At 38.2% G+C, this 126,581-nt stretch overlaps 2 protein-coding genes and 2 long non-coding RNA genes across 9 annotated transcripts; 2 read left to right on the forward strand and 2 right to left on the reverse strand.

Annotated features, from left to right (window-relative positions):
- Positions 1 to 23,754: 23,754 nt before the first annotated feature.
- On the reverse strand, positions 23,755 to 101,560 carry LOC121981416 (putative ABC transporter C family member 15). 6 transcript variants are annotated; one of them, XM_042533930.1, is made up of 13 exons: positions 101,485 to 101,560; positions 101,130 to 101,246; positions 97,386 to 97,497; positions 80,879 to 83,247; positions 80,689 to 80,775; positions 79,829 to 80,503; positions 79,573 to 79,737; positions 79,029 to 79,323; positions 78,706 to 78,920; positions 40,143 to 40,448; positions 24,650 to 24,713; positions 24,293 to 24,532; positions 23,755 to 24,186 (listed from the first exon to the last, which is right to left on the reverse strand). In XM_042533930.1, exons 2-13 carry the CDS (start codon positions 101,151 to 101,153, stop codon positions 24,041 to 24,043), a joined length of 4,698 nt encoding a protein of 1,565 aa, XP_042389864.1. In that variant the 5' UTR covers positions 101,154 to 101,246; positions 101,485 to 101,560; the 3' UTR covers positions 23,755 to 24,040. The 6 variants fall into 6 exon arrangements, with proteins under 6 accessions (XP_042389864.1, XP_042389865.1, XP_042389867.1 ...); XM_042533931.1 differs by lacking the exons at positions 101,130 to 101,246; positions 101,485 to 101,560 and adding an exon at positions 97,568 to 97,754 and having other exon boundaries at positions 80,879 to 82,950; positions 83,035 to 83,247; XM_042533933.1 differs by lacking the exons at positions 101,130 to 101,246; positions 101,485 to 101,560 and adding exons at positions 91,482 to 91,549; positions 97,568 to 97,609 and having other exon boundaries at positions 97,386 to 97,463.
- Positions 73,456 to 78,794, forward strand: LOC121981419. The gene is made up of 2 exons (XR_006111811.1): positions 73,456 to 73,616; positions 78,502 to 78,794. It is a non-coding gene; the product is annotated as an uncharacterized LOC121981419 (long non-coding RNA).
- On the forward strand, positions 80,016 to 80,690 carry LOC121981418. Its single transcript, XR_006111810.1, has 2 exons — positions 80,016 to 80,158; positions 80,353 to 80,690. It is a non-coding gene; the product is annotated as an uncharacterized LOC121981418 (long non-coding RNA).
- LOC121981417 (T-complex protein 1 subunit beta-like) lies at positions 101,268 to 103,330 on the reverse strand. The gene is made up of 6 exons (XM_042533934.1): positions 103,201 to 103,330; positions 102,927 to 102,983; positions 102,307 to 102,372; positions 102,122 to 102,233; positions 101,834 to 101,962; positions 101,268 to 101,560 (listed from the first exon to the last, which is right to left on the reverse strand). Exons 2-6 carry the CDS (start codon positions 102,927 to 102,929, stop codon positions 101,388 to 101,390), a joined length of 483 nt encoding a protein of 160 aa, XP_042389868.1. The 5' UTR covers positions 102,930 to 102,983; positions 103,201 to 103,330; the 3' UTR covers positions 101,268 to 101,387.
- Between the last annotated feature and the right edge of the window lie 23,251 nt (positions 103,331 to 126,581).

The raw sequence follows: 126,581 nt of genomic DNA on the forward strand, positions 1-126,581 counted from the left end.
CATTTATTTGCTGCATTTTGGTTGGATGGCCATGCTTGACATACATACAGGATTTCTATACCTCTTGGACTGTTTATCCTTGTACCAGGTCCTGGTTAGTATAGTTTTCTCCTGTTTACTACAGTTACATTTTATCCTTCTTATATCAGGAGACTGTACGCCTGATTAGTGCTAGATGTTATTTCTCTACTATGTATATCAGTTGTTACCCGCTGAGGAGTTGACTCACCCCGTGGATATTTACTATTTTCAGGTTGATGCTGTCAGGAGAGAGTTCCAGTTGTTAGTCCCCTGCAGCCACGAGGATGTTTATTTATCTTTTGGCTTTATGTACTAGACTATGTTTGGACTTGTTTTGTTTTGATACTTGGAGCTTGCATGGATTGTACTTGTCGATGGGTTTTTAATTGGATTTGTTTTACTATATGCCTGCCTAGACGGCAGAAGAGGTAAGTTGATTTGATCGTCGGATTTGTGTTTTATGAGTGTAGTGGAGTAGGATATCGGTTTTGAGCTTTATGGGTGTAGTTGAGTATGATGGATTTTGAGTCTTATTATCATTGCTTATTAAACTGCGTGGATGTCTATATATTGTGGTTTGTTTATTATTGTTATTAATTCCAGCCGCATGTGGCTGAGGTATATGGTGATGTAGTAAAGTTTCAAATTGTCCGCCGTACAGGGGAGATGCAGTCGAAATTTCTTCGGACAGGGACTCCTCCAGGGCGTGACAATTTAGTGGTATCAGAGCTTAAGTTTTACGATGTTTGCTTTCGTATTTTGGATATTTGGGATAACCTGATACCAATTTAGTGGTATCAGAGCGCCAAGTTGGCGATACTTGTTTGATTTCCGTGTGTTGGATTTTCGAGATTTATCTGATACCAATTTATTGGTATTAGAGCGGGTTATGATACCTGCTTTTGGTGTTCTGGATATTTGGATATCTATTTCGGTTTGTACGGATTTCCGTTATGGTTATATTTCGGACTTCCGTTTCGGATTTGTATAGATTCTCGACGATTTACTCGTTCGGAATTCTGAGGTCAGTATGGGGACTGGACAACGACGGAACATCTCCAGACAGCAATTAGGTATGATTTTATTTTGTAATTGTTTATACTTGTAGTAATATCTGTGATATAATTTAATAGATATGAGGAGATCTACACGTGTTGCTGCGAGACGTGGTACTGGACGACCACGTACGAGGACTTTGGGATCTCTGGATTCCCCAGAGATGCCTACTGGGGTTGAGCCTGTCAGTCAGGGACAGACTCAGCTTATCGCGGGCGCGTCGGGCTCTCAAACCCCGATGGCTCCTATAGAGGTACCTACCTCGGCTATGCCGAGTGTACCTATCCCTACCGTATTTCCGGTACCACCAAGGGTACCATTGGCATACCCGACACCTGCTCCAGAGCAACCTACAGCGTACTCGGCACCACCGCCATCTGGACCTACAGTGTACCCGACACCAGCGGCACCTGTGCCCCCAGTACCTACAGTATACCCAGCAGCACCTACACCAGCGATGCCGGCTGCTCCACCTCCGGTATCACTACCTACTGTACCTCTAGCCGCGGCCACCTATGTTCATCCTACACTGCCACCGACGGCTTATGCTCCAGTTTATACAGCAGCACCGGTAGTATCTCCTCCGGTTTATTTAGCGGTACCACCTGTAGCACCAGCTCTAGTAGTTCCGCCAGTTCCTGCAGCCGTCCCGACACACCTCACTGACATTGCCGCGGCACAAGCTAGGATTCCAGTATTAGCAGAGTCGATGAAAAGTCGATTCACACTCTTCCGAGGAGACCTTGACCCGAGTATGGCTCTATCATGGATAGAGACTATGGAGCAGTCCTTCTTCTATATGGCTTGCTCCGAGTGGGCGAAAGCAGAGCTGGCTGCTTTACGGGATGAGGCTAACGCCTGGTGGATAACTCAGCGTTCCATCATCGGCGAGCGGAGCATTACTTGGGTCAGGTTCAGAGAGGCTTTTGAGAGCCGTTTCTTTCCACTAGCATATCAGATGGCTCGCCGGTAGGATTTCATGAGCCTGCGGCAGAACAATCGCTCGGTGACAGAGTATAATACTGAATTCAACCGGTTGGCTAGGTTTTGTCAAGAGTTAGTTGCGGAGGACAAATCCTGCATGATGCAGTTTATACAGGGACTGGATGGTCATTTGCAAGTAAGGCTTGCCGGTTTAGGGATCGCATCATACTCAGATGCACTGGATCGAGCCTTGATGATAGAGTTAGCTCTGCAGAGAGCATTTCCGGACAGGAAGAGGAAGCATACGGGTCAGACATTTAGACAGATTCACCCTCTCTAGCGCCTAGCTTGATCTTACAGAATATACCTTACAAAGTCAACTTCCTAAGTTGATTTATGAACATTCTATTCATTTTAAAAAACATCAATCGACTATAGTAGTTGACTCAAAATCTTTCTATGATGGTTTTATCATCTCTACTCAACTGCAATAGTCAATTTAAAATCTTCATGTTCAATTTTCAAGTTAAAATATTGTTTATGCTGAAAATATTATTCACCAAGTCAATTGATACTTGTATGCAGTCGACTGATAATATTCAGTTGACTTTTAGTATTTATTTAGTCAACTCTTATTGTTCGTTCAGTCGACATGTTAATATTTATAATGCTGAAAATATATCGAATTCTCTTATGCTAAAAGATTTCATATCTTCTGGACTTTCTTTTATGCCTAGTATGGGTCAACCTTCACTTACTATGACCTCACCCTAGCCTAGTATTGAGTTGACATTAACCTATTATGACTTCTATTGCCTAAAGACTCCTAATATCTAGGACTTCACCCAATGGCCAGTCTTAGGGTCAGGTCACCCGTCAATAGTAATCCACTTGAATTTCTCTCCTACCAACTCTCTATTAGACTTCCAATTGCCAAATGCCTAGTCAATCATGATTCACTTGAATTTTTTCACTGTCAAGTATTCGGTCAACTTTAACCTACTTGACATTTCGCTCAATTATTAAACACATTGATCATTGATGTGTGTTTCTTATGTGATTTTAGTATTGTTTCACGTGTATTCTGTAGCATTTTATGAGCATATTTCGTATTCTCGCATCTTCCTTTTGTTTGTTTTACTCTTTTAATTTAGAGAACTACATTTTGCTTATTTTTATTGATAGAATGCGTGTTCAAAGCACAAATGGTATAAATAAGAATTGGAATGAGAAGCTACAACAAAGAACACACTCTTACCGTGTCTCAAGACATGAATGTATTCCTCCGGACAAAGTTAATCAAAGAATGTAGTGAATATGATGTTTCCAAAGCTTCACATGACTATGTCTCTTAAGCATGGCCATGCTTTTCTCTACAGAGTGACAACTATAGTCAGGACTCGCCATCCATAGGAGTGTCTCTCAGGCACGACCATGCTTTTCTCCACAGACTTGGATGTCTATACATTTATGGCCATGCCTCTTAGGCATGTCCATGCTTTTCTCCTCATAAATGGATATAGATAGGTAGTGCCCCGGCACGGCTATGCCTTTTGTTGCTATACTAGACCAGACACGATCATCCATCCCAAGCACGGTCGTGCATTTCACACCAAAACCAACAGACCCAATGAGCCACGGTCGTACCTCCCAAGCACGATTGTGTTTTTCTCCACAGAGCCAGGCACAGGCAGGCCATGCCTTCTAGGCATGACCATATTGCGACTATTTTGCCCCAATGGTTTAGTGGTTTTCAACCATTTTTTACAGTTAGAAGGGCTATAAAAAACCCAAGAAACCTCCTAACTCAAGGAGTAGGGTTTTTCCTATTTTAGGGAACCTTGGAGTCATCATTCCAAGAGTTATCGAAGCGATCCGTCCATTGATTGGAGCTTGAAGCTCCTTTCGAAGACCAATAGCCATCTCAATAAGCCTTCTCATCTCCCCTTTCTCTGTTTGGAGTTGTAGATTGCTTTCTTTAATGTCTTTTGGTTGTAACTCCATCTCCATGAAGTGGTTCTCAAGATTCTGGAATTAAGAAGTAGCCTTATGTAATTGTTGACAATCAATATAAGTATTTGTTATCTTTCTCTATTTCATGACATTTTTGTTCCATGATCTAACTTTATTATGCATATACGATTGTGACACTAACTTACACCTTCATATCTCACGGGATGTGGGAAAGGACCAAAAGATAATGAACTAACTCTTCGACTTTTAAATCAACGAGGCATGGGGAGTTGACCACGAAAGTAGGCTAGAACACCATGAGAGAATGATGCCCCAACAAGGGCACTATTGGCTATCATAGAACCTAATGGGTTTACCTCGATTCAACATGACGAAGTAGAGGAGGGAAACTAGGGGACCATGTGGACATCATGACATGGGTCTCCTTGAGAAAGCGGTCGTACTAGTAATGCCGCCTTGAAACTAGGCATCGTGTTTGAGTAGGTATAAAGGGCAGCCTGGTGCACGAAGCTCCCGCCATGCGGGGTCCTAAGGAAAGATCCATTATACGCAGTCTTACCCTGTTTTTTTGCAAGAGGCTGTTTTCAGGATTCGAACCCGTGACCTTTTAGTCACATGGCAACAACTTTACCATTGCGCCAAGGCTCCCCTTCAAGATGGCAACGGTAATCCTGCCACAAATATATACTCCTGCGGCAACGGTAACCCGTGTAACGACCACCCTTCTTACTACTCTCTAAGGGTGACCGTTACTTAACTACTAACTCTACTTAACAGGTATGATCGAAACCACGAGGAGTCTCTACCAAAAAATTTCGACAGAATCTCCCCTGTACCGGTGACAATAATCATCAATCCATGCAAAATAAACCATCAGCCATATGCGGCTGGTATATATATACTTCACAACCACGCAGTAATAAGACACAACAACTTAAAAAAAAACTATTCTAGCAATAGCAAATGAATAAAGCTCCAACAGTGGAAACAACCAAACTAACAATGCGGAATAGACTCAATTAGCAACATAAGAAAAAGGAAACAACTCTTTAACAATCTCAACTTCTCTAATAACATTAAAGAAGGACTCTAAACAACTTCTTAGCCAAGTCCCGAGGCTTCCATAGTTCAACATCACACACCATCCCCACCATCTTGTCGCCTTCTTTCTTATACTTTAGCTTTTCCTTTATCTGCAGTAGGAGGAATGCAAACTACAAGCCAATGCTTAGCAAGCGCTATCTAACTCACAAAACTCGAAAGAGCATATAATATGAAGAATGCTAAAACTGAAATGCTAAAGAGAAAAGCTACTCATGCTCAACTAATAGCAAAACTCTGAAAATAATCTGCATACTCATGATACACAAGAATAAAGCTACATGCTGAAAGGTAAAGTTAATCATGCTAAATAACTAATCAGGAAATAAATAAAACTAGTACGACATGCTTTGAATTAAAAGAAGCTAAACTTGCTGACTTTAATCATAAGTGAAACTTGTTTCATTTGTTCCAAAACTTAATCTTTATTACTTCAAAACAATAATAAAGTTTCTCTTGGTTAAAAACTTATACTTTAATACTTGAAAATAATAAACAACTTCTTTCTTGGGCCCAGACGTAGTACCAATGCGCGCTCCCTAATAGAGACTGTGGTAGCTAGTCACTAGTCCTACGAGGATAAAGACCATGGTCTTACCAGGGCCAAGATCTTGGAATTGGTCACCTGGATTTTTTTAACGACAACCTTGGAAGTCGGGTACTAGCCTCTTTAAAATAAAATAAAATACTTATTATCTTTTATTACTTCTAATATATAATGCCTCGGCATTTCTTCATCTTAAGACCTTGGTCTTTTCTCGCTTATACTTCTCACAAAACTATTTATGAAAACATACTATGAAGAAACTTATAGTACAATCCTCATAATAATTAACTCTTAAAACAGAAATTAAACACACTCTTATGCATATGATATTTACTAGCTTTGTAAGTTGAGTTAAGCATGGATAAGCTTCTAATCCTCTAAGGGAAAACAAACTAGAACTAGAGACATAAACCTCATACCACAACTGAAATACATATAACAGAACTTAAACTAAATGCTAAAAGAAAATTTGAAACTGTACAGCAAGCTCCAACTCAAGCTAAAACCTGCTGGGATCTTCTCTTCAAACCTATCTAAAGCTTGTTTTGTTTCATGGTATACTAGAACAAGAACTTAATGGATCTACTCATGTTGATTTGTTTCTAACCGAGCATAGCCTAAGGGAAAATTACTGCTGCTATCAAAGTTAACACATGTTACACTAAAGCATGCACTCAACAGGTCTGCAAATTCTGAATCGTTTCCAGCATAGCAAGGCATAAGAAGAATAAAATACTATTACTATAAAAGAAATTGATGCATGAAGATGATGGTATGCTTGAATCTACTGGAACTTAAAAAGAACTGAGGTGAAGCTTGAAACTTATATAAAACTTATGCAAAGCTTCGGAAATAGGAAAGGGAACAAGAAATAAACCTCGGAGCTATCCTACTGCAGGTGAGTAGCAACCTACCTTTGCTTTTGGGACTTACAACCGGAAGAGAAAGACTCTAGGGTTTCCGGTGAACTCGCTTTCTCGACGATCTCTCCCTATCTACTTGTTCTCCTCGGTGAGACGGTCTCGAAGATGTGAGAGGCTCTCGGAGAAACCCCTCACCGGCCGCCGGAGGAAGAGCCCCAGCTCCGATCCTGTTTCACCTGAAAGAAATTGCCGTGCATGAGGAGGAAAGGAGAAACGGAATTAGGGGTTCGGGAAAAGAAATTAAATCTTTATACTTAGGGTTATTTTCAGTTCCAACTATAGCTTATATATATTTTGTTCCCTACTTGATTAACAAAACTCCCGTGGAACACTTGGTTATCCGCGCGTTGCTTAAAGCTTGGCTCGTGGGTTCAAATCCTCAGCCGAGCCTTTTTATTCCAATTTATTCTCGATTTCCTTACTGCTTAAATACATTTCGTTCCATATTCATTCACAAAACGTTTGCAGAACAGTTGGCTAGCGAGATTTGAACATGTTGTGAAGGCGAGGGAGCAGGTTGTCGCTGGAACTCTGCATCACTTGACGGTGGAGGCAGTTGAGGGAGGGGAGAAGAAGCTGTACGAGGCCAAAGTGCGTGAAGCCATGGCTTAATTTCAAACAGGTTGAAGAATTCAAGTATGTTGGCGAACAAGGTAAACTAGCGTCACTTTACTAAACACATTCTTAGTTTTCTTGTACACTGTTGAAGTGAAAAACATAGTGAACATGAAGATGGTAAAGATTCAAACCAAAAAATGCAAGGTCAAAAATATACGAATTTTTCATGGTCTCTTGCAGAGATACCTATTAAGTTGCCATTACACTTACATCACACCACATCATAACTCCATTAGATTATCTTTCCTTTTATAAACAAGGAGCCTAAGGATACAAGTATATCGAGCGTCTAGATAAGTGAGATTAGATCGGTCAATATAACACTAGTAAGATTAACACAAATGCATGAACATGATGTTGCTGTTTTCAGTACTGATTGTAATACTGAGCCATCTGCTCACACAATAAATGTGCCCAAATCTGGGAAATTGAAGGACCTTATTCAGGTTCTAGGTGTTGCTTCTTCATTGAGAGACGATGAGAGTCTATTGATTGCTGAGGCATGTTTTTTTAAAATAAAAAATGTTATATTCAATCAATGAACTTTTGCTTTAGTAATGAATTAACCATTATTGAAGCATCCACAAGTTTATGCTAATTGCATTATCCATTTTCTGGATGAACCATCAGATTCAATATCCCTGATACCAAAAGATGCTGAAAAATCTCCAGTCGTGATTTTTGCACACCAAAGATTGGAAGAGTGAGCTTTATAATCTCTATTTGTTTTTGCTCTGCGTGTTTTTGAAGTTATTGTTTTCCTATCAAAATCAAATTTCATGTCTGGATATTCTTTCAAGATATTAAGTTTGCAGTAATGCATACAAGACTTTTAGAACTTAAGCTAGTTTCTTGAGGAGAGTAGTTCCACATTGTTTCTATTATTGCATTATTACTCTAACTGACGATGACTGATGGTAACTTACCATTACTTTTGCATACAGGGCCTTACAAACATCAAGCTTTATCAATATTTGCTTATTTGGTTATACAAGACTGACATAGTAAGTTTGATAAGTGGAAGGGATTTTCCCTTTCTTCCTCAGTGGTTTCCCAGATTCTTCCATGCATTTGTGTTCAACTCCTGTTGATGTTGAGTAATTTGCTTTATCAATGTTAGCTGTGACCTTTTCTGCTCGTAAGAATTCCCAGACAAATAGAATAAAATCATGTATTTTTCATATGCATTTGTAGATATTTTTGGAGGCAATTAGTTTGCAAAAATCTACTCCATCCAATTAAATGCTATTACTAGAAACAATAATAGAATGCAGATCATCATGAGAAAATACGATCAGAAATAATAAAGATCTGACTAACACGTCTAATCTTGACCTCAAATATTTGGATTCTTAACCTTTCTCTGTACCCATTTTGGACAGCCAACATCTGATATTCCTATTGATCATGTGTAAAAGTATTTAGAAATTACCTTGTCGAAGACTTAGATATTGGCCAAAGTGTTAATACTTCACCAACATCTATAATGTGATTTCTTTAGTTGAGATACATATTTGTGAATAGAGTTTGATGCTACTTTGTCCATATATGTTTGTTTGACTTTTGCAAATACTTTCTGGAGTTTTTTTGTTGTACCTCTATATTTGTACTTGCTCAGAAAAATGAAAAACAGTATTAGACATGATTTTTGTTTAAAAATTCATGCGAGCTATAAAGAATGCTCCTAAACAAGGAGACAACAACGTTGAACAAACATGTTAACACATTTAACATCAAAATAGTGTTGTAAATACAAAAATTGATTTTCCTCATTATTATTCTTCTCTGAACTTGGGATAAAAGCTACTGAGGTTCCTACCCAATTGAGAGACTTTGCAAAACCAAAGTAGCTAATTTATTAGGTTAAAATGATAGATAGATGAGTTATCTCAGTCTTGGCATGGCTAACATTTTTTTTTTATTTTTTTTATGTTCGAAACCTTTCATTTTGTTTTGTATGGTTCTCTCTAAGAGCATGGACCTAGTTATCTTTTGACAGCTGAATATGATTCTTTTACTTCATTTGTAAATGCAAATTCAACTTTCTGATACCTTGTGAACCATTGAAGATCCTTATTGCAAGCATTGAAGTAAGCATGCCTTGTTTACTTGTGCTACTTGAAAAACTATCAACATGATCACTAACCGAAGGTAACAAATTGTTTGATTCTTTTCAATTATCAGGTGATTGAAGAGTTTGCTAAGAGTCCATGTTCGGAGCACTACAAGAACCTTGGAGCAACTTAACGTTTTGAATAAGATGTAGCAGGAGCATATAGAGCCTGCATTGTGTTCTCTCTATAGAAAAACATTCTACTCTTAATTTCCCTTAATACTGGATATATGATGTAGTAAACTAAATTCTTGAGTAAATAAAAAAAATATTTAAGTACTAATGAAGTGTATCTAGTTTTTAAATAACAATAACTATAATGATTGATTTCTCTAGTATGCGTGCAAAGTATTTACACAGACTGGTCCCTTATTTAACCTTTGTTATGTCATCCTCTACATTTTCATTTATTGATTTAAGTTACTGGTTTGATCAAATTTGGATTTATTATATAGTTGTTTGGGTTTTGTAATCTAACTAATCAATCTACCTGTCATTGCATGAAGCTTTCTGACAATCAGTTATGCTTTTATCTTTTTTTTTAATTTCATCTATAAATTATTTGATTCATGTATCTATTATGATTATAAATGTTCTTAATAATCACTTTTCTACTTGTAAATGATGAAATGTTGTAGCAGTAATTTTCTCTTGTAAATATTCAATGTTTTCATGAGCTCACATTGATGGTTCTAATTGGAGTGGATCATAGTTCCTGTAATTTGATTCAACATATACTAGTTCCATGTCTTGTTTATGCATGAGTGACTGGTTTCACTCATTTGATTTATGTTAGCTACATCTATCTTGTTTGGTTCAGTCTTGATCAGTTCCTAATCGTTTCTTCCATAAGTAATCTCATGAATTTATGCATACCGGTGCATTTCAACTCTATGTTAGGGTTTTGATTTACTGGTGCATTTATGCATACCAGTGCATTTCAACTCTCAACTGTTGAAACTGATGGATGGGTTGAAGTCTCGTGCTCATGTAATTGTCATTGGGGCTACGAACATGCCAAACACTTACGATCCAGCTCTTAGACGATTCGATAGGTTTGACAGAGAAATTGACATTGGTGTTCCTGATGAGGTTGGCCGATTGGAGGTTCTTCGCATCCATACTAAGAACATGAAGCTATCTGATGATGTATGTGAACATTACCAATTGTTGTTACCTTGTTAATAGATATCTTGCAATGAATGTCCAAGTTATGAAATTTGATTTATTCAATGCAGGTTGATTTGGAAAGGATTGCTAAGGATACTCATGGCTATGTTAGGGCTGACCTTGCTGCTTTATGCACTGAAGCTGCTCTCCAGTGTATCCATGAAAAGATGGACATAATTGATCTAGAAGATGAATCAATTGATGCTGAGATTCTCAATTCTATGTATGTTACAAATGAACACTTTAAGACTGCTTTGGGATCTAGTAACCCATCTGCCCTCCGTGAAACTGTAAGTCTTTGCTTTGGTAATTGTAATCATTTTCAGTTAGTTTTTTTCCTTCTAAATATGATTATCTACATGAATTTTTAAAATAAATTGTTGCTGCAAGAATTGAAAATGAGAAATTTGACATTAGTGTTCAACTCAAGAAATTAAACTTGTGTCTGTTTGGTAACTTGTGTTTACTGTCATATGTTGATGAATGGCCTAAAAACTACTTCTATTTCTACCTTGAGATATGATGATAGTTTGTTGGGTTTTGATCAAGTTGTTGAAGTACCAAATGTCAGCTGGGATGATATTGGTGGGCTAGAAAATGTTAAGAGGAAACTGCAAGAGGTAGTTTGCTGGATATGTTTGAGGTTTTATGTCCACCAAGTGTGATTTTGCCTTTCTGATGGTGATATTCTAGGACTTCTACAGCATGTATATTTCTTCTATTTTTGTTCTTTGCTGTAGTTAAGTAGACCAAATGATACTTTTGTTTGACAGATTAGAACAGTGGATGTTTTAACTAAAAAAACTAGGCATTTGAAGGTGAAAAGTGGTGAGATTAGGGAAATGAAAGGCGCAAGAAGAATGGAGCAGTATAGCAAGTTGAACAGATTTTGATTCTCATAATTTAATGTAGCCTCAGCTTGATTTTTGACTCACGATGTTCTACCTTGATGTGTACAATATCTATTAGCTTTTGATGTAAAAAGAATATTTGTGTATTTTATGGATACTGTTGTAAGAAGAATATTTATGTAATTTGTGAATATTTGTGTATTTTATAGATACTGTTGGAAGAAGAATATTTGTATAATTTATGAATATTTTTGTATTTTCTTGGATACTGACGGTTTTTCACTGTTTCGGAAATCGAATTTGTGTCGTTAAACAATATTGATATTACATTGATTTTCCACCGCTTTAAAACCGATGTCATTAACTAATATTACATCGGTTGTATACCGTTGCCAAAATTGGTGTTATTAACATATAATATTACATCGATTTTACACCCGATGTCGTTAAGTGATACTACACCAGTTTTAACCCGATGTCTAAAATGGCAGACCTTTTACATCGCCTTCATAGACATCGGTCGAAAATGTAATAGACACCGGTGTACTCTTCTGCAGCTCTCTCGTCCTTCGGACGCACCGAGCTTGTTGGCTCCCTTCCCGTGCCATCCTTCTCACTAGCTCCGTCTTCCGCTCAACTTCTTGTGCTCCTAAGCTCCTACACACTCAGACACAGGGATCAAACACAAAGCATGACCTGACTGTAACAACCCAAATTTCCTCATTACGAGTCCTAATAGTACTTATAAATATTTAGAAATGCTTTAGAAATATTCTAGAGATTTTTAGAGTATTTTTATGTAATTTTCGGAGTTCGTTTGATATTTTTACCAAAAGAAACAAAGTTGAGGCAAAAAGAGGTCGGGCCAAGGATCGAACCGGAGACCCCTAGTTAGGCAAAGCCTTAAGTTGTTTCGGATGACCAAGAACCCAGCAAGGCCGTGCTGATCAAATAGATAACAAAATAAATTTAAGGGATAGCAGAGAACAGAATATCCAAAGTATAAAAAGGGATAAGTTAAGAGAGGAACTTAGGTTTTATATTCGTGACCTAAACCCTCTCTTCTCCCGACTGCGAGCGCGGCATCCCTGCTTGGGCGGAAACAAAGAAGGAAGCTAAGGCTTCGTCTCCGACGGCCGGTCAAGGACCAATCCAAGGGCTTTTCACATCCTCACGATTCCCTTGTCGAGGAGAACGCGTAGGCGCGAGGAGTCGCCGAAAATTTCGAGCTCTCCGAAACCCTAAAAGCTGATCTCGGTTGTGAGTCAAGGAAATCGGTAAGTGCTTCTCACCTGCAGTAGGAGTAGCTCTCGAATCGTTGTTTCCTTCTTTATTTTCGAAGCATGCTGTAAAGAATGTGTTTTTGAAGCTTACTGCCGTGAGTCTCAAAGAAAGAAAATAAATTGTATGGACTAGGCATGTAGTTTAGATCCTTCAACCTTAGTTGGGAGTATTCAGTAGATCTTTTGGTTACTAGTTTTTCCCATGCAGTTTTAGAACCATTGATTGTGAAGTTTAACATTCCAGTACAGACTATCTTGTTAATTCTGAGCATGAACAACTTTAATTCAAGTGTGCAGCCCAGATTTGCTTGTTTTGTATTTCCATGAGCAAGGAAAGCCACCGATCCCAGTGTAGATTTATCCTTTTTCTTGCTGGCTTTGTTGAGTGTGAACGACTTTAAAAAAATGGCATTGTAGATTTTCGTTTTCTTGACATTTCTGGACATGAACAGCCTTACTGCTTGGGTTCGGTTTGTGCTATGCAATGATTATGAACAACCCCTTTTTTTTTTTAGCTGACTGTTTAAATTCTGAGGTATTCTTTTTATTAGAAGTATTAACAAGTAACAAGTATTTTACTTGAAGAGGCTAGTACCCAACTTCCGAGATTGTCGTTAAACAAATCCAGGTGACCGGTTCCGAGGTCTCGGCCCTGGTAAGACCAAGGTCTTCACCCTGTAACGCCCGAAAATTCTCAAAATTATTTTTAGAAATATTCTATGATTTTTCTGGAATTTTAGAATATTTTTATGGATTTTTTAGAGTAGCGGAAGTAGCAAAAATAAATAGGACCGTAAAATAGCCTACGCGGGAATTGAACCTGAGACCTATTGGGTCCTACGACTTATGGTGAACCATGGTGACCAAGTGAACCCAGCAGGGCCGTGCTGAAAGGAAAGGGAGACAATTAAATTTATATTCAAGTTGGGTCGGAAATTTCCACTTAATATAAATAAGAAATAATTAAGTGAAGGGTTATTTAGGATCATGATTTTTCCTCTCCTCAAAACCTCACCGCCGCCCACCTCTCTTTTCTTCCTCTCTCGGCGCCAACCACAAGGAAGGCTAGGGTTCCGCCCAAGGGCACTTTCCAGCGACGAATTCGACACGATGACGCTCCCCTCCGCGAGAGGAACGCATAGACGCGAGAAGATCGTCGAAAGGATCGTCTCCTCCTGAAATCTAGCGATTAGAATCATAAGAAAATCCGAACAGGAGGTAAGAAACCCCTCACCTGGAGTATAAGTAGCTTTCGTGTGAATTCCATGTCTTAGTTTAGTAATATGTAGACTATCGACACAAAGGATGCGAATTAGCACATACCAAGTGTTCGATTAAATGTTTAGCACAGAAAAATGCAACTTAGACATTTTAGTAACTTAGATAAATGCAATAGAAGCATTTTATAGCTTATTTAGTCTTGCTCCAGCTTTTACAGGACTAGATGTCCAATGGGTGGGCTCCCACAGTCGCCTCTAGGTTTAGATAACCTAGTTCTAGGTTTAGACAACCTAGTAAAAGTAAGACAAGAATTTATTAGCTTATGTTCAGTATTTTACTTTTCAGTGGCACTGTACTGGATTAGATATCCATTGGGTTGGGCTCCCACAGTCGTCCCTAGGTTCAGATAACCTAGTAGCCCTACTAAATTCGGGACTTGCAAACCCGGGTCTAGTAGGGATGCGCGCATAGCATGTACAGTTGCCGGACCCATTAGCAGCATGATTATATATTTTCATCTATTATATGTATAGTTTTTAAACTCTCACAAATCAGTTGTGTATACGGTTTAAATTCAGTACTAGCTTAGTTTAGTTTAGCTCAGTTCATGCTTCAGCTCAGCTCACTCTTATGATTATGTATGATAGCTCTATGTTCAGTTCATGTTACACATGCTTTAGATGATAGTATGCCATGACTAGCTTTTGATTGCTATGTATTGTATGATAGCATGCCATGTTTTAGTTCAATCAGTACATGTTTTAAATAGCATGTTTTCAAAGCATGATTTGCATCGATTGCATGTTTTAGTGAGGTAGATGGTTTCTTACTAAGTGAAAGCTTACAGATACTTTTTCCTTATACTGCAGATAAAGGTAAAGGAAAGATGGACTAGCGGAGGCTAGAGGGCAATGCGATGAAGATGTGTGTGGATGGAACTTGGAATAGAGATCTTAGGGAATTTCAGCAAGTTTGTTTAAGCGCTAGAACCTTTTAGCATTTTGTTATTTTGCACCTTAGCATGTTAAATGTTATGAATTAGTTAATCAAGCATCCTATCATGTTTAGAATACTATTTTTGTGATGTTAGAATGTTTGGCATTTAGTTTAGAAATGTTATAAGTAGTCTTGGCACGAGCAAGTGCTGAAATCAGACCTTTGGCACGAAATCAGAAACTCGAATCGATCAGCTGATCAATTCGAGAGTTTCCAATCGATCGAAGGATCGACTGGGCAATTCGTCTCGCGAACAGTAGGCCTCTGGATCGATCAGCCGATCGATCCGAACGCTCTCTATCGCGAACAGAAGGCCCTAGGATCGATCACTGGATCGATTGACCAGTCTGGATCGATCAGCCGATCGATCCAGAATATCGGCCGAGCACAATAGCCTGCTGAATCGATCACTAGATCGATTCGACCATTCCAATCGATCCGTGGATCGATTGGGAGGCCTGATATTAGCTAGAAACCCTTAGTTAAGTTCCTTGACCATTGGGGGATGTAATATATGTCATGAATAGCTTAGATTACACCCCTTAGCACATGTAGAATAAAGAAATGATAATAGTTTAGCAAAATTTTGATTAGTACAGCTTCTGCAATTAGATTTAATGATGGTCATGGATTAGTTAGCACAACATAATGTGATGATCGACCTTACAGCTTAGTTAGTAGAAGGCAGGTCGTTACACCCTAGTAGGACTGATGGTTCACCACCCCAGTCTCTATTAGGGAGCGCACTTTGGTACTACGCTTGGGCCCAAGAAGAAATTATCATTATTTTGAAGTATAAAAGTATAAGTTTTGAACAAACGAAACAAGTTTTACATAGGTTTTAATTCCAACAAGTTTTAGTTTTGTTTTGTGCTATAAAAAGGGGCACGAACAACCCCTTTAGAGCTTATAGTTAAGTAACGGCAACACCCTCATAGACTAGTAAGAGGAGGGTGGGGTCTTTACTCTAACCAACTTGGTTGATCACATCAAAACATCCATAGGGATCAACAATCTTCCCCTTTTTGATGTGCATCAACCCAAGTTCAAGTTAGGGAAAAACAAACAAATAGTAATTTAAAAAAAATTACTTAACTAACATGTCAAGCATAAATTTGCAATTGAACTAAATTGCAACATTAAGTGATACTAATTATGGATTTAACATAATTATTTAAATAGAAATTGAACCCATAATTTTTTGAAAACAAACTCCCCCTGAATGTGTACTTTTTCTTTCTCCCCCTTATAATAAAATTTTTAACTTGGACCTATCTCTCCTCCTTAGATCACAGCAAAAACGGGGTATATATAAAAAAAAATTAAGTAAAATAAATGTTGTAAGTTAAAAAAAAGTATCTAATTTTAGAAGAAGTTTATGTAGAAAGTGTGAAATTTTTTCCAAAAAAAAATTTTATGCAAAAAATATTTTTCTAAATAAAAATTATTTTTGAAGAATTTTCAAGAAAACACTTTTCAAAGCATTATTTAATTCTAATTTGAATGATTTTACAAGAAAGTTAATTAAGCATTTATATTTCAATATTTCAGCTTCCAGGTCGTGGCGAGGCACTAGGCCTTTTTGGTTATTGGAGCAATAACCACTTTCTTAGACAAAGCTTCATAAAGAAATTTTAAACATTTAATCTCTTTTTTGACAGCCTTAATTCAATAATAATTTTAATTTAGCACAGATTTTGGAACCCAATAAAGATTCCTTCCTACATGATTAATAAAAAATCTGGGGGTACATAAGTTTTAGGAATTTTCCTAAGTTGGCCTTGATGCTTTCTAATATACCAGTTTAATTTACCAAAAATTCTTAATTGAGATTTTTGAAAAATATTTGAACATGCAGTAGATTTCAACTTTTCAATTTGTATTTTCAAATGATCATTTTCTGATTTTAAATTATCTAGAAATTTACTTAAATCATCGTTCTCATTTTCTAATTTAAGTAAATCTTTAGAAAGAGATTTAATAAACTTAAAGGACTGCTTGGGAATTAGATTACGTACCTCACTTACCTATATATCTGTAGCTCCCCCTTCATCGCAGCTTTCTTCTTCTGATGTTCCTCCCCCTTCATCTATGCTCATTTCTGAGCTTGTCTCTTCTTCCAGCTGATGGTTAGCCATTAGCGCTAACCCCGAGAATTCTTCGACGTTTGATTCGGAGGATGAGTTTGATCATGTGGCCTTCAGGTTCTTCTGTTTGGAGGAAGATTATCGCTTTTCCGTTACTTTTTCCTTTTTCTTCAATTTTGGGCAGTCATCTTTGATGTGCCCTTCTTCGTTGCAGTTGTAGCAACGAACCGTCCTTTTATTTCACTGAAGCCTCTTTGTCTGCGATCTAAATGTATTAGTATTAAAAAATTTATTGAAACGTCTTACCAATAGAGCCGCTTCGGATTCGTCGATCGAGGCTTCGGAGTCAGAACCGTTTATTCTTGCCTCTAAGGCAATGTTCTGACTAGTTTTCTCTACTCCATTGGGCTCTGTAACTTGAGATTTGTGAAGTTCAAAAGTAGAAAACAAATTTTCTAAAGTACTTACCTCGAAGTCCTTAGAGATGTAGTATGCATCTACTAAGGACGCTCATTTTGGAGTTCTGGGGAAGGCGTTGAGCGCGTACCGGATCAAGTCTCGGTTTGTTACTTCTTCTCCAAGGTTGCTTAGTTGAGTTATTAGCTCCTTAATCCTTGCTTGGAGTTGTGCTACCTTCTCGCCATTGTTTATCCGGAGGTTCGTAAGTTGAGTCCGGAGGAAGTCGCGTCTTGCAAGCTTCACTTCGGAGGTACCTTCGTGAAGCTCCAAGAATTTTTCCCAGAGGTCTTTCGCGGAGTCGTAGCTTCCGACCCGACTTACCTCCTGAGGCGGCAAAACGCTGAGCAGGTGGAACTCAACCTTTCCGTTGGTGACGAAGTCTGCTTGTTCCTTCTTCGTCCATTGGTACTCTTCTTTGTCTTTAGGAACTGCAAATCCATATTTCATAGTTAGAAGAATATCAAAATTTGTTTTGAAGAATACCTCCATCCGACGTTTCCACGTCGCGAAGTTTCCATCGAACTTCGAGGGATGAATGCTTGTTCCGACCATCGTCTTGATCTTCGTGCTTCAGTCGACGATTAGTCTTTCTGAGACGATCTGGCTCTGATACCACTTGTTGGTACAGTGGGGCCGACAAGAGGGGGGTGAATTGCCTGCAAAATTAAACTATACCCTCCTCTATACTTTCAACTCAAAAATACAGCAACAATAATAAAATTAAAAGCAGAAATAAAAGGGAGACCAAAAATTGACTTGGTTACAACCACGACGGTTGTTAATCCAAGATGGTTGAACAGCTCTACTAGCAGAGTCTCCTTCACTGTAGGCGGAGAAGCCATTTTACACTTAGAACACTCACTAGTTGCTAGGAATTAATTACAGAGTTGAATGCTTTAATGAATATGTAATTCCTAGGTCCATGAGCCCTTTTATAGCCCCCGGAAAGTCTATCTCGAAGGTCCAAGGCGCCTCCAACAAGGATTCAAGGCGCCTCCTACAGTTTGACCGGATAAAAATTTATCTGATTGCAAATGACAAGTTTTACTGGGTCTGAGGCGCCTCAAATGACCTTGGAGCATCTCAGACCTAGTCAGAGGCGCCTCCAAGCTGTTTGAGGTGCCTCAGACAGTGGAGGCAGCTGAGGCGCCTCCAGCATTTGTCTGAGGCGCCTCTGGCTAGCTTCTTCAACTCCTTTTGGCTTCCTTTCTCCTTCTGATGCTCCGATAACTTGGGTGATTGCGGCCAACCAGAATAGGGCTCACCCGAACCCAATTCTCGGCCTTCTCTTCGAGCCGTCTTCCATCCCGTCTTTACGTCCCTCGAACGTCACACACGTTCTTCTCGCCCACCAGCGTACTCTTCCGCAGCTCTCTCATCCTTCGGACGCACCGAGCCCGTCGGCTCCTTTCTCGTGCCGTCCTTCTTGCTAGCTGCCTCTTCCGCTCGACTTCCTGCACTCCTAAGCTCCTGCACACTCAGACACAGGGATCAAACACAAAGCAGGACCTAACCAACTTGGTTGATCACATCAAAACATCCACATGGATCAACACTCTAGGCATCGGTTCCTCCTTTGCCTCTAGTTGTGCAGATCGATTCATTGGGCATTTATTTTTATAGTGTCCTTTTTCACTGCAATTAAAATATGTTATATGAACCTTAAATTTAGAATTGATAATTTTACCTTCTGAATCCTCATTAGGATTCTCCCTCTTGACTATTTCCATATCAGATTCAAGCTCGTGCATTTGGTCGGACTCAGGTTTGGGTTTGGACACTTGTTCTGACTTGAGTTCGGATCCATCAGCCTCCCCCTCAGCCACAAGAGCGATGAAGTTGATTTGGTTTTGATCTTCTATATCTGACTCTGAGGATAGCTCTTCGGATTCGGACATACTTTCGTCTTGATCTTCTAGCCTCGACGGAGTCTCGTGAAGCTCGATCAATTTGGTCCACATCTCGAATGTGTTCTTGTAATCTTCTAATTGACACAAAACTTTATTAGGCAAAATACTAATTAAAATGTCTATTACCTTTGTGTTTGCTTCTGAGTTTTGAGAAGGTTGTCTCAATGCGATCCAGTTGTCGAAATTGTTGCTTCCAACGAAGCATTCCATCATTTGCCTCTAGGAATTGAAGTAGACTTGATCGTACGGTGGAGGATCGTAGATACTTCGCCCTTCTTGATATGATATTGACATTCTTGCAATCAAAGAATTAAAAGAAAAATATTTCCAAGACTTTTGTCTTGGGATTAGTAGTGCGGGAAAAAAAAGAATGAAAGAAAATTCAAATAATAAATAAATGAAAGAAAAGTTTTAAAAGTGCTTTGAAAAATGGTTAAGTAATTTCAGAGCTAACGAGGCTCTGATACCAATTGATAGATCGATTAAGTGCGATAGAAGGGGGGTGAATATCGCTCTCTTTTAAAAACTTTTTCTTTTCTTTTTGAAAGCAGAGTCATGCACAGCGGAAAGTAAAAAGACACGAATTCGTTTACTTCGTTCGGATCCTAGCTCGACTCCTACTCGAAGGCCCACGATCCTTGATCGCACCGATGGGCAATCACTATAACCCTTCTTTCCGAAATCTTCGGAAAGAAGCAGATCATACAGATACAGAAAGTATAAGATAGTAACAACCCTACTATCTTATTTAAAATTAAGTGCAATACAAAAATTATACCGACAGTAGTATGCTTAGAATGTAGCTTGGTCGGTACTTCCGGACAGAGTGGCTTGCTGAGCTGATGAAGACGTGTAGCATAATCCGTATGTAAAAAAAGAGCTTTTGAGATGATGAGAATTGTTACCCAGCCTCAAACTTTGAGCCTCCTTTTATAGGTATACTGGATGTTCGGTCGACCGATCCGCCTATTCGGTCGATTGAACACGCTCCTTTCCTTCCTGGCTGGAGTTTGACGCTGGCTCGATATTCTGCATTAACTGGTCTTTAATGGTTCGATCGACCGATCCATCTTTTCGGTCGACCGAACAAGCTCTTTCCGAGTTCGTCGAAATCTGTCGAGATCTTTATTTAATGTGCCTTTAATGCTGATTGGTTCGGTTGACCGATCAATGAGTTTGGTCGATCGATCAGTGTAGTTTCCTTCTGCTCTGATCGTTGCTGTCTGTGTTGAGTCATCAGGGTTCGGTCGGCCAATCCTTTGGTTCGGTCGACCAATCAAGCTTTGACCGAACTGTACTCTATTTTGGTCTGAACTGATACCTGCTTTGAGTTGACCTGGTTCGATCGATCGATCCTCCTGTTCGGTCAACCGATCGAGTCGAACCTGCAAAACAATGTTAGACAATAATCCTGCAAAATAGAGATTAGCACAGTAATATAAAATGCATGAGTAATAATATAAGACAGTAGAACTGTCTTGATCTCAACTTGAAAACCTACTCGGTTTCTTCAGTTGGATCAGCGACCTTAGGTTGTTCCTTTTAGGAACTCAACCTCACTGTCGCTCCTTCAGTTGCTTACCTCAACTTACCTGCCAAACATGGTCCTCCAGACCTATTTGGACTTTTTCCTGCTCAGTGTCTGATCGCCTAATCCACTAAGACTTTTCCTGCAATATTATATTAGCTAACATCAATAATAATAATACAGAAAACAATGGTAAACATAAACCTAGATTTACCGAGATCCGTTGGTCCAGTCGATCGCACCAACAAGGTTTTAATGTCTAACAAATATGTTTAAGTATAGAGCTTGATCAAGGGAAGTCCTAGTTGTAGGCTAGGCAAGGGAAGTCCTAGTTGCAAGCTAGGCAAGAGAAATCTCGGTATATCATAGAAGCCAGGTGGATAGGTCTGGAGGACCTGATCCCTGGGTAGTCGAATAGTGAGTCCTAGCTGTAGGCTAGGGAAGGGAAATCTCGGTAGATCGTGGAAGCCAGGTGGATAGGTCTGGAGGACTTGATCCTTGGGTAGCCGAATACTGAGTCCTGGTAAGTGAAGTCAGGTTGAGAAAACCCTAGGGGGAGATAACCTTAGGTAACGAGAAGTCTTGGAGGAGTGAACTCCAAGCAAGGTTGATCGGATGGTTTCCGGTCGACCGCGCTCGATCGATCGGACCAACGGATCTCGGTAAATCTAGGTTTAGGTTTACCATTGTTTTCTGTATTATTATTATTGTTGTTAGCTAATATAATATTGTAGGAAAAGTCTTAGTGGATTAGGCGATCAGACACTGAGCAAGCAAAAGTCCAAACAGGTCTAGAGGACCATGTTTGGTAGGTAAGTTGAGGTAAGCAACTGGAGGAGCGACAGTGAGGTCGAGTTCCTGAAGGGAACAACCTAAGGTCGCTGATCCAACTGAAGAAACTGGGTAGATTTCCAAGTTGAGATCAAGATAGTTCTACTGTCTTATATTATTACTCATGCATTTTATATTACTATGATAATCTCTGTTTTGCAGGTTCGACCCGATCGGTCGCCCGAACCAGGTCAACTCAAAGCAGGTATCAGTTCAGACCAAAATAGAGTGCAGTCCGGTCAAAGCTTGATCGGTCGACCGAACCCTGATGACTCAGCACAGACAGCAACGATCGTAGCAGAAGGAAACTACACTGATCGGTCGACCGAACTCATTAATCGGTCGATCGAACCAATCAGCATTAAAGACGCATTAAATAAAGATTTCGGCAGATTTCGACGAACTCGGAAACAGCTTGTTCTGTCGACCAAAAAGATGGATGGATCGATCGAACCATTAAAGACCAGTTAATGCAGAATATCGAGCCAGCGTCAGACTCCAGCCAAGAAGGAAGGGAGCATGTTCAGTCGACCGAACAGGCGGATCGGTCGACCGAACGTCCAGTATACCTATAAAAGGAGGCTCGAAGTCTGAGGCTGGGCAACACTTCTGATCATCTCAAAAGCTCTTTTTTGCGTACGGATTGTGCTACACATCTTCATCAGTTCAGCAAGCCACTCCGTCCGGAAGTACCGACCAAACTACATTCTACGCATACTACTGTCGGTATAATTTTTGTATTGCATTTAATTTTAAATAAGATAGTAGGATTGTTACTATCTTATACTTTCTATATCTGTATGATCTGCTTCTTTCCGAAGGTTTCGGAAAGAAGGGTTATAGTGATTGCCCATCGGTGCGATCAAGAATTGCGGGCCTTCAAATAAGAGTCGAGCTAGGCTCCGAACGAAGTAAACGAATTTGTGTCTTTTTACTTTCCGCTGTGCATGACTCTACTTTCAAAAAGAAAAAGAAAAAGTTTTTAAAAGAGAGTGATATTCAACCCCTTGATCGCACTTAATTGATCTATCAGATTTCTCTTTCAACCACTTGCTTGCACTCGACCTCTTGTTGCGCTCTAGACTCTCGACTCTCTCTCTCTCTCTCTCTCTCACTCTCTCTCTACTCACACAACTTTCAATTCTCTAGATAACCTGTTTCATTAATTCTATCAGTATTTGATCTATAGTGATCATGCGATCGATATTTTTTTTTATTAATTGACGATGATCGTGCATTTGCGGTTATAATCACATCAATCATACCTTGATCTCTCTTAAGATTTTCTCCCTTCCAAATCATATATGACAGTCTTGGAGGAGTCCAGTGAGGATTATCACCTTTTGATATAATATATTGAAACCTAATTTAAGCTTGGTCAACTTTGACCATAGGTCAATTACATCAACAGAAAGCACGTGGACCGAGTAGCTCATTTGCCAGATCATTGTAAGGAGAGTTTAAATCAACATGCACTACCATGGTAGAGACTTGCTTGAATTTTATATCTATAAGAATATTGTGGCTTGATTTGAGGTGTCACACTGAACGCAACATGAGTTGTAGATGTAAGAGTAGGATCTTTAACAACATTATATTTTTATATTAGCATTGTGCTTTTTTTATCTTTTTTTAAACTTCATATATGATATTTATCCAAGTATGAGTGACTTGATTAGGTCAAATTAAAAATTGACCAAAAATGTGAATTTGTTACCTCCAAATCGTGTTTAAATCATAAGGTTTTATCATCAACAAAGTCAATTTTGGAAGTTAGGTAAATGATATTATCCTAATTGAGGCTCAAGGCACGTTCGTTTGATTATCCTAAGCAAAGTCACTGAGAATTAGTTTTCTCTATTTTGATTATTCTCTTTTATATCTCTGAAATATGACATTCCCTTTTGATTTATCTTGAAAAAGTATATTAACTCGTATAGAAAGCATTTTCTTGGATGCTTATAACAAGTTAATGGAATATAACCTTATGCATTTGGAGATTGTTCTCTCAAAGTGAAGGTCCCTTTTTCTCTTTGTTTTCTACCATAAATACGAGCTAGTTTGCCAGTATATTTCCTGACATTATTACTGCGAAAAGATTCTAGTTTTATCAACAGAGAGACAAAACATCTGCTCATAGCTGTAGTGTGAAGAAATTTATGAAGGTTCAAAGGGACCTTCTCTTTTGATCATATATATTCAACAAGAGATTACATTAGTTTGATGATTCAATCATGGTACTTTGCCAATGTTACTTAGATTGCTAGTTGGCATAGCCTGGCAAAACATCCGTGATAGAGGAAAGAATTTTCTTTTCCCTCATTCAGTATTCGGCCTGCTTTTTTTATCAGATTGTAACAGACTTTGGCTGAACACGTAATTCTTTTATTCTGCTAGAAATCCACGGATCATCCACCTTAGCACCTGTCATTCTGCAAAAGGTGTATTAGCTGCTCCTTGTCTTGCGATCTTGGAGCTTTGTGATCTCAATGAGTACTCCTTTATCAGCTTTGAGAATGATGAATCTTCTCTTTCCAGCAGTTTTGATGGAGAATCATATTCGAGTATCTTTCCTGCTCAGGAACAAGGAATTTTACATTATAAAACATGAACATACTATCTGATACAAGACAGTTTACAATTTTTCAGCTTTTACTACTGATTTAGTGAGTCAGATACCTTCACCAAGAACAAGAATGAGGTGACTGTCGATAACGGTGTGAATCCTGTGAGCTATGGTGAGAATGGTGCAGTCGCTGAATTCAGTGCATATTGTATCTTGGATGATTCCATCTGTAGCAGAGTCAATTGAGGCAGTGGCTTCATCCAATACCAGAATCTTACTCCTTTTCAGCAGTGATCTTCCTAAACAGAATAGTTGTCGCTGTCCGACACTCCAATTTTCTCCATTTTCAATTACTGTAAAGAGCTTAGTGTCAATTGCTGCTAAACATCAACACTTAGGCTATCATGTAAATGCATCTATTTTAAGAATGTTTCATTTCACAAAATCATAGTCGGTTGGAAATGTTGTACCAGTTGAATCCAGTTTCTTGTCTTTTTGGCGTATCAGATTACCGAGCTGACACTTGTCTAACACCTGACAATCATAATTCCATCTTTGATTATTCTAAATGAAACATACTAAAATAGAATCTAGATCTTGCAGATACTTCAACATATAGCAACAATTATGACAACAAGAAATAAGTCTTTCATTTGTGTCAGAATTGATAGGTATAGCTTTCAACATAAATATTATGTTATCTCAAAGTCCTAGATAGGTGAAATGGTGTTATATAGTTCTCCAAACATGAAGAAAACTCTGTAAAGCTCGTGTGGAAAAGTTGTCCCACATATAGTTTTGAGGGACCTTAAGATGTTTAAATATATAATCTTGTACAAGCTATTTGAAGGTAAGTCACAATTGCATGCAGTAGTAACATGGTGGATATAGATCACAATGGAATACTTCGTTGACATATTTTGCATATCTTACGTTCAGGTATATACATGTAAGTTATGCCAAGTGTGTGTTTGTAGTCCACTAACTTAGAAACAATAACAATAGAATTTTCCACTTGGTACTCCATTCTAATTCTAAGGGCCAAAGATATTTGAAGGAGAAAGAATGTTGCCATGGGAGGGAGAGAGGAGACTTATTGTTGGATGTGAATTCTTCAAAATTTGGACGGATCAAACTAACCTAGGTCTTGGCCATTTTATAAACTAGTACACAAAACCTTGAATGAATTATATCTCTTAAATTGCACCTAACCAATTAATTTGACCAATTGCTCATTAGATCATAGAACCTAGGTCATTAGTGAACCACTTATGTGCATTACACATGATCTCACTATGTAAAAAAGCACATGGTTCCTCTATTAACTTCATCTCTATTTAAGAGAGATGTATTTAAATATTCCAATTTTCCTCCAAAAACTAAATGTGAGAATTAAATTATCACATAAAATTTCAATGAGATTCTACCACTATTTTTTCCTTTTTGTCCTTTTCCATGTTTTGAAAGTCTTGAACCTTTTACATTTTAACAACTTCAAGAATCTCCCACCATTTTCAAAATAAAAGTAGTTTTTGAAAAACTTAATTTCAAGCAATTGAAAAACATGTTCCCATGTCCCCCTGATGAAGAAAAGTCTTGGTCTTCATTCAATAGTCCCCCTTGATATTGTTTCCATCACCTTACTAATACATCATCCACATCACCCCATGTAGCCTTTTTTCCACTCCACTTGCAACCATAATATTGATTTCTTAATTGCTATTGCCATTAAATTCACATCAACTCCCTCATCAAGGAGGATGTTTGAACTTAGCTTTAATGAGGTTTGGGGTTCGAATCTCGACAAAGCCGAGGTAAATAGCTCCCTTATGTGCTAGTCACTATTCTAAAGGCTAGTAGCCGCCCGTGATTTACATCCTCCGTGTTGGCCCTGGGACGGGTTGGCGGGGGCGAGCGTATTCGCCTTTTGCCACAATATTTGAACTTAGCTTTGTCTTCCCTCTAACATCTTCTAGTATTTGTATATGAATGCCAGAATATAGTAGGATCCTAAATCTCATTTCTCTATGGCCTTTACCTATTTGTCACTTCATCTTCAAAAAAATTTGCAATGTAATGTATCTTACGTTTGAAGGAAAGTTAATTTAGGAAAATTCTATGCTCTTTTGAACATTTGTTCAAACTCCATTAGTGTTTTCTCTCTTAAAGATGGTAACCAAATTTAGTCTAGAGCACTCCATTGTAACTCTCTCAAGCTACACTAAAAGATATCATTTTATTTATCAGCTTTGTCAAATACCTTCTTTACCCTGTGTGTGACCTTTTCATATTTTACACAACCGAGATAATTATCAATATATATTGGAAATCAATTGTGTTGAAGTTATGCCTTGTTGATGTGTAGCAATTGATGATCTCAAATAGTGTGGTTGCTTGCCTAAATGTTTAATTCACCCTCAACAATAGTGTGCAATTAGGTTATGAAGAATTTCATCTATGCAACTAAATGGATTGTCCTTTTGCAATCAAACTATTAAGGATAAGCTTGAAATTGACTCAATTAAAAAAGATGTCATAAAAACTGCTCATTCAAGTATATAAGTCCAATTGCTAAAGGAATTAGAAGGAAGAAAGCTTTGCTTTGGAAGAGAAGAGACATGATTTTCATTATGAATCCTATTTTATTCAAGTACATTAGCTAAGTTCAACTCTTACAAGCTAGTCTACAATAGGTTGTTTCTCTTGAGTGTGCAGGGACTTAAGTATATACACAGATCCGAATTAGATAAAAGAAGGGTGGTATGGGACACCTGAGGAACTTTAGGACAAGGAACATTAAACGTGGATGTGATGGGAAGAAGAAAATGCAAGCAAGCATAAAGGATGGCATAAGATGAGGGTCGATAGGCTCAGTGAATTTGAGGAACAAATCTCTTTAGTAGAAGAGTATACAGGTGGAGCGAGAAAGATGACATGAGAAGGGATTCATACGGTTCAATGCATCCAAGGGATGAGAAGCCTAGTAGAAGACTAGAGATAGTAGAAACCGACTGCTTTGAGTTAAGGGTAGATCGAACTTGTATTTGGGCAAGGATAGACTTCAACCTAAGTGAAATCGATCATTAGATAGGTTAGAGTCAAATTATCAATTGATTGAGGCATTCAACTAAGGGTTAGTTGACTGAGACAGTCAACTAGTAAACTCAGTAAGTTTATATCAAATGATGTACTCGACTAATGCCTTATGTGTAGTCAACTATTAGTTTAGTGAACTAATGGCTTATTATAAGGAATCACCTGTTGATCTAGTTGATTAATGATTTGTGATCAGTTGACAGACGATTTGTGATTAGTTGATTGATGTATGAGTTATTTGAGGAATTGCACAAAAAGGTTTTAAATTGCGAGACTTGATCAAGGTATTTGATCGATGGATGATGTTCAATCAACCAATGACCTTGAAGAAACAGTTGCACCAATTGACTGATAGTAGTTGGATGAACTTGTAGTTGTAGGAATTGATCGTGAGTAGGAGAAATAGTTTATCAGTTGACTGATGGTATTTCTTGATCCTACTACCTCTTGTAAAACTCCTATACAACATGCAACATTGATATAGTAAGAGGTTTCTCTACCTCTGGCATTTAACTGAAGAGAAGAAAAGTAGAGGATTATAGAAGTGACTCTTTGAAAGATTCATAGGACACAGACATAGCGATTATAGGGAATCATGAACCACGCCAAATAACAAGTTTGTGATATGTTTATTTTTTTGTTTTATGTTTTTTTGTTGCTAACATTGTTTTGTGTCCTTGTTGAGATTGCAACACGGAAAAAAGGTTTAAAGTTGCAGGCACACTATTCACCCCCTCCCCCTTTAGCAATCCAACTCACTTACATGAGACCAATGGTTGAAATACTGTTCCGTGTCAAGCGACACAGATGATTTTTACCGTGCCGAGAGGGAGCAAAACTGGCATAGTACGAGCGACAATTTCGCATGCGTCATCACGTGCGTCACGCATGCATGTCACATGACAGAAGGTGGGTTGGCGGCATCCCAAAGGCATCGCGAGATACTTCTGGTAGCGCCGGAAGCATTGGCGACGCAAGATGCTCCTGTTCAAAATTAAAATTATAATTTAATTAATTCAAACAATTCTCAAGTGTATATTTCAAATAGGCTTTCATAAACCCTAATTAAATTATCCCAATAAAATATATAAAAAATATATTTAAATTTTTTATAAAAAAAATTTAAAAAATATTAATTGATATTCTGAAATTATTTTTTCTGTTTAAATTTTATTTAAAAATTCAAAAAATTTCTAATAAATCAAATTTATATTCTGATAATTTTTTAACTATTTTAAATATATATTATTTAAATTAATAATTAATTAAATGAATAAATAGTTAATTTATATAATTATTATATATAAAATAATATCTTTGTATTAATTTATATAATTATGATTATATAATTTTGATGTTGGAGAACTATGGAGTTGACTTAAGGAAAATATTATAAAAACCAATACTTCCATCTAATTCATGTCACTCCTTTTGATATTAGTAAAGTAACATATCATGATATATCAATTTTAATTTGAGTTATTGATAGATCATTTTTTGTTAAAGAAAATTATATTTAATTATTTTCTAACAATATTAAGTTGTTTAATAATAGAGAACTTATATAAAATCAATATATAACTTATTTTTAAATTATACACAATAAATATATTTATCTAATAATTACTATATATAAATAAAAAAATATTGAAATCTTATCGACACGACACGACACAATACCAAAATCATATCGTTCCGGTCCAAAAACCTCGACACAGATCAAAATTTTAAACCTTGCATGAGACCAAAAGATTTCTGCATTGAACAACTTAGACACAAATGAAATGCATAGATTGATACCATGATTTACATTGTTTCAGGTATCATGATGAATCACAAGGGAATCATGACATTAATAATTAATTAACCATGGGAAAAGCCATTAATTTAATTAATGAACACGTGGCCCATAGATCATAGTTGGAAATTTTATATTTTAAAAACTTTACAAATTTTACATGTAAGTTTCTAAACAAGGTTTGTGAAGTAAATACAAAGTTGAAGGTTTTAAAAGTTGTTCATATTTGTGTCAAAATCACGTTTTAAAATACATTTTCATGAAAATTGTCTCTTTCATGATAGATATGCATTATAGAAATCTATTTGCAAAAGTTTAGAATTTTGGAGGTTTATAGATTTTTTGATGAATTTCTAAAGCTGACAAAAAAGTACAATTTGGAAACTTATCAAACATTTAGAAAATAGTAGACTAGATCTACATCCAGTCAACTAGAGACTATGCTCAATCAATTGATACTTTGCTATCAAAATAATTTTAGAATTGCTTTTGGTATTTTTGCTTGGTATTCTATGTAGATTCGATATAAGGATTAGAAATACCTGTTACTATTAAATTATGAGTGTTTGGACTTTGTGCAATATTCTTCCTAATATGTTTTGTAGAAGCTGAAGAGGAAGCTTAAGTGTAGGGAGAGCTTGGTTTGGTCCCTAACATACTTATACTTTTTTCATTCATGATTATAACTTAATCATTTTGTCAATTATTAAAAAGAAAGATTGTTGGTGCAATCACCCTTTGAGATCAGGATTGATCAATTTTTGATGGATTGGGCTAAGAATTTAAGTTAGGATTGTGGTTGTATTTAATATGTGTATTTGAGTCATACCGGACTTGGAGGATATACACATGGAAATAACTTGGCTTGGCCAAGGTTTGTTGATGATTCAATGGCTCAAAATCCATGGAGATAAAAGAAGGATGATGTGGAGCATCTAAGAGATTAAAGGAGGAGGAGCCTAAGAGTGTGATTGACCCGAGGAAGCAAACTATTGATGTGAAGGCATAAAGGATGGCATGAGAAGATACTGGCTCAAGCACATCTAAGGGATAAGTAGCCTGATGGGTGATGACTTTAAGGTGAAAGTATAACTCTTGGTCAGTTGAATGTTGAGAGAAATTGCACCTGAGTAAGGATAAATCTCAACATAGGCAAATTCGACCTTAGAAGTGGTTGGAGGGTACTAGGCATTAGTCAATTAATGCCTAAGTCGTGGATTGAGTGACTGACAAATAGGAGTTTCTATGTGTGGTTATCTGGTGATTCTGGTCTAGTTGACTAATCGATCATATCAGTTGACTGGTGAAACCCCTTGATCTCTAGGGTAGGACTAGTTTGTGGTAATGTCTAGTCGATGAATAATGAATATCAATTGATTGGTGTAAACTAAGTCACTTGACCAATAGACTGGAGCCAATCAGTCTATAAATAGAATGTTTTTGTTCATGGTTGAGTTAACCATGAGTTACATGCTCATGGGATCTATAGGCTAGTGATATATTCTAGTCAACTGTTGCTACAAAAGCTAGTATGGAAGGGCCGGTTGATTATGTAATAATAGTTAGATTTGATGATGAAAATAGTGATCCGGTTGACTAATGAAGTTTACCAATCAACCGCTACGTGTCGAACAACAACAATAAAGAAGTTGGAAGAAAGCTATAAAAAGAGGACTTGATGGAGGATTGAAGGCTAACGCTCCTAGAATCATTTCAACCATCTTTAAGCCTTCTTGTACTCAATTGAGAGCATTTGTTGTGAGCTTTATTGTAAGAGGTTGTAAGAGGTTTATCCACCTCTAGAATTTGACTAGAAGGAGAAAAGTAGTGGTTGTTCAAGGGTTAGGGGTTATCCACATGAAGATTGATAGGAGACTTGGAGCCTAGGAGCCTAGGGGCTTCCAAACCATGTTACATCCTTGTGTACTGGGTTTGTTTGTCTTTATTTACACTTCCATTGCGTTTTATTGTGCCGACCTTATTAAATGATTACCAAGTAGTAAATTGGGTATGTTCAAAATCCACCGACTGCACCGGTCCTAACACTCATGTCCTAAAATAGGTGACAACTTTCCTAACCAGTAGGAAGCAAAGCCACTAGAGAAGAATAATAATGGATGCAATCTATGTGAATAAGAAATCCTATGCATTCACACGCACAGATCAATTGACCTTGAGTATTGTTCATTCCCTAGTATTTAGGGAATTGTACTGAAAAGAACTCTGAAGTGTTGGATTGTGAATGATGTAAGATGGAGATGAAGAGGCGGAGGGAGTGAATAGCAATCATATGGTTGCAAATAAAAATCAATCTACTCTTGCTATCAATCTAACAAGGTCACACAATGGAATACAAACATAAACAAACAAGTACTTCCACAATTACTAATATGTTGTTTCTGTTCGGTAGTTCCCTAAATAAATACCTACTCCATGAACTATGATCCATCAGTGGATCACTCTTGGAAAGAGCCACTAACTTTCTCCTTCTTGGTTAACTACTGAAGGTGGAAAAATCTCTTATAAGAAAATATTACAAGAGGAAAGACTAAGAAGACTACAAGAGGCTTCTAATATGTTTAACCAACACTATTATGTCAACCTTCAAGCTTCCACGGAGCTCCTCTTTTATAGCCTTCGGAACCTCTTTGTTGTGATCTGATATGTTACTAATTAGTCAATTGATTTGCACCCATTAGAGTAGTTGAGTATCTGATCATTGTGCTGCAGTGTTATCTATCATAAGCTCTTTTCTACTTTCCATTTATAGCATCAATCTACTGATCTACCATTAGTTGACTACCCAGTTGATGACTCTTCTGAATAGAAATATTATGTTCGCACTAGTCAAATCAATCATCAATCAATTGAACTCCACATTAGTTGACTAATCCAAACTACAAATCTCAAATTGGGTTTTAGATTTTCCAATCAACTAGATGTTCCTATCAGTCAGCTCATCCACTAGTTGACTAGTTTCTAGTTTGAATCAATTGGATTCCTGACTATAATCATCCTAATCATCCTCATGTGTACAAGTTACTCATCTCTCATAGTTCACACATGAAGCTTACCTTAGCAACTTAACTTCGCTCTTCACCCATCTCTCTTCCGGATGCACATGAACCCTCGACCCATCTCTCTTGGATCGGGTGAATCGGCTAGAGGGTGTGAATAGACGACTGTAAATTGATTAGACCTTTCTCTTGCTAACTTATTTTTAGCATGGACACACACATTAATTAACAAATAAATTACACATACAAGAAAGTAATAGACTCGAGAAATTTTATTTGATTACAACATAGGTGGTTGTTAATCCAAAATTGTAGAAAGCTCACTAGCAAAGCTACTTCTTCGAAAAGGTCAGAGGTGGAGAAGCTATTCACAGTAGTTGAAAGTGCTAAACAAAATACATAATTGAAAATTGGGTGTATTACTTTACAACTAGATCTAAGGCACTATTTATAATGCACTGTCGAAATGACCGTTTTGCTAACATGGCAATTTAGGGCGTCTCCATTGATCCAGGATGCCTCCAACAGGATGAAGTATGTCAATATTTGACTGATCTGGTTGAATATAAGCACCTTGGTGCATCGGAGGCGCCTTAGTTTCAATGAAGGAGCCCGATGGAGGCGCCCCTTGCGGCTGACGTGGACTCCATTGCTTATCTCTATGGCAACGGCTCCAATATCATTTGAGACGTCTTAGGTTGATCTGAGGCGCCTTGGCTACTGTTCATCCAAGGCGCCTCCAATCTCATATAGGATGTTTCGAGTACTGTTCATCTAAATGGTCAATTTTAGCATTGACCATTATTCGTTCCGCTCGCTTGGCTAATGCTCTAGTCGTCCGGAGTTGAGCTCACCCGAACCCAACTCCGACCTTCTCCTCGAACAGACTTCCTCTCATCTTTTTGTCCCTCGGATGAACCGCATGCGTCCTTCTCGCTCCACCGATATACTTTTCCGTAGCTTCTGATCCCTTGAATGCATCGAGTCCGTCGGCTCCCTTCCAATGCCACCCTTCTTGTTCGTTGCATCTTTCGTTCGACTTCTTGTGATCCTAAGTTCCTGCACACTTAAACACAAAGCATCAAAACACATAGGACTTAACTCGGTTGATCAACATCAAAACTAACCTGGAGACTTACAATTCCCCCTTTTTGATATGCATCAAAGTGAGTTAAAATTAGGAAAAATAAATAATAAATGATTTATGTTAAAACAATTAATCATAAATATTTGCAATCATAACAATAATGTTTTGCAATTAAGTCCCCCCCCCCCTTAATTTAATACTCTCTCCCTCTTATCGCACCAAAAATATGAAAAAAAAATGAGAAATGGCTGAGAAAATATTTGAATATTTTTCAAGGGGGATTTCATATATGATCCAAGGTTTTGTATTTTTATCGAAATTATTTTGCATAGAAAATAATTTTTAAAAATTAGACCCGAGGTTTACCAAAATAATTTAAAAATTATTTTTAATTTTCAAAAAATTCTAAATATTTTAATAAATGTCAAACAGAATCAATCTGATCATAAAAAAATAGCAATAAAACTATTTTTCTTATAGCCAATAAAAATTCTGGTATAGAAATAGTTATTTTTGAAATCAAATACTTAAAAACAAATTTCATTGTCAAAACATTTTGCTGATTTTTCTGACTATGCAAAATATAACGGATATCTATTGAAACATTAGGTTTGTAAAAAATCTATCTCTGAAAAAATTTTAATTTTAAAATAATCAAATTTTAAAAAAAAATCATAGAAAATTATTTAATAGTTGAAAATTTTGAAATTTTTTCTGCTAATAGATAACATGTTTTTCTATCAAGGACAAAATTTAAACAAAAACAACCAAATAGAAAGGCTATGGAAACTGATTTTGTCAATAATGTTTAATAATAAACAAATTAATTTCTAGCAATTTAAATTATTTTTATTTCTAGCAAAAAAAATCTAATAAGTCAAAATAAATTTTGGAATCCAAAATAAATTTTTACGTACTGAATTTATCAAGTATTTTCATAGAATATCACATTTTGACACTTATAATTTGGCCCCTATGATTTCTAATATACCAATTAAGCCCTCCATAATTTCTAAGATTTCTTTTTGGAACAGAATTTGAACACATAGAATATTTTCCTAATTTTAATGTTTATATTTATTCTTTTAGTTTTGAATTTTCATCCTTAAGTTTATTAAAATCTTCTAGTTGGCCTCAATAAGTTTTTTAATTGATATATTTTGTCCTACTTTTACATAATGACCTACTTAGCATTTTACTAACTTTGTATAATTTATCGGCGGATATAGGTGGATGCTCCCCCTTCATCGATGCTCTCTGTTAAGGTGTCTTTGTAGTTTGAATCTTGGTGCTTGGCTATTAGTGCTAGTCCGACATATTCTTGCATTTCGGACTCAGATGACGACGATTCACTCCATGTCGCTTTGAGGTTCTTGTGCTTGGACTTTCTAGACCCTTTGTCATTTTCTTTTTTTTTGTTTTTTAATGTTGGGCAGTTGTCCTTGATATGCTCTTCTTCATCGCAGTTGTAACACCTTACTTTTCTCTTTCTCCGAAGTAGCTTTATTATCTGTTTCTTATCAAAGTTGTTAAATTTAAAGAATTTTGAAAATTTTCTTACCATGAATGTTTCTTCATTTTCATCGAGGAATGAATCTAATTCCTCGTGCTAGATTTTGAGTCGACTTCTCCTCTTTACTTAGACTAGCACATCCTGATTCGTCTAATTCAAAGGTAAAAAATAATTCTTCTAAATTATTTACCTTATGATCCTTGAAGATGTAATAGGAGTCTACTATTGATGTCTAGTCAAGGGTTCTTGGAAATCCATTTAATGCATATCATAGGGAATCCCGATTTGACACAGTTTCTTCCAGGTTGGTAAGTCTAGTGATCAGTTCCTTGAGCTTTGCGTGCAAATGAGCTATATTTTCTCCCTTTTCCATCCAGAGGTTGGTTAGTTGATCTCGAAGCATATCTGTCTTACTAGTTTGACCTCCGATCTGCCGTCACAAAGTTCCAAGAACTTCTCCCAGAGTTCTTTGGCAAAGTTGTAAGCACCAATCCAGTTAACTTCTTGGAGTGGTAGTATACTCAATAAATGGAACTCTGTCTTACCATTGACCACAAAATTGGTTTGGTGCTTTTTGTTCCATTGGTGCTCTTCCTTTTCTTCTTCATTTTGATCCCTGGGTGTTTCAAAACCATATTAAATTGTTAGCAATATATCAAAAACTATTTTGAAAATTACCTCCATCTTTTGCTTCCAAAGATCGAACTCTCCCTCGAATTTTAGTGGATGAATGCTCGATCCGGCTAGAGGGGTGAATAGACGACCTGCAAATTGATTAGACCTTTCTCTTGCTAACTTACTTTTAGCAAGGACACGCATTAATTAACAAATAAATAACACATAAAAAAAAGTAAGACTCAGACAATTTTACTTGGTTACAACCTAGCTAGTTGTTAATCCAAGACCGTGAAAAGTTCACTAGCAAAGTTCCTTCTTCGACAAGGTCGGAGACAAAAAAGCCCCTTGCAACATTATTTGTACAGAACTGAAAACTGAGTGTATTACTTTACAACTTAGGTCTAGGGCACTATTTATAATGCATTGGTCGAAATGACCGTTTTGCTGACGTGACAATTCGGGACACCTCTATTGATCCATAGCACCTATAATAGGATGAAGTTTACCAACATTCGGCTGATCTAGCTGAATAGAGGTGCCACGATTCATCGGAGGCACCTCAGTTCCGATGAAGGCACCTCTATTGATCCATGGCACCTCCAATAGGATGAAGCCAACATTCGGCTGATCTAGCTGAATAGAGGTGCCACGATTCATCGGAGGCACCTCAGTTCCGATAAAGGTGCCTCAGTGTGGCTGACGTGGACTCCACTACTTATCTCCCCGGTAACGGCTACAATCTCTCATTCGAGGTGCCTTAGGTTGATCTGAGACGCCTTAACTACTGTTCATCTGAGGCGTCTCCAGTCCCATCTAAGGCCCTACGAGTACTGTTCATCCGAATAGTCAATCTCAGCATTGACTATTCTTCGTTCCGCTCACTTGGATGATGCTCCAGTCGTCCGGAGTTGAGCTTATCCGAATCCAACTCTGACCTACTCCTCGAGCATACTTCCTCCCAACTTCTCATCCCTCGGATGCACCACGTGCGTCCTTTTCGCTCCACCGATGTACTCTTCTGCAGCTCCTCATCTCTCGAATGCACCGAGTCTGTCAGCTCCCTTCCCGTGCCACCCTTCTCGTTCGCTGCGTCTTTTGTTTGACTTCTTGAGATACCTAAGTTCCTACACACTTAGACACAAAGTATCAAAACACACACGAACTAACTTAACTCGGTTGATTAACATCAAAACTATCCCGAGGACTTACAATCTCCACACCTAAAGACTTGTATACGTGGAGTTGTACACTCTTGTATATCCTCTCAACATCCAGCTGTCCTTACTAAAGAAACTACAATTTCGGTCTCTCCATACATAATTGATCATAGATGACGAGACAAGATGAAGTGCCTTATCAAAGTCCTCCCGCGATTATACCACCCGAAAACTTGCATTGTCCGCCGATAGGTGGACATCTCCTGAGACATGTGAAGTCAATCTCTGATTCTTTGCCATAGCTCCGTGATGGGGGAGCACCTAGGTGCTCCCGCGTCTCCATCACTCGACCTCAAAAAGCTAGGTGCTCTTGCGTCTCCATCACTCGGCCACAAAAAGTGCACAGTTTGTCCTCCAAATAATCTTGTTGATGTCTAGTGGGAAGTCAATTTTGCGCCAGCATCCAGAAAGTGATTGCATGACTAGACTAGGCTGCCTAAAGAAGTCGTAAGCCCGGGTCACCTCATCATCTTGTACAAACCAATATGTCACTCGCCGATGAGCAACCTTTGGTGACTCGTCAGCCGCTAATATAAGATCATGTATCCGTAACAATCTCTTGATCAAAGGGGAATCCATATTAGCTGCCTACCATGCCCAAATGTCGATGTGACTCAAGTAGGTATGATGTATCCACTTAATCTAGAGTGCATCCTCCTCTGAATATACCATAATATCTTTGCCAAGAGAGCTAGATTCCATGCTCGCAGGTCCGGAACCCCAATCCACCTTCATCATCCTTCGATCTGCACATATCTGCCCATGATATAAGAGGATGCTTGGACGTCCATATGAAAGACCGGCAAATACTATAGATGCAATCAATGATACCCGTGTTTTTCTTTACCCCATAGACACATCTAATCACTTTTGGATGAACCCTTCATGATCATACATCAAGATAAAAGACATTGCATTCGTCAACATTCATCACGATAAAACAAAAACCCTAGGATTTTCTTCCAAACTAGCTTTCTCACTATTTTCTCTTGATCACGTTTGGTTCTTTACCACCACACATCTTTTCTCTCTAGATAATCTGCTTTGCGAGTATTTTGGTACTCAACACCCAGTCTAGTGGACGATATTCTTTTATTACATGACACTATGCACTTGCGGTACAACCACATCACACAACAAGAGGTACCCCACTCGATGATGGTATATTATTATTATTATTATTATTATTATTATAAAATCTAATACTTAACATATCAAATCACAATAGGCAAATCTAATTTAAACTTTTGTCAAAACATCAAGACCTAAGGTTGCACAGGACCCACTCGGGCATGATTATGCCAACACAAAGGCCTCTCTTTACATTTTGGGCTGCCTCCCATCACTACTATAAATAGATCCCTTCCATGTTGTTCAAATCACTCTAACTCATGCTGCAATATCTTCTCTTGAACTCTTCTCATCCTCTACTCTTTAAAGAATTCTACAACTTTGAAAATTCTTCTAGACTCAAAATTTAACTTGCTACTATTTTGAGTTGAAGGTTTTTGTATTTTAGAAGATGATTGGCGATAAATTGTAAGCACCAATGCAAGATAATATCATCTTATAGAGATATAATCCAACCCTTACATCAAACTTGATAAATAAATTTTATCTAAATGATAAGCCTATCCAAAAGGGTGTAACGACCCCTAAGAGGTGACTCGAAAGCCGATAATATTAAGTCGGTGAAGTATGATACCCAAAGAGTTGCATCTATTATGATGACTCTCTATCTACATCATCATATTGATGCACGACTAGTTCTAGCTGATGAGTTGATTGAACAAACCAAAACTTGTTGGATCAACTTATCATCATATTTCTTGCACACTACATTGTGCCTTATGTGCAGTGTAAACCTTATTTACCACGTCTCCATTTTTACCACAGTTGCATTATGTGATTATGTGGTCATGGGAAGTAGCCTCTACAGACTCCCCCTTGATTAAGAGGTTACTGCTAATACAACACCGAATTCTTTCATATGCAGGCTCATCAGCTGCTGTTGGACAAAGATTGGCATGTTGGTTTGCACAAGATTGGTGAAACTAGTCTCTAACCCTCCTCCATAACTCGGCAATATAGGGGGCATTCAAAAAACAAATGCTCTTGCCTCTCGACAAAATGTGCACTGCCTATCCTCTAAGTACTCTTGCCTTGAGCTGATGAGTTGATTGAACAAACCAAAACTTGTTGGATCAACTTATCATCATATTTCTTGCACACTACATTGTGCCTTATGTGCAGTGTAAACCTTATTTACCACATCTCCATTTTTACCACAGTTGTATTATGTGATTATGTGGTCATGGGAAGTAGCCTCTACAGACTCCCCCTTGATTAAGAGGCTACTGCTAATACAACACCGAATTCTTTCATATGCAGGCTCATTGGCTGCTGTTGGACAACGATTGGCATGTTGGTTTGCACAAGACAGGTGGAATGGCTCAGACATATGACTTCTTTAGACATCCTAGTTCAAAGAAAGTATGGACACAAACGGTGTGGAAGACTTACTTGCAGCCTAGTCACTCTACCACTTGTTGGATGCTGTCCTTGGGGTGTCTTTGCACCAAAGACAGGCAAGAGTACTTAGAGGATAGGCAGTGCACATTTTGTCGAGAGGCAAGAGCATTTGTTTTTTGAATGCCCCCTATATTGCTGAGTTATGGAGGAGACTAGTTTCATATACAGCAAGAGATGTCCACTTTCAGACGGGCTCTTAAGGATGTTTGGGAGATGTTACCGTGGGACTAGGGTATTAACGAAGGCTCGACATTTGGCTTTGTCTTCGTTAATACACTATGTATGGAGAGCTAGAAATAAATATATCTCTGAGGATGAGTAAATGAATGTTGCGCGGATATTAAGGAGTATAAGTATACATATATACTAGTCTTTAGAGGTGTACTCTGATCTGATATTCTGTTAGACATAAGTATCCGCTATAGATCATTTTCTGTACTCTTGACCTATGATATAATATTTTTCTTATCCAAAAAGATTACGTGTCATGTGAGAATTCACAATGTGCCTTGCATACGATGACTCCACTAACTCTACCTATTTCCTAGGCATAACTTTGTAAGCATGTATAATATCCCTATCTCCCTCGAAAAGTTATACTTGAATTAATCCCTACATTAACTTCCTGAAATCTCCAAAAGGTTCTTCTTCTTACCTCATTTATGTAAAATATTTTTATTTTGTATGCTTCCAATGAGATGTCAGAGTTCATCATGGTTGTACATGTCTGTTACGGTTGATTGGTCTGGTCCCACATAATCTATATAGGTTTAATGGTTTACTTTTTATCTAATTAAGATGTAATTCATTTCTCTTCCTGATCTCAACTATTTACTACTATTTGAAGCCAACTAACTTCGATAACAGATTGATGTAAAAAAAATTGTGCATGGAACCCAAGCATCTATTCGAACCTCTTTTCCTAATATGCTCAATCTATAGTGAGATAGGTTTAAACAAACAAATAATATGCATGGTTAAGAATTATAATTAGCTGAGGTCAGTATCATGTTAGTACTAATGATTCCTATTCTATTAATTAACTAGAATGTTGTATTACTTAAGTTTTGGACAGAATAACTTGCCTCCCATATTATGTTATCTGAGTATTCCTCCAAGGGATCAAGGTTTCCCCTTACTGTTCCCTCAAACATTGTCGGGTCTTGTGGTATTATGCTTAGTCTGGAGCGCAAATCATGGAGACCTATCTTAAGTATGTCCACATCATCAATTAAAATGCTTCCTTGTCTTGGTTCAACTATGCGGAAAAGTGCCTGTATCAAAGTTGATTTGCCGCTTCCTGTTCGTCCTACTACACCAACTTTTTTTCTTCCAGGAATGACACATGTTATGTTTTTCAAAACGGACGGCAGATGTTCTGCATATCTGACCTGTATAAATGATAAAAAGAAGCCACAAGTTACTCGCAGAAACATAATTTTTAAAGGCATTAAAAGAAACAAAAGATGTTGAATCAGAGTACTTCATATGTTGGATGGTTTATTGAGGTTTGCAATGCCTAGATGATTAATCAATATGGAAGCGAGAACAAAAAAAAATCAATCAGTTGTATTTGAATTTGATAAAAAATACTAAACCTTTTGTTGTTTCATTTGTATATCCAGTAATTGCCAAAAATATAATGAGCATAAGCGAAGCACTAGAGCTGAGTACATACACATAACTAGGAAGAATGATTCTCTCTTTCCATTTCTCTCAATTCAGAAAGATATTGCATTTTTTTCTCTCTATCATCAATTTGGAAATAAATCTCCCAAAATTGAAGATAACTCATCTTTCTCCCATCTTTGAAGGTGCCAAGTTTGGGTTGTTGCCTTGTTTTGAAAGGACATGCTTAATGATGATGAAGAAGGAAGTTGTTCAATCTCTCAACTCTCTATAACTTCCTCCCTTCCATTTTTTGGTCAATCTCTTACTTTCATGTATGACGATGACCATTAGGGCTACATGTGGCTTGGGCTATTGCAACCATTTTGAATTACGTTCTTGGTGACAATTACCAAATAGGTTGTGAAAGTTATCATTTTCTCCTCCATTAGAATTTTCTTTAACTTCAGTGAGCTTGCTTTAGGGCAACAATAACAAGAGATGATAGTTTTAGATACAGTACTTATCATCTACAACCTTTTTAGGTAGAATTCCTCTCCTTTGCTTAAAGAGCATTTCCAATGAATTAGGGGTCTCAATTTTAAGTATTGGTCAATGACAAGAATCAATTTCGACGACGACCATTTTTATTGAATTGTATTGAGTTGTAACATCTATCATCAAGTTACTTTAGCAAGATTTTTGCCCTCGATAGAAAGATTAATTGAAAAAGCATTTTTTTTATGCAAACAAGTGTGACATATTGTGTGTCATGCTACTTTTAAGTCTCTTGGGGCATAGGTGTTACATGTTTGGTATGATGATGTAAAGTGTTTTTGTTGGTGTAATCATGGTTTAAAGTGTCGTGCCGAAACAGTCGAAACAGGCGAAACGTCTCGTTCCGCTTGGCGACCGACATCGGCAAGACCCTAGCACCAGACCCATGACAGGTGCGACGTGTCGCATGACCCCATGGTCATAGCAGAGTGGTCGCTCGACCCTACAATAGTAGCGGAGAGGTCGCATAACCCTTCCGCTGCCGCCGTAAAGACATTGTGCGACCCCACGGTCACTGCAAAGGGGTCGCACGACCAACGTGGTTGTGCCGAAGGAATCATGCAATCCTCGCGACCATGGCTGGTTGCGCAACCCTGCGATAGCACCGAAGTCGTGCAAGCTTGCAAGTGGTGTCGGATTTCAGATTTTTTTAATTAAACTTAGGTTACTTTTTTAATCAACTCCTAGTTATGGTGGAGATAATCTAAAGAGACTTTATTAAACCCTAATAAAATTATCTAATTAATTTTATATTTCATTTATTTTAATTTAAAAATTATAATAAAATTTTTATTAATTTATTTAGCTATTTTCATATCTTTTCCTTTTTTCAAAGATTATTTTTTATCTTGTTTATTTTTTAAATATTTATGTTAAATATTTTAGTTTTTAATTAATATATTTTATATTTAAAAAAATACCGAAACTATATCAGCACGACACGATACGATACCGAAACCGTATCGTTCCAGTCCAGGACCGAAACCTCGGCATGGATCAAAATTTTAAACCTTGGGTGTAATCATGTTCGAAGTGATTCAATGCGACTTTCAATTTTAATATTTTGGCAAAAAGTTTAAGTTAGGTTTTATCTTATGATTCAATAAGTGTGTTTGAGTGTATAAGGACTTATAGGAACACACATGGAGCTTGGAGAATTTGTGCTCGACAAGGTCGAGTGATGATATGGATAATGACTTGGCGTGGCGTGGCGTGGCTAAAGTAGGACACTCAGTTATTGGATGCAAGTAGAGATCATGGAAGAATAATATGAGACATTCGAGTATTGAAGAGCTCTAGAGCAATGACTTGACATGGTCAAATTGGTTGTTTTATAGCTTGAGGTCCATAGAGAAGAGAAGGATGACATGAAACATCCAAGGGATAGCAGGACAAGGAGCATTAATGTAGCGAAGATGACAGATGACGAAGACAAACTATATGGGTCAAGATGTGAAAAATGGCATGTGGATATTAGGCAAAGGATCATGTATATTTGAGGGAACAAGTAACCTGATGGGAGGTTTGATGAGGGGAGGTGGAGTTGAGCTGCAATGGTAAGACTAGTGATAAGCTATGAAAGTTGATGACTTGTATGCATGGAGCAAGGGTAGAATTCAACTTAAGCAAACTCGATCATTAAGGTGATCATAGTTAGGAACCTCTTTGTCTGGAATCCAATCAACTCATAGATGACTATGAGGCAAGTCATCAACTAGCAAACCCTTAACATTGTTTGTGGTTTGAACCAACTTATGATTTGGTTTAATATTTGTATGTTGAATCTAGTCAACTGATGACTGAGTTGCTTGGAAGGACCTTCAAGTACTTCAAGGAACAAGAGCACATTGTGTGCTTTAAATGCAATCAAAGGTGACACTAGAAGAACAAGTGTCTACTCATCAAGAAAGAGGTAAATTAAGTAGTGTTGAATAAGTTTCTACTAGCCCAATTCGTAGGAAAAGGAACCAAGAACAAGAACCATATTGTTTGTTTCACATGTGTAGAAAGAGGTCATTACCACTCAAAGTTTCCAAAGAAGGGGGTAGGGAAGAAGAAGAAGAAGAAAATAAAAGAGTGGAATAATGGATGCTCATGTTGAGGGGGAGTTCCAAAGGTATAGGAGAAGGTGTGTTCTTCTTATTTGAATCTTAATTCAAATGTAAATTCTTCCATGAATAGGGTCAATTCGTATGTTCATTTACCTATTCAAAATTATGAGTTCAAATATCATGATAGGTCTAGGAATACATGTCATGATAGAACTACTTTGCCTAGGGATAGATAAGTAGAAAATAAGAATCTAGGCAAGCATGTTCAAAGGAGACAGAACACTTCTAGTCTTATGAAGCTAAAATTGGAGATTCAAGCTTTAAGGGAAAAACTTGAGAATATGGAAAAAAATCTTAGAAAAATTTGTTAACGGGTCTAAGAACTTAGATGTGATGATTGAAAGGCAAAGGCCTAAGGATGATAGTGTAGGACCACCAATTTACAGCTAGAGGGGGTGAATAGTCCATTCATCTTTCAATTTATTTTCATCGATAGTACTTGTCTACAATATATGAATGCACAACAGAAACATGAAAAAATAACACAAATAGGAAACAATAACAAATCATTCTTTTACATGGTTGACAATCCTTGATTTCTACTCTACGATCTATAACCCTTCAATGGGTCAACCTTGATAACGTCGTTACTTTTCTCTTTGTCGAACATAAGGCGAAAAACCTCTTACAATATTCTATTCTTATAGAAATATAAAAAAACACAATAAATACAAGTATATATGAAATTATACAATAAAAGTTGTTGCTTTGTAAAATGGTCACGAGTTCAAATCCTGGAAATAGCCTCTTGCAAAAAGAAAAGTAAGGCTGCGTATAATGGATCCTTCCTCGGGACCCCACATAGCGGGAACTTCGTACACCGGGCTGCCCTTTTTTATGAAATTAGATATTCGAGATTTATGGTATCAGAGCTAGCTTAAACTAATGGCAGGATAAAAACCTCTTCGAGGGTAACAGTAAGGGATGCTATATTACCATTTCTCTTTTGAAATTATCTCTTAAATCAAGAAGTCTGTAGAAGCTAATATATTGGGAAAGAAGTCACAGGCTGGAAAGTGGAGACTCGATATACATCCTTGGTCCGGTGTTCCGCAAGGCTAGTAAGTGCGTAAGACGATAAGCTGAAAAGCCCAATGATAAGATATTCTCATATATTATAATTCTACTGATAAACTTGATTAGAAGACAAGGTTTTAGTTTCTAATATTTTGTGACAAGGCGACCGAGTTTGTTAACTGATTGCAAAAGATTGCAGAGCGCGAAAGGATTGTAGCCAGTCAGGTGAGCAACTGAGCATGAAAGTTTTATGAACTCCTAAGCTATACACAAGAGTTAGAAACTATTAAAACCTTTTATATGTCAGAAAAATTGAGCAGAATATAAGAGAATGGTATACTAGCTCCCGAACCATAAACCTCGAATATCTTGATCTTGCTGAAGTAGCTAAACCAACACTTTCTGAAGTAGCCAACAATATAGGAGTTATTTTTAACCATATATCACTCTTGTCAAAAGTCTCCTTGAAAAATTTCTATACTTTGAGAGAAGAAAACAAGGAGCTTAAACACAACATATTCTTGCTTCAAAAGACTATAAGTTCACTCCAGAAGGAGATACTAGATCAAAAACCCCTTACTCAAACTGAAGTAAGAAATTTGGTACGAGAAATTTCGCAGCAACCAAAATTAGTTGAAGAAGAAGCTCTCAAATTAACAGAGGAGCTAAAAAGAAGTGTAAGGAAGGTAGAGCATCTTGTTAACGAGGTTAAACAACTAATAGGTGGATGAACCTGGAAGAGCAAAAGGATAGTCCTGACTATAAGAAAGCCTTGAAGATTACTGAAGCATTAGACACCCCTACCTATGGTTTCCTAACCCCAGCGGAATTCAAGACTGCTTTTGATTTACAACGAGCTATAGTCAAGCAAAATAATACCCTTTTATCTCTTGTTCTTAACTTAACACTACAGGTTCAGGAATAACAAAACTTGGTGAAAAGAGGCCCAACTGCCACAATAACCCCTACAACCTCTTCAAAAGAACTTGAGGATTCTATTACAGATCTTACAAGAAGGATTGGAGGTTTAAATCTGGAAAGTGATCCAATAATTCCCAAGAAGAAGGGCACCATTCTCGTCTTAAAAAATCCATCAGATATTCTTAAAAACGAAACAAGAAAATGAGTAATAGGCCTCCAGCTGTTATATATTCAACAACAACTATTCCTAGTGCTGAAGATCAGATACGAGATCATCGCCAGCATCAGAGGCGATTATATAATTTGCAACGACGACTCATGCCAAGCCAGCAAAGATTCAGAAGAACAATTGAAACACAGCTGAGTCCTAAAGCCCAGTTAAACATTTCTAGAACACAAAGAGTTGGTATGGTTCCAGCAGAAGTTCTTTACTCAACAGGATATAGACCTACTCAGCACAGGGTTTACCAGCATTACTCAGAAGAAGACATATTGTGTATTGAAAATAACCAGGTTGATCTGCCCCTGGTCACTGAACAAAGTCATTAAACTTTGCGGGAAGCTGGCTTCCAACATATTCACATTGGTCTTATTATGGTACGAATTTATGCTCTCCATCGTCGTGATACAAGTGTCATAGCCCTAGCAGTTTTACGGGACACAAGATGGTGAGATGATAGAGCAATCATTGCCACTATGGAGATGGACTTAACACACGGGAAGCAAGTGGTCTACGTAATACCAGATATAATGATGAGCATAGAAGACTTTGCAAATCATATGGAGCTCTCTTTTCAAACACATGGTTATACCGAATGGCAAGGCGGCACAAGCATCCTCCTTATTACACAGATGATGATTGGCAGGTTAACAAATACTAGCTTTACTAACTTTGCCTATAATGTGCAAAATGTGGCAGATTATCTGGCTAGTCAAGGGATACACGCATTACAAGGTACCCGCTTCACAACGGCTCAACTCCAACAGCAGCGATGGATATTACGACCTTCAATTCGACGAACTCCAATAGCACCAACCCAAGTTCGCACAAGAACTTTATTGGATGGAAGCATTTCTTTGCAATTTGAAGAATATACACCAGTGCCTGAGCAACAAGCATATAGAATAAACCAACATGATGAGGAGCTAGATTCACCAGAAAGAGAAGTCTTAGCTTATTTATCAATTGAGGAGCCTCCAGTTTTAAGAGTAAAGAAGCTACATCCAGCTGCGGAAATTCCACAAAGATGTACTAAAGGAGCAGCGGGGTATGACATTAAACTTATACAATCTTATGAAATATCCCCAGGTGACAGAATGTTACTTTCTACTAGTATTGCTATACCCGATGGACACTATGGAAGAATTGCTACAAGATCGGGAGCAGCATATAAACAAGGCCTTCATATTGGCGCTGGAGTTATTGATTCTGATTACAGAGGTGAAATGAAGATTCTTGTTTTCAATTTAAACTATGAGACAATTCTCCTGCTAAAAGGAGACTCCATAGCACAACTTATCCTTAAAAAGATCAGTATCCCCCAAGTCTTAGAAGTCAGTAACCTTGATGAGACTTCTAGAGGATCATATGGATTTGGTTCCACAAACTTGACGGAATCCCCCCATCTGGAGCTTAATGATACTAAGTTCAATGAAATACAACAAGGCAAACAGGTACAAGAAAGCTCAATTTTTGATATCCTAATGCCTAAACAGTTAGTGCAGGAAGAAGAATATTGGCCAGTGACGTTACACAAAGATAATCCAAGCTCATCCATATCACAAACAAGAACATATTATGATTCGCCATTAAGAAGACTCGTCGATGGCCTTGAAAGCTTTGAGGAATATTATCAAACAAAGGAATACAACCAGTCATTGTCCTGGCAACCAGCAGAAAATCTTTATATGATTCATGATAATGAATGGATTAATCCATTTGCAAAAGGTGATGGGGTATTCTCTACTACCACTGATGAGGATTAGTATTCAGTGGCAACCGATTTAGACGAATATGTTGCTGCACTTGATAATAAAGAATCGGAGTTGGACTACCCAGTTCAGAAGGCCAACTCCCCAGTCCAGAAGAAATGCAATGAAAGCCTGCTAGCCTCTACATCAGCAATTTCTCATTATAATCCACCAACAGATTCGATTATGGGACCACCACAGTATGCACCAGCTACTATCAAGAAGGAAGCACCAAATGTGTATAATGATCCTGACTATTATGGAGCACGTATTGGAAAACTACAGAAGGCTTATAATAATGAGGCATGGATGCCGCCCTCGGCCCAACAACAAACAGGAGCTATGCTGGTACTTCCTGATAACATTGGCTTATATCATGATGTTCTAGATGGGAGTCTATTACAACTAATGTCGTAGATTCAAAAACTTGGGCTGATAATAGAATCAAGGTACAATACATAGAAAACCTTCTGGGAGAAACAGAAAAGAAAATATTTATTCAATGGAGAATGATGTTTCTTGATCAATATGATAGACTGGTTGAAGCGGCAGACGAAACCCAGAATGTGCTAACTCAGATAAGAAGGATAATAACTCTTGAAGATCCAGCTTCAGGATCAACTGCTGAGCAGAACCAAGCATATTTGGATCTAGAGAGACTAGTATGTCCTGATACCAAAAGTTTAATTTCCTATATGAATGAGTATAAAGTATTGACAGCTAAAACAGGGAGAATGTTTGTCAATGAGGAACTTTCCAGTAAATTTTATAGAAAAATGCCTCCTTTAATTGGAAGCTATCTTGAAAAGAAGTTCCAGGAAAGACATCAAGGGAACACCATTGGCGTACTCCTAAGAATACACCATGCATACCAGGAGTTGACTGAAATGTGTAAACAGTCATCCTTGCAAAGAAGCTTAAAAGATTTACAGTTTTGCTCTCAAATACCATTGTCGTCATATTACAATCAGTCGGCAAGGAGATATGGCCTAAGGAAGGCAAAAACCTATAAAGGCAAACCTCACAAGTCCCATGTGAAGGTAATTAAGAAGAAGTATCAAAATGATCGTGCAAAGGTACGTAAATGCAAATGTTTTATTTGAGGTGAAGGACATTTTGCATGAGAATGCACGAATAAAGTCGGCAACAAAGAAAGGATTGCAATGCTTAATGAACTAGAACTACCTGAGGAATATGATATTGTATCCATTGACCCTGAGGAGACTGACAGTGATGCAATATGCAGTATCTCTGAGGGCGAGCATGATACTGAACAATACTGCAGTATGGTAACAAATACCTTTCCTGAAACCTTATTTGTGCTAATAGGGGAAACTCAAGGATGGCAGGTTCAGGTGGATATTCCGGAGGATCAATTTAAATGTGAGCATGAATGGCAAGTTAATTCAAAAGTTAATACGCAATATATCCAATGCGTCTTCTGCAAAAGGATAACAGGAAAAAGATCCAGAGGGCATTGCACTAAATGTAAGTTAACAACATGTGTTTTATGTGCAGGAGATTATCTCAAGATTGGGTTCAAACCCACTCCTCCACCTTCAATACAATATGATGATCGGAACCTTATAACCGAATTAATCGGTTATACCCAATACCTAATGACTGAAAATCAGAGGCTGAAGGATGAATTAGCCAGGGTCATCAAAAGAAATCAAGATAAGGAAGACATATTATCTGAAGAATTACTGGAGGATTTGCAAGAATTATCACTTGAAGAAATCCAGAAAGGGAAGGAGCAGGTCAATATTTCTTATCTCGAGGAGCAGGTTGTTTCTAGGATTATAGATGGACAAGTCTCCCACAGAGGAACTCTTAATCGATTATATAATATCAGGGTAAAATTTGAAATCCCAGATTTACCACCTTTCAGTGTAAATGCAATATTGGACACCGGCGCGACCTCTTGCTTTATTGATATTCGAACAATACCAGGTCAGGCTATAGAAAATAATTCATATGTTATTATGATTAATGGTGTAAATTCTCAGTAGGAAGCCCGAAAGAAGTTAAAAACAGGATCTCATTCACATATGCTTTTGAGATGACACTGGGAAGAGGCATACAGATGGTGCTGGGCTGTAATTTTATTAGAAGCATGCAAGGCGGAGTAAGGATTGAAGGAAATGAAGTCACTTTTTACAAAAATATAACGACCATTGCAACAAATCAGAGTACAGCAGCAGCAATTGAAGAATTAAGCCTAGAAGAAATGGAGTATATTCAAATACAGGAGGAAGTATTCTTTACCGGTATAATTTCTAACCAAAACATTTTACTTAACATGGAACATTATTTACCAGGCTCAAAGATCAAGTCTATATAGGGGAAAATCCCTTACAACATTGGATGATGAATGAAATTCTATGCAAGATTGATATTATTAATCCTGATATCACTATACAAGATAAGTCACTTTCTAATGTTACACCAGCCTTGAAAGCATCCTTTGAACGCCATGTGGAAGCCCTTCTTAAATTAAAGGTTATCAGACCCAGTAAAAGCTGACATCGAACTATGGCTATGATTGTTCAATCAGGAACTTCTATTGATCCAGTTACTGGGAAAGAAATTAAGGGAAAAGAGCGTATGGTTTTCAACTACAACACTAAATGATAATACTTATAAAGACCAGTACAGTCTTCCAGGAATAAACACAATTTTGAAGAAGGTCAAAAATTCCAAGATTTACTCTGAATTCGATCTGAAATATGGCTTTCATCAGATCGCGATGGATCCTACCTCTATAGAATGGACGGCCTTCATTTGTCCATCTGGATTGTTTGAATGGCTTGTTATGCCATTTGGTTTGAAGAATGCACCAGCTGTCTTCCAATGAAAGATGGATCAGTGCTTTAAAGGTATGGAAGATTTCATTACAGTGTATATTGATGATATTCTTGTATTCTCCAATACAGTATAAAGCATTTAGAAATAATGCTAAGCATCTGTGAAAAACATGGTCTGGTGCTCTCTCCTACAAAATGTAAAATTGGGGTACCAAAGATTGAATTTCTGGGAGCCGAGATTGGGAAAGGTAAACTTAAATTACAGCTCCATATTATTAAGAAGATTACTGCGTTCAAAGATGATCAGTTGAAAGAAAAGAAAGGTCTTCGATCATGGCTTGGCATTCTAAACTATGCCCGCACATATATTCCTAATTTAAGCTCCAGGCTTGGACCTTTATATGAGAAAACGTCACCTCATGGTGACAAAAGAATGAAGAGTTCAGATTGGGCATTAATTCGAGAAATCAAGGCCCAGGTAAATCAACTTCCTGACATAGAAATACCTCCCGAAGGAGCATATATTGTGTTAGAAACTGATGGTTCCATGATGGGTTGGGGTGGTATATACAAATGGAAGCCCAAGAAGCATGACCCACGAAGTACGGAAAGAATCTGTGCTTACGCCCATGGAAAATTTCCGATGGTAAAATCAGTCATAGATGCAGAGATTTATGCAGCAATGGAAATTATGACAGCACTTAAAATTCATTTTCTTGACAAGGAGGAGATTACATTGAGGACTGATTGTCAAGCTATAATCAGTTTTCACAATAAAACTGCAAGAAATAAGCCATCCAGAGTAAGGTGGCTTACCTTCACCGACTACATCATTGGCACCGGTGTTAAGGTAAATTTTGAACACATTGATGGCAAACTAAACATTCTTGCAGATACTTTATCAAGACTGGTGGAAGGACAAGAGACAGTAGTTGTATTAATTGATGCAGAAGAGGAGGCCACAGCATCCAATAGGTTCCCCTTACTCACCAAGGATGAAGATCTTATCCATGATACGTTGCCTAAGAAAATATTCTTAAAAGAAGAGCACGACAAAAGGCGCCAGATGGCGAGGATTGAAGATGAGGCCATTGAAAAAGTGCTTGAAACTCTTTGTGAGCTGGAGCTTATTATCCAGATGAAGGAATATGATTTTAATAGACGAAGAAATGACGAAGGAGGACATGAAAGCTATTGGCACAAGAATCTAGACACCGTTCGGGAAAGCAGAAAAGAACTATTCATTGAAGGCCAGCGCATACAACAACTGGGAAGGGAGATAAAAGCAATTCCACCATAAAGACATCGTGAAAGCAAATGGTGGGCCCGTCTAAATTCAATGCACAAAGGATTTGAGCCCCGGGGAGCCAATCCTTTTAAAAAGCATAACGTGTAAAGCATAAATACTTAGCTGTAAAATAGGATATGTGTGCTGTAAGGGATAAAAAGGAATCCTTATCTGAGGGACGATGGGACTCAATAATGCACCCGCCTCAATAATTGATTCTCTTTACCTCCCTATTTATATCCTTGTATTCTGAAGGTTTGAGATCATCTTGAGCAACACCAAGAGACTCATTCCTCTAAGAGTTTGTTTCAGAGTTTGTTCTCTAAGTTTGAATTTCAGAGTTTGTACTCTAAGTTTGAATGTTTGCTTGCCAATTTTCCTTAAAAAGAGTTAATCTCTGAGAATTTAGCTCTGGATTCTCTTTAAATTTAAGGGCGATCCATTTATTACAAACGAATGAGATCTTACTTGCTTAGTTGCTTTGTATTCTCTTTAGAAGCTCTAAAATGCAATAACACTTCCCCTAGCACCTCATGGAATAGATCTCCTAAAGTCTCTTATCTAAAATGAGCGAATCTATAATCTTTTATCTAGATCACCATCAGTTAACTATTTGTGCACCATCGATTGCCTGTTTTGCTTGATATGACTAATATTGTAGGAAATGGCATGCCTACATCTTCATGATCCTCATTAATCATTTTTTGACATTACCTTTAGTTGATTGTTCACCATATATTTGTCGAGTTGATTTCTATAGTCAACTCAAGAATTTTATCTTCTAACCATTTTAGCCTTAGTCAATTGACCTAGTCGACTCCTAGTGCATCGTCGACTGCCCTAGCTGATTAAACAACCTTATGTTCATATTCAACCTATTTTTTTAAACTTGTGTTGAAAATACTATTCACTGAGTTAACTCTATGAGTCGACAGGAAATATTATTCATTGAATCGACTCTCTAAGTCGACTAAAAAATATTATTGATTGAGTCAACTCCTTGATTCGACTTAAAACACTATTCATTCAAATTTCTCTATGCTATGAGACCCCATGTCTCTCAAATTTCATTGTATGCTTAGTACAAGATAACCTTGAATTACTAGGACTTTATCCTTGCGTAAAGACTCCTTGCCTTTGAGACTATAACTGCTGCCCAATATCCTACTGCTTTAAGCCTAATAAGATTTCCATTTGCCTAGTCTTAGGTCATCCTTGAACTACCAAGACTTCCACTTCCTAAAATCTTCTCCTTTGGGACTTTCAACCTTGCTTAGAATTTAGTCACTCTTAACCTGTCAAGATTTCATCCCTTCTCAAACATCCAATCCTACATGATCTACCTATACTTCCCATCACATACCTAACATACCCATGATCTATTAAGATTTCCACCCACGCGCCTAACATCTAATCACCCTTACCTATTAGAACTTCCTCCATTTCTAATTCCCTATAGGACTTTCAACTACAAGTATTCAATCAACCATGACCTACTTTAACTTCTCCACTATTAAGTATCTACTCAACCTTGATCAACTTAACATATCACTCAACCATCAAATATATTGATCAGGTATCGAAATCCAATTCAGACCTAGTCAACCTTGACAAAGAGTTAATTGCACCAATAGCTAGCTTGGTTTAGGATGCCAATCTTCAATATCTAAGCTTTAGGTATCATCATATGCTAGGGTGACATTTGATTATGGTATGGGAGAACCATCTAGGTTAAACACTGCTAAAGTGATATTTGGACCTACAAAAATGTCTCAAGTATGGAAACTCTAGGGAGAGCTTCATGAGTCAATTTGGGACCCACGATCTTAAGGATCCAAAGGAAGGAATGCTTGAGATATTAATAGGGATAGGTTGTGCCAATGTGTTTAAGGATGAGTAGGGGGCTTATCCTACAAAATTGATACATTATAAGAATGTTTCATGAAAGGAATATATGGGAAATTTTTAAGAAATATGAAATTGAATTATATGAGATGCCAAATAAACTAATGCAATGAGTGTATTTTGGTATGGAATTGGATGATAAAAATGGGCCAGAATCAAAACTAGAACTTTAAGATCAAAGTTTTTAAAACTGTTTAGTTAGTTTTAGCATTTGTGTGCAACTTGGAATTTGGAAGAACTTTTGGTGTAAATCCACTTTCCCAAGTACACATTGGTAAAACAAATCTCTTTGCAAAATTTGAGAATTTTTGGAGGTTTTTAAATTTTTTTCATGAATTTTAGAATTTAGCATGAATTTCAGATGTGGAGTTGACTTGTATGTAGTCCACTAAACAATAGTTAGAGTCAATTGGCACATTGTAGAATGCTAAATCGACACATTTATCTTTGGGGAATGAACAACAAGGGTATTGATGCAAGGATTAATAAATAATCAAATCTAAAATTTTTATACGCAATAAATAATTTAAAGTTAGATATTATGTGATTTGATTTGTGTGTCAAATTTGCAAGTGCACATAGGTTAGGTGAATTGATTACTAGGTAAGGAAATGATGGAATTTTGTCATTAAAGTCCTTGATCTAGTCATAATTTTAGGAATATTCCAGGATCGTTTCTTATGTAACTAAAAATTGTAAAAGATATACAAATTAAAAAAAAAAAAAGTATAATTTGTCAAATATTAATTTTATTTAGTTTTCTTTTTATTAGTTTCCTTTTCTATTGTAAATTCTCTCTATATTAGCTTTTATAGAAAAAAGAACAATTCGACTCAGATCCCTTCAACAAAAAGTAGATTGATCAATTCTTGAAGCTGATAAAATCCAACTTCTCATTTAGTATTCCTAGTGTTTCCTTGGCACAAACAGGTAGCAATCCTAAAGCTCTCTCTCTTTTAAACTCCTCTCAATGGATCATAGATTCTTCTAGAGCCTCATCTCACATGTCTAGTTACTTTCACTTATCTAATATTTATTTTCCTTGTTCTGGAAATGAGAAAATTAAAATTACCAATAGTAGTTTTTCACCTGTTGCATGAAAAAGACATATTAAACTGACCGAGAAAATTAATCGCAATTATGTTCTTCATGTTCCTAAATTAGCTTGCAACCTTTTTAATAAACTATCTAAAGATTCTAATTGTCGTATTATATTTCTTGAATCACATTGTGAAATTCAGGCCCCGAAATCGAGGATGATGATTGGACGTGCTAGGATGATTGAAGGTCTTTACTACTTGGATGAAGTACTGTTAGTAATAAAAAAAGCTCAGAGCTTTAACAATATCAGTTAAAACTCGGTTCAAGAAAAAATAATGCTATAACACTATAGACTAGGACATCCTAGTTTTCTTTATCTAAAAAACTTATTTCCAGAATTATTTAAACGCATTAATTGTTCTTCTTTACATTGTGAAACTTATATTTTTGCAAAATCTCATCGTTTAACTTATTAGCCAAAGATTTACCAGGCCTCCAAACCTTTTTATTTGATTCAGTGATGTTTGGAGCCATCTAAAATTACTACTCTTTTTGAAAAAAATGGTTTGTAGTATTTTTTTATGACTATACACGTTTATGTTATATTTATCTGATGAATAAAAAAATCTGAAGTGCGAAATTTGTTTAAAAATTTTTACACTCTGAAAGCTAATTTCAAACCAAAATTTGTATTTCGACAATGGAAAAGAATATTTTAATGAGCACTAGGGTGATTTTTTAAAAGAAAAAAATATTTTTCATCAATCTACTTGCCGAGATACCCCTCAATAAAATGACATTGCAGAACGAAAAGATAATTATTTACTTAAAATAGCACGTGCCATAATATTTTATATGTATGTTCCTAAGAATTTATGGGGTGAAGCAACTTAACAGCCTCTTATTTGATAAACAGGATGACTAGTAAGGTGTTAGAATACTAAACACCTCATGATTGTCTTAAAAAAAATCCTGAAATAAGATTGTTTTCTTATCTGTCCAAGTTTTTGGATGTAATGTCTATGTTCATGTTCCATGTCAATTTGGTTCAAAACTTGGACCACGTGCTATAAAATGTGTATTCTTGGGTTATTTGTCAAACAAAAAGGGTTATTTCGATCCTCGAAAAAAAAAATTATGTGAGTATGGATGTGTTATTTTTGGAAACAAAACCCTATTTTACCAAAAATACTCTTCAAGGGGCAACAAGTGAAGTAAAAGATAATTTTTGGGACATTTCTATCCCGCTTCCCAATATCATTTTTCCCGACAATCTTTAAAATAGTCACTTACCTCTAGTGCCTAGTATTAGAGGCTCTCGATCAGAGGAGAAATACTACAAACTGATCACCGTGATCTAAGTTATGAACTTTAGGCTTATACTAGGAAGAGATTTCATCTAAGAAATAAAGACTCAAATGTCAAGCTTGTACAATACCAGTCTGAAAATTTAAGCTCTGGCATTGAAATTTTAGGTAACCCTATCCCAAGTCTAGCTTTGATTCTTGATCTTGATGTTCCTATAACAATTAGGAAAAGTGTCTGAAATTGCACAAATCATCCTATTGCAAATTATCTTTCCTATCAAAGACGGTAAAAAAAAACCATAAAGCTTTCACTTCTAGGATTTCACACTTGTTCGTTCCAAGAAATATACAGGAAGCTTTGGATGATTCGAGTTGGAAATTAGCAGACATGGAAGAGATGAATGCTTTAAGGAGAAGTGGCACTAGGGAGATAGTTGATCTACCCAAAGGCAAGAAATTAGTTTGGTGTAAATGGGTGTTTACAATAGAATGTTAAACTGATGGAAGCATTGAAAGGTATAAGGCTAGACTAGTGGCTAAAGACTTCACTCAGACTTATGGGATCAACTATCAAAAGACTTTTGCTTCAGTTGCTAAGATAAACTCTATCAGAGCCTTGTTATCTCTTGGAATAAATTCAGATTGGCCTTTACATCAACTTGACATTAAAAATGTATTTCTCAATGGCAATCTAGAAGAGGTGTTCATGAGCCTACCGCCAGGATTTGAAAAGAGACTTGACAGTGAAAAAGGGTGCAAATTAAACAATGCATTATATGGACTCAAACGGTCACCAAGAGCATGGTTTGAACGCTTTGGAATGGTTGTTATTAGTTATGGCTTCTTGCAGAGTCAAGCAGATCACACTATTTTATAAACATTCAAAAAAGGATAAAGTTGTTGTTTTGATTATTTATGATGATGATATTATCTTAACTAGCGATGATGAAACAAAATTAGCAGTCCTAAAGAAGAGACTTACAAAAGAGTTTCAAATTAAGGATCTAGGAGTCCTCAAGTATTTCTCGGAATGAAATTTGCAAGATCCAATAAAGGTATATTTGTTAATCAAAGAAAATATATTCTCCATCTCCTTGGAGAAATAGGTTTGCTTGGGTGTAAAATGGTTGAGTTCTGATTGAGCCTAACTTAAAGTTACAAGCTGAAAAGGCTGAAAAAAAATATTCTTGATCTCCTTCGAGAAACAGGTTTGCTTGGGTGTAAAATGGTTGAGATTCCGATTGAGCCTAACTTGAAGGGCAGGGAACTATATCAAAGACTCGTAGGAAAGTTGATTTACTTGTCTCATATGCGGTCTGATATCGCTTTCGCAGTTAACATGGTACGTTAGTTCATGAACTTACCCGGAGCATAACATTTCAAGGTCGTTTATAGAATATTGAGATATTTGAAAGAAACTCTAAGGAGAGGTTTATTAAACATGGGCATCTTCAAGTTGAAGTCCACATAGATGCAGATTAGCAGAGTGTTATGGACAGGAGATCAACATCAGGCTATTGTTCCTTTGTTAGTGGGAACCTAGTTACATGGTAAAGTAAAAAATAAAATGTGGTAACCAGAAGTAGTGCTAAAGCAGAATTCAGGGTTGTTGCCCATGGAATCTGTGAGGTGATGTGGATCAAAAGAATTCTTGAGGAATTGAAGATTTCTTACTCAACTCCTATGAAGATTTGTGACACTCAAGCTATTATTTTCATAGCTCATAATCTTATTCTTTATGATCGCACAAAGCATATAGAAGTGGATAAACATTTCATCAAGGAGAAAATCAAAACTGGAATAATATGCATGACATATCTTCCAATAGATGAACAATTAGCTAATGTATTAATAAAGGGACTACACAAGAAACAATTTGATAAGTTGACTAGCAAGCTGGCTATGGAAAATATCTTTAAACCAGCTTAAGGGGGAGTGTTGGAAGTTCTATCATTAAAGTCCTTGATTTAATCATAATTTTAGGAATATTCCAAGATCATTTCTTATATAAAAATAGATTGTACAAGATACACAAATCAGAAAAAATAATAAAGTATAATCTGTCAAATATTAGTTTTATTTAGTTTCCTTTTCATTAGTTTCCTTTTCTATTGTAAACTCTCTCTATAAAAGGAGAGTCTTGTACCTATTCTATTTAAAAGGGCAGCCCGGTGCACGAAGCTCCCACTATGCGGGGTCCCGGGGAAGGATCCATTGTACGCAACCTTAGCTTGCTTTTTGCAAGAGGCTATTTCCAAAATTCGAGCCCGTGACCTTTTGATCACAAAGCAACAACTTGCCCATTGTACCTATTCTAGTTAAGTGAAAATAATTATTTTCCTCATATTTTCAGTCTTGAAACCCTAGTAGGTCAAGCAGACTGAATACCAAGTAATGAAGTCTTAGTAGATCAGATAAATTAGATACTAAGCAAGGAAGCCTGGTAGATAAGGTGGACTAGAGACTAGGTAGCAAAGCTTGGGTAGGTTACGTGAGCTAGATATTAGGCAGTGAAGCCCTAGTAGATTAGGTGGATCGAATACCAAGCAATAAAGACCCAATTGGATAGGGAGACTAGATGATGGGCAAATAAGAAGTCTCGATAGGTCAGGTGATCGGATATATAGAGCAGGTAAGAAGTCCTAGTAGTTACTAGAAAAAGGTAAGTACAAGAGAGGAGACCACTCAGCTAGGTACTGAGTTGACATAGAAATCAACATGCATTTTGAAGTAAAAGTCAATCAAATAGTTGATAGGTAGTTAGTTGCTCTATTATTATATTTTATATGCTTTTGGATTAACTCTATGTTGTAGGAACACTAAAGTTTTCTAGGCATTCATATAAGAATTTCAGGCGATCAGAGTTTGGATGTCTAGAAAAGAAGTCAGAGGGACTAGATGATACGATGAACAAATACCCAGTCTAGATGCTGACATGACAAGGATAAAGTTCGATTAAATGTTGACGTGGTAGAGATAAGCTTGCATGCAAGCTATCAAAAGATTTAGCCAATAGTATACCCAGATAGAGAAGCAATGGTGGAAGTGTAGGATCATGTCTACGTTAGAGTGGGATGAATAGCATATACAATTTTATGAGTTGATAATATAACAATCAAATAAACAAACACTTAGAATATGCAGCGGAAATAAAATTAACTAATCAAGCAACAATAGACTAAATTTAATATGCACTTGATTATTAACTTAACTAAGACAACTTTCTTAACCAAAACAAGACATGCAATATCAAACTTAACCAATATTTATAACACTTGATCTAATTAATATTGCAAGACTCAAGTTAATAAAATATGCATATTCTTTATAAACAATCTCATTTCTAGAAAGCTTCTAGAGGAGAAACCCTTTAACAAGAATATAGATTAACCACAATAATATGAAAATGTAAGGAAACATAAACTTTATAAATGATATCATTTCTAAAAAGCTTCTAGTGGAGGAGAAACCCTTTAACAAGAATCAAAATTAAGCACAATAATATGTCAGGCAACAAACAAGGAATAGAAATTACAAGTTGGAGGTTGTTGATTGCTCTTGAAGAGCACGAACGCAACGTGTCAGCACACAAAAGAGAGAACAAGAGCACTTATAAGAAGTGTTTGAAGTAGTGAATGGTATGAAACCAGTGCCTCAAGCCTCCTTTTATAGAGCTCAGTTGAATGTTGATCTCACACTCTTTCGATCTGGAAGCCTTGCCGGTTGCTTGAGTATGCTGACTCGGTTGCAAAATTGATCCACTTTGACGTTGAATCACGATTGCTTCGCGAACTCAAGTCACTTGGACTCTGGGCGCCTAGAGCATGGTCAACTCCTATCTTGACCGTCTCCTTCAGATCACTAGATCACACCTTCTCTGGTCGTCGAAAAGATACTCTGGTCACTAGGACACTGAGGACGCTTGGACCTCGTTCTAGTCTACTAGAAGTTCTCACCCGGTCAGTTAGAACTTATCTCCAACTCCCAAACTCCTTTCGATCACTTGGAACACCAAGTAGCTTTGTGTGATACAAAGTTTGTGCACAAAAAGTGCTAACACAAGTTGAAGGTTTCAAACTACACTTGTTGCTCGAAACTTAACTTACCTTGTCAGGCACCTCCAGACTTTACCTTTGCCAAGTGTTCAACTCCCAACTAACCCACCGGGACTTCCATTACTAAGTGTTCAACTCCCAACTGACCCATCAAGACTTTCACCAGCTAGTACTCGGCTCCCACATCGGGACTTCCACTGCCTAGTACCTTACTAGGTCTTCCCACTATCATTGCCTATTACCCTACTAGGTCTTTCTACTAACTGTTTGGTTTTCTTCCAAGACTTGTCCTCTGTCAAGTTATCTACACCTGAACACTTGACACCCTTATTAGATCCTAAGGCAACCTAACTTCAAACTGACCATACATCAAAATATATGTTCGATGTGGTGCTCCCTGCATTAACAGGAAGGACTCTAGTCGATTAGAAAAGAGGATGTTGTAGACCGAAACAAGAAAAACATTAAGATCAAGCATAGATGAATTTCCATTTGGGCAACAAGAAAAGCACTATAAAAGGAGCTTAACAAGGGCATCAAAATGATCATCAATTCAATCAGCACAACATCAAGAAATCAATTCTCAAGCCTGTACTTCCAAGCTCTTCATTTAAGCTCCACAAGGTACCAAATAGCTCAGTATTTGTGTTTGATGTGGCCGATTGAAATAGGATAAGCAACAAAGATAGTGCATGGATGAATTTCCATTTGGGCAACCAGAAAAGTACAATAAAAGAGCTAGATAGGGGCATCAATATGATCATCAATTCAATCAACTCAACATTGAGAAATCAATTCTCAAGTTTCCTATGCTCCCAAGCTCTTCATTCAAGCTCCACAAAGCATCAAATAGCTCAGCATTTGTGTTTGTTTTTTTTAATCATTTTGAGTTGTTCTTTTGGCATTGTACTTTGTTTATATATCTATTCATTTGCTAATTTGTGAGGGTTTCTCCATCTCTGGAAGGTTTTCAAAAAGGAGAAAATTAGTGGTATATTTGGGGGGAGGGGTGATTCACCTAACGAATCAATAGGTCGAGTAGTAACCTAAGATTCCAAATCACATTAAATTACCTATATCATGTTATTTTCACTTCGTTGCTCAACTCATTTGTCTTATTGCTATATTAAATTGTTTCGACGGTTCATTATTTAGTTAACTATTTTAATCTTTCTTTGCATACTCTGTTTTATTTATGTAAAGGACTTAAACTTTAAAATTCATAAAGCAACTATTCACCTCTCCTCTAGCCGCATACATTATCTTACAAAGGGTAATTGATATTCATGACATGAGTCCATTGGGGGACTTTGAACACAAGTTAAGAATCAATTTAGATACATGAGACCAATGATTGGGACACTGTTGGTAGATATCTTTTTAATGTATGACAGAGGGAGAAAGAGAAAAAGTTCAAGTGGGAAATCTTATTCTCCTTTAGGCAGGCTCTCCTATGATTGGAACTTAGGAGAAGCTTGGTTTAGGAAATTGAGAAAAGACTACGAGAACCTTATTTGATGAATTGAAAGTTTTCTAGCTCTAGGGGGAGCTTAGGTGAAATGGGAGCGTAGACATAAGTCACGCTACATGATTTGCATTTTATTTGCATGTATTTGGTTTCCCTAATTTATATTGATTGACAAACATAAAAAATGAGGAGATTGTTAGTACAATTGTGCCTTAAGTGGTCTGATAAAACTTTGGATTTTGATGTTTAAGCAAAGGATTTAAGTTAGGCTTTACCATTGGATTTAATATATGTGTTTAAGTGTGCAGAGACTTACATGAATACACATCGAGCTTGAAGAGCATATGCTCAATGAGGTCAAGTGATGATATGAATTATGACTTAGCATGGCCAAGGTGACAGGCTTAGGCATGAAAATGAATCAACCCAAGCCAAGCCTAGATGTGTCTAAGTCGAGCCAAGCTAAGCTTAGCTATATTTAAACTTATTTATTTATTTATCAAGCGTGTTCAAACTTATTTATTAAAAATCTTATGAAGCACCAACTGAGCTTGAGCTTTTTATCTAGTTCAACTTACAACACTATTGTCCTTATAAATTAGGCTAAATTTTTATCTAATACATGTATTTTATTTTATTTTATTATTTTAACATATTATGAACAATTTATAAATTACTATATTTTATGTTTATGTATAAAAACTTAAAAATTAAATTTTACACAAGTTGATAAATAAGTTTATTAAATAATTATTCATGAACATTAACAAATCAAACTTACTAGTACTCAACCTTATTTATTTTATATATTCTTTTATTATTAGCCAAACATAAATGAGTCTTATTGAACTGAACACTAAGCTTATTCATGAACATCTAGTTCATTTCTAGTCCTAGGCATGCTTAGTGCTTGGAGGTCCATAGAGATAAGAAAAAGTATAAGGCATCCAAGGGATTGTAGAACATGAGAACATTGGTGGTGTTCAAGCAACTCTAGAGTGATGACTTGGTAGGAACATGTTGATAGCTCAATAGCTCGAGGCCTATAGAGATCAAAGAACGATGACATGGAGCATCTGAGGAAGCATTGAGGCAGCAAGGAGGATAGTCGATGGAGGTGCACTATGTTGGTGAAGATGTGAAGAGTGACGTGTGGAGATGAGCCAAGAACTTGTGTGCATTCGAGGGACTAAGTAACCTGATAGAAGATAGCTGAGGGGGAAAGTCAAACTATGATGGTAATACTTCGGTGGTGAGCTGTGAGAGTTGAATGCCCTATAGACATGAAGCTAGGGTAGAACTTTACTTAGGCATACTAAATCATTAGGACAATCATAGTTAGGAATTCAGTTGATTAGAATTGTAATCCACTCAACTAGTAGATGAGTCGATTAGTGAGCCAAATCAGTTGACTAGCAATCCCTAAACACTATTTAGGATTTATAGTTTTCACCAAATTGTGATTTGGCTCAATCAATTGATGAGGAATCTAGTTGATTGATGGATAGTCAACTCAAGTTAAGGAGCTAATGAACTGACTATTTCTATTCAGGTCAGATGTTGGAATTCAATCAATTGATGCTATAAGTGGAAAGCAGGAAAGAGCCTTCGTTGGAAAACTTTGCGATACAATAATAAGATATTCAATAGTTACAACACAACAATCAATTGATGGGTTTAGATCAGTCAGCTGATCAATCACATATCAGATTACATGAAGAGGTTTCGAAGGCTATAAAGGGGAGCTTGGTGGAGGCTTCCTGGATAGTAAAATAGTATTGGTTAAACCTATATATAAGCTCTCTTGTAATACTTATTATAATCCTTGTGCTAGTTAGAGGTTTCTCCACCTCTAGTAATTGTCTAAGGAGAAACTTAGCTACTTTTTGGGAATGTTCCACCCAAAAACATGGGCAAAAATCAAGAAGGCGCCCACTTTTTTCCAAATCATCAAAGGGGCGCCCCACTTTGATTTTTTATCAAAGGGTGCCCCACCCTAACACAAATATTCCCATTATTATCTCGCCTATATCTCCCGCCTAAATCGTAGCTACTAAAATTACAATAGTTGTAGCAGCTACGGTTTCATAGTTGCTACAACATGGAAAATAACCTTAATACAGACGACAAATTCTTCGAAGCCTCCAAAAAGGCTTTAAGCGATGTTTTTTTAGGCTAAGACTGGGCCATTATGGGTTACACCTAGTAACAAATGTAGATCTATGTCCCGCTTTGATTAAATATATTGTGAATCCCGTAGTTTAATCTAAGTCAAAGTTATGGCCCCTCAAAATTTACCTAACATTCACGTTATAACAACTATAATTTCTTAACTGCTACAACGCGCCCCCGATTCAAGATTTAGGCGGGAAATATAGAAGAGAGATAACAATTGGAATAGTATAATGAACGGTAGTTGGGTAATTGTACATGGGGGTGGGATGCTTTTTTAATAAAAAATCAAAGTAGGACATCATCTTGATTATTCCAAAAATAAGAAGTGCCCTTTTGATTTTTGCCCAAAAATCATAGGTCATGGAGTATTAGAATTGATGCTTTTGGGTGAGGCCAGGAGGCATGACCTTTGGGCATGTGAAGTATTAGAAGCAAGGCCTTTAGCTAAATTGGTGAAGACTTGAAGGCAAGGCCTTTGGTCATGTGAAGTCTTAACTTGAGACTTTTAGGCAAGAAGACCTAAAGACATGTAGTCATAGGCAACCTAGTCTTAGGCAACCTAGTGAAAAATTGGAGCATGAAGCTTGGGCGACATCATTGTGGATGATGTAGCATCTGAAGTCCTAGAAGACACTGAGTTGTGAGAGATTATGTGTGGATTGTAGTCTCAAGGTTCATGATTATGAGAAACATCATTTTAGGATGATGTGGGTTAACTATGTAAGGACTACCTAGTGGTCTATAGAGAGTCTTCTGTTAGTGCAATCATGTCCTATGTGTTCAAGTTTAACTAGGATATTTTGATGTGTTTTGTAAGATACAGCAAATAAATAATAAGAGTTATTTGAGAAATATCCCTATATAAATTATCGGAGATTTTGAGAGATTTTCGGAGTTAAAAACCGAACCCATATAACCTTAATCAGGAGAAAATTAAGAATTAATTTAGGTTAATTAATTAATTCAACCTAAGTATATAAGATTAAGATTGGATTAATGAACCCTAAGTCATTTCCCGATTCCTTTTCTTCCTCTACCGTCTTTGCCCCGATGCCTCGTCGTCGCCTCAGCCAAACGCAACTAGTCCGTTGCCAAACGTTGCTAGCCCACGACCATGGCCGCTCGCCCCATCCTCTCACGTTTCTTCCCTAGACCTCACGCCCCGATTTCGCGCGATCTGTAGTCGTTGACTTTTTCCCCTGACCACGAGCAAGAGTTTCGACGCACTTCGTCTGTGTTGAGCTAGCCGTCAACCGCAGCCACTCCTCCGTTCTCCCATCTCCACGCAAAGGAGAACCGCGACTGCAACGCTTCCAGCCATCGCCGTTCTCCCTTGTCTATGCTGTCAACCTTTCTTTGGTCAACCGGTAGCCTAGTTCGCCGAAGCCATTGCCCTGGCCAACACCATCTCCAACAAAGGCTATGACATTGCTAGGTTGTTGTGCCCTAATTCCTCTTGTCTTCTCTGTTTGCGCCGTTAGCGCCATCGCCGGCCACCTATTGCTGTGAGTCGCTGCTAGGGCAATGAACATCCACTGTAAGAAGCTGTGGGGTAAACTTACATCAATGATTTGGTTAATTGGGTGAATTCTAATTATGATACATTGATTACTTGTGCATTTGGGAAATTAATGGAATAAATATGGTAATAGATCAATTGAGGATGGTTTAATTATAGATTTATTTAGTATATAGATTAAGTAGTTGAGAGGTAAACTATACCCATCAGTTTGGGGAATTAATTAGTATAATACCATTGAACTTGGGTGAGTTTTGAGAGATGACTGATGAATAAACCTAATCTAACAAGGTTATGGAATGGTTAGGGTTAATAGGGTTAACCCTAATTTGATCAATAGATTAGATTAATTGAAGTTAACCAATGGTTAGGATTAATGATCATTTCAATAAGGATTTATACCAATTGGATTTGGGTTTTAAGTCAGCTAATTGATGCATAATGGAATTAGCTAAATTATACATTATGTGATGATAGGACTTTGATTCGAGACGAGCTTTCTGACGTGAGGATAGCTTCAGCGCAATCTACATTTAAGGCGGGGTACTTTCTTCCCTTGCTTTCATAGTTCATTGACCTTAGTGCATGATCATGTTATTTGTATTCATTGCGTAGTATTTTACCTTGATATTCACCCTATGTTACTTCCTGAGTTGGACCTTCCATTGCTTGATCTTATATTGTAGTCTATTTTAAGATTCATGTAGTCTTATTTTTTGTCCACGGTATTTATGACCATTTATGCTCAGACTATCATGCTAGCGATGCTATACCGCAGCAGAGATGTAGAATATTGAACTAAGATACTCGCTGATATTTATTCATGCCCGAGTATTAGTAGAATCACACTATAGTGTAAGATATCGAGTATTCTACGAGACCTTATTTGTTATTTAGGCTCATGCCTAAATGCTAGTGAGATTAGACCCTTCTATCAATACATTATTATATCCGGTGTCGATCATTGTCTCCCATTCGTGGTTAAGAGAGTCGTTAGCAACCGTTGTTATACTTGACATATGCTAGTGAGACCATACCACAGTGTAGCTAGCAGAATTCACTCTTGAATGTGATTATTACTGCTTATCATTTCTGATTTGTACACTTATATATCTTGTCTGTCACGGGACCATCCGTAGTAGAACGTTCTCCCGTAGACAGTGGTTGTTTATTTATCCTGTTTGCCCATGGGACTATCAGTGGTAGAGCGTTCTCCTGCAGACAGTGACTGTTTACATACCCTGACTGCCCACGGGTCCATCCGTGTTAGAGCGTTCTCTTGCAGTCAGTGGCTGGGGAGCTAGACAACTACCTCATCCTGTCCGCCCATAGGACCATTTATGGTAGAGCGTTCTCTTACGGACAGTGACTAGTTATATATCTTGACTGACCATGAGATCCATTCATGGTAGCAATTTAAGCTAGTCAGGACTTGTTACATGCTTGTTGTATGCAAGTTATGCATATGTTCGTGCAAGTTTAGAGGCACAATATGTACTGATTTACTGGTCACACCTGGTTAAGCAGGTTAGTGGATTATTATTATTGTTGGTTATGCTTCTAGTACAGTTGTGGACACTCTTACTTTTGGTAGTAAGTATTTTCTTGAGATTGCCCCCTTTAATCTCCTTGCGTTATTATCATGCACTATCTTCTTGTACCCGCGGAGTATGTTATACTCACTACCCCTTTCTTTCCCTTTTGTTTCCAGGTTAGCAGGTAGATGACATGTCGTATCGCTCAGAGGTCTTGATTGTCAGTCTCATATCGCATCAAGAGTTTTTTTATTTATGTTGTTACTCTTACTCATATTTTGGCTTTCTAAACCAATTCATGTATTGTATAACTTGTGTGTGGATTTCTGGGTTTGTACTTGTTGTGTAAGTCATACCGGTATGCAGTCATTTGTGTTTTATATGTTGTGAGAAGATTGTGTAAATCTCTCTTTATGAGTGATGGTTATATTTTTTTTATCTTCCGCTATATATTCATTCCTAATCTATGGACTTATATTATGTTATATCAAATATTGTCACAAGGGGGTATCGTCCGTCTGTCGGACAAGCACACCTCCGAGGCGTGACATGTTTAGCAGAGGGTTTAAGTCAGATGAGTTTTGTCAAGTGTGCAAGTCTAGAAATCTTGAAAGGAAATTGTAGATGAAGACATAAAGTAGTTAAAAAAGTTTTAAGTAGGTCGTTAACTAGATACTTGATGAATGGAAAAGTACAAGTAGGTCAAGTTTGGAAGGATAGGTAGAGAAGTTCAACAAATATTGGAAGAGGGAGAAGTCCAAGAAGACCTTATAGATGGAGAAGATAGTCAAGAGTTGGCAAAATGCTCAAGCAAGATAGGTGTTGATGAGAAAATTCTAGGGGTGAGGTCTCTTAATAGAGGAAGATCTAGAGTTAAGGCCTCTTGGCAAGCAGAGAAAGAACCGAATGCAAGGCCTATTGGTAAAGGAAGACCTAGAGGCGAGACCACTTAGCAAGCAGAAGTCCAAAGTTGAGACTCCTAACAAATAAAATAAGACACGAAGGTGTGGCTTCTTGCCATGTGATATGTAAGATATAATGAGACAACTTGTAATTTTGGATTTTTAGGTAGACTTTTTCTTAGGTGTGTACTTGACAAAGAAATAAGTTATTTATGGGTCATAACTAATCATTTAAGTCATAATTAGTATTTAGTTGACTATAATTTAAGTTTATTCGATTGAACATATTAGTTGACACAATATTCAATACAAGATGTTCTACTTGCAAATAAAAGCATTTTGTTCCAACTTGAGTCAATTGAATGATAATTCAGTCAATTGAAGCGACTTGACATGATTGGAGAATTGACTACAGAAAGCAACTCATTCTCCATTTGAATTGAGTCAACTCAAGAAAGTATTTGTTGGAGGATCAAAATCATTGCAATATAGTCATGTCAGTCAACTAACAAGTGTTGAGTTGCCTATAATGGATTTTGAGTTGGTTGGAGAAGTAATGAGTCGTTTAAAGACAACAACTAGCAAATAAAGCTTTTGTGAACAACATTACAGATTTGAGTCAACTGAAATTAAATAGAACAGATGTGAGAAGCTGATCCAAGCTCAATTTGAAGGTTATAAATAGAAAGAAAAGGAGAGCTCAACCGGAACCGGTATCCATCAAGCAACAAAAATGCTACAATTTTATAGCAACTCCACTGCTTCAGTCTAGCTTTTTATTTTCTTTATCTATTGTTTTATAAGTACTTAAAGTCTTTGTAATCAAGGTCCTACAAACATAGTTTACCATTTTATTGATTATATTTCTATAAGAAAATAAAAATTTTGTTCAAGGTTTCTCTGTCCCTTGAAGAAAAACAAATTAGTAGGATTTTCAAGTATGATTCACCTTACGAGTCAGTAGGCCGTGGAATAAAACTAGGGGTGCGAACCATATTAAATTATTTTATTAGCATTATTTTACTTGATATTGTTTTTTGTTTTTTTTTTTTTTTTTGCTGCATAACTAACTCTTTGTATTTAAGCATTACACTCAAATAATATTTGTCTATAGATACCCACGCCAATTCACTCCCCTATCTAGTCATGCCACTATTCCTAACAAGTGGTATTAGAACAGGTTCTCTAAGATAGTGTTCTAAACATCCAAAGGAAATGGATGATTGCTTCTTCATTCCACCTCCAAAATACAATCCAAAGCGTTTTAAAACATTTGGAAGATGAAAATGGAATACTACTTCCAAATTGAGTTCAAAATGCTCATAAGAGCCGTCGAAGAATTCCAAATTCCAAAGGATGAGGGAGGAATAAGACTCAAAAAGGAGAAATGGATAGATGCACAAATAATTTTTTTTTTAAGCAAGTGAAAAAGTAAATAAGTTATTGTTTAATATTTTACTTAACAAAATTTTGTGCAAAATCAAAAAATATATAGATGTGAGAGACATGTGGAATAAGATAGTCACACATAAAAAAACCTTCCCCAAGTACAAGATTATCTGAAAATGGTGGAAGACAATCAACCTAAAGAAAGTCATAAATAACACTATCAGGGTCCCGGTGCAATGGTTAAAGTATGGGGTGTTACCACATGAGATCTCAAGGTCAAAACTCGGCGCGTCCGAGGATACCTTCACCCATGCCTTGGCCACATGCACTAATGGCTAGTAGCCACCCGTGATTTATCTCCTCCGTGTTGGCCTAGGGACAGGTTGGCGGGGGCACTGGGGGCGAGCGAATTGTCTTTTTTGCCACATAAATAACACTATCTATCAATAATGAAACAAACAAAAAGAACCTCTACATCGAGAGTCAAAATCAATGAACCATCAACTTCCCTTAAACATAAAGAATCTAAAAACTAAAAACCACAAACCACTCACCCACTCCTCTAGAAAAATAAGCTTCAAAATTAAGGTCAAATGATCACGAAAGCATCCTCGACACTCCTTCAAGTCTCACAACCTCAATTATGGTAGGTAAAAAAAAAATCTTATTATATGTTTAAAATGTTGGAAAAGGGACACTGTAAGAATATGTATCTTGAAGCAAGAATGGAAGCCTAAATAAAAAAGATGTCAAAAGGATGGAATAAAAACCAAGAAAACCACCATCTTGACAAACAAAAACAAAAACAACTTGGTGCGCTTTAATTTTCATTAAAAGGGTCATTACAAAAGTAAGTGCACTCAAATAAAAAGAAAAGAAGATAACATGGATTTGTAGCTAAACAAGAAGTCAAGGAAGGGGAAAATCTAGAAGAAAAGAAAGAAGAAAATCAATCGATGTTACAAATGCAAGGAGCAAGGACATCACGTGAAGGTTTTCCAAAAATGAAGCTCAAACCAAAGGGGAGCTCCAAAGGTAAAGAAAAAGAAAGTCCTAAATTCCAATTTTAAATTACAAAATACCTCTTTGCAAGATTCTAAGAAATTGAATAGAACCATAAGAACTTAGGATTAGTGATTTAGAGTTATAAAATTGAATTTTAAGGTCAAATATTGGACCATAGAAAAACTCATAAATATTTAACTAGTGGATCTAGGAAAGTCGCTATGATGGATTTTCCCATTGAATACTTAGTGGACCTAATTGAGACCAATAGATCTTGAATCTCAAAGTTTTAACTTGATCATATTAGGCAGAGTTGTGTGTCAATAATGGAGGAGAATGGTGAATTCATTCCTTGGAAATCTGCACACTAACTAGGATTTACTTCAAGCTAAGCAGTAATCTTGACTTGTAAAATGCATGAATTAGAGCCTAGCATAAGTAATTAAGTGATTTGATATGTCATGTTTATTGTTGAAATTTGCATACTTGAAATGGGCAAGAATAACTGTTAAACTGATAATTATTTTAAGAACTAAAACTTTTGATTCATTTTTAATAACCATAAAAAATTATTTTTTTATGGTTAAAATATGTTTTTCCTATGAATTGACAATAGAAAAATATTTGTTACCAAAATTTCATAATTTTTCAAATTATGTAGAATTTGTTTTGATAAAATCCCACTTAGTGGGATAAAAACTTAGTTGTTATTGTATTTAGAATTTGTTATGATTTTTTTAAAATATTGATCTACTAGGAATTGTAGATTTTAGTTAACTATGAGATAATGAGAATATTTAGTCAATTAGCACCTTGATCAATCAACTTACAAGATAGTTGAGTTGGTTAAAACTACAACATAAGTTTTGAAAACCATTTTCATTTTCATGTAGTTTTTTCATTTGTTTCATTAAAATTTGATAGTACACAAAATTGTTGAAATGTTTCCTTAATATTTATAGCACCAAATTCTAAATTCAATATTTTATCATTTATGGAAAATTGTTGGTGCATAAAGACATTTTTAAGGTCAAATCATAAAATAATGGGAGGAAAAATTTGCCTGTATTGGTGCAATCAAACCTTAAGAGGTTTAAGTTGAGGGGAAATTGTTGGTACAATTATATTTTAAGTATAAGTAATTTTGATATAGTCGGCAAAAGATTTAAGTTAGGCTTAATTTATGTTATCCTAATGAGTGCCAAGTGTGCGCACGAACTTGGCAAAGAATTGCAGGTGTAGATGGAAGAAGTTAAAGTGAGTGAAGGTGACTAGATACTTGATAGATGGAAGAAGTCCAAGTAAGTCAAGATGACTCGATACTTGGTAGAGAAAAAAGTACTTGGCAGATTTGGAAGAAGTATAAGAAGTGATTAGCAGATGTGGAAGAAGTCTGATCGATGTTGCCAGAAGTTTAAGGGGTGCTTAGTAGATGAAGAAGACCTAGAGATGAGTATCCTTGAAAGTTGAAGATTCAAAGGAGAGAGTTCCTAGCATAATGGTTGTGGAGTAGGTAGTTCTTAATTCGATAGATTTCGAGGTTGATGCACATGTTAGGAGGATGTTGGTTTTATGGCTTAGAGGCACGAGTCAAGAAAGACTAGAAGGCATGTTAAGCATATAGAGCTTGGAGATCCAAAAGATTGAAGTCTTGTTGGAAATGACTCAAGGGAGGAGCATCATCAACATAAAGAGTTGAAGACAAGTGAGATGAATGATTACATGTGAATATTTTGGATTTTGGGTAGACTTTTTCTAGTTAGGCATATATTTGACCAAAGAACAAGTGGTTCTAAGTTGAAGTCAATAAACAAGTTCAAAGTTAAGAAAATTTAGTCAGCAGTCAAATCAATCAAGTAGTCAACTATATCTAGACGGCTCACAAATAGAAACATTCAACTATATCTAGACGGCTCACAAATAGAAACATTCTTGATTCAAACTATAATTTAGTCAACTAATTAGGTGATTGAAGATGTGTTTGATTGAATTGAGTCGACTAAAATAGTTTTATGGAAACAAGATTTGAGTTGATTGGACTTATTGTAAGGTCCATCTTTATTTTTTTAAAGAAAAATTCAAGGGGAACATGATAATAAACTTTTATTTTATTTAAGGGGGCTAAATTGCGCTATTAACCAACTAATGGACTCATGGGCTCGGCCCAATTAGTAAGGAATGGACCCAACCCTAGGGTTTAGTTTCTTATAAGAAGGGCAGTGGAAAAAAAAAGAGAAGAAAAAGAAGAGGAAGAGGTCTCGACGGAAGAAAAGAAAGGCAGAGGGAGAGATCTCAGTGGCAAGCAAGAAGAGGAGAGAAGGCTTCGACCTTGGAAGGAAGAATGAGGCCAAAGGGACGCCCTATCGTTGCTCCTCGTCGTCACCTGCACCAACACTAAACCTCCGAGCACAAAGGCACCTCTTAAACTCTTTTCTTTCTACTCCTTTGAATCTGTATATGCAGCAGGTTTTCGACCTTTCTTTCTACGCCTTTTTGAATCTGTATACGCAGGAGGTTTTCGACCTTTCTTTCTACTCCTTTGAATCTGTATACGCAGCAGTTTTTCGACTTTTCTTTCTACTCCTTTGAACCTGTATACGCAGCAGGTTTTTGAGAGATTTCTGGGTTATACATAGTAGGTTTTCAAGAGGGTTTTGAGGGCTAAGAGCAGTAGGTTTTTTTTAGGGGTATTTGGGGTATGTGCAGCAAGTTTTCGAGGGGATTTGAGGGCTAAGAGCAGCAGGTTTTTGAGGGGTATTTGGGTATGTGCAGCAAGTTTTTGAGGGGGAATTGGGAGCTACAAGCAGCGGGTTTTTGTAGGATTACTCGGGCTATTTGCGACAAGGTTTGAGAAGTTATCAAAGGGTGTGTGGGTGTGCAGCAAATTTTGACGAATGGTTGGTCACTTGATGTTCGAGGAGGTCTAGGAGGGTGGATGTTTATTTAGCTTTAAGCAGTTAATGATGTTCATATTTATTGAGCTTCACGTAGTTAGTGATATGCATGCTTATTTGAGCCTCGAGTAGATTAATGGTATAATCGTTTAATTAGCTTTATGTAGTAAATGATAATCATGCTTATTTATCTTTATTTAGTTAATGATATCCATGCTTATCGAGCTCACGTAGTTAATGATATACATGCTTATTTGAGCCTCATGTAGATTAATGGTATGATTGTTTAATTAGATTTATGTAGTAAATGATAATCATGCTTATTTAGCTTTATTTAGTTAATGATATCCATGCTTATCGAGCTCACGTAGTTAATGATATACATGTTTATTTGAGCCTTATTTAGATGAATGGTATGAATGCTTATTTAATGATGAAAAAAAAATGAAAAAATGACAATGATGATGAGGATTAATGGAAATTTTGTGAGGACCAAGGCCCCAAAGAGACCCCGTTTATGGGACAAGGCCCCAGAGGAACCCAATATCATATTCTCATATTTGGCCACGGCCCAGTGACGAGAGTTGCTAACGCTCTGCCGTCTGGTACCATGGTTAGACAGATTGATCAATTGGACAAAGGATAAAGGATAACTGATGCATCTCCACCCAAGAATGATATATGATAAATGCTAAAGGAAAATGCTATATAATGTAATGATTAAAGGATACACAGAAATGTTGTTTGATACTTATAGTTTAATGTTTTATGGAAAAATGTCTATATGCCTACTTATTTGTTTCTTTGACAATAAATTCCAAGTAAAGGTAGATTTAATGATGCATGCGATTGATTAAGGGATTTTTGCTACTATGGTTTGGAGGTGCTCAGTTAGACTCACTAGGTTTGGTTTGTGACAGGTGAAGAAACGAATGACGTTGGAGGCTCGGACCCTTGACCAGACTGGGCTGGACAATACACTCCCAAGGACCTTCCGATTCCGCATAAAGAATAAATAAACGTCATTTATGATTTAGAGAGAATAAAATAGTATTGAATTTAGACCTCCAGGATATTTGACAGGTTTATTAATTGCAGACAGTTTTCTTGTTTAATTGGAATGTTATATGGTGTGGAATGTAAACAAAAAAAAAACAACTTAGGGTCGTTTCACTTATTGGAGTTGATTGAAGACAAGTTATTAGTGAAAAAGTCACCATTTTATCCAAGTGAGTCAACTGACTAGATCAAGCTGAATAAAGGCAAAGTTATTAGAAGAAGAGATCAGTGATTATCTAGTTGTCAACTGATGTCATTTAGAGTTGATTAGTGAAGATTGAGCCAATACGATGAACTTTAAGTTGACTAAAGAAGAAACAATCATAATGGATAAGCTTCCAAAATCAACATTTAGTCGATTGATAGTCCAGTTGAGTTGATTGAAGTCCTTCAGATTGCGACTATTAAGGGAGTAATGCAACTTCGAATAACAACAATCACATGCTCTAAACTTACATTCTCTACTTTAGTCTTCATGCTTAGGGGTGTTCTTGACAACATAATTCTCTAGAAAGGTTTATTTTTTAATTTATATTATTCCCTCTTGTGCTTTAATTTTTCTAAACTTTTTATAAAATAGAAAAACAAAGACTCTTGTACAAGATTTCTTCACCTCATGGAAGGAGAACTTTTTTATGTAGGGGATTTCGAGGAGTGACTCGCCTTACAAGTTAGTAAGCCATAGAGTAGGATCTGAGGGTTTAAACCATGTTAAATGTACTGCGTTAACATTGCTTACTTTGATCGGTTGTTTATCTTATTTCCGCTACATATCTTTGATGTTGATGACTAACAAGTTGTTTAAGCCTTGCATTTGCAAGATCATCAAAAACAATTTCTTTTTTATTATAGGGTTGTGTCTATTCACCCCCTCTAGCTACATCAAACCTAATAACTTTAAGGGGGAGCCAAATCAAATTAATGATTATCTAATGCTCTGATTAGCGGTCTTATCTTGTATATTCTGATCTAGTTTTCATTCTTTCCATATTTTAATTGTTTTATTGATGTGTATTGAAGGTGAGATTGAGAAGTTTATGTTAGAACCTTTCACATTACCTTGAAAGACTTGATTATACCATAACTCAAACAGGTTGTAAAATATCAAAAAGTAAGAGATTATTAGTGCAATCATACCTCAATGGTCGAGTTTGACTAGATTGTTTCGATGTAAAAGTGATCAAGTTTGACTAAGTTATTTTGATGTATTTAACAAAGGATTTAAGCTAGATGCTTATTGTAAAGTGTGTAGGCACAACAATCTTAATAGGCAAATGTAGTGGTTAGGAAAGTCCAAATAAATCAAGGTTAACCAAATATTTAGTAAAGACAAATAAAGAAATCCAAATGTATTGGTAGATTGAGAAGTTCAAGTATGTCATGGTTAACCAAATCCGTAGGCGACAGAGAAGTTCAACGGAGTTAGCAAATTGAGAAATCTTAAGAAGACCTTAGTAGATGGAGAAGACCAATAGAAGTTGGTAGGATGCTTTAGCAAGACAGACATTGATGGGAAAGATCTAAAGGCAAGGCCTTTTTATAGAGGAAGACTCAGAGGCAAGACCTCTTGGCAAACAAAGGTAGACTAGGAGGCAAGGCCTCTTAGAAGAAGACCTGGAGGTAAGAACTCTTAGCGAGCGAAGGAAGAATAGGTGGTGAGGCCTCTTGGTAGAGGAAGACCCGAAGACAAGGCCTCTTGGCAAATGGAAGAAGTCCATGAAGACAAGGCTCTTGATAGATGGAAGAAGACTTAAGAGGTAAGACATCTTGGCATATGAGTATGTGAGAGATTATGCGAGTACATGTAACCTTGAGTTTTTTATTAGACTTTTACCTAGGTGTGTACTTGACAAAAAAAAGGGTTGTATTTCTAAGTCCTGATTAATGCTTTAAATCTTGAAGAGCAAATTTAGTTGAATGGAAGTTAAGTTCACTCAATTGAATGATTGAGTCAACTCGTTAGTTGACTTAGTTGACTCAAGATATTCTTCTTGTAAACAAAAGAATTATATTTCAACTTGAGTTGACTTAATGATAATCAGTTGACTGTGACCTGAGTTGACTAGATAGTTGATTGCTAGAAAAAACTCACTCTTTGTTTGACGAAAGTAAAGATTGGAGGATAAGATCACAATAATAATTACCTAAGTCAATTGATAGGTGTTAAGTCAACTAGAATTGACTTGAGTCAATTGGATAGAAATTGAGTCGAGTGAAGACATAACTGATAGATAATGCTTCCGTAATTAACCTCTCAATTAAATGGCAAGAATTTAAGTTGACTGGAATTAAATAGAATAGAATTGTGAAGTTTATCTAAGCTTGATTTGAAGGCTGTAAATAAATGGGCAAAGGGAGCTCGACACAAGTACCCATCAAGCAATAAAAAAACTACAATTCTATTGAAACTCCACTATTCCACTTTCACCTTTTCTCATCATTGTTTATAGTCTTATTTCATAAGAGCTAGTGTTTAATATGACCATTTTGATGCAACATGTCCCCAGGTTGTCAGGTTTGACCTAGATATTTTGATGTGTGATAATGAGTTTAAGTTATGTTTGTCTGGGTATCTAAGGTGTGCATTGAGTTTGCACATGAACTTTGGTTTATATTGGTGAAGGATGGTACAAGACATTTAATGGATTGTGAGTTCTAGATGCAAGTCCATTGGCAAATGGTAAAATTCTAGAAGCATAGTTTTTGGGCAAGCAAATAAAGTCCAAGAGGTGCGGCATTTAGACAATGAAAGTCCTAAGAGGTATGACTTTTCAACACATGTGGAAGACATGGAGTGTGGCCTTTGGGAATGAAGTCCTGAAGACAAAGTCTTGGGCAAAATGTTGAGGACCTGAAGACAATGAACTATGAGAGATTGTGTGGTTACGTATTTTGAGAAAATATTACTATGACCTTGTAGAGAGCCTTTGACCTAGGAACAAGTTCCTTATCGTAGTCAATTCTCAAGCATGATCTTAGAGCTTTACAAAGTCTTATAGAAATATAAGCAAGTAAAATTGGGATCTCTGCATACGTTGAGTCAACTAGAAGCACTTCTAATTGATTGATGAGTTGTTATTTTTTTTACTACTTTCTAGGAAAAAGAATGTTCTCTATTGAACTAGAGTCAACTAAAAAAGGAGTCCAATTGACTCAATAGGATTTGAGTTGACTAATTTACTACAACATGTCAATGAGTTTTTTATTGGATTTCCAGTAGCCTAAAGATGATTTCAATTGACTAAAGTAATTTAAAAGGCGGTTGTTGGACAAACATGTGAAGCTTGAGCATATAGACATACTATTGCTGCATCTAACTGAGATGTGCAACCAAGAATTGTTAGAAGGCCTCTTCTATGAGCTTTGGTAAACTTGTCATGCACATATTGTTTGGATATCTTGTTTAGAGAAGTTTTTTTCTATACGAGATTTCTCCACCTCTAAAGGAGAATATTTGCAGAGGGATTGTGGGCTTGATCCACTAAACTAATTGTTATTCCGTAGAGTATTTTCCATGGGTTTAAACCATGTAAAAGATGCTTGCTATCTCTATTTTGTAGGGCAAGACATTCCCCCCCCCCCCCCCCCCAAAAAAAAAAAAAAACTAGTAGTTGATCATACCTCACCTGCTCACCATCTATCAATTCTATCAGGATTAGCAAAGTCAGGATTCTCAAGCACATTGAGTAGACTAAAAGTTATTCTAGTAAATTAGAGTGTTGAGTCGACTTCAAATCCTTTATTTGACGGACGTTTTCTCGGTTTTAAACAAGTGTATTGAAAATCTTTGAGTTGATTTAAAAGTATCTATTGGATGGATATATAGTTTTGATAAAGCAATCAATTGTACCAATTGGAAATGGTTGACTCAACTAACTTGGATTTGAGTTTAAAGCCTATTTGAGTCAAATGAAAATGACATTCATTGGTGGACAAGCTTGTGATCTTAGCTACTTGAGTCAACCTAAAAAAGTTGAGCCGACTAAAATAAATTTGAGTCCATTTGAAAAGATTGAGTCAACTGAGGAGTAGTCATTGGCCTATCGTTTCCTTTTCAAGATTTATCTTGACTAAACATGAATTGAGTTGAATCAAATCAACCAAAAGCTATCTGAATGAGCACCTTGATTCTTTCTTTGAATACTATCGTGCTAGTATAAATAGGGGTAAAAGGGACCTTGCATAAATAACTCCTACACAACTAGTATTTGTTGTGTAAGTGCTTGTTCTAAGATTTCTACTTGCTCTTGTATTATTGTCTTTTATTCTTAAAGCTTTTATTCACAAAGAAGATATAAATTTGTGTGAGGTTTATCTGCCTCATTCAAATAGATTTTTGTAGTTTGATTTTTGGCATGATCCACCTAATGGATCATCAGGCTATAGAAGGACCAAATGCTCGAACAACATAAAGATCTCCTTTTAGAATTGCTTTATTATTATTATTATTATTATTATTATTATTATTACAACATAAACAAACACACAAGCATGATACAAATCACTAACGAGTTTATTTGGCCTTGTACAAATGCTAGAGAAAGCGAAATTTGTATCTGCAGGTTAAGTCTTTATTCATGACCTCTAATTTTCCAGTCATAATGGATCCCGGCACCTATATTGTCCTACTAGTGTTACCAACAATTCTTACCTTCTAATTGAGTTATTAGGTAAACTACTGCCATTGTTGCTACAAGAAATCATTATTACTAGGTTTGTTTGACACTTTCAGCTTTTCTTTTGTCTTTTACCATATCCATCTTGTATTTCATATTTATGGGAGATTGTCTTAAGACTTTGACGCAAATTTACTATTCTGAACTGTGTTACTACTGCTTGTGTAATTATTTTTATCTACTAATGATGCCATGTGAGAACATAATGCAAATATTGTTTGATGTCCCTACAGCATAGTCCAATAGCTAGCACATGGCATGCTGATGAAATTGTTCCAAACAAAGAAGAGCTCATTCTCTCGCGACTACATAAAGGGGATTTTTTTGTATTATGATGACTATATAGAACATTAAAGTCCATATTCTTTATAAATATTTATTTTTAACAATTTGTCTATTATTCTGAAAATTCATGTAAAATGAAATTTGAGTCATACCTCTAGGTTCGTGAAGCATATATTTCCAACTTGTGGCCAATTAACTGTCGGTTGGAACGTTTCTATGACTAAAGGAGCTTCACTTGGAATTCTGGTGTATTGCATTATCCTTTCAACTGAGATTATTTTGTTTTCTGCATTGCAAATATTCCAGATGATAGATGCTAATTGTGAATTGAGATTTATCCCATAAGTCACTGCAAGTCCTGCAATGCCTGCACAGCATTCAAACAGATATTCATTTGGTTAATGAACTTATATGAAGCAGAATATCAATTAAACTAAAGGCCAATGTTATAATTTTCATGTTCGCATATACTTACTTGGATTGAGAAATCCTGCTGGTAGGTTGACAAGCAAAATTAGAGAGAAACCAAAAACAAAGTTTGATAGCAGGTTGAGTCTGAACGACAACCATTCCATTGCAGAAATATTGTGAAACCATGGCCTCGAGTGATTATCTATCAGACTAAGGTTTGTATCGCTGAAACGATCTTTCTGCTCAAATGCTCTGATAGTAGGAGCCCCAGAGAGTGATTCTGAAAAGTGATGAAGGATGGGAGCCTTTTGGATTTCTCCCAACCTTGCCAATTCTCTTGCAGTAGGTGTATAGTATTGCTGCATTAGTCAGTCAGGAAATTCAGTTTTTAACACCAAAATCATATATTACCACGAGTTAAAACCCTATTGATATTCAATTACTTTATTTTAAGTTGTATTCAAGTGAGGCTAAGGCCCATCATTCTATTTTCGACTGCTAACACCAATCTCTGACAACAATTGTTACATTTTCAGGTAACCAATCAATCTCTTATATTGATTGTACATTTTCCTTTAAACAAAATTCTTTTGAGATGAGAATCTTACTTGATACCAGATACAAATTGCTGTCACAGGAATAAATATAGCAAATACTGGCCAAGCAACCTGTGACATGACAGCAATTGTCCCCAAGATTTGTATAACAGCAAATGCACACCAGCCTAATTTCCCAGGTAATTCTAAGTCAAGCACACTTTGGTCCATTGAGGCCTAAAAAAATTCACGGATAGTTATATACATGGACCCTGTAGTTTTCAGATCTACCATGAAGAAATAGCTAGGGATGAATCGAACTACTAACCCTATTTAAAATCCGCCCAGTTGGTGTTGAATCAAAGAAGGACATTGGCGCATGAATGACGCTATGGAGCATCTTTTGGAAGAAATGTTGGGATGTGAGAAGACCAGTTTTCACGAGTAGCATTGCTCGGATTAACACACATAATGCACATCCAAGTGAAAGAACTACATACACCGTGAAGAGAATCTCGAGTGGCACAGCAGATTCTGTTGTATTGGATGGAGGAGCAGCCCATGCCATCCAATAGTTGCTTGCTACTTGCAATACTTGGAAGCATGTTTGTGAAAGGATTATTATTGGAACCAAGGCGCCTCCTCGTACAGTAGTCAGGTACGACCAATAAACATATTTCGAAATGCTTCCTTTCTCTCTTTCCTCTTCCTGCGTCAGTCTACCTTTGTCAACTATATCATGAGACAGATCATGTTCAGACTCTTGGTTTCTGATAATTTGGAATGTATCTGAAATTTCTCCTGCATCAGAATCATTTGTGTTTGATTCCTCTGGAACACCTTTCTCTGCAGCAATTGATGTGGATGATTTGCTTGAGGTTTCAGCATTGGATACTAGTTGGAGGGCTTCGCTGTGAGCTCCAACTAATGCCTCAAATTCTATGTTCTGTCGCAGAAGTTCATCATACTTTCCAACTTGGGAAATTCTTCCATTCTTCATTACCTGTTATATTAAATAATTGCAGTTGCAATTAGCTGGTGGGTGTAACTGATTGTGGCTGTTATAATTCTCTGCCCAATGAGTACTTTTTTTTTTCTTTTTCTAAATTTTCTATTTTCATTTTAATGTACAACAAAAAAACTATTGAGGTTATAGCATAATCACAAGTTAAGCTAGTTTTTGCTTACCAGGATTAGGTCTGCTTCTGGAAGAAATTCAACTTGATGCGTAATGTAAAGTATGGTCTTGTCTCTAAGGGCACCCATCAAACAATTCTGCAGAAGCAATGAACTTGTTTTGTTAATACTTTTTTTTAGGTCACAGAACCATGAAGAAACAGAGGGATCATGGTTTGAAAGATATTTTATACATGATAACCTTGAAGAGTTGAGTGCCAGTGTGAGCATCCAAAGCACTGAAAGGGTCATCAAGAAGATATATATCAGCATCTTGATACACTGCTCTAGCAATTTGGATCCTTTGCTTCTGTCCTCCACTCATGTTTATACCTCTCTCTCCAATCTCTGTCAGGTCTCCATTAGCAAAGAACTCAAAATCCTTCTTTAGTGCACAAACCTCAATTGTCTTTTCATATTTTTCCATGTCAAAATGATTTCCAAATACAATATTCTCTCTGACATTTCCTGATGGTATCCATGGGGATTGAGAAACATATGCTTTACTTCCACTGATTTTTACTCTCCCCTCCAGTAGGGGTATTTCTCCAAGGATGCATGATAGTAAACTAGACTTCCCTGAACCCACAGTACCACAAATAGCTACCTTCATTCCTCGATGCACCATCAAGTCTATATTTTCGAGTGTGGGGTATGCAGATTCCTGATTCCAACTAAATATCCCGTGTTCAATCACAACATCTATTTCTGATTCATTTCTCGGAACAAATTCAACTGCATCAGGTTTCATTTCATCTTCTTGGAGGTACTTAGCTATTCTGTCTGCTGAAACTTTTCCTTGTGCAAGTACTGAGAGTAAATCTGGGAGTGTCATGATTGGCTCTTGTAGCATTCTGAATGTTGCCAATGCAGACAAAACTCTGCCTGTGGTTAGAGGGATTCCTTGCATTATACATGTTCCAAATGTTATAATGGCTATCAACAACGGTGCACCCCAAAATATAAATGCTGAAACTGCTTGCAGTCGTAGTGACAACCACAGACAATCATACTCGTTTTTCCTTAAATCTTGAATTTTGTGAAGATAATTTATGTCCCAGGCTTGAAGTTTCAATATTTTCATGTTCCGGAGAACTTCTGCAGTTCCTTTCATTCGTTTATCTTTAGCCTCCATGATTTTACTCTGGAATCTTTTGTGCGCTCTAGCTATAGGGACATTGCATGCCATTACCATGGCTGTTGCTGCTAATCCAGCCAAAGCTCCCACACCAAGATTCTTATAAAGAACATACATTGCCAATGAAATCTGAACAGGAAGCATCCAAATGATATTCGAATACCACATGACATCAGTAACTCTTTGGATATCCACAACCATGTAGTTGATAATCTCTCCACTTGTATGACTCTGACGTGATTGGTTTGATAGAACAAGCCCCTTTTTGTATATGTGGGATATTAGAGCAGCTCTTAAACGCATCCCAAGCTGTCGGGCTCCAAAAAACCATTGTCTCTGGCACACAGTCTCCACCAGTTTGGCACACAGGAATGCTGTTGCTATTAGGTAGCCACTTTTCAAACCATGCTGCCTCTCTCCTCCTAAGAATTTGACAAAGGTGTTAATCAACAATGGTCCAACATAAGAAGCCCCTGCAGATACAACTGCAAAGCTTGCGTTGATTGCTGCCTTTTTCCTTATCAACATGAATATTGCTGCATATACAGATGAAATACTCAGGCCATGCCTTTCTTTGACATTATTTAGGCATCTGTTAAATAAACTGGACATGAAGGCGGATGAATCATTTATAGCAATGTCTGGTACTTCATTCATTTCTAGTGGCTTCCTTTTACCAATAGCAAAAAGTGGGTTAAGCCATGAGAAGGTTATTAGCTGTGGGAGACTTGCCCTCCCGTAAGGAGAATTCCTCTTCTGCTCAGTACTTTGCCTCTGTGATTCTGACATCTGTTCAGTTTGCAGTAGTGGTTGTTTGAGGCGACAGGCATCATAACTAATCCCCGTTTTACCTCTGACTGAGAGACCAAAGAGTACTACACATGGAAAAACACTCATTATGTCCATGTATTGTTCTACTCTTAGGAATGACCTTTCGAGGAGAATGGATATATCTAGAGCAGCACACGTAGCTGATTGCAGGAAGTTGCATATGAACCATGATCTTATAATCCAAGAGAGCTTTAAAGTTGTAGTTTTTGCAAGTCTAAATATTAAAATAAGCAAAAATATCCATGATATTAGCTGGCTTGCATCTGCCATAGCTGATGTTAGGTAGCTGCAATTGCCTTGGTTTCCTTGTAGCAAAAGGAAAATAAGTTTGAATAAACTGCTGGCCACTAATATAAAACAACAGAATCTGGTGACTTGGTATGACAAACCCAAGCTTATGCTTCCAAATTTGTGGTCATCAATAGTGCCATTTTGCTCGTCATCAACTCTGGCCCTGCATTTCTTTCTGCAAAGTGCCTTCCCTATGAATTGTGCAACGAAGTAACTGATAATAACGAGATGGACCAACATAAAGATATTTTTCCAGAAACAAATGGTGCTCATCTCTTTCCATCCTTTTCGAGATTGAAACGAGGGGAAATCTACAACAGCATGAGAGAAGAAATGAACTAGTAACTGTGCAGTAACTTCAGGTTAGACGAAGGACACATGTATGTTAAAAAAACAATTTATTGTGATATAACAAGGTTACATTGGATAAGTAACAAGTGAGCCATATGTTATTATTTGGGGGCAAAAACCAATCAATCTATGGAATGATAAGAGGGCCAATATCGGCTTCACACATAACGCGTAAATTAGTAAGTGGTTAGTCAACCTTTTGAGTGGCATACGTGAGTGGCCTTGTATCAGTTACATGCAAGGAGTGAACTCCTCAAGACCTACAAAAGGGAATTCGAGGAAGCAAAGAAGAATATGCTCCATAACTTGAAAAGGGTGACAAATGTCCCTTTCAAATTAAACGTGATAACTTGTCTCTTCTGCAGGCGATCTACTGTTAAAGGCATTCCTTGGGCCTCTTTGGCTAAGTCTATATTCACCTTTGGTGAGTGAAGCCTCTCGAAACTTTCCCTATGGAGATTCAGATTTAACTCAGTTGAGGTTATAAGTAGTATCTAGCTAAACTACCTTGATAAGACCAAATTGCCTTGCACTTCTACTGGCCTTCCTTAAGTTTGTTTGAATTGCCCTGCACTTCAACTGACCTTCCTTAAGTTTGTTTGAATTTCCTTGAACTTCCACCAAACTATGTTCGCCTTAAACTAGCTGCACTTCGAACTCTTGTACTCCTTCAGCATCAGGGTGACATTCAAGCATGCATATGCCTCATAACAGATAATCCCCCATAACTCAGTGAAACTGAGTAGATCTTACTGCAAGCAACTAGGATTGCATTATTCTTTCAGTTATGGAATCTGAATATTGCTACTGTATTGCCAAGTTAATGTTACAAACTCTATGACTATGGCCAAGTGGCTCAGATATAGGTTGCCAAATCGCACGGCCCAGAAGACTAAAACAGAGCAGTCTCTGCTCTGGCCGTGCCAATTGGCACGGCCTAGAAGCTAGAGATAGCTCTGGTCGTGCCAAATGACACGGCCAAGCTGTGGCCAGAACCAACTTGACTCTGGCCGTGCTAGATAGCCAGACAGTGACTTGGCCCGTGCCAAAGGGCATGGGTCGTGTCCCTGGGCATGGCTACCCCGTGCTCTCACCTCTGTATAAGGGGCACTTCATTCACTTTGTAAAGGAGGAAGTTCCAATGCGGGAGGAGACCCCTTAGGTCGAATCTTTGCACCAAGAGTCGTCATCTAGAAGATCCAAAGTAATTCTACTGCTCCATTCTCGTCGACACTCCAAGATCTGCATCCAAGGGCTTCACTCGACATCAAAGAATAAGCTTCTTCCCCTTCTTTGGGTTTTCGAAGTTTCTATCATTTTAAATCTTTGGATTGTATTTCTTTCTATTATGGAGTAGATTTGCTTTGTTTTAGGACGTAGGAAGTAATTGTAATATGTGAATGATGTAAAACTCTATGAACTTGCCAATTTCCTTGTTTAATGAAATTTTATGGCACTTGTTCTGTTTGATAAAATACTTGTAAGAAGGCTTCTTCTATAGACCTAATTTTATCTATGTAGATTGCATTTCTGTATGCATAGATCTAATTTCCGCACTAGATATATTGCCGTGTATATACATTTGAGTGTGAATCTAAAGTTTTATTGAATAGATACATAGATTGTTATCTCTTTTGAATATATGTTCCGATATAGCTCAGCATGGCTTTAGGATGCTTGTTTAACGTTGAGTATCTAAGGTAACTATCCTTCTATATGGAACATAACCTCCTAACAGAGAACAATTCTATGTATGGATGAGTCTATTACTTGACCTAATGGGCTTTCCCTATTCATATGCCACAGCAAGTGACCTATATAATCTAGAGACGTAAACCTGGGAAGACCTTGTGATAGGAGATACTCTACTGAAAATTCGGACTCTCTAAGTTACTTCTTCACTTGATGGCATACTTGGTTATTGGCAGGGGAAGTACTTCAATACACCGTCGCGAGGTGGTATTCGGTAGTAATTCAGACCATCCTGCAAACATAGAAGTGGAGAACTAGGATTGGGCAAATACATAGCACAACATTCACCATTACAATGAAACTGAAGGCCTAAAACATCTTCTTGAATTAAGAGCTTCCTCAATTACCTTTCTTCTATTTTCACATTTTAATTGATAATCTCAAATCAAACAATTATCGATCCTATCTAGCTGAATTCGAAGTGTAGAACTAATTAGCATTTGATCCTCAGTCCTCGTGGGATCGACTTATATAAATTTTATTACTTGACAACACCCATGCGATTGCGGGATCACATCAGCTTTCTTGCATCCCTCCTCTATTGAATCAATAGTCTTCCATGGGGCCGAGCGGGTCATCCCAGGTTCGATGTTACCTGTTTCATCATTTTTTTCCATTGAATCAATAGTCTTCTTTTGACTTTGTCAGGGATCACTCGACTATTCGACTTAGATCAATTAATTGGTTGCTTAGTTGACTGAGCTCCATACAAAAATACTATTTCACAAGCCATCAAGATTGAATCGACTCCTTAGTTGACTTAACTTATCAGTTGATTGAGAAGTGTTCATAGTTGACTTGGAGGTGTTCCTAGTTGAATGGGTAATCGACTATGATCATTATAATAATTGAGTCTTCACAAAAGTCAAGAGTTATCTTAAACCCAAAGTGTAGGCCTCTCAACTCTCGCAGCTCACTTAAGGGTTTATCTTAAACAGCTTGACTTCGCCCATAAGTCCATGACTTATTAGGATTGAAGTCCCTCCGATGCACTGGACCCTCAACTCACTTCACTTGTCATCCTTCACTCTTTTACCTATATAGTTGGCCTCCTTCCAACTGTCATCAACACTGCCACCTCGATTCTGTTCATCCCATGGTCCTTTAAATGTCCCATTCTATCCTTATTTAATCTCCGATGGACCTCAAACCATTGAGCCACCAACTTGGCCGCACCAAGTCAAACTCCATGAGCTTCTGTAAACACCACTCAATGCTTCTCATTTTATGGTGCCTTGAATGCATCATACATCCTTCTCTGAACTCTATCAAACCTCCAATCCATTGAGCATGTCATCTTAGGACCAACAATAAGTCATCATCCAAACTCAACCTCATTGAGTTGCAAGCTCCATGAACTTTATCTATGTTCTGCCAAATTCTTACACAACTTACCATGCATCAAATATATAGGTAAAGCATAATTTAAATGTTTACCAAACACATCGAAACTCATGGTTGACCCGGTCTACTTAGGACATGATTGCAGCAACAACAATTTGAGAAAGAGAATAGAACAAGCTAGAGAACTTGTTACCATACACAAACAAACCCCACCTATTTATAGGGGTTAGAAATATAAAATACCTTAGCACATTAAGAGTACAATTAGTCGACTAAAATCAATCATCAGTCCATTAAAACATTGACTCCAACCATTCTATGGTTGAGTCATCATCTTACCAAGAGATCCCATGTCTCCTAGATTTCCTCGTCTATTTATTATGAGTTAATATTGACCTACCAAGATTTCAACTGCTTATAGGCCTAGCCTCCACGACTTCACCCTTTACCTAGTGTAAATTGACCTTAACCTACTAGGACTTTCATTTGCCCAATCTTAAGTCAACCTTAACCCACTGGGACTTCCACTTACCCAACTTCAAGTCAACTTTAACTAGCTATGACATTGCCTAGCCTCAAGTCAACCTTGACTTATCATGCTTTTCACTTTCCCAACCTCTAGGTCAACCTTGGCCCGCTAGAATTCTCATGTTCCTAAAGACTATTCTTCTAGGACTTTTACTTGCTTGACATCCTATTAACCTTGATATGTTAGGACTTCATCACTTGTCAAGCATATAGTCAACCTTTACCTATATGGACTTCCACTAACAATGTTGGCTAGATTTTTATATTGTCAACTCCCTGTTAGTCTTTCCTCTTGCCAACACTTATTGGACTTCCCGTTGCTAACTCCCTATTGGACTTTCTACTTACTAACTTCCTATTGTAGTTTTGTTGCCTACTTTCTATTAGACTTTTCACTGCCAACTCCCTGTTGAAATTTTCATTGCTAACTTCCTATTTGACTTTCCATTACTAACTAGTTGGATATTCTCCAATGGCAACACCTATTGGACTTTCTTCATTGCCAAAAGTTTGATCGACTTTGATCCATTTAAACTTTATCCATGTCAAATATTTAATCAACCTTAACCTACTTGACATATCAGTCTAACTTAAGCTCACCTCAATAACAATGCGATTACATTGCCATATTATTAACAACATATTCTACAAATATCAAAACACCTCAAATATCTATCATCCTTCACTTTGCCTCTTAGTTCACATCATTATGAGCCTCCAATCAATTAAACTAGTAGTTGCTCCATGTTCCTTGTCATAGAGCTCATCACACAAGGCCTCTAGTCCCTTAGATGCATTTGTGGAATTGGATGAAGAGAAAAAATACTTAAATCTTTTTCATTATATTATAATTTACAAGAAATCCAACTTAAATAGGAGGATGCAAGAGAAATTAGAAAGAAAGATTACAAACAAAAGGAAAATAAAAATCTCTCTTAATTACAGATTTAATTCTTTTCCTCCTGTGTCAATCTCTATTATTTAATTCCTTTCCTTCTATGTCAATCTCTCTTAATTATCAAATCAATCAGATCATAATATTCTTTAATGTTGTCAAATCAAATCAGAATATTCCTTAATAATGTCAACACAACATTAAAGAATATTCCTTAATAATGTCAACACTCCCCCTCAAGTTGGTGCAAAGATATCTATCATGTCCAACTTGTTGACTTGAAATTCAAATGCTTGTTTCAACAAGCCCTTAGTCAACCCATCTGCCACTTGCTGTGAAGTTGGCACAAATGGCATGCAAATTATCCCTTCATTGAGTTTCTCCTTTATAAAGTGTCGGTCAATCTCAACATGCTTTGTTCTGTCATGTTGAACTGGATTTTGAGCAATGCTGATCGCTGCCTTATTATCACAGTACAACTTCATAGGGAGATTAATTTCCTTAGTAAGATCTTCTAGGACCTTCTTAATCCAAAGAACCTCACAGATACCTTGAGCCATAGATCTAAATTCTGCCTCGGCACTGCTTCTTGCAACTACACTTTGTTTCTTGCTTCTCCAAGAAACTAAGTTACCCCAAAGAAATGTACAGCATGGTTTAAAGTGTGGTGCCGAAAAGGTCGAAACGGGTGAAACGTCTCGTTCCGCTCGGCGACCGGCACCGGCACGACCCCAACACCAGACCCACGACATGTGCGACGTATTGCGCGACCCTGTGGTCACAGCAGAAGGGTCGCTCGACCCTGCAACAGTAGCGGAGAGATCGCATAACCCTTTCGCTGTCGCCGTGGAGGCATCTTGCAACCCTACGCTCACTACAGAAGGGTCGCACGACCGACGTGGTCATGCCGAAGGAGTCATGCAATCCCCGTGGCCATGGCTGGTCGCGCAACCCTGCGACAGCACCGAAGTCGTGCGGGCTCGCGAGTGGTGTCCGATTTCAGATTTTTTTTAATTAAACTTAGGTTAATTTTTTTAATCAACTCCTAGTTATGGTGGAGATAATCTAAAGAGGCTTTATTCAACCCTAATAAAATTATCTAATTAATTTTATATTTCATTTATTTTAATTTAAAAATTATAATCTACTCATTGATGTACAGTACCCTGAAGTTGACCTCCTATCAGTGATTGATCCTGCACAATCAGCATCAGTATACACCTCAATCTCTCGCTTATCAATTTTCCTAAATAAGAGTCCTTTCCCTGGAGTCCCTTTCAAATATCGAAGAATTCGATATGCAGCTTCAAGGTGTTCTTTAAATGGAGAATGCATAAATTGACTTACCATACACACAGCAAAAGCAATATCAGGGCGTGTGTGTGACAAATAAATCAACCTTCCAACCAATCTTTGGTACCTTCCTACATCTGCAGGAGTTCTCTATTTGACTTCTCCAAGCTTAACACTAACATCAATTGGCGTTTCTGATGGTCTGCAGTCATTCAATCCAGTTTCTTTTAAAAGATCCAGAATATACTTCCGTTGGGTAACCACAATGCCATTCTTGGATCTTGCAACTTCCATTCCCAGAAAACATTTTAGTTGGCCCAAGTCTTTAATCTCAAATTCTTTTGCTAAGCTTTGCTTTAATCTACTCATTTCTTCAGCATCATCACCCGTCAATATTATATCGTCCACGTAAACAATCACCACTGAACTCTTGTTTTTGGTGGATCTTTTAGTAAATAGAGTATGATCAGATTGACCCTAATATATCCTTGACCTTTAACAAACCTTGTAAATCTATCAAACCAAGCTCTGGGGGACTGTTTGAATCCATGTATAGACTTTCTCAGCTTGCACACTTTACCCTCAAATTTCTCAGTGAATCCAGGTGGAGGTTCCATATAAACCTCCTCTTCTAGGTTCCCATTTAAGAATGCATTCTTCACATCTAGCTGATTCAATGGTCAATCAAGGTTAGCAGCTATAAATAAAAGTATTCATACTGTGTTTAATTTAGCAACCGGAGAAAAAGTCTCAGAGTAGTCTACTCCATAAATCTGAGTGAACCCTTTAGCTACCAGGCGGGCCTTGTACCTCTCCAAGGATCCATCTGAGTTGTATTTCACAGTAAATACCCACTTACAACCAACAACTGTCTTCCCATTAGGAAAATCCACTTTCTCCCAAGTAGAGTTCTTCTCCAAAGCTTTCATCTCTTCAAGAATAGCTTCTCTCCACTCAGGAACATTCAGGGCTTCCTGGATGCTGTTAGGAATGGATACACTAGACAATTGTGAAATAAATGTACAATAGGAAGGTGAAATATTTTCATACGACACAAAGTTTGACCGGGGATATTTTGTACAAGATCTAACACCTTTCCTAAGAGCAATGGGAAGATCCAATTGACTAGAAAACTCAGGATTACCTGGAAGATTGGGTCCTTGTGAATCATGAATTTCATGATTGAACCTCTGATTGGATTCTTGAGGATGCTGGGAACTAGGGTCTTCCTTCTTCTTTGAATAGACCAGACCTTTATATTGTTTCCCATCCATTTCTGTTATTTCATATTGTTTATTTTGAGATGGCATTATCACAGAGTGTTCTTGTTTGTCGATAGACTCAATATTTTCCCCATTTTCTGCCTCTTTTAGTGATATAGCATCATTAGGAACAAGTGCAAAGGTTAAGTCAGATTTATCAACACATTCATCTTCATTAGGTTTGTTCTCCCCCTGAAGATGAGTGTTTTGGTATGAAGTTCCCTCAAGAAAAGTGACATCCATAGAGACAAATATTTTTTTCGAAATTGGATCAAAGCATTTGCAACCCTTTTGATTGTTGGGGCATCCTACAAATATGCATTTATGTGCTTTTGGATCAAGTTTTGATTTTCTAGGATCAAAATTATGAACAAATGCAACACTTCCAAAAATTTTTAAAGGGATGTTTGTCACTAACCAAGAATTAGGAAAGCATTCTATGAAAACCTGGATTGGACTTCTAAACGACAAATTTCGGGTTGGCATTCGATTAATCAAATAGGTTGCTGTCAGAACTGCTTCTCCCCAAAGATACTTAGGAACCTTAGTTGTAAAATTTAAGGCTCTAGCAACTTCAAGGAGATGTTTGTTTTTCCTTTCAGGGGTGTATAATTACATGATCTTTGGTGCACAATTCCTTTCTCATCAAAAAAATTTCCCAACATATTGTTAAAAAATTCCATTCCATTATCACTTCGAAAAATTTTAATCTGAGTCTGAAATTGAGTTTGAACCATGTTATAAAAAATTTTGAACATCATTGCAGCCTCAGATTTTTCTTTTAGCAAAAAAAACCCGTGACCTAGTATGATCCTCAATGAAAGTAATGTACCATCGTTTCCCAGAAAGAGTGGTAACCCTAGAAGGACCCCAAATATCACTATGAATCATAGTAAAAGGTGCTGATTTTTTGTATGGTTGAGGTTGAAAAACAGATCGATGATGTTTTGCTAATTCACAAAATTCACATTGAAAAACTGACTGCTCTTTATTAATAAACAGCTTGGGAACCAACAACTTTAAATATTGAAAACTAGGATGACCCAATCTATAATGTCATAACAAAATTTCACTATTATTTGGAACAGAAATAGAGTTGAAACAAGTTTTATGGTCTAACCCTTCATTAAAGAGGTAAAGCCCACCATCCTGTTTAGCATCCCCAATCATCTTCCCCGAGGTTAAATCCTGAAATTCACAATGCGAGAAACAAAAATTAGCTCTACAATTATGATCATGGGGGAATTTACTGATGGATAGAAGATTGTAGGAAAGGGTGGGAACATGTAGAACATCTTTCAATGTTATAGATTGAGAAATAGGTACTAGTCCTTTTCCTGCAACAGTAGCAAAAGAACCATCTGCAATTTTGATTTTTTGATTCCCTGCACTTGGTGTATAAGAAGAGAAATATTACGAAATACTAGTCATATGATCAGTAGCACCTGAATCTAAGATCCAGAAGCCATTAGATTTGGTACATGCAAGGGTACCGATGGGAACAATACCTGAATCAACAAGGACACATGAAGGATTAGAATTTCCTAAGGATTGGGACTGAAATAGTTTTTTTAAGTGCTCCATTTGTTCCTTAGTGAAGGGAAAAGATTCTGAGGAAGATTGCTGCTTTGGATCAGAATGGTTCACATGAAAGGCACGACTTTCATGTGCTCCCGCTAACTTGTTATCACTACCCTGTTTCTTCTTTACATATGTTGGTTTTCCATGTAACTTCCAGCAGTTTCCACGTGTGTGCCACGGTTTTCTGCAATAGTCACACCAAGGCCTTTGCTTTTCTGCACCACGAACTGCAAGAGCGGACCCTTCCATTTCTGATTTTGATTCAAGAATATTTTTTAGCATCACATATCGTCTTGCTTCTTCCCTACGTACTTCTGAGAAAACTTCTCTTAGAGGAGGTAAAGGCTTTCGTCCCAGAATACGCCCTCGAACCTCATCGAGTTCCTTGTCTAAACCCATCAGGAACACAAATACCCGGCCTTTTTCTATTTTTTTTTTATAGCGAGCACTATCATTTGGATTTTCCCAATCTTCTTCTTCAAACAAATCCAACTCCTACCAAACAATCATCATTTCATTATAATAAGTTGTTACCTCACGATCTCCTTGCTCCATTTTCCACTGTCGAGTGTTTAATTCGAACAATTGAGAATGATTGTCCAAATCTGAATATGTTTCTCTAACAGCTTCTCACACATCTTGAGCTGTGGGTAGAAATATAAATGGCTTTCCAATCACAGGATCCATAGAGTTTATTAACCAAGCAGTGACCATAGAATTTTGAGACCGCCACTGCTCGAATCTTGGATCCTTTGTGGTTGGAGGTTTGATTTCACCATTGAGATACCCAAGTTTTCCTTTGCCGTCTATTGCCAATCGTACTGTCTGAGACCACTCAAGATAATTTTTTCCATTCAATTTATGAAGAGTAATCTGGAGAGATCCAGTAGAGTTGTCAGGAAGAAAACCCGCCATCAGTTGAGCATTTGCTTGGGCTTTTGCCTCCAAAGGCATCATCTCACTCCCAGCATCCGAAGATGTTGGACCAGAGCCAACCATGGCTGCCTTGAAATTCATCCTTACATCCTATTGCTCTGATACCATGTGGAATTGGATGAAGAGAAAAAATACTTAAATCTTTTTCATTATATTATAATTTATAAGAAATCCAACTTAAATAGGAGGATGCAAGAGACATTAGAAAGAAAGATTACAAACAAAAGGAAGATAAAAATCTCTCTTAATTACAGATTTAATTCATTTCCTTCTGTGTCAATCTCTATTAATCACAGATTTAATTCCTTTCCTTCTATGTCAATCTCTCTTAATTATCAAATCAAATCAGATCAAAATATTCTTTAATGTTGTCAAATCAAATCAGAATATTCCTTAATAATGTCAACACAACAGTAAAGAATATTCCTTAATAATGTCAACAGCATTAATCTCCTTGAGCTTGCTCCATGCCATTCATTACCTTGCCTCAAAGTCCACCTCTTTCACACTTTCAAGCCATCAAGAATAAATGATCTCATGATCACATTAAACTGGCTTGACCCAACACCCCGAGATGTCCATGTGCACTTTTCCAAGCTCCTAGACGCTTGATGTTAATACTTAAAAACAAAATATGAACATAACATAAAATCAAACTCAATGACTTGGTAGCATCATTGCACCAAAAAGATAGTGCTAAAGATAAACTTATTAGGGCCTTATTAAATATAGAATAAAAATTGAATATATTACTTTTATATATTCTTTCATGCTATACACTTTGCATTGATATATGTAGGCGATGCCTATTGTAAGATTTTATTTTAAAAGCAATTATAAACTCTTGTTTTGGGTAATTATTTTTTTTTGACACTTTGCTAGTTCTTTCATGATTATCTTAGTTGCTTTTTTTTGCATATTTGTTTACCTCTAATATTAGTGAACAAAAAATTAATAAAGTAGACTTGATAAATAATAGAAAACTAGGGTATCTATAAAAGAGATTGAAACCTTAAAATCGTGAACTAAAATGCTTAATTACTTATATTGAACTAATAGAATAGTGGATAAATTACTTATATTATTGAGCCGCTATTGAGACCATATAAATGGCTAGAAGTAACAATTGTTCTTGCAAATAACAATCTGTACTACTCTTGATAATCCCTAGCAAGGCCACCTAATGAGTTAATATAGGGGAAATAAAAACAAATACAAATAACAAGCTCATGTAATATGGTTCAGAACTCTCATTCCTGCGCCACAACCTATGACTCACTAGTGAGTAACTCTTAGAAAGCTTACTATCTTTCTCTTTCATGGATAACCTCTAGAAGTGGAGAAACCTCTTACAATACAAACTGCAAGCAACTCAAATAGGAAGGCTAAAAGGGCTTATAATGCAAAAACTCAATATGACCTAACCAATCTATACTTTGTCAACCTTCAAATGCCCACCTTACTCTCCTTTATATAGCCTTCAACCCCATCAAACTTCACTTGCTATTCAGTCAATTTGTTGTCGATCAATCTACTAAATCTATCATTAGTCGGCTGGTTTCCTGATTAGTTCAACTTGTGTCTCCCAACAGCTACTTGAGATTACTAGATTCTTCCCAAGGTTTGAAGTGTCGAGCCGTGCCGCCCGAAACAGTCGAAATTTATCGTTCCGGTGACGAACTGAAACCGGCACAGTAGGAGAACAAATTTTGCTGCCACCGGAAGCGTCGCAGGACTCTTCCGGTGGCGGTGGATGCGTCGCGCGACGCCTCCGCAGGCGTCGGAAGTGTCGCGCGACGCCTCCGCCGACGCCGGAAGCGTCGCACGGTGCCTCCGCCGGAGCCGGAAGCGTCGCGCGATGCCTCCACCACCGGGGGAGGCGTCGCACTCCGCAGCGCGAGATCGCGAGATCGGGATCGCGAGACCAGGCGCACTGTTACAAACGAAAAATTTTTAATTAATTAAACAATTCCTAAGTGTGATATTTTGAATAGGTTTTTATAAACCCTAATTAAATTATCCCTATAAAATATATTTAAAATTTAAAAAAATATAAAAAAATAATTGATATTAAAAAAAATCTTTTTGCTGTTTTAAATTTATTTAAAAAATTCTAATAAATCATATTTATATTCTAATATTTTTTTTTTGCTGTTTAATTTATATTTTAATTTTTTTTACCATTTTAAATATATAAGATTTAAACTAATAATTAATTAAATGAATAAAATTAATTTATATAATTATGATATATCAATTTTAATTCGAGTAATTAATACATCTTTAAAGAAAATTATATTTAATTTTTTTTCTTAACCATATTAAGTTGTTCAGGCAACTTATATAAAATCAATATACAATTTATTTTAAAATTATATACAATAAACATATCTATCTAATAATTACTATATATTAATAAAAAAATATCGAAACTACATCGGCACGGCACGATACGATATCGAAACCGTATCGTTCCGGTCTGAGACCGAAACCTCGGCACGGGTCGAAATTTTAAACCTTGATTCTACCATTAGTCAACTAGGCCATTGTAGCCCTTAGGTCATTTGGCCATTAACACATAGCTTTATCTGATTAATAGCTCCTTTTGGCTTTCTTGTTGCAGCATCAATTGACTAAAATTCTTCATTAGTCGACTAATTACAAACTAGTTGATTGCCTAGTAGATTTAACCTCAAATAAAAGCTTTATGTTTGCTGGAAGATCACCCTATGTTGGGTCCATAGTTTACTTAGCTCTCCTATTGATTTGATTCACTCCTAGTCGATTGGAAGCTTGACTAGGATCATCCTAATAATCGAGTCTTATATAAATTGAGATCTACCCCCTCGCAAGGATATATTCTCTCAACTCTCACCGTTCACTTACCAAAGCTCATCTTTTACAACTTGTCTCCACCATCATAGTTGTCTCCTATCAAGTTACTTGTTTTTCGGATGCATTGAGCCCCCGACTCGCTCTATGTGGCATCTTTCATGCTTCACCTATGTAGTTCGCCTCCTCTAGCTATTCTCAATGTTGTGCCTTGATGCTCCTCAGCCTATGGATCCTCGGATGTCCACACCATCCTTCTTTGATCTCTAGCGAATCTTGAGCCACCGAGCTGCCAACTTGGTTGCATCATGTCATACTCCACGAGATGCTCCAACATAATCTTGGTGTTTCTCGACTTGCAATCCCTATGTTTTCTCATGCAACTTTCTCTAAACTCTAACATATGTCCAAGCCACTAAGTGCTTTGCCTTAGTTATGCCAAGTCATCATCATCACTCGACCTCATCGAGTTACAAGCTCTTCAAGTTCCATGTATGCTCTGTCAAGTTCCTTCACAACTTAAATGCACATATCAAATCACAATGCAAGACCTAACTTAAACTCTTTGCACAAACATCAAAATCTAACGTCGAATCAAACCACTTATGGTATGATTGCAACAACATACTTTATTACTTCAAAAGGACCTTGGGTCCATTTGGACGTTTTGTGGGCTTTAACCCATTCATCACTAAGTAGACTGCAACTAGTTCACCCTTTATACATGATATACATTTTTCCTAATGGGTGGATCGTTAATTGTTCATATTTATATATATGATACCTTTCCTACCGGATAGAAAATGGGAAAGTTTGTAAAAAGAAAAAATGTTAAAAATATTAACTTAATAGAAATGAAAAAGAAATAATGAGAAACGATTGAATATTTTATTATTCCACTTACATTTGTATGCTCACATACCATCTCTTTAACCTCTATATATGTTGCATATATAGTAGAGACAATCTCTCCAAGTTGGATTTCTATTTCAAATTATACCATGCTTAGAGATACCTGATGCCTATGTATGAGAAGAATTTATGTACCCTTTTATTTTCATATTGCACACAAGATTATTTATTTATTGTTTTCCTTTTAGTATATTTATTTTTTTTCAATATGAGTCTAATTTTTGTTATCAAAATAAGTTAGACATTTGTGTTAGTATATTTTAACTTAATAAAAATTATAGCATTTATTGTTATTATAGCACCTTGTGTATTCATTTGGTATTTCTATGGTTATGTTGCAATGATGAATATTGTCACTGAAAGGGGCTTGTTCTCCTCATATAGGAATATTGGAGCCTTTTGAGTCATGACAATTGAAGCATATAATTAGACTATAAAAGTTTTGTTTGTTTTTACCATGCTTATTATAGTTCATTTTTAGTTACTAAATGTTGTTTGATAAATTTATTGTGACATTTAGTAGCTTTATTTTTCCGCCTTGAAGCTCCTACATGCTGTTAAAGCAAAAAAAAAAAAAAAAAAAAAAATTGTCAAGAAACCTCACTGAGAAGAGACTACGGTACATAATATGTTTATTTTATATATACATATCCCCGCACACACATTGCATAGAAGTCATTCTTTCGTGCATCTAAGAATTAAATCTTGTAATGGCATCATTCGAGAACAACACAGAAAGGGAAAAAAAAAGTGTAAACCTTACTTGGTATGGTAAATATGAACTGCTTGAGCATATTAATTTGCCAGTTCCCCTTGCGCCCGTGTTTTGGCATAGCCTTGCCTTCAAACATACAAGAACGTTGCAATGGAGGGAACTGTGTCAAAGAGATGTTGAAGGAGATCAACTCGGGAGTACTTTCTTAATTATAATGCATGAAAAAGTACCGTAGGGTGAAGTTTTCTTTTTCGTGCGTGCATGCGCACTCACAGTGACAAGCGCTATCATGCTATTAGGAGTGTTACAGTTATTAAATATGCAGGAACGTTTGCTTTTTCTCCACTAAAAAACTTGCCCCTCCATTGAAGGCCGCAAGCTCGATGATGCAGTGTCACACATTAGGAGATGATGGGCAGTTATCACAGAGTATTATTTAAATACTGAGGGAGCTGGGCTTAGTTCTCCGGGTCTCTATCGTGCTATATATTAGGAATGTCAAAATCAGTTGGGTCGTCATCTCCATACGTACAGAAGAGAGAAGACATACATGTGCTGTCAACATGCATATTGATGCATGCATCTTAATTAGCAAAATTAAGGACTAATTAAATCCATGCAGTAGATGAATATTACTTGAATTTCGTATGCTTATCTGCAATGGCTTCTTGTTAATTAGCATAAACAAAAGAGACGCGCGGAACCAAGTACGTTATAAAATAAAGCTCTTGTCAGCCTGCAACGACGTTGTTATCCTTTCATTCCATTATTTAAATAAAGAATGCCTTGCTGCTCGCACCAGGAGAAAAAAAAAAATCGTCTCTTTGTAGGAGAGAGTGGAGGTCTAGTCAGCAGAGCGAGACAGCTGCGGTCCTCATCGTTCTCCAAAGTCCATGCACATGTCTTTTGGCTTCATCTGCCTTGCCAAGTGCTGCAACAGCTGGACAGAGTCCCTTTCTTAAATACAAAGTCGTGACCTCAATGGAAAGGTAAGGGACGGCAAAATAGTAGATTCCACTGCCCATCAGCTGATAAATCTCCGTTTTCATGTTATTATCTTTTTCGGCATGGCGCATTAATTTAATTTATTTTTTAGCAAAGGACGAATTTAATTTCAATAATATTCCTTTGGCCAACAACTTAAAGTATTTTTTTTAATTCGGATACACATAATTTTGACATCTCTTCTCTCCCAGCTCACGAAAAGTGAAATCCCCATTCAAGTTTAGAATTTAAGCATATAAACTACAATAAAAGCTCATCAGGTCTGGCCTTGCTAGACCTTGACTGCTCATCTCCCTCCTCTCCCTCTACAGCTCACTCAATTTTAAGGATCGTTAATTTAGTCATATAAATTGGACTCCTGTTGTAGAATAACACAATAATGTGGTTCAACCACTCGATCATCTCCAAAAGTATATTTTTTATTTCTGTTTTAGTTAAGCATGAAATCCTCATCTTTTTCACATGTTTAGGGTTTGTCTTTCACATATTAACTTGGATTCCTTTGATTCTGCAATAGTTTTCATTGTTCCCAACAACTACATTGTTTTGTTGTTCTATATTCGAAGTCTTTAAACCTAGTATTTTAGAGCACTTTAATATTTTTTTTTAGTCCAACAAGTAAAGGAAAGCAACAAGGTTCTATTTATTAACATGATAGATAAAAGAGATCATTAAATAATTAAATTTTATTTTTTTAATATACAAGATATTCAACAAATTCAAGGGCTATTGATAAATATATTTCAAAGTTGATTTCAACATCGCAACTTTTAAATTTTTAAGTGTTCCAATCGCTTTCACCATAAGAGATGTGTCTTTATTACTTGGTATTGCAGACAGAGATGTTTCTTGTTGGTGCAATTATATTATGTATGTAAAGTTTTGATATTTGACAAGTATTTAAGTTTATGTAAAATGTGAATCTCACTTGTGGAACAATTGTTGGTATAATCAACCTCCAAAATTTTGATAGTTTGGCTTGATTAAGGTTGATCAAATCGGGTGGAGAGTCCAAATAAGTTAAAGATAACTGGATACATGGAAGTGAGTGAGAAGTCCAAATAGGACCAAATATGACAAGTCCTGATGGGACTAGGCGGAGCAAATCTTAGTTGAGAATTAGGCAAATGATGAGAACCAAGCAACGGAAAAACTTAGTTGGGAACTAAACAGTGAAAGACTTGGTTAGGAACTAGGCGATGGAAAACCTAATTGAGAACTAGAAAATCTAGTTGGAAACTAGGTGAAGTTCAAGAGGGTCGAGCTTAATGCTTGGCGGTGGAAGTCCTATGAGTCAGTTGGGAGGTGAACACTTGGCAAAGGAAACCTAGTAAGTTAGGTAAATCAAGTACTAGGTTTTGCATGTGGCAAAATGGACTGCACTAGCCCATGTGCTAATAAATCTTTGTGTACCACTAAAAAAGATATGGCTTCATAGATGAAAAATTCCGTAAAGATATTTTATGTATCTAAAGAATATCTTTCGGACGAAATATTCAGTCTCAAAATTCTGTTAATGAGAACCCTGTAGCTGCTTTGAGACGAAAATGTTCCGTCTCTAATTTCAAAAATGAATCAGAAAAATATTTATAAATCTATTTATAATTTGGTCAAATAAAATTAATTTTAAATAAAAAATGATCAGAAAAATATTTTCTAATTTTATTTTGAGTCTATCTCAAATTACATAATAAATATAATTTTAATCTATTTATGATTTTGTTTACAATTTTGTTTATAAATCAATATATAAATTTTATTTCTAATTCTGTTTTAAATCCGTCATTAGTCTATCTCAAATAACATATCAAATATCATTTTAATTTATTTATAAATTTGTTTACAATTCTATTTATAAATCTGTATATAAATTCATACTTAAATTTATCACTAAAATTTTATTATATTCTATTTCTATATTTGTCATCTACATATTACTTCGCAAGATAAGAACCCACATTTTAAATAAATTAAAAATATTTAAAATAATTAATTTTTAGGATCATGCAAATATCATTAAGATAGATAAATATTGACATCGTCCAAATAAATTTAACCATCAATCAAACTATAAATAACTGATAAATTTTTAAATTCCACCACAAGTAATTTAATTTTATTTCATCTATCCTACCTTCCTCGATAAGTGTTTCTTCCCTCGACATATTTTTTGTGATAACGAGTTGTAAATTTTTTTTCTTTCAATAATTTTTTTCTCCATTCTCTGCTAGTAGCACATATGTCATCAATTTCTTGCGATAGTTCTTTGTTCTCTCATTGGAACACATTTGGTTGGAACTTCTATCGTATGATCTTTCAAAGTGTTAATTGCATCCAAATTCATACATTCTCCCCTTACATGGGTCACCCACCATATCACACAGCGATTTAAGATTGAATGAAGGATGAATAGAGTGATCAACAACATTTTGTCTATCTCTATATTGTTCCTATCCATATTATAATAAATTATATTAATCTAATAAATATAAAAACAAACTAGTGAGATGTCAATACGATATAATAAAAATTTAATGAATAAGAAACCAAATGTTCATCATTCTTTTATTCCCTTTCCCCAGCACACATAATTCAATACATGAAATACTAGACAATGAAAATTATCAAATAAAGATGAAAATCTTCAACATCTTCGGATTAAAAAAAAATCTATAATATAATCCAAAAAAAAAAACAAATTGATTAATCATGTTCTAACACAATGAAGTTGTCTCAAAGAAAATGCTTCAATTGTTCACTTGATTAGTGTAAAAGAAAAGATATTACCTTCAGCCTTAGCACAACATCCATTGCTAGTTTATTAAATTGTTCTTTGTCCAAAGAGAGAAATTTTTTAGCTCAAGGTTGTCATAGCAATTTTCATTGAATCTGACTTGAATCTATCTGCATCATACAAGAAAAATGATTATATAGATTGGATACAAATTCAGCTCAACGTAAGAGTTGTATTTTGATTTAATCATTGGTTCGAATAAAGCCAATGGGAGAACCTCAACCAATAATACATATGTCCCACATCAAAACTTACACTGCCCACCTCAACAGAAGCACAGAAATAAATATATACATATTTGTTCCAAGTTGCACATGCACAACTGCAAGCATTAAAAATATTCGATACCTGCATGGATCTTGTTTGTTATCCTTTGCCTTCTGCAGCAATGCATTACATGCACACTCAACAGCCATTCTGTATCCTACAAAATCATAGGGGCACTATATAGATAGTACAACTAAAAATCTATCTTCAATTAATCAATTTGTATTCAAAAATAACAAGTGAATTTCCAGATTGTATGATATCATCTGTAATTGTCCTATAACCTGTCAGTGTAAATAAGAACATAATAACAAAATTAATAATAAATGCTGCTTTATAAATTGTTGACCAACCCAACAAACAATAGTTTAATCTATGACGTCCTACATTACAGCATCCTCAAATTTAAAAGAATACTAAAAAGCACTACCTGCAATGATCGTCCTTGGGTGAATTTTTTGATTTACTAATTTTTCAGCCTCTCTGAGAAGTTCTCTAGCTAAAACAACAACAGAGGTTGTTCCATCACCAACTTCATCATCTTGCACTTTAGAAATATCTGAATGTGGAGTAAAAGAGTTCCTTTCTCTAACATAACTGACCAAGAAGTATTAACTTTAGACATTGGGAGGTCAATTACCGAATACAAAAGAAAAACATGCATAGTATGTTCCTAAACTTGAGAAAAATAAAAATAATAAAGCATGCTGAAGGATACCAACAAGGACCTTAGCAGCTGGATTGTCAATATGAAGTGACTTCAAAATTGTAGCACCGTCATTAGTAACGGTGACACTATGTCCTCTACCAGTTGACTGCAATATCTTATCCTACACAGATCCCCAGATAAATATCTAAGAGGATTCAAGAAAAAGCAAGTAAATAAATAGAGAAATAACCCACCATTCCTTTGGGGCCTAAAGTTGTCTTGACCAGATCTGCAATTGCCATAGCACCAACAAATGATGCCTGCAAAACATAAAAAGTTAAGCAACCAATCAACAAAAGAATAGTTGGGTTAAAAAGATTATATGAATCTGCATTGTACAGAGAATTGATCTTCTCTAGTCTCTAACAAGTAATCGTGCTTCCAGCTTCTAGCAATTAATGAGTAAAAAGGAAATAGATTGGCATTGTCCGGAGGTTTATATGCTCATCTATTCATGATAATGCCAAAAAACTTAACATCACATGCTTGGTTGCAGGAGCTATTTGGAAAAAGGTTTCCATCCTCATCAACATAATTCCACTGAAATGTGCTAAGAGTTGTTACAACAACAACAGTAAACCATGTAATTACTGACTGAAGAGATAAAACAAAAGATGCTGATTTTACTAAATTCAAAATGCAAAAAATTCTAAAAGTTAGTAGAACCTATAGTCAAGCTCAAACTGAGTTTCATAAGCATACAGGAAATATCATAGAAAAAACAAATCCGAACTGTAGAGTAAGCTCGGTCACACAAATTGAGACTAGCGTCAGTATAACTAATTTTTTATTACTGATTAAACCGAATCCATACCATTCTCGCACGATCTCCTTTCTCCACGGTAGCTTCATCTTCAAGCAGTCTCGCATTCTGAACATCACGATAAACACCAGAGGATAAGATCGAAAAAGGGCAAATTTATAATCAGCAACCGCAACTGATATTACAAAGACAAAAAAACAAAAACTCAACGTGCCACCATTATGCTAGACCGGTGAATCTGAGAAATCCAGCCAAACTGTAAATGCGGAGGAAAAAAAGCACCAAGATGGGTCAAAATGAACAAAATGGACTGGCGATTACACACACTTAGGTTCCTTGGCGACTTCTCGGAGAGTGAGATCAAAAACCCTAGGAGTGACGAGCGGGATTCGAAATTCTTCCAGACGAGGCAGCGGCCTCGCCACACGATCAAGCCGGCGGACGGCACCAGTGGCAGTCACAGCAGCATGCGGGAGGGAGAATCAAGATAACCTATGGATTTGGATTCCCTGTCCTCCGCAATACGCAAAAAGAACTTGAGAATACACTCACGAAAAAAAAGAAGAAATTGAGCATAGGTCAATTTCTTAAAATAAAATAAATTTATTTCTAATTTATATAAAATAAAAATGAATTTTTTTCTATTTAAATTTTTTTAGACATATTTTTTTTACAAATATAATTTTCTATCGGATACTAATCTGTATTTATTTTTATTTAAAAAATTATTTTATAAATTCATTTTAAACTCTGTCTCAAAAAAATTTATATTATATTTTATTTAAGTGTAATGGATTAAAAATTTTGTAATAAATTATTTCTGATTTATTAAAATTCAAAATAGATTTTAATTTCGTTTTAAAAATTTATCTTAAAACCCTATTTTCTTTAATGTTATCTTTTTCGACCGGCACATTTATAATTTTGAAATTTGTAAAGGCGGCATTATAAATTTTTTTTTTTATCAAAGGACGAATTTAAGTTCAATAATATTCCTTTCGCCAACAACTTCATACTTTTCTAAATATCCTAGCCATAATTTTTTTAAAAAAGTATTTTTCTTTTTTAATTCGGATACACATAATTTTGACGTCTCTTCTCTCGCAGCTCGCGGAAAGTGAAATCCTCATTCAAATTTAGAATTTAAGCAGAAACTACAATAATAACCCATCAAGTTGGGCTTTCTCATCCTGTATCTTAACCTCATCTCCCTCCTCCTCTCCTTCTGTAACTCACTCAATTTTAAGGATCGGTAATCTAGTCTTGTAAATTAGACTCCTATTGCAGAATCACATAATAATGTGGTTCAAGCTCTTGATCATCTCTAAAGGTATTTGTTTGATTTCTGCTTTAGTTAAGCATGAAATCCTCATCTCTTTCATATGTTTAGGGTTGTCTTCACATATTAACTTGGATTCTTTTGATCTGTGATAGTTTGCATTGTTCCCAACAACTGCACCGTTTTGTAGTTCTATATTCGAAGTCTTTAAATCCAGCGATAAGTTATTATTAAAATTTATTAGTGGATGTAGAGTATTTATCAATGTCAAATTCTTCTAAGCACACTTTCTCAGCATCTGAAAATTTAATAGTTAGCATCATATTAATTTTATTTTTTAAAGTTGTAGACATCAGTTGATGTTGAAAAGAAACTCTAAATTTCAAGTTGCCTAAGCAGAATCGATTTATATCATTGGTACTCTCATTTACTAGCCCCAGATGGGATTGGTTTTCTATTACTGTCCATATCTTTACAGGGTCAATCGGATTCAGAACATCCTTAGCTGATCAGTGGCATTCCAAGATTCAGAACATCCTTGATTCTCTCAATTTTTTTTAATCAGACTTCATTCCACTCCACTTTTTAATCCGACTTAAGGAAGAGACATGTGATAGTACCCGAAGTTCTTGTCTGGGTTAATCCCTTTCAATCATTTCTTGCCTACAGGCAATATTATTTTAACAGCGCTAGGCTCTTTTCATGAATATTCCCTACCGGAATTAATTTTCTAATTTTATTGGTATTTCCATTTATGATCCATGGGCGGGACCGGTCTCTTGATCTTATTGGTACTCTCAATATTATCGCTTTCTTCCTAGAGGGATTGGATTTTTACTTTTCTAGCTATTCTTATTAATATGTCGGTTCAAGAAATATAACTAATATGATATAAATGTGAATGATGATTAATAAGAGCCTTAATAAAAAAAGCGAGGGAAAAATGATAGAGATTTTAAAAAGAATAATTATATAAGTAAAAGTGTTAAATGATTAGATTAGTAGTAAATTATATGAAGTGTGTTTAGAAAGAGGAATATGCCTGTTAAATACACTTATATTATGGATAATAATGATACGTATATGATTTAATTTATTTAGCAGTTTGATAGAATTAATATTTAATTTAAATACTAATTAAGGTACGTACTTCTAGGCTAGTTCTAGCCTAAAGATTTAGTCAATATTTAAAATTTAGCTAATAAATTGTCTAAATTTTATAAATATGTCTATTAAATAGGCTTATATTATGACTAATAATGATACTTATAGAATTTAATTTATTAGTATTAAATTACTTAATTATCGGGCCTAGACTTGGAGCAACAAATAATTAAGACATAGGATTATCATTGATCCGGTGATAAGGACGGGGGATCCTCGTTGGCGAAAGGTCAACGGCACGTAGAGGTCAAAGGTCAAGAGATTCAACCTTGAGACTGGCTGACCGGACGAAGCGGGTTGACCGTTCGGGCTATGCAGGCCGACCGACCGTGAATCCCCTGAACCGAATGAAGACAACCCGACTGGGGGTCGGATTTCCGATGCTCAAAGGTAAAAAGGTTTTAAGGCCGAGCGGGATGTCCGTTCGGCCGGGGCACCAGGCAACAAATGCAGGAGCAATCTCATCCGATCGTATGGTCGGGAGTTATCCCGGTCGGACCGATACCTATAACCGGCGACAGAAGTAATACGCCTACCGAGCGGCCGACTCGCTCGGCCCGGGAACAGACAGGGAACGCAAGAGGACAAAGGAGACAGAGGATAACATCATCCTCGATACACCTGCCACCGACAAGCAGCGGAGTTGGCGGCCGAGCCGTACACAGTATCATACGGTGGAAGCTTCCACCGTCACATCCGGGATATGCTCGGACGATTGCGGAATGGCACCAGATGTACTTTTCTGACGTAGGCTCGTTAAGGTATGTTTGGGGAAGTGTGCCCGCATTGGGAAGCGTGCCTGCGTTTCCCCGGGGTCCTATATAAGGACCCCCAGACGTCGACGAAGGTATGTACAACTCTTTACTGTAGCCACATTACGCTGCCTCTCTCATTGCCTGACTTGAGCGTCGGAGGTTCATCGCCGGGAAACCCCTCCCGGCTCGGCTTCTATGCAGGTTCGCCGGAGAGCTACACCACCAGTCGAAGACAGCGGAGCGTGCCACGTTCCCAGCGTCCGTCGACTCAGCGCTCGGACAAAATCAAATTGGCACCGTCTGTGGGAACGCACCTGAATCCGAGCCAAGAAGATGGAAGAAGCTGAACGTCAACTTCTAGTAACGCTCTCTCCCGAAGAGCTCGAAGCACTTGTCCAAGCGCGAGCAGCGAAAATCGTGGAGTAGCAGCAGAAAGCTCAGGCCGAACGGGCAGCGCAGCAAGCGACATCAGCCTTGGGGGGCCGAGCGCCACCCGAAGACAGGCAGGAACAGTTCTCAATATGGGGGCAAAACAAGGGGCCAGCCGGCACTCAGATGGGGGCACTGCCCGCCCCGATACCTTTTCATCGAGCTCTGTTCCAGACGCCCTCGGAGGTAGCACAAGCCAATCAAGACAAGGGATCTTCATCGGACAAAGCACCCGTCCGGGACGTCAGAAAAGGAAAGGCGCCTCGAACAGACTCGTCGCCCGAGTGGATCAACCGGCAGTTCTCAGAGGCCATTCTTCACGATCCACTGCCGAGGCATTATGTGCCCCCGGCGATCGGGGAGTACAACGGGACAACCGACCCAGACGACCACCTGGGTAAGTTCGACAGCACCACCACTCTGCACCAATACACAGATGGTGTGAAATGCCGAGTGTTCCTCACCACGCTTTCGGGATCGGCGCATCGGTGGTTTCGGAGACTGCCGAACGGCTCCATCACAAGTTTCAAGGAATTTCGAACGGCGTTCCTCCATCATTTTGCAAGCAGCAGGCGCCTCCAGAAGACAAGCGTCAACCTGTTTGCCATCAAACAAGGTGAGAGGGAGCCGCTCCGAGCGTACATTCAGCGCTTTAACCAGGTGGCCATGGACATTCCAACGGTCACCTCGGAAACAATGATGAATGCGTTCACGCAAGGGCTCGTGGACGGTGACTTCTTCCGCTCGCTCATCCGGAAGCCGCCACGGGACTACGACCACATGCTGCACAAGGCCAACGAATACATCAATGTGGAGGAAGCCCAGGTGGCGAGAAGAAAAGAAGCCCTGAGTGACCAACCAGCTTCCTCCGAGCGGAAGCAGCCCATCAGTCACCAGCCACCCAGAGGACTGCGAGCTGAAGTCGCCCGTCCTAATCAGCACACACGGACGCACGTCGTCCAATAAGTCGCGGCTGATCGGCCCAAGCCTAGGGGGAAGGTATGGACCCCGATGTTTTGTTCACTCCATCAGTCGGCTACTCACAACACCCGCGACTGTCGGAGCCTCCCCCCCATCGCTCATCCCGCGCCGAGGAGTTACCGTCGCCGATCGCCTTCACCAGACCGGCAACATCGACAACGGAGCCCCGTTCAAAGGATAGAAAGGAGATCCCCCGAGCGGCAGCATCGTCAGTAGCCCAGAGCTCACCATCGGGCATCACACGAACGAGCAGCCCAGAGCATCACACGAAAATAGGGGCAACGCATTTTGGGGAGAGATCAACATCATCATCGGAAACCCGACCGGCGGAGATTATAATAGAGCCATAAAGGCACACGAAAGGCAACTGAGGATCCACGCAGTCGGCTGCAGCTAGAAAAGGGTGAGCGAACCCGAGATCAGCTTCGGGCCCAGGGACCTCGAAGGAGTTGAAGTCCCTCACGATGACGCCCTGATCATTCGAGCTGTAATAGCCAATTATACTATTCACCGCATTTTCATTGACACAGGCAGCTCGGTCAACATAATATTCAAGAAGGCCTTCGACCAACTACAAATCGATCGAGCTGAACTACTGCCAATGACGACCCCCCTCTACTGATTCACGGGAAACGAAGTCTTACCAGTCGGCCAAGTCCGGCTGGCTATATCGCTGGGAGAAGAGCTGCTCAGAAGGACGAGGACCACAAGCTTCATTGTGGTTGATGCTCCTTCGGCGTACAATGTTATCTTGGGACGACCGGCGCTCAACGAGTTCCGGGCGATTGTCTCTACCTTCTGCGAGAAGATCAAGTTCCCGGTGGAAGATCAAGTAGGGGAGGTGCGGGGAGACCAACTGGCAGTTCGGAGATGCTATGTTGAGATGGTCCGAGCCGAATCCAAGTCCGCTCGGAAAATGCCGCGAATTGAGGTAAATACTATAACCGAGAAACCTCCTTCTTTGGTTTATGAAGAGAAAGAGGAGGTGCAGATTGACTCTTCCCAACCGGAGGCCACCACCTTCATAGCATCCGATCTGGAGGAGAAGCGGAAGGAGAAGCTGATCAAATGCCTGCGGCGAAACTGCGACGTCTTTGCTTTGTCAACCCATGAGTTGCCAGGGGTTTCGCCAAGCGTGGCGCAGCATGAACTTCACGTCTGGCCGGACGCTCGGCCGGTGAAGCAAAGGAAGAGGGACTTCAGCGCGGAGCAGAATGTAATCATCCGGGCGGAGGTAGAGAAGCTTTTAGAGGCCGGCCACATAAGGGAAATACAATTCCCGAGTTGGCTTGCAAATGTGGTTCTGGTCTCCAAGCCGGGCAACAAGTGGAGGGTCTGCATCGACTTCCAGGACTTGAACAAGGCCTGCCCGAAGGACTTCTACCCCCTGCCCCGGATCGATTAACTGGTGGACTCCACCGCCGGGTGCGAGCTGGTATGCATGCTGGATGCATACCAAGGCTACCATCAAGTGCCGCTCGCCCGAGAGGACCAGGAGAAGGTTAGCTTCATCACGGTGGACGGCACCTACTGCTACAATGTAATGTCATTCGGGCTGAAGAACGCAGGAGCCACCTACCAGCGTCTGATGAATAAGGTCTTCAGGGAGCAGATCGGACGCAACTTGGAAGTGTACGTGGACGACATACTTATCAAGTCCTTCCGGGCGGCCGATCTCTATGCAGATATGGAGGAGACCTTCCAAACATTAAGAAGATATGGAGTCAAGCTTAATCCTCAGAAGTGCCTGTTCGGAGCAAAAGGCGGGCGCTTCCTGGGGTACATCGTGACCGAGCAGGGCATAGAGGCGAACCCCAGCAAGATAAAGGCCTTACAAGACATGCCACCTCCCAGAAATCTCCGAGAGGTACAGCGTCTCACCGGTCGGATAACGGCGCTGTCAAGGTTTATCTCTAAGACCGCCGACCGGAGCTTGTCATTTTTCAAGATTCTTCGTAAAGCCACCAAGTTTCAATGGGACGAGGAGTGCGATCGGAAATTCGAGGAATTGAAGACTTATCTGAATTCTTTACCCGTGTTGGCGAAACCAGCCGTAGGCGATCCGCTCCACATTTATTTATCTTCAACTGAGCATGTTGTGGGCTCACCATTAGTAAGGCCGAGCGGTAAGGAACAGTCAGTGTACTTTTTAAGTCATATCTTAAAGGATGCTGAGTCTCGCTACACCGGTCTCGAGAAGTTAGCTTTCGCCTTGGTCCTTGTCGATCGGAGGTTGCGCCCTTACTTTTTGGCGCACACCATTATTGTGATGACGAATAGCCCGCTAGCAAGGGTACTCCTGAACCTTGAAGCATCCGGATGACTCATCAAGTGGACAATGGAGCTGAGCGAATTTGACATCTAATACCAACCACGCTCGGCGATCAAAGCACAGTCCTTGGCAGATTTCGTGACCGAGGTACAAAAGCCCGAGCCCGAAGCTACATGGAAAATATATGTGGACGGATCGTCCACTCGGCTCGGAAGCGGAATAGGGATCCTGCTACTTTCACCTCAGGGAGAGCGGATGCATTTGTCCGTCCGGCTGGACTATCGGGCACCAAATAATGAGGCTGAGTACGAAGCCCTCATAGTCAGATTGCAGGTCGCACGGTATGTTGGAGCCAGCCGGGTGATGATTCACTCAGATTCCCAACTAACCGCTCAACAACTCATAGGTGCCTTCGAGATAAACAATGCAAGACTCAAGTTGTACGCGGACGCCTTTAAAAAACTCAAGACTAGCTTCAGCGAGGTGGTGGTCCAGAAGATACCCCGAGCGGAGAACCAGGCGGCAGATGAATTAGCCAAGCTCGCAAGCTCGATATCGCCGGTCGTCATCCAGCAACCAATCGAGCAAGTATCCTTGGTAGCGCATATTGGCCGGATGGAGGGCCTCACATTCTCGAGCGATTGGAGAACAGCCATCATGAAGTTTCTGCGCTCAGGGGCCACACCGTCCGATCGGGACGAAGCTCAGCTACTAAGGAGGAGAGTCGGCTGGTTCACGCTCATCGGAGATCAACTTTACAAAAAGGCGTTATCCCGACCTCTGCTGAAGTGTGTCAGCTCGGAAGACGCCGAGTACATTCTCCAGGAGGTACACCAAGGATCTTGTGGAGGTCATCCGGGCGGCCGATCTTTGGCTAGGAAGATCCTGCTGGCCGGATACTTCTGGCCAACGCTACACGAGGACGCCGCTTGGACCGTCGCAACGTGTCTTTCTTGTCAGAAGTACCATACTAGTTCTCATAGGCCGACGGAAGAAATGAAAGCGTCCACAGTATCCTGCTCATTCGACTAGTGGGGCATGGATATCGTAGGACCTTACCCTATGGCGACCGGACAATGGAAGTTCCTGTTGATGGCAGTTGATTACTTCTCCAAGTGAGTGGAGGCTGAGCCATTGGCCAAGATAACCGAGCACATGATCAAGAAATTCATCTGGCAAAACATCATCTATCGGTTCGGCATTCTGCGTCGGCTCGTGTCGGACAACAGACGACAGTTCGTCGGAAATCAGCTCGAGAAGTGGTGCAAGGGATATGGCATTGAGCAACACTTCACGTCTGTGGCGTATCCCCAAAGCAATGGTCAAGCCGAAGTAGCCAACCGGGAGATACTCCGAATTCTTCGGGCTCGGCTCGACCACATGGGAGGAAGCTGGGTGGACGAGCTGCCAGGAGTCTTATGGGTCATCCGCACGACCCCAAAGGAGGGAACGGGAGTAACACCGTTCCACCTGGTGTATGGAGGAGAGGCGGTCGTCCCAGTCGAAGTCGGCGTAGAGTCCGTCCGGATCCAGAATTATGACGAGGATAATTCCGAGCAGAGACAACTAGAATTGGACTTGATCGACGAGGAGTGTGCCAAAGCGTCCGTTCGGCTGATGGCCTACAGGCAGAGAATGAAGTAGAACTACAACCGCCGCGTGATTCCCCGAGCATTCCAGGTGGGCGACTTGGTCTGGAAGAAAGTGAAGCCGGTCGAGGACATAGGCAAGCTGGAGGCGCCCTGGGCAGGACCCTTTAAAGTCGTCGAGAAGCTTCGATCGGGAGCCTACTACTTGGAGGATGAGGATGGACGGCGGTTGGATAGGCCATGGAACGCAAACCACCTCCAGCCCTATCGGGCCGGATGAAAGGTGCGCCGATGTAATATATTTTCATAAGTATTCTGTTCGTATGTATCTTTTGGCTGCAGGAATGAGAGTTATAAGAACAGAGCAAGGGCATGAGCATTGTGCGCCCATCGGATAGTTGTATAAAGGATGGTGAAGACCCCGTGCCGTTCGGCCAGGCGTATATTATCCGAGCCAAAGGCTCGATGGCAAAGACCCCGTGTCGTTCGGCCGAGCGTACATTATCCGAGCCAAAGGCTCGATGGTGAAGACCCCGTGTCGTTCGGCCGGGCGTAAATTATCCGAGCCAAAGGCTCGATGGTGAAGACCCCATGTCGTTCGGCCGGGTGTACATTATCCGAGCCAAAGGCTCGATGGCGAAGACCCCGTGCCGTTAAGCCGGGCGTATATTATCCGAGCTATAAGCTCATTATTGAAGATCGTCGAGCGGCGATGTTAAACTCTAGAGTCGGACCGGCGGCTATAAACCCTCCGGCTTGAAGACCGTCGAGCGACGACGTTAAACTCTAGAGTCGGACCGGCGACTATAAACCCCCCGTTTTGAAAACCGTCGAGCGGCGACGTTAAACTTTAGAGTCGGACCAGCGACTATAAACCCCCCGACTTGAAGACCGTCGAGTGACGACGTTAAACTCTGGAGTCGGACCGGCGACTATAAATCCCCCGGCTTGAAGACCGTCGAACTCCGACGTTAAACCCTAGAGTCGAACCGGCGACTATAAACCCCCCGGTCGGAAGACTGTCGAGCTCCGACGTTAAAACCTAGAGTCGAACCGGCGACTATAAACCCCCCGGCTGGAATAAGATAATAAAAAGGTCGACCTGTGAGTCGAGCGGCTGATCGGCCAAGTTACCAAAGGTACTTCGTGAACACCTAGCGGGAATTCCATTTAAAGAAAGTGGGGGTGTTCAGGCGAGCGGCCTAGTTATAGGGAATACTTCGTGAAAAATTCCTTGGGAAAGCAAAGCAAGATAAGAAACGATTAACGAGAAGAAAGAGGGGGAGACGCGAACGACGGTAGTTCGTGATCCGATCGGAAGACACAAGTATTGACAAAAAAAGTAAGCTAATAAAAAGATGGCATATCTTCATTAAAATTCAGGCTCTTAGAGCCGATCGGAAGGGTTACAAAAAACACTACTCAATGAAATCATAAACGGACTTCGGGATGGAAGAGAGGAGCACCACGTAGTCTTCAGCCGGGATGGTTGTGGAGTCGGGAAGCTGACCCTTAGACTTCAGGTAGTCAGTCGTGGCGGTAATGGCCAACTCAAAGGCAGTATACATCCGCTTGCAGACCTTCTCAGAAAATTCGTTCGAGCGGATGTGCTGCTGCTTCAGTGCTGCGACTCGGCCTAGCTCGGCCTCTTGATACTCCTTGAAGATAGCTTGGGAAGCTTCAAGAGCCTCCTGCAAGTTCTTCAGTTCGTCCTTATGTTTGATCGCTTCACCCGAGCGGCTCGCCTTCTCGCCGTCCAGCTGCTCCATCAACTCTTTGACCCGTTGCTCCAGGGCCCTCGCCTCGACATTTTTCTTCTCCAGATCGGCGATGGTCGTTTTCTTCCGATCGGTGGCTAGGCTTATTTTCCGGTCAAGTGACTTGACCTGTCGTTCGAGTTCGGCCAGAGTATGGGCCTGGTCGGTCGTCTTCTTTCGCTCCGCCTCCAATAAATCTTGGGTCTTTTTGAGCTCTTTTTGCAGCTCGACATATGAGGGACCTTGGGAGGGGGCATCGCCAGAACTCTTTAGCCTCTTCAGCTCTTCGTCCACCATGGCCAGCCGATTGGAGATAGCAATCTCCTCTACCCATCTCTGACATAAACAAGAGTATTAATAACCGATCGGAAAGAGGACGTAAAGAACTTCGGAAGAAAACACACTTACCCCAGTGGCCTGCTGCATATGGTTGTTGGCCAGTTTGCTGAGCGGAATCATCGCGACTCGGGCCCGAGCATCAGCCCACATCTCGGCGAGGGACCCCTTCATGGTGATCATATGCTCGGGCGCAGTCGGTCGATCAGACTCGGGCAAAAGTTCCTCGGTGGGAAGATGTAGGGTGGCCCTGATTGTGCGGCTCCGACCGAGAGACGTGTGAGCAGATGCAGAAGGAGCAGAGGCCGGGGCGGAGAATTTGGACAAAATAATCGAACGCTGGACCCGGCTGGGGGCAGGTGGAAGAGCGCTAACCGGCACAGCCTCAATAGAGTTGGCGGGCAAGTTTAATTGAGACGGAGTCCGATCGGAAGATAATGCCTCCACCATTGGAGTTTTCCCACGAGAATCAGACCCCGCCCGCTCGGATACGCGAACAGCAGAAGTAGCCGATCGCAAAGGTGTATCCGTCCGGAGCCTCTTTTGCCTAAGTGGCTGCTCGTCTTCCTGACCGGAGCCTTCCTCTTGCACGGCTAGCTCCCTGTTTGAAGTATTGCCTCCCGTCACCTCCATGGGGGAGGCCTGAGTAGCTGACTCTTCCGCATGTGTCTTGCTCTCACCCTCGTGAGAGCTGATCGGAGTGATGCCCAGTCACTCCATCTCTTTGGCGGCTGCCGCCTCAAGCGCCTCGGCTTTCCTCTTCAAAATCCCGAGTATCACAGACTCCATGACGATATTTGCTGCAAAGGAAAAAGAAAAAACCAGTTAGCACTCAAAGTATTTGTGCAAGTGAAATGCTTACCGAAGCTGCTCGGAAGTGGAGTGCGGCTCGGACTCAAGCCGAATATATACAGCACGCCTTTAGGCAGAAGCTTGTTGATATCGAGCTTCAAACCGGCAAGCAGATTCGCGACCTCGAGATAGTCCGGTCGGGTCTTTTATCTTTTTAGCTCGGGAGAGGTAGGCGGTCCGACCTGCCATTTGGTTCGGAAGGGAGCCCGCTCGGGGAGACGAAGATAGAAGTAATACTCCTTCCAGTGTTTATTGGAGGAAGGAAGTTTATCAAAGAAGACTAAACCGGGCCGAGCCTGGAATAAATAGGTACCCAACTCGGACTGCTTGGGATAATAAAAATAGTAAAAAATTTCCGGTCGGAGAGGGATGTAGTGTATCTTGAACAGTACAACCACTCCACACAAAAGGCAGAAAGTGTTGGGAACTAGTTGGGCGAGTGGAAGACCAAAGAAGTTGCAAACATCGGCGAAGAAGGGGTGAAGAGGAAACCGCAAACCGGCTGTGAATTGGTCGCAGAAAAAACAGATGGCTCCGCTCGGCGGTTTGTGAGGCCGAGCGGTTGGTGAGGGTAGAATAAGTTCGAGGTCAGACGGAACGTCAAAACCATCAAGCAAAGCCTCAGCGTCACGCCGGTCGAAACGAGATTCCATGGTAGTATACCAAGGACCTAAAGCGGGATCTACGGGTTGGGATGAACTGGCCATTATCCGATCGGGCAAGAAAGCAAAGGCCGAGAAAATAGAAAATGACACAAGGCAAGGAGACGATGAAAGGGACAGCGGCCAGAAGACGAGAACTCGACAAAAAAGACGAGGAAAACAAAGAGGAAAGGTGGAGGAACCTTACGAAGAGGCTGGGGATCGAAGGAAGACGGCGGGGAATCGTCGGAAAGCAGTGAAGCGGAGTCGCCGGAACGCTGAAGCACCGAAGAGAGGCGGCGGGACACGCGAAGGCAAAGGTGTGACGGAAGGAGAAGGCGAAGGCTTTATAAGGCCGAGCCCGATCGGCCTCGACCGTCGGATGCAGGTCACAGGAACCGAGGCCCACATCAGGCCGTTCATTTCAAACCGCCGATGTCCCATCGGACACATCGCCGAGCTGTACGATGACGCCAGTGGAGGTGGCACGTGGCACCATGTTATAGGGGCGCATTTAATGAGCACCATTACGGCGCACAACGCGCGTGCTCGGTCTTAATGGAGAAGATTTGCATGAATCCCAAGGAGATTCGAAGGGCATCAGCGAGGACCGTCGACACGGCAGGAAAGCCAGTGCCCGGAAGAGGTCGAGCGGCCGTTTGGAAGAACACTCCCTAGTGGCAAGGTGGTATCACTTAGGTCGACCGACAGTCAAGTCAGTCGGACTTAGCGCCTCCTTCGACTAGACTTGAAGGGGAGGCATGTGATCCGGTGATAAGGACGGGGGATCCTCGTTGGCGGAAGGTCAACGACACGTGGAGGTCAAATGTCAAGAGATTCAACCCTGAGACTAGCTGACCGGACGAAGTGGATCGACCGTTCGGGCTATGCAGGCCGACCGACCGTGAATCCCCTGAACCGAATGAAGACAACCCGACTGGGGGTCGGGTTTCCGATGCTCAAAGGTAAAAAGGTTTTAAGACCGAGCGGGATGTCCGTTCGTCGGGGCACCAGGCAACAGATGCAGGAGCAATCCCATCCGAGCATATGGTCGGGAGTTATCCCGGTCGGACCGATACCTATAACCGACGACAGAAGTAATACGCCTGTCGAGCAGCCGACCCGCTCGGCCCGGGAACAGACAGGGAACGCAAGAGGACAAAGGAGACAGAGGATAACATCATTCTCGAGACACCTGCCGCCGACAAACAGCAGAGTTGGCGGTCGAGCCGTACACAGGATCATACGGTGGAAGCTTTCACCGTCACATCCGGGATATGCTCGGACGATTGCGGAATGGCGCCAGAGGTACTTTTCTGACACAGGCTCGTTAAGGTATGTTTGGGGAAGCATGCTCGCATCGGGAAACGTGCCCGCGTTTCCCCAGGGTCCTATATAAGGCCCCCAGACGTCGACGAAGGTATGTACAATTCTTTACTGTAACCACATTACGCTGCCTCTCTCGTTGCCTGACTTGAGCGTCGGAGGGTAATCGCCGAGAAACCCCTCCCGGCTCGGTTTCTTTGCAGATTCACCGGAGAGGAGACAATGAAATGTACCACGTTCCCAATATCCATCGACTCAACGCTCAGACAGGATCAATCATCATTCAAAAGAAAACAAAGAGAAATCGTGAGTTTTCGGGTGAGAAATCAAAGGCAAAGTCGTCGTCGATCATACGCTCCCTCACATCGATAGTTGACTTCACCGGCGTTTAGATACAAAGACACGTTCTATACTTTCTTTTGATGCATTAATCAGATCATATATTGTGTAAATAGCATGTTTATGTGGGGAAAAGATAGAAACTTATTTTTTTTTTATAGCATGCTTATGTATTTGTTGGTGTTGGTTATCCTTGTCAGCATGATGTTCCTTTTTGATTTTTGGTTCTAATAAAAAAAATATAGTTCGGTGTAGGAAATTCTTATCTTATGGGATCTCAGAAAATGATTTATTGTACATAGTTTTATTCTATTTTTTATAGAAAATTAATTTTAGGATTCGAACATATGAACTTTTGATTTTTGATTCCTATATAATGAGATATTTAATTGACTCGTAACATTTGAATTATGAAACATACATGAATGTCATAGCTTGTTAGTTGATTTCCGCTTGCATCCTGACGATGACAGCATTATATAAAAAGACTATTATTTATATATATGGTCAACCATGTTTTAATGATCATGTAAATTGTGGAATTAGGGAAATTGTTGTATGCATGTATGTATGAGGGTAAGAAAAAAAAAATGGAGGAATGTGATTTGACTATGTTCAATCTATATTTGTGTATGGATGAAGTTATGAACCGAGGATCTATACCCGAAGAGCTTGCCAAATTACGTATGGATAGTGATTTTGTTCCGAAGTTTTGATCCCTACTAACTTAGCGCTATAGTGAATATTTGATCAAACGATGCCATTTTCATTAAACTAAACTCTACTAGAAATGTTTATTTTTTATGTCATGCAAGCGTTAAAGTTAAACTTATTTTTAATATGATTTACTTTAGTGCATATGTTCATATATTTATTACTTGTTATCCTAATTGAAATCTGTTAAGTCTTTAGACTCATTAGATACGATTGATGCAGGAAATGAGATAAATGAGATTGAAGGCCTTAATAATTAAGCAAGTTCAGGATCTTGACAGTATAATCCAAAGGTTTTTCAATTTATATTCCAACATTTATTTAGTTTAAACAAGATTAATCCTAGAAGCTGTGTCGAGTATTTGAGAATTTTTAGTTGCTTTATAACTTGAGAATTAATTAGATTGCTTGATCGAGAATACTTTATATCTTTCCGCAAAATGTTTTCAATATGTTTGACTAGTTTATTGCCTTTAATTTTGATCCATTATCTATGAAGATTAGCATATTAAATTTATGGGTCTCAAGTTATTGCTTGGCTTTCTTTTGATTAATTATGCTCGAAAATTTGTAGCATTATTTTTAACTGGTTTTCTACCCAAAAAAAAATTATAAAAAATATGAAAATGTTTAATTCATGTATAAGTTCTATAAATTGTTGATGTGTTAAATATTGGGTTCTGTAAAGAAGGGCATATCTGCATATGTTTACTGGATAATTAACCTTTTCTCATATCTTAGTATAATGGGATTAAGTATTTTGTTTATGATTCATTTTTAATAGATTCCATCTTCTTTCTATTTTCCATTCAAACAATTGAGTGTCTTTGGTTTGTACATTTTTTATTTTTATTTTGGGAAATGAACGTTTTCTAAAAAATAGAAAATATTTTTTATTTTTTTAAAAAATACTATCTATTTTTTAAGAAAATAAACGTGAAAAATATAAACCAAATACTATTTTTTAAAAAACACGTATTTTTCAAAAAAAAAAACACATAAACCAAATGTATCATAAGTTTTTGTTATTTCATGCATACAAAAAAAAACACCTAAGTATTTTAGAATAGTCTTGGTTTAGATATAAACAAATGCCCTTGATTTTGATTAACTTTAAAATATCATATCTTGAGAAGTATATATATATATATATATATATATATATATATATATATATATTATTTAAAGATTGATTTAGAGATTTTACAATTGATTTTTTAACACTCTGACCCTCCACATTATTATTATTATCCCCATGATTATGGAATTGGACACCTCTTCTTAGTTGGGGCGAGATCAGCATTTTAAAATTCTAGTATTTTTGATCTTTTCCTTATTATCATCATGATTGACAATCGAGTTTTTCTCCCAATCGGAATAGAATTGGTGTTTTGGACATTCTTGGTAATCCTATAAAGTGTCTACTCATTCAGTCTCTGATTCAAGAAGTCACTCGATCCTTGCCTCTTAGTGGTTTCACATTTTTATTAGAGTTCATTCAACTCAGTTCTTTGGTCCAACTCGAAGAAGGGACATGTGATGCTATCCCTAGTAATTCCTAGGCACTCTGACTCGTCAATCTTCCCGAGTACCTCTACTCGGCCTTTATCTTGGACTAATTGATCCGCACTCTTGAGCACTTAATCAGACTTCATTCGACTATGCTTTTTTGTCTGACTTGACGGGGGACATGTGATGATATTCGGAGTTACTCCCGAGTGTTCGACATTATTCTTGACTCGCAATCCTTCCCCGAGCACTTAGCCTTCATCACATAACATCTTACTCGGATTCGAGTCATTCCTGAATACTCAGCTTCATTCAATCTCTGTAAATACTCCGAGTAAGTTTTGATGTGATCAATCAGGTTAAGTTAAATCCTATAGTCTTTTAATTTGATTCTTGTGTCTAAGTGTGCAGGAACTTAGGAACGCAAGAAGTCGAGCAAAAAATGTGGCGGATGAGAAGAATGGCACAGGAATCGAGTCGACGCGCTCAGTGCATCCGAGAAACGAGAAGTTGAGGAAGAGTACACCGATGGAGCGAGAAGGACTTAGGCGGCACTTCTGAGGGACAAGAAGTCGGAGTGGAAGACTGCTCGAGGAGAATACTGGAGTTGAGTTCGGGTGAGCTCAACTCTGGAAGGCCGGAGCATCACCCAAGCGATCGGAAAAGAAGCCAGCAATTAGAGAAGGCATCAGACATACATCACTTGGCTGATTGGTCTAGGCACTCGGACCATCTAGTCCGAGCGCTTAGACTACCAGGGTATCGAATAGGCGCCTCGTCACAGTCGATTATGTTTCGGGTCCACATCAGCGATGACCTAGACGCTCAAACATGAAAAAAAAAAATCTATCTTCCAATCGTTACGAAGTCGTTGCATGGAGATAGAGTTTGCATCGCTAGAGCCACCTGGATCACCATTCAAGTGGCCCAGAGTCCGCCATATCGGCAACGAATAAACTTGACCAAAGCACTATAAATAGAGCCTTGGTTCACTTAATTTGGATACAACACTTACTATACTTTCATTTCCACACTCTTTACTTATGTTTCTGTTCTTCAATGCTTGTACAAGGCTTCTCTACCTCCGAGGATTCGCTCGTAGAAGGAGATAGTGGTGAGCTTTCTTTGTCTTAGAGTAGCAATTTTCTGATTGCAAACTAAGTAAATCTGGTTGTCTCGTACTCTCTTTTTATTTCATTCTAATTTGATTAAGTGCTTGTCTAATTTCAATCAAAAGTTTTAAGAAGGGTACTTTTGTAATTTCAGGCAATTCACCCCCCCTCGTGTTGGTTATCAAGGGACTAACATTGTCTACTCCTAAGCACTTGACTTTTCTCCCAGACCAATCGACCTACTAGCTTAAGCACTCGATGTTCATCCTTGTATCATCCCATTCAAACTCAGGATAATCATTCAAAGTCTCTTCTCCCCGAGCACTAGGTATTCATCCATTGATTTCCCATTTAGACTCGGGAAGCCTTGGTGTTGGATCGATCGCACGTGAGAGGAGGGTGAATCACGTGGTTTTCAAAATTTTTCTTTTTGGTTTTAAAAATAGAGTAGAGTACGCAGCAGAAAAATAAAAAACCAACACCGGAAAACACAAGCGGTTTACTTAGTTCGGAGCCTTCAGCAACTCCTACTCCAAGACCCAGGTCCCGCGGACCTATCGATGGATAATTTATTAGAGACCTCTTTCAGTACCTCGAAAGAGGGAATCGAATACAGAGAATAATTTGGATAAGTGTAACAGGCTACACTTTCTGTTTGTAAAATGTAAGTACAATAGTAAAGTTTGTTACCGACACCAAGAGTTTGAATGTGGAAGCGTTTGTGTGTTGATGTCAGTCTACCGGTCATGATCGAAAATCCTCGGAATAGTTATCAGGCGCAGTAGCTTTACAGTAGAATCGTAGCAGAAGCCTGGAGCAGTCGGAAACTTAAATGAACGCACAGTAACTCATATATCAGTTGTGTTCCAATGTCTTCTCAAGACGGTCTTATAAAAGGCATGAAAGGTGCCTTCCATGGCTTGAAAGGCGCATTTCATAGTCATGGAAGGCGCCTCCAATGAGGCAACTTCAATCCCGAACAGCTCGGCACTTATCCACGACTTCGGCCAAAATTTATCCTGTGGAAGTCGCCTTCTATAGCCATGGAAGTCGCCTTCTATGAACAATACGAAAGCGCCTTCACTGCTTAAAGGCGCCTTCGGACACTGTTCATCCGAAGGAAACTTTTCTCCATTTGTTCTGCAAAACAATGTTAGTCCAAATAATCTACAAAACAAGCATTAGGATAAATAATAATTTAATAATAAAGAGTAGTAATTAGTTTCTATCCTCCCAGGACCAGAAACTAGACAATGTCTCAGCTTAGGGATCCCAAATGGACTTAAATTGGATCGACGCCTACTGTCCCTTCAACCGGGACGCGTCCTCACTTGGTCACTCTCCTCCAGTGACTTACCATAACTTACTAGTCTGTCAAACATCCGGTCAACCCGTCGACATGTCTAGAGTTCATGCCATCTACTCGGTTGGCCCATTGACCTAGCTGGACTTCTTGCTAGATATCTGGTTAGCCCATCGACATATTTGGTCTTTGTATTAGCTATCCGATCAGTCCGTCGACTTAGCTGAATTTCTTCCAAATATCCGGTCATCCCGTCCCTATCTGGACTTTGTATCAGTTATCCGGTTGACCCGTCGACTTAGCCAAATTTCTTGCCAGATATCCAGTCAGTCTGTCAACCTATCTGGACTTCGTACCAACTATCCAGTCAACCTGTTGACCTAGTTGGGTTTTCTATCAGATATTCGATCGGTCCGTCGACCTATCTGGACTTCGTACTAGCTATCTGGTTGGCTCGTTGACCTAGCAAGGTTTCCTTTTAGATATTCGGTCAGCCCGTCGATCTATCTGGACTTCGTACTGCACACTTAATCATGTGGTTAGATCACAACAAAATCTAACTTAACTTACTTGTCATTTATCAAAACTCGAGTTAGACCGTTAGTGCACAGAAGGCAGCAAAGAGGAAAGACAAAGAAAGAGTAGACCTACTTGATGAATTGAATCAGGCTATGCAACGTGGCAAAAATGCTTTGATGAAAATTTGATACATAACAAATCTAAGATATAGTAATAAATTTTTTTGCCATCTTAGTTGGTTTATGCGACACTGCTAATTTCTTTAGCGCTATTTTCAACCGTACCCTCTAGAATGCCACGTGTGCCACGTGTACGTTAGGTCCCATGTAGATATATTATATAGACATCACCAAACAATTAATAGAGGGTGTTCAATTACTATATTTAATAATAATTAACAAAAACAATTTTTTAACATTTAAGACCTAATTATGGTAAAGTTCTTTTAGGGGGAAAGAAAATCAAAGAAGTCTTTTTTTTTAATTTATTTAAGGGACACTCTACTTTGATATATTATCAAAAGGATAATCCCTCCCTTTATATCTTTATCATTCTGTCTTCAATTAACTGTTCATTCAGGTTTCGTTAGTTTGCAGATCGGTTCATGTTAAACCCTAAATCGATTGATTGACCGGGGCGGGTGGAAAAATACACAATAGATTTGGTTTTTGTGCTTCTCAAACAAAATTCAAACATTTCGAATCCTCTTCTTTGAAATCCCTAGTTCGCCTTTTACTATTTTTACCGATCATATCCACCACACCGCCTCGCCTGCTACCTCCTAAACTTCCTCCTGCTGGTAGCTGTTCAAAAACTCTTTTTAATAACATCTCCAATTGTGAAGTTGGAAAGTCGCTCTAGTAGATCCGCATGCCAATGAAGTGGGAAGTGATGTAGATAGTAATGGTATGAAACATAGAGTACTTCTCAATAAACTTAGTAGATCTAGCTTGTTAAAAGAATGATATAATTGTAAAAATTATATTAAATTAAATAAAAAAAATTATTTATCCTAGGTCATATTGCTATGGTGGTGAAAGCAACTTAGAATACAACTAAAATATACATCATGATGCTATCATTTTCACCTCCACGGATCAACACAGTTGATACCTACACGTGATGTTATTGTAATAAGTCACAAGGTCGATCCTCAACGTATGCGCAATGTCTCGTTGGTCACTTGACCTCCTATGGAATGGTTGTTATGTTGGGCAAGTCTCCTCGTGATTTACCTCAGTTCTAGATCGCATGAGATAGTCCTGGAGAGGCCTAGGATATCTGGCAAGAAACCCAGCTAGGTCAACGGGCCGACCGAATAATTGACACAAAGTCCAAATAGATCGACGGGCTGACCAGATATTTAGCAAGAAATTCAGCTAGCTAAGTCGACAAGTGGACCGGATAACTGATATGAAGCCCAGATAGGTCAACGGACTAACCGGATATTTAGCAAGAAATTCAACTAAGTAAACAGGTCGACCGAATAGTTGATATGAAGACCAGATAGGTCGACGGGCTAATCGAATATCTGGCAGGAAGTCCAGTTGGGTCAACGGGCCAACCAGATAGCTGGCATGAATTCTAGATAGGTCGACGGGCTGACCGGATGTCTGACAAACTAGTAAGTTAAGGTAAGTCACTCGAGGAAAGTGACTAAGTGAGGACGCGTTCCGGTTGAAGGGACAGTAGACACCGATCCAGTTTAGGTCCATTTGGGATCCCTAAGCTGAGACTTTGACTAGTTCTTGGTCCTGGGAGGACAGGAACTAATTACTACTCTTTATTATTAAATTATTATTTGTCCTAATACTTGTTTTGCAAGTTATTTGGACTAACATTGTTTTGCAGAACAAAAGGAAAAAAGTTGTTTTCAAATGAATAGTGTCTGAAAGTGCCTTCAAGTAGTAAAGGCGCATTCGTATTGTTCATAGAAGACGCCTTCCATGGCTATAGAAGGCACCTTCCATGGCTATGGAAGGCGCCTTTTGTAGGATAAATTTTGGTCGAAGTCGTGGATAAGTGTTGAGTCGTTCGAGATTGAAGTTGCCTCATTGGAGGCACCTTACATGACTATGTTGTTGGTGCAATATCCCCTAGGCTAGGTTGACTAGGTTGACTAAGCTTGAGTGGGCTCAAACTTGAGTCTTGATGTTTGGGTTTAGATATTTGACAATACATGGAGATTACAGATGTAATCATCCATTTGGGGAGATTGTTGATACAATTTCCCTCTAGTTAAGGTTGACCAGTTAGATATGAAGAAAAGTCAAGTAGGTCAAAGGGTTAACTAGATACTTGACTGAGAAAGTCCTAACTGGAGATTAGGCAGATGTGAAAGTCCCGGTGAGTAGAGACGTCAATTTAGGTTGGGCCCGTCGGGTTGACCCGCCCCGCCAAACAATTTAAGTGGATTGGGTTGGAATTTTATCAACCCAAACCTGCCACGGGCCGACCCGCCTAGGTCCACGACCCACACGGGTCAACCCATGATGGGCTTGGATTGGCCCACGGGTTGAGAAACACATGTAAGCTATGTTTTTTGTCAATTTATTATCTTTCTTTGTTATAATTTTGAAATAAAAATAGTACTTTTCATTACACATAACTACTCGTTTGTATTCATTTATATTTAAAATACATGTTTATGGATACATTTGGTTTATTTTTGAAGTAAAACGTTGAAAATATAAAATAATTTAATTTTAAAAAAAATTGATGGGCCCGCGGGTTGGCCCACTAAACCCACAACCCACCTTAGATTGGGTTGGGTTGGAAATTTCCCAACCTGCCAAATTGACGGGTCGACTCACCAGGACTTTCACATCTGCCTAATCTCCAGTTAGGACTTTCTCAGTCAAGTATCCAGTTAACCCTTTAACATACTTGACTTTTCTTCATATCTAACTGGTCAACCTTGACTAGAGGGAAATTGTATCAACAATCTCCCCAAACAGACGATTGCATCTGTAATCTCCATGTATTGTCAAATATCTAAACCCAAACATCAAGACTCAAGTTTGAGCTCACTCAAGCTTAGTCAACCTAGTCAACCTAACCTAGGGGATATTGCACCAACAACATAGTCATGTAAGGTGCCTCCAATGAGGCAACTTCAATCTCGAATGGCTCAACACTTATCCACGACTTCGACCAAAATTTATCCTGCAAAAGGCGCCTTCCATAGCTATGGAAGGCACCTTCCATAGCCATGGAAGGTGCCTTCTATAGGCATGAAAGGTGTCTTCTATGAACAATACGGATGCGCCTTCACTACATGAAGGCACTTTCAGACACTATTCATTTGAAGACAACTTTTTCTCCTTTTGTTCTGCAAAACAATGTTTGTAACGACCCGCCTTCTACTACTAAGCTGTAAGGCCAATCGCTACATTATGCTATGCTAAATTACTATTGTGGAAATCTGAGCTAATTAAAATTTTACTAAACTGATTATTGTAAAATCTGAACTTAATATTCTAGGTGTACCTAGGAGTTGTACACATGCTAGGGAAGATAATCTATGCCTCCCGGATGTCCTGCTAGCTGTAATCAGGCATTTCAATCGATCCATGAATCGATTGGGCTGTCGGATCGATCCAGTGATCAATCCAGCTTGATCCTGGCACGGAGAAAAGCTCTGGATCGGTCGGCTGACCGATCCATAAGCTACATTGCTTCTGTATGCGGCTGGATCAGTCTACCGACCGATCCAGGAGCACACTGATCGGTCGGTGGACCGATCCAGTGGCTCACTGATCGGTCGGCTGACCGATCAGTGAGCTTCTGTGCCCTCTGTTCGCATCTGGATCGGTCGGCTGATCGATCCATAACAGAAGCTAACTCTCTGTTCGCGACTGGATCGATCAGCTGACCGATCCAGTGGCACAACCCAGTTCTGATCGATCCGTAGATCGATCTGGGTTCTGATTTCGCACTGAAACTCTGATTTCAGCACTAGTTCATGCCAAAACCTCACATAACAATTATACCATGCATGGAAAACATTCTAACAATGACAACTAACATTCTAACATCATAAAAGAAGGGTTCTAAGCATAATAGAGTGCATGGCTAACTAATTCGTAGTGATTAACAACTAGAGTGCAAATAATAAAATACTGTAAAGTTCTGATGCTTAAACAAAGCTTGCTAAAATTCCCTAGAATCTTTTATTCCAAGTTCCTGCCACACACACCATCTCTGCATTGTCCTTCAGCTTCCTTTGCTAATCCATCTTTCCTTTACCTTTATCTGCAGTATAAGGAAAATAGAATCTGTAAGCTTAAAGCTTAGTAAGAAACCATCTACCTCACAAAAACATGCATACGGTGCTAATAATGATTTTAAAACATGCTATTTAAAACATATGCTGAACATGTAAAAGATGGCATGGCATACAATCATTCAAACATTTATATCAAACTGAACATGGAGTTATCATGCATATTCACAGGGAAAAACTAAGCTGGAGCATGATACTGGGCTAAGCTATTACTGATCTGATACTAAAACTCACTACAACAAATATGACTTTCCGCAGCACATCATTAACGGCGTGCAATTAGAGCATGCCGTTAATAATAGTTTTTACGGTGCACCAAATTATGTGCGCTGCGAATAGTATAATATTTAAACAAACGACGGCGTGCAAAAAAAATACACTATCAATAAACTTTTCTACAGCATATAAAGTGCGCTGTTAAAACTTAATATTAACAGCATACAGAGTGCACTATTAATATTATTATAATTATATAAATGACGACGTAAACAAATACACATGATCAATAAATATTATTTATTAAAATTAAATATTAGTAGCAACT

The sequence above is a fragment of the Zingiber officinale genome, chromosome 5A, assembly GCF_018446385.1.
Source record: "Zingiber officinale cultivar Zhangliang chromosome 5A, Zo_v1.1, whole genome shotgun sequence".
NCBI classification, from domain to species: Eukaryota; Viridiplantae; Streptophyta; class Magnoliopsida; order Zingiberales; family Zingiberaceae; genus Zingiber; species Zingiber officinale.

Excerpts from the sequence above, each read along its gene's own strand:
- LOC121981416 (XM_042533927.1), bottom strand. The coding sequence starts at position 97,600 with ATGCACGCACGAAAAAGAAAACTTCACCCTACG. Across the intron at positions 83,248-97,385 it reads GTTCATATTTACCATACCAA|ATTTCCCCTCGTTTCAATCT; the intron begins GTAAGGTTTACA and ends ATGCTGTTGTAG. Across the intron at positions 24,533-24,649 it reads CAAGAAACTGGATTCAACTG|TAATTGAAAATGGAGAAAAT; the intron begins GTACAACATTTC and ends AGCTCTTTACAG.
- LOC121981417 (XM_042533934.1), bottom strand. Across the intron at positions 102,234-102,306 it reads CTTTAGGCCCCAAAGGAATG|GATAAGATATTGCAGTCAAC; the intron begins GTGGGTTATTTC and ends GGATCTGTGTAG. Across the intron at positions 101,561-101,833 it reads CCCAAGGACGATCATTGCAG|GATACAGAATGGCTGTTGAG; the intron begins GTAGTGCTTTTT and ends ATGATTTTGTAG.